We start from the raw sequence: 144,179 nt of genomic DNA on the forward strand, positions 1-144,179 counted from the left end.
TATTGTCAAAAACTGTGATCTTTAAACATTTCCAGAAAATACCAAAAAAAAATTTAGAAGATGGCTCCAAAGAAGAAAGTCCAGTACACTAGGTCAAATCCTGATCTAGATCCTCCAGCTATTTTTGAAAATCCTAACCTGATCTCTAAGAGCCTTAGAAGACAAGAAAGTCTAGCTAAATCTGTTGATTTAAACCCTGATATACTTCAGCAAAATCTTACAAAATCGGAGCTCACCCCTGGGAGAGCAACACTCCGTTCTGTCAATACTACAGCCTCTCCCAGTTCTTCATCCACACCTCAAAGCATTTTCTCCACTCCCCCATCCACTGCACATATTTCCACTGCTGTCCCTGCTGGTCCAGCTATCTTATTTCTTCCTGCTGTCCCATTTATCTCTGTAAATATGGCAAACCGTTATGCTCCTCTACAGTTGCCTGCAAATCCAGGGGCTATGCCTCAGGATTATCAGAGCAAAATCACATATTTTGATGGTACTGGCTCCTATACCACCCAGCAACACACTAAGAAAATGATGGACTACTTTGAGAACTATGAAATTGATGACAATGATGTCAGAATGAAAATTTTTGTTCAAAGTTTAACCGGTGAAGTAAGGACCTGGTTTAGGGCACTTGGTGCAAACACAATTGCTGATTTGGATGCCCTTTACCAAACCTTTCTCAACAGATGGGAAAAGAAGAAAGATCCATTGCATATCCTATCAGAGTATGACAGTTTAAAAAGAGGCCCACAAGAAACTGTCCATGACTATTGTTCTAGATTCAACAATGTGTACAATGCTATCCCTGAGAACCTTAGACCTCCACTTGACTTAGCCTTAATCAAATTCCCAGATGGATTTGACTCTGAAATGGCATATCAGCTAAGAGAAAGAGCCCTTGCCAGCCTGGTAGACATGCAGAGCATAACTGTTAGTGTAGAGGCAAATCTGATCTCTAAAAGAGCATGAGCTAGAGCTGAAAGAAGGACAACTTTCAAAGAAGAGACTTCAGCGTTTGAACAAAAACTAGATGCAATCATCAAAGGCATGGACAAACTGGGTGACAGAGTGGAAACCATTGAAAGAAAATCTTCTTGGGAGGGTCAACCAAGTAACACCACTAGGAATCCGAACTTTAGAAAAAATCAAAATCCTAACACTGGGAAGGTTGGCCCTGATCAGAATATCAGACCTCCATTTCAAGAGAACTATGCCGAAGCCTCAACCTCTAGTGAGCCAACAGAGGACACCCAAATCAACCTAATGGGGTTAAACACTAAGCAACAAATCTTTCTAACACAAGATGATCAAGAGGCCCATAATTGCAACCAATTTCAAACCAAGTCCGGAGAATCATTTGATTTCAGAGAAGGTTATGATGCAGCGGTCTATGAGGTCCATAAACAATACAAATTAAGAAGTAGAACCATAGATGTCCCTGAACCTACCAAGCTGAAAGATACCAAGCAGCCAAAGAAAACAAAGGATAAAGCTGCCCTGACAGAACCCCCTGTTAAAACAGACCTCGACCCAAAGCAAGTCACGGTGGAAGACATATCAGACTTACAGCCCTCAAAAAATCAGCCATCCACCTCCTTTCCCTCAAAAGAAAATCTAAACTACCTTCCTGAAAATAATTTCAAAACAGGTTTAGCTCAGAACAACACTCATGATGAAGAAAAGGTCACTGAAAATACAGCAGAAAAGGAAAATCTTGTTGTCCACAACACAAGAATTCAAGTGGAAAAACCTTTCAACCTAGAAACAGAAATAAGCAAGTTAAAAATAGCAATTCCACTGTCTGAATTGGCTAAACATGAAGTTTATAGGGAACAAATCAATAGGTCACTTCAAATATCAGAGAATAGGGATGCAGTCAATGTTTTAGATGACCAACTAGAACTGATTTTTGGTCCTGAAGTTAATGGTAAAACAGTAGATGGAGGAGTTCCTCCATTCTATGTGAGCTTGAACATTCATGACAAAGTGCTGCACAACGCAATGTTTGATTCAGGAGCTTCCCATAACCTAATGCCTAAATCTGTGATGGAAAAGCTAGACCTAGATATCACAAGGCCATACAAAGACTTGTTCTCATTTGATTCCAGCCAGGTCAGGTGTCTAGGCCTAATTAAAGACCTTTGTGTATCTTTAGTCCAATATCCAGCCAAAACAATCTTGATGGATGTGGTGGTAGCTGATATCCCACCTAAATATGGAATGCTTTTGTCTAGATCTTGGGGTGCAAAACTCCAAGGATCTTTGCAGCTAGACATGTCCTATGCCACCATTTCAGTCTTTGGCCAGCCAAAGAGATTGTACCGGGAAACATTAATGAAGTATGTGGTTAGCAGTCAAGACAAACCCCAAAACTTTTCCATCTATTCTATGCATTCCGATATAGATTCATTCATCTTATACAATGCTGAGATGTGTCCCAAAACTGATGTCAAACTCCTAGAAACAGCACAAACAAAAAGCATAAATGAACAATCTAGTGCTCAAGATCAAAAAATTGTTGATGTGATTGATGCAACAAATGAACAAGACATAGCATATGAGCTACAAAATCCAAATCTGCCCACTGAGCAAGTTTCCAAAACTCCTAAGACTAGTGGTAATCAAGAAATCTTATGGTACTTAGAGTTTGATGGGTCAGTAAACAAATTAGGAGCAGGGGCAGGGATTTGGATATGCAACATGCAAAATGACCATGCTCAAGGTCATGCATATAGGTTAAATTTTAGATGTACAAACAATATGGCCGAATATGAAGCCCTTTTGCTGGGACTCAAATTGATTAGAAGTCTAGGGGCAACCAAGATTTCAATTCTAGGGGACTCAGATTTGATTATACAACAGATGAAGGGAAACTTTGTTACAAATGATCTTAGGCTAAGAGCTTACAGAGGTGCAGCCATTGAAATACTTAACACCTTCTCAGAATCTCAGCTCACCAAAATTCCAAGAAAGCACAATTTACATGCACATAGTTTGGCAACTTTTGCCAGCACTTGCAAACTACCATTTGAGCCCAACCACCACTTCACTGCTCAAATCAAACACAGACCTGCTGTCCCAGATAATATAAAAAATTGGCAAGTATTTGAAAATGATACACAGATCAATAATTTCCTCACTTTGAAAGAGGAATTCTCAAGTACAAACATAGACACAAGCACCATTGATGATCAACAGCAAATAGACAAAATTGAGCAAAATATATCAGCTGAAACAACAAATCTGATTTTGCATCCAACAACCTTTGACTGTAAAAATTTACAAGAGCTGAAACAAATGGACCTTGATGAAATGGCTGAGGGAGAATCTGAAGTAATTGAACTAAAGGATAATTTCTTGCCCACAGGCTTAACTCCTTTGGAGGATATATTTGATTCAAATGATATTCCAAGAAAGCCAAAAATGCAACCACTAAATGCAGAAATTGAGGACTGCAATATTGGAACCACAGAAAATCCCAAAATGGTAAAACTGTCTAAAACATTGCCTCCTGATCAAAAGCTGAAATACATTGAGTTGTTTAAAGAGTTCCAAGATGTCTTTGCATGGAGCTATGAGGACCTCAAGTCCTATGATACTTCTGTCATCCAACATACAATACCCTTGAAAGGGAATCAAATGCCTTTTAAACAAAAGCTGAGAAGGGTTAATCCAATCCTCCTTCCTCTCATTGAGAAGGAAGTCAAAAGAATGTACCAGGCTGGAATAATTGCACCTATTAGGTTTTCAAAATGGGTTTCAAATCTACTGCCCGCTAGGAAGAAAACCGGAGAGATAAGACTCTGTGTTGACCTGAGAAATTTGAATAAAGTCTCTCTCAAAGACCACTACCCCTTACCAAAAATGGATCATATCCTACAAAGGGTAGTAGGAGCTTCTAGGATCTCACTGTTAGATGGCTTCTCAGGATTTAATTAGATTTTAGTCCACCCAAATGATCAAGATAAAACTGTCTTTACAACACCTTGGGGAACCTTTAAATATGTAAAGATTCCTTTCGGACTCAAAAATGCAGGGGCCACATTTCAAAGAGCAATGGACATAGCCTTTGCAAAAGAGATCCATGATTTCTTAGTCATATACCTTGATGATCTCACTGCTTTTTCAATATCAAACCAAGAACATTTAGAACATCTGAGACAAGTGTTCCTAATTTGCATAAAATATGGCATATCATTGAACCCAAAGAAATCATTTTTTGGCCTAGAAGAAGGCAAACTCCTAGGTCACATAATCTCGAAATATGGCATAAGAATTGACCCGGACATAATACAAGCTATTCTCCAAGTGCCTCACCCAAGAAAAATCAAACAACTACAAGCATTTTTAGGAAAGATCAATTTCCTAAGAAGATTCATTCCCAACTTGGCCGAGCTAATAAAACTGTTGAATAATATGCTGAAGAAAGATTCTAAATTCAAATGGACCATAGAAGCTAAACAAGCCTTTGAGGAAATCAAGATAGCTTTGACTAAAACGCCTGTTCTCACAAACCCCAAGTTTGATAGAGATTTCATATTTTTTTCCCTTTGCATCTCAACATACTATTGTTGTTGTCCTACTACAAAAGGATGACCAAGGATGTGAGAAGCCCATTGCTTTCTTCAGCAAAGCACTTAGAGATGCTCCACTCAAATATCAAATTATGGAGAAACAAGATTATGCCCTTGTTAAGGAAATCAAGGATTTTAGAGTTTATATCTTGTATTCTCATGTGATAGCCTATGTCCCAAATGCCATGGTCAAAGACATTCTGACTCAAGAAGGAATTGAAGGTAAGAGGGGCAAATGGATAGCCAACATTTTAGAGTATGACATTGAAATCAAGCCTACAAAACTCATAAAAGGACAAGGGTTAGCTAAATTAATGACTGAAACCAATTTTCAAGCCCTTGACATCAATGAACTAGATAACGAACAGGAGATGGCGACTCCACAGATAAATCAAGCCTTTTTACAATCACCTTGGTATGCTGACATATGTTTTGTATTGTTAAACCTGCAAGCTCCTCCAGGGTTATCCAAGACTAACAAGAGATTCTTGAAAATGAAAGCTTCAAAGTTTTGTATTATAGATAATGTGTTGTTTTGGAAAAACCATGAAGGTATTTTGCTAAATTTCCTAAAACAGGATGAAACTAACAAAATACTCGAGGAATTTCATGCAGGGGACTGCGGAGGACACTTGTATTGGAAGTAAACAGCTGATAAAATTCTAAGAGCTGGTTTTTATTGGCCCTCCCTGTTTGCTGATGTGAAAAAATTTGTAGTTTCTTGCCATAAATGCCAGATCTTTGAAGGCAAGAGAAAGCTGTTACCTTTACCTCTAAAACCCATTTCCACCGAAAGACCATTTCAACAATGGGGTTTAGATTTCATTGGAGAAATTCACCCTTCCTCTTCTGGACAACACAAGTGGATTTTGACTGCCACAAACTACTTTACCAAATGGATAGAAGCCATCCCTTGTAGGCAAGCCAATGACTCAATCATCATGCAATTCTTAGAAACCAATATTTTGTCTAGATTTGGCTGTCCAGAGAAAATTATTACAGACAATGCTGCTGCCTTTAAATCCAAAAGAATGATCAATTTTTGTCATAAGTACCACATTACCTTGGGCCACTCCATAGCCTATTACCCTCAAGGTAATGGCCTAGCCGAATCCTCCAACAAAAGCCTGATCAACATCATCAAAAAAGTCTTGGAGGAGAATAAAAAGAATTGGCATAAAAAACTGGTAAATGCACTATGGGCAGACAGATTGACCACCAAAAGATCTATTGGAACCAGCCCATATGAATTGGTTTATGGCATGGAGGCTGTGTTCCCCTCATCCTTGGGAATCCCTGTAATCAAATTGTTGCAAGAGTTACAAGTAGAACCCAATGACATTCAAAGGAGAATCAATCAAACTATTCACTTGCAACAAACTAGAGAGGAAGTATATCAGAGAACTCAGGTTCTGCAAGACAGACTCAAGAAGATTTTTGACAAAATAACAAAAGATGAAGATTTCTTCATAGGAGAAAAAGTGTTGAAGTGGGATTCTAGAAGGGAAGACAAAGGAAAGCATGGGAAATTTGACTTCCTTTGGAAAGGACCTTATGTCATTCAGGCTATACAAGGAAACAACACCTATTTTTTGAAGAGTTTGGATGGCACAGAAGCTGAGGAAGGGCCAGTCAATGGGCAAATGCTCAAGCATTATTTGATCCTCTTTGATCAACATAACATGACTGTATATTGTACATAAATAGTGTCTATTTTAGCAGTTCATTACAAAAATTAGATAAGGGATAAGATGCAGCAAGTTCTGAAGGAAAAAAGCAAACAGTTGTGCCACCTTTTGTACATATTTGAGCTTGTCAGAAGAAATAAAAAAGAAAGCTTGGAAGCCATGAAGATGACTGAACATTTAGACCAACTGGCAAAACAGAGTTGTTATTCTGTTCACATTAGCTCATGAGAAGTGTATACATGTTACAAAGATTCAGTTGTGTGTCTACAGCAGAAGAAAGTCCCAGATTACAGCAAGAGTTGAAAATAAGGCCATCTGACCTGTTGTTCTTGACTTTTCACATGGAAAAGCCATCCCCAAGTGGAGCCACTGTTAGGTTCCTATACCAATAGGTGTCATTTCTCATGATTGACTATGGAAGTGCCAAATATGATCATCCTTTCCATGCTGCAAAGGTTCCATATTTTGTAAACAAATAAAGAAAATTAAAAATGTAAAGAGGGTATGCCCTAAAAGAAAAATCAAAGGGCAAGAAGAATGAATTGGTCAACAAAAGATAAAGAAAATGAACCCCAAAGAAAGACCAGGAAAGTGGCCAGTCAAAATGCCACTACTGTCCTATTTGTGCAAAGCAAGTTCACAATGTGCAAACACTATTTCTTATCACACTTGATGGATGGCCCAACAACTCAATTTGGGCCAGTCCATATTTAAATTTCCTGTTGTAGAATAGAGAACAAAGGTCTGTCCAAACAATCCAAGCTTGGCAGATCACTAGATAGATAGAGAAATAAAGGGCCCAATTGCTTAATCTGAGCCCTTGGAAGAAATAAGGATAGATTTAGATAGGAGGGCAGCCAAAAGAAAAGAGGAAAATCAGGGTTTGCTAGTTCAAATGCACCCAATCAAAATGAAGAAAAAATATTAGGAATTGTAGAATGGGTAAGTAGATTGAAGTTGCAGAAACAGGTCTATCACCAATGTCATTTTTTTGAATATGATCTGTTTCATGGATATCTCAAGTGCCATGGTAAAGGTGTGATGACAGATCAGATGTTGCATGTCTAACTCCCCCTCTCTCCCCTCACAATAATCATTCACTAACATCCCTCAAAGAGATTGGGATCTGCTCAAACTCTTAACTTCACTCCATTTCCATAAAAACTTAAGTGAAACTTTAGGTTTACTTAAAAGCTCAAAGCCACATTTCTTGTGTAAAGTTTTATTTCTCCCCACACCCCCAAGTCTAGGTGATTCAATTTCATGCCCCTAGCACTTCCCCTCATATTCATATCAACATGTTAACTCTATTATGTAACTCCCACTTATATTTCCACTCCCCTATTATACATAAAAATACATAAAAAAACCCAAAAAAAATATATAATATCCCTACCCCTGGCAACTATAGCCATATAGAAAAGTTTTTGGAATTATAACGTTTACCAGAAACATTATAATAAGCCTCCGCATCTTTGGAATTTATTAACACCCGGTTAAATAAAATAGCCACACCTAACCCGCCCACATAAACCATATAAACCCTCTTAGCCAAAGTTTTGACCCGCATGTATTTGGAAAAATGTTAAAATATTAACGCGGGTCCCTTTCTTTTAAACCTCCACCATCTATGCCTCCTGTCAACTATTGGATCGTGCCCTCCAGATCCAATGGCTCTCGTCGATATCGGAGCCGCTCCCACGTCCGTTGGTTAGCTCCCGATGGAAAGCGGTTTTCCCGCCGTACCCCGGGACACGTGTCACCTTTCTATTGCATCGGGCCCATCTGATGCGAACCGCCTCCGTACAAAAAGCGGTCCAATGGAAACCACAAACTACCTCCTATTCTCGCTACTCACGTCATCCACCACGTCTGCACCCACGTCAGCGCCCGCGTTACTATTTCATCCACCGTGTATGCCATGTCATCTGTCCATGTCAGCGACCACGTCATCCGCCACGTCACCTCTCGTACCCCGCTACAGGACAAAGTTACATCATGATGAAGTCATCCCAAAAAGCACCAAAAAGCCAGAAAAAACCCAAAATTTCGTTAAAAGGTCGTGAAAGCGATAGCTTTGTTTATTTCTTCTTGTTGATTTACGACGACTGCGCATGAAAAGCACGACCAATTCACCACTATAGCTCTAGTCCGCCACCTTGAGGACTTCAGTCCGCAAACTCGGCCCCTCAACTTGCTCCTCAACCCGAATTTAGCACATGGCGCCCATAGAATAGGTATTTACCAAAAAACTCACTGATAAGCCCTATTCTTTCGACTTTCTCTGCTAAAATCGCCCAAACAGTTAGAATTCTAGTTGAATTATGCTATGGCCTATGCATCTTTATATTGCAAATCACTCTGTTTTCCCATTTTTCAAAGAAGTCTTGTGAATTCTCCTCCTCTGCAAATTAACCATTAAAACTGAAACTCAAACCCATTTATGCTTGTAAATCACCGAAAGAGCCCAAATATTGAGCGAATTCTGCCCAAAGACACCTGTAAAAGGAGCGCCCTTTCCCCTGCTTTTTTCCAGCTTCCCAATCAAATTCTGCAAACTCTGTTTTTACTGTGAATTTCACCCAAAGCAAAAATTTCTAGAAACATAGCTCAGTATGTGATTTCCTGAGGAAAGCCAAAACCAGTGTTCTATTGTCTGTTGCTCCAAAAGCTCTAACTTCAAGTTAAAAGGTCACTTAACAAACTGAAAATGGAGGCTCCAGTGGCCCTAAATATTGCACCCTTGAATGCACCACATAAGGAGTTGGAGTGGCTACCTCTTGCTGATAGAGATTTCCAGATTGATGACATGGAGGGTGACAAACCTCACCTTCAAGATTTTTGTGAAATAAGGAATAGCTACATGAATAAAGCTGACATATTTAGAATCTGGGAGTCTAATATGCCTATATACTACTTGCCTTAAGTGAATGTCTTCCCTGACCTCATCCATCAATGTTGTGCTAATTATGAGCCTTCTCAAAGGGAAGTGATGGACCCTTCTGGAAATGTCCTCTTTCATATCACCCCTCACTCTATAAATGAGATTCTGCACTTCAAGCCAACTCAGCCTTTGGTCCCTCTCTCCATGAAACATTTGCTGGATCAAGCCTCCAAGTTGTCCTCTGCAGAAGTTGACCGAATTGCCAAGATGTTCATGCCACCAGATTGCTACTCCAGATACACACTTCCCTATCACCATGCCTGGTTTGATGAGCCTAGAAAAATGGTCATAGACATGATTTCCTACATCCTAGGATTCAGAACAAGTGAAATTGTGGATGAGACTGTCTTAGCTTTGATGTCCATGTTTGCTCCAGGACAGACCCCTGCTGTCAAGTATGATTATGCTACCTTCATAGCTAACAAAATTCACGAGCAATTCATGAATTTAGACAGAGAGAGAGTGTTTAGGTACACTTCATATATATATCATTTGCTGTTGTACTATCAACCTGATAGTTTCCCAGTTTCCCTCAAAAAATTGGATGCTAAGGGGGAGAGAAGGTCTATAATATTTTGGTCCTCAGTATTCCATCAAGTTCATAGCTCCCCATATACATATTGTGAGTTTATTGACCTTTTCATATATCCAGCCACTTGTTTGTTGTCAACAACTCCTCCTGCCAGGCTCTCTGCTGAAATGCAGAAAATCCTACATCTCTCAAAGGAATACAGTATTGGCGACTGGTATTTTTACCAAAACCACACAGTGATCAGGATTTATGGCTGTGAATTAGCCCCCTACATATTTCCAAAATATGTCCCTTTGAGACTCTTTGCCCTGGAATACTACTAGAAATTCAATAGTTCAGATTTGACTCATTTCTATGGTGCTAGGAAAGAAGCACAGCCCAAGATAAGGCATCAATTGGGCCCTTTTATCTTCAATAAAAGGGAAGAATCATGGAAGGAAGCTGACAATATTCTAAGAGAGAAACTTAAGCTGAAACAAAGTTTTCATTGGTCACCATATGACCCTGAACATTTCATAAGTTTTAGGAGAGTAAAAAACAAGCTTACAGGATATGTGCACCACAAAATCCCTGAAATTGAACAATATGCTAATCAACAAGAATGGGTAGAAGGCAAACTAGTTGAGGAACTTACTGAAGAAGAGAAATTAGAAAAATAAATGAAAGAGCTTGAAAAAACACTTGACCTAGACTCTTTTGGAGAGGTGCCTTTCACATTGCTTCAACACCTTGGAGCGGGCACATCATCTAGCACAACTTCACAACAACCTGCCCAAGAGACTACTCCATCTATAGGGACATCCAAAGGCAAGGAAGTGCAGCATTCAGAGTAGCAGAATACAATGGCAGACTGGCTAGATACAGCAAAAGAGCAAAGTCAAGGGCAAGCCCCTTTAACACAAACAAAGGCACCGGAAATCCCTGTGTTACAAACTCCTCTCAATGAGGAAAGAGCCATGAAAAAGGATAGGCAGGAATAAACACACACAGGGGCATCTACAGAATAGCAAGGGGAGAAGAGGCAAAGGTTAAACCCTTACTCTGAGGAAGAATTGATAGAGGAAACAACAGGCAACCTAAGGTGTGAGGAAACAACCAAACAGCGGATTCCTCCAATTCTGGAAACATTAGCTTGCTCCTTTCAGCAGGAGCAAGAGAGGCAACATGGTGTGGAGGTTATATCCACCAGGCAACAAAGCAAGCAAGGCTCTGACATCAAGAAGGAATTCACTGAAATCAAGGCCAGAAATGAGCCAGTAAGGTTCCAGCTCTATAACCAATTGCTAAGAATGGCTCCCACCAATCAACAAAGGCTAATGGCAGCCTATGATATCCAAGAAGGGAAAATGACCCTTATTCACTTCAGGCCTACAGTACATCAGCCCCAGTTAGTTGCTGATTATATCAGAACCAATCTGGAAGTCCTTTCTAATGACATCCACCCAATGGACCAGATTGAACTACATAAGCAAACCGGAGAAATGGTGTACTCCACCTTGGCAGATAAAGCAATATTGGCCCACAAATTGCAAAATTCACTTCATAATACTTCTGCCCAATTGGAATTGGAGAAAGCCTCCTCATTAGCTAAGGACAACAGAATTAAATCTTTGGAGGAGATTATCATGGAACTGGGACATGATCCCAAGGATCCCAAGGGCATACAGGCCTTGATAAAAAAGAAAGAGGAAGACATAGCAGCCCTCAGGAGGCAGCTAAAGCTGCCAGTTACAATACATCCTCAAACCACATAAGTTGCACAACAGAAAGAAGAGGAGTATGTGGTAAGTTTGCTAATGAGGATGAATGAAAGGCTTCTAGAAACAGAGAAAGCCTTGGAGGTAGCACTGCAAGGAAAACATGAAGAGTTGGCCACTCAGCCAGCTCAAACAGCTCCAATTCTTACAACTACTCTTCCTGCAACTACAGCAGCAATCCCTCCTACTGATCCGGCATCAACAGTAGGTACCTCAGCTTCAACAACAACTACAGCAGCAACAGGACAAGATGCCAGCCTAAGCATGGAGGATATGATGAAAGAAATAAAGGCTTTGGAACTCCAAATGGCAGAGCTGAAGGAAGCCAAAGAAAAACTAGCCAAGATTGAGGTAAATTATGATAAATCCAAAATGACTGTGGCTGAGAAAACAAGAGAAGTAAAGGCCCTGGAAAATAAGGTAAAAGCTTTGGAGAAGGACCTTACTCTTCACAAAACTCTGGCAGAGATCAAAACTATTTTATGGGCTAAAATTGGCCAGTCCATCACTGATCAATGGACATCAATCCAGACTATTCATGACCAGATTGAATTGATAGCGATAGCTCAATTTGAGACTCAAAAAGCCAGAGCATTATTGGCAAACAAGCCTGAGTAGGCCAATAGATTGATTCACTTTTTGAATACTCATACTAGAGATCAGCTAGCAGCACTAGATATCAGAAACAGAACAGACACAATTTTGATAGTGAAAAAGGTGCTGACCATAAGGAATTTTGTGCAGACTTTGGAAAGAAATTGCCAAGAGATGCAAATAGAAATAAATGCCTTCAGACAAAAGTTTGTAGTGTTGCAGAGCAAGGGGTTACCCAGTTTCTTGACCAAAAATGGAAGACTGTTAACACATGAATAGTATGCTCACAGGGTAAATACCTATGTTACCAATCAAATCACAGCATAATCAAGCAACACAGAAGAGATAGTACCTTCCTCTGGATAGAGTTTATATGACAAATTAGAAAATTTGTTCTATATTGAACATGAAATAAATCATCTTTTTGAAGTCCAGCCAAATTACTACACATATACTGAAGCTGATGAAACATTAATTAAACTACAGAGACACCAGCTGCCAACAGATCAATGGTGGGAGGGCATGCTTGAGGTTTTGCCAAGGTAATTTTAATGCTCTTTTTGATCTACTACATAAAATCAAATTCAAATACAAGAGTCACCTATCAGAAAATCAAATTGACAAAGGAGGGAATTCGCGCTAAAAAGTGTTGAGGCAAACTCAGGCACAGGTGGCAAGTGACAGCACATCAGGGACGCAAATCAAAGAAGCAGCTATCAGCCGACTAGTTGAGCCGAAAAGTCAACAATAGTGGAACACCTAAGGCAGCCAGTACAACATAGTTACTTCTGCATTCATTTCTGCGTGGTTTTTCCATATCAGTTATTGCCTTTGCCAAAGTAGATGGATGAATTTATTACTTGATATTTTTTCCTACGGGATATTTTGTAAACTCTTTTATAAATACCTCCTCAAGATATGTATTATTGTTGGCTGGTGAATATCATTCTGGACCTGTGCTGTATGTTTTGAGAACTCTTCTGAAATAAAGATTGCTGGAATGCTTTGCTGGTGAATTTGCTGGTTATGGAATCAATGGCAGAAGGATATATTGCAGAATTCTCGTGTTAATACATGGATCAATAAGTCTTCTTTACTCTTGTGTTACTGTATCTGTGTTTTATTTACCATCTAAATATCATGCTCTAAGTTACAGGAAAAAAGGATAACCCAGAATTTACTTTGCTGTACTCCGTGTTCAATTCCTGTAATTTTTTATGTTTTCTACAGGAATAGCATAGGCAAGAATTCTTGATTGCTCTTGTCTCCCTGGTTCTTTCACTCTAAATTTCATCAAGGAATTCTTAACTGCTCCCTGATAACTTTTATACAATTTCCCTCTGTTAGCATAATGAAAGATTCTTGATTGCCTTTCATTCCCTGACTTCATTTCATCTTATTCCAGCTTGAAAATTGTTCTGTGTTTAATTATCTTGCTCTGTAGTTTTCCTATTGCCAAAGAAACCATACCCAGAGGTTTATTTCCATTAGACTCCATCAACCCAATGGTCTGAACTTCTCTCACATTACAACCCTGCTCTACTGAATGTCATCTTCCAAACACCAAACAAAACTTGTGCTTCATAACTAGCCTAACATATAACAAAAAAAATCTAAATCATAAAGAGAGAACCCTCTCTGGTTGCAGATTGGCTAGAATCTGCAGCTAAAAGACTGGTTAGTGGTTACCTCGGCCGTATTCCCTTCTGGAGGCAGGGAACAACCTGAGTGATAACAACTGGAAATGAATGTACATGAAAATATGAAACATAACGAAATACATATGAAACATAAAGAATATACATTTTCTAAACTCACACCATACGAATCTGATGAACTAGAATTGCAATCTTTCATTAATTCTCTATCAAAATATACAGCGAATGACTGGGTGTCTCACCCACAGTTCCCAGAAATGCCAACCAACCCTTTGAAAATGGTTTGCATACAATAAATAGACTATTCCATGAGGAAATAGAATGACCAAGAGTTGGGGAGTTTTTCGAATCATTACAAAGTGGAAGTGGAAAGCTAACCATTAGTTACAGGTGTAGCGTTACAAAAATGACAAATGGCTTGGGTGACCGATCGCCTTCCTTTGCCACTTGGATAGGAGCCCACCTTTATTGAAAATGATTTTTAAACATTGCCTTAGTTTCCAAGAAAAATATAGTGTAAATGAGCGGGCCTCCTTGGAGAAAGTCGCGATTTGAAATTTCGCGAAGTGGGCACGATTTTGGCCTTTTTCTCTATATGCGCCGTGCCCAAATCTATACGCGTCGCGCCACTTTGGAGGCGATTTTGAGGTACCTGATGGAGTCAAAATTGTTGCCAAGTGTGCTTGTTGGAAAGCCTAGCCTGTCTACTTTCCAACCCAAGTGGAATTTCTGAATTTGGTGCTCATTTGCCCCTCCAAAACTTCATTCTCCCAAGACTGCTTCCTGTGTGTCAAAATAGGGGCAAAGAGGTCATTTTTTGAGTGTTTTTGACCTCCTGGGGACTCAAAACTTGCCCAAACTTCTTGTCCATGCACCAGCAGGCATGATTTTTCATGTTGAATCCAAAAATGCAAGCCATTCGTGATTTGGAGCTCCCAATCCTAAGCGTCGCGCCACAGGGAGAAAAAACTTGTGTTGTGACCAAAAATTTGTCATGTGACCAAAATTGCCCCAAATTTCTTGAAATTTGGGCTGGAGCTTCCTTATCAAGTGTTATGCTGGGCCAAAGAGGCTTCGGCCAATATCTGAAGTCGATCGAGCTCCCTTTGCCTCTTTTGCTTCTTGATTTCCTTCCTCAATTTCGCCTTCAAATTCCTGATTCGGGCCTTGCACACTTTGTTTCGCGCCATGTAGTGGAAAGCCATGTGTCTCAAAAATGCATGGTCCTTGTCAGCCTTGTCCATCAGCTTCTCTAAGTGGATGTTGATCCTCTTGAGCCAAGTCTCTCGATCAGCCTCTATCTTCTGCTGAATGGGTGTCCTCTCATTTAGGTTTCATTGGGCAGTCTGCTGGTCTTCACGGATGTTTTGCCACCTCTATGAGGCCTCCTGGTTTCATGTACCTCTGTTGGCGAATCACTGTGTGTCTCTTCTTCATTATCATATGACGGATCAGATGTCATGTCTGCTGGTGGACAAACTGTCTTGGACAAATAGGTGTTGATATGTCACACTGTCTTGTAATGCCTTTGATGATGTCCTTGACCTTTGTTAGCAAGAGAAAATAATGACATGAGGGACAGTAAGGGGAGGGAAAAATAGTGAGGGATTAGGAACTATCGGGGAAATATTTGTTTGGGAAATATAGGAGGGTTTGAGGGGTCTTATGTGTGGGATAGGGTTTAGGGTTTCGCCTTTGAAAGTTTTGGGAAAGGGAATTTAGGATAGGGTTTAGTAACTTTAGGGAATGGGGAACAAAAGGAATTAAGGACAAGAGAAATAATGGAAAAGAGTAACCTTGGTGGCGAACAAGTTTTGAAACCCTAGGCAGTAGTTTACATGTGAGGAATTAAAAATGAGAGGGGTTGAATTTTTGTTTCAATCATTAGCATCCATAAACCACCATACCCTAGCACAAACTTGGATGAAACACCAAAATGGAGGCTTTACCTACTTGTGGAATGAAGCATTTGCAATTTGGAGGAAGATTTCAATGAATTTCAGGCCTTTTAGCCATGTGCGCCGCGCCTCCCATGTGCGCTGCACCTTTTTCAGGAGCCTTTTGGAGGCCTTCCCGGTGTCCAAATTGGGTGCAGGATAGCTCGTTGGAAAGGTATTTGAGTTTAACTTCCAACACAACCATAATTTTGCAATTTTGAGTTCATTTTCCCTATCAAAAGTCAAATCGCCCAAGACTGGTCAAAATGTGCCAAATGAGGTTGCCTCAAGGCAGAGTGCTGTTACAGTCAACTTTTCAATGCTTTTCTCAACTCAAAATTGAGCTCATGATAGCTCATTGGAGATATCTTTGTGTCTAGGTATCATTGGACTCATCAAGAAAGTCATTTGGCCAACCGAGCTAGGAGAAAACTTGATTTTCCCAAGGTCACTTCAGAGGTGCGTCAACTGTCCCGAGGCAATTGTATTTTTGACATTTCTCCAAAACCATGACACCTGTGTAAAAAGTGAAGGAGTTTTTTCTTCCTTGGCTTATTTTGGACAAAAACCTCTATCATTTTTCCAAAATTCATCTTTTATTGCTCATAAACATCATTGGAGTAAAACCTATCCCAATGTGTGGAACAAGAGATTTGTAGAAATGAAGCGAGATGAAAGGGATAAGCGGCTTCTAAATGAGGAGGGATGTTAAGAATTAGGGGAAAGTGGAATTTCAAAGATTGAGTTAGGGGAAGGTGTCCAAAAAGGAAAAACACAGGTCCAACTTAGAAAATTGCCAGGTTGTAGCAAGAAACTAGGGCTTGTGCGAAAATGAGGAATTTGGGGGATCTCAGTGATGGGAAGTGTTTGATAAGGTACTTTAAGGATAGGGGAAGGTGTATGAACATCAGGATACAAGTTTTGCTGATGATTTGACCGTCCAAGAGAAATTGCCTTCAAAACCCTAGGAGAGGGAAATGACCTTACCTAGGCACAACTGAAGCATGAACAAGGTGTAAAATGACCCAGTGGAACTTGACATGATAATGACAACCCTCTGAATGATGGTACACTCAGCTGAACGGTGACATGAACTAAAATTTTGACCACTTTGACTCATGTAAAAGCAAACCCTAGACCTAGTACCTAGTGACCAAATTTTACTTGAAGACTCACTGAAATAATAAAATTTGACCTTGACACCTTAAAATCACTTTGTAAGAGCATGTTTGATCTCTACCGAAGGACTGAAAAGACCGACTCTAACAACTTGGTAAATGAATAGTGGGTATTTTTATTTTATGTGGGGAGGCGGTTTTTGTGTGCATTATGATACAGGTGTTGTCCTTGATGGAAACTTACTAAGATGACAGATCTCAGTTCAGGCTCACAGAATGAAGAAAAGAGATATACGCAAGTTACCCTTGATAAACCCGCGTATACATGCGGGTTATCTGACCAAACGATGCATATACGTATACACGCACTTTCATGCAAGGGAAGGTGCATACATTGGGTTTTGGTCCATGGTATTTAGTCCTTGGTATTTGAACCTATGGTTTTGGACCATGGTATCTCGTCTAAAGTGTTGAACCCAAGTATTTGGTCCAAGGTATTGATTATCTATGGTTTTGGACCATGGTATTAAGTAAGGCCTAAGACTATAAAAGGAGGAGAAGATCATTAGGCAAAGGTACTGAGAAAGTCTTGAATATCTGATGAAGTATGAGATCTAGTATGTAGGTTATGGGTTCATGATGCTTTGCTTGATCTAAGGAGGAATCTCAGCGGTTGATGGAGAACAAGATCTAAGGATAAGATCAGGATCTAATGGCTTGGAATGAATCATCTCCATACGGTTTGATCATGTTTATTCTAGATCTGTATACTGACGCATGTAATGTTTTGATCTGGGTATAACTTAAGTTTGAAATAGCTGCAACTCATGAATGAATATTTACAGATGTATACACTGGTTGAATGTGACAAAAGTGCGTACATACGCAGGTTAGATACATCTAAGTAGCGTATACCATATGAGCTGTGATGTTTGAAGTTACAGGTGTTTCTGGTTGTTGATGAGTTCTGATGACTGTTTACTGGTGTCAGTATTCTGCATATCTAGATTAATTGATTATGTTTAGCTTCAGTATTGATGGATGAGATCGATAATGGATCAGGATCAGAATAACCTATCTTTATGTGATCTGATGAACTAGAACTGGTTGCTAACATACATATTATCCTTGTATATGTAATGATCTGAGTATGTTTGAAGTCAGGAAGTGTAGCAAAGACGTAAGTAAGTAAATAATGACATATACGCTGGTTTGCTTTGGTGAAGTTGCGTATACACGCTGGTTCGGCTCTTCAAAGTAGCGTATCCACTCTGATACATTATTTTTGATGATACAGTTAGATCTGAACATTGTTGCAGAGTTCTGTGTTTTGCTCTGTGTTCTGGTGATTGTAGTTTGTTGACTGGGTTTCAGTGATTCAGTATTGGGTGATTCAGAGATTGATGATGCTAGTGTTGATTGATTGTGTGCTTCAATGATATTTGTGGGTCCAGTATGAAAGTTGGATGAAACTTGGCCTTCAAATTATGGTATTGTGCTTTAGGAGTATCCAGTCTGAAAATTTATGAAATGTGGTACCTGGAGGAAGAAAAAGAAGGTTGTAGCCTTCTGTAGGTCAGCACCTATGTACTAGTACATCAGCTAGTACAAGAGCTAAGCGGGTGGTAGCTCCCTTCCAGTAGCAACTGGAAAACGAGTGAAGGTTGGAGTATTTAGTAGGCCGACGCCTACGTACTAGTAAAAGGATCGGCTAGTACAAGAGCTAAGGGGGTTGTAGCTCCCTTCCAGGAGAAGCTGGAGAAGGAGAGTAGGTTGGAGCCTTCTGTAGGTAGAAGCCTGTGTACTGGTATAAGACTGCACCAGTATAGAAATATTGTAAAAAGAAGTTTCTTGTTAAAAAGAAGATAGAGACGACTTGCAGCAAGTGGTTTTCACCCACATTGGGTTTCCACCTTATATCATGGTGTTCATGTGTGCTTCTTGTGTGTGATGATATGTTCTGTTTTACTGCTCCTGTTTACTGTTCATATGGCTAATAATGTTCTGATGCACTCATTAAGGATCAACTAACTGAATCATAAGTTTACTGGATATACGCTTGTTGCACTACACACAGTTGCGTATACACGTGGTTTGCCTTAACTGAAGTAGCGTATATGAATCTTAATATGGAAATGAAAAAGTTTTATTGATTTAATAATACTGATTCACCCCCCTCTCAGTATTATTTCCAACAGTTTTATGCCATACCGCACCGCTTTTGGGTGGAGGCCGGTATTTTTTGCGAGCACGTGATATAACCTGGTGCCACCATGTAGCAAAACAGTGCTCGGCCAAAACCGCGAATATCGCGTTCTTTTGGACCTTTAACTGTCAATTGATGAAACTGTGTGATATGGATATGTGCCATTGGATCTGGAGGTGGGAGATCGAAGGGTTATCGCACAGCGGAGTTGCGAGGGCAGACCTGGGGAGTGGGGTCGGGTTTTAATTACAATGAAATGTAGTTAATTAAAAAGTAATCATGAGATTTTAATATAAGCAATGGGTTAATAAAGGGTGGGGACCATGGGTTATACGACGGAGGTTTTAACTATACACCAAGGTTTGGTGAGTTAAAGGGTGTCGGGGAATTATAACGTGGGGGACTTTAAATACATAAAGCGGGAGTATAGTTTAGGAAATAACTTGGGATAAAGGGGTTTAATGGGTTTTTAAGGAAAAAGGGAAATTAATAAAGGGGGGGGTATTATTTGTGATGCGAATGGGTTTCACACTAGGGAAGGGTTTTGGGAAGGGGGAATGATTTTTAAAGGGTAATGTGTGAAATAAAGGGAAAAAAGGTCAAAATGAAGGGAAGGGGTTTTTACAAGGGGAAATGAAGAGGGAAGGGGTGCTTTGGAACCAAGAAGGGGACAACATTAGGGGATGAAAAGTAATGAAGGGATAATGAGGGGAAATTAATAAACTAAGTATGTGGGGGTCTAGTGAAATGAGGGGAAATTAGTAAATAAGATTTAGTGAATGTCCTTTCTCTTTGACAATTCCTCCTGCACATGAAACATAGGATTAAGCATGATGAAGGTGCTTTTGACTTAACAACCTTGTGCATTTCCAAAACTTCTTCTACCTACTCTTTATTTACTCTAACATTTTCTCTTCATTCATTGGGCGCATTTGAGCTTGCTGACCCTTCATTTCCTTTTCTTTGATAAACAAACTATCTAATTCTAACCTTATAACTTCCAATGGCTCAAATTAAATTGATGAGTTTATTATTATTCTCTACCTAGCTACTGATCTTCCAAGTTTAAAAAGTTTGGCTAGATCTTTATCCTCTATCTATCAACATGAAATTTAAAGCATGAATGAATCAAGTTTAAACTATTTGACCATCATGGATTGTGGCATTTTTTACAAGCTGCACACAATATTATTTTGCAAAGTAAGGTAAGAAGGAGTGGCATTTGAATTTGCACACTTTCATGATCTATTCTTATCTCTTTTTGGGGTTCATATTTTTTATATCTTTTTGATCTTTTTCTTTCTTTTAGTCCTTTTATTATTCTTTTAGGACTTACGCTCTTTACATTTTTTATTTTTAATATGGGAAAACATTTTGCAGAAAGAAAAAGTATGTACAATATTACAAGACTAACCATAGCCAATTCAAAATTATTAATCCTATTATTATAGGACCCTAACACCAACCAAACACATAAATTCTTCAATCGACAAACCAAGAAATGTAATCTATGCTTGGAAAGAGAAAAGAGACGCTCAAAATAAGAGAACAAACGAGACCCTTTCACTCAATCGATTGAAAATGAAGGAATGAAGATGGGAGTCCGAAGAAGGGAGTCTGAAGGTCAAGACACACTGGCACGGGAATGGGAGAAATTCAGATTTTTTCTTAACTCAGAGACTAGAGCGGCTGCCTAACTAACAAATAGTGCTGATAGGCATGATCGGCATGACTGACCAGTACTACAACTAGCACTAATGGCTTGATTGACGTGACTGCCTAACTAACAACTATCGTTGGTCGAGGTATTCAAAGAAAAAATAAAAAAGAACTTCACACAGGGCTAGACTTAACACATCAAAGGGTGGGCTAAACCAAGCAAGCACACAAACCAAGCTAAATGAAGCTCTCTATTCAAGGAGAAGACGGTCTAAAAGGCTTACAGGGTCGAAATCATGAGAGAAAAACACACTGGCCAAGATTTGGGGAAAACCCTAATCTTCACTTACAGGCATCGACGCGACTGTTTCTCAGCATGTTGCCCTGATCGACGTGACTGTCAGCGAATTAAGCGCGCTGAGCGAGGATGCTAAGATTTTTTATTTTTTATTTTTAAATTTGGGACCAGATTTGCTACTATGAATTTCAAACTCATTCCAGTACGAAAAGGAAAAGAAACGGAACCAAAGGGAAAAAGTGGAACTAGAAAAGTTCACACAAAACCATGAAATCTCAAACAAGACAAATAGAAGGATTGAGTCCCCAGTGGAGTCACCAATTTGTGAAGTAAAATTATAAGTGTGGACACAAACAACTCCTCTAGCCCGATAATGGGTCTAGCCACAACCAATACTTAGGGTCCTATAATAATAGGATTCATAATTTTGAATTGGCTATGGTTATTCTTGTAATGTTATACATACTTTTGCTTTTTGCAAAATGTTTTCCCATGTTAAAATTTAAAAATGTAAAGAGGGTATGTCCTAAAAGAATAATCAAAGGACAAAAAGAAAGAAAAAAGATAAAAAAAAGTGAAAAATATGAACCCGAAAAAGAGATAAAAATAGATCATGAACGTGTGCAAATTCAAATTCCACTACTTTTTACTTTACTATGCAAAATAATATTGTGTGTAGCTTGTCAAAAATGCCACAATCCATGATGGTCAAATAGTCTAATCTTGACTCATTCATGCTTCAAATTTCATGTTGATAGATAGAGAATAAAGATCTAACCGAACTATTTAATCTTGGCAGATCAATGGTTAGGTAGAGAATAGTAATGAGCTCATCAGTTTAATCTGAGCCATTGGAAGTTATAAGATTAGAATTATATAGTTTGCTTATCAAAAGAAAAAGAAATAAAGGGTCAGCAAGCTCAAATGCACCCAATGAATGAAGATAAAATGTTAGGGTAAATAAAGGGAAGGTAAAATAAGTTTTGCAAATGCACAAGGTTGCTAAGTCAAAAAGAACATTCATTATGCTTAATCCTATGTTTCATGTGTAGGAGGAATTGTGAAAGAGAAAGGATATTCACCAAAGTTGGTTTACTAATTTCCCCTCATTTCATTAGACCCCCACATACTTATTTGCTAATTTCCCCTTTTTATCCCTTCATTAATTGTAAAAACCTTTCCCTTATTTTGACCTTTAATTCCTTTGGTTTCACATATTTCCCTAGACATTACCCTTCAAAAATCATCCCCCCTTCCCAAAACCCCTTTCCCTAAGTGTGAAACCCATTCCCATTACAAACACTATATTCCCCCCTTATTAATTTCCTCTTTTCCTTTTAAAAAACCCACAAAACCCCTTTTATCCTAAGTTATTTACTATACCCCCGCATTATATAATTCAACTCCCCCACGTTAATATTCCTCGACACTCTTTTAGCTCACCAAACCTTGGTGTATAGTTAAAACCCCCTCCATATAACCCATGGTCCCACCTTTATTAATCAACAGCTTATACTAAAAATCCCGACATTATTCATTAATTAATTACAATTCTTTGTAATTAAACCCCGGACCCCACCAACCACTTTCCCGACTTCGTCCGTGCAAATTCACTATGCGATATCCCTCCGATCTCCAACCCCCGGATCCAACGGTGCACATCCATATCATGCGGATTCATCGTCTGATAGTTAACAACCCGAGAGCATGTGAGATTCGCGGTTTTGGCCGGGCACTATTCTGCTACGTGGCGGCACCAGGTTGTATTGTGTGCTCGTGAAAAGTACTGCCCACCATCCAAAAGTGGTTCGATATTACACAAAACCACCTCCCCACCTAAAACAAAAACTTCCCACTGTTCATTCAATAATACTCACACCAAAATCTAACCGTTAAGGGTTAAAAGGCCGAAAAAGACCCAAATTGTTCTTTTCACTCGTTTTCACTGTAAACCTCTACTAAACCAATTTTGACACCCTGAGCCTCTAAGCAACCAATTGAACCACCTTTTTCCACCTGAAGATGCTGCGGACACCAAATTGAAGCAAAAAATAGCCAGTTGAAGCCTCAGTACCTTCTGCAGCTACCACAGAAACCCGTATGCACACCAAACCGTTAAATTCTAGGTATTCTTGATATAACCAGAACGACCCTGTAGTTTGAAGTTATACACAATAATTATCAAAGGTTAATTAATTAAATTAATTAAAAAACCTTCCTAAACTCAAAGAAAAGCTTACTGTGCACCCAAAACCCTTTTTACAGACTGTTATTACTCTCCCCATGGTTCCAAACCTTCAGACCTTACCCCTAAAAGCCACAAAAAGAGTAATTCAGTTGAACAAACTAAATTAGGGCTTCCAAAACCTATTTGTATGTAAGACCTCTGCAAACACCTCACCTGGACATTGACCACCTTCCATTAGCTGACAGATAATTTCAAATCAAGGACACTGCTTCCCTTGCCTAAATACTGAAGCTCCACTGTTGGAGTAAAGACAAGTTTTTGAACCAGAATGATGACATTCACCTATGGGAGTCCAATTTGCCCAAGTACTTGTTCCTAAAAGTACACCCATTCCCATAAATCATCCACTTATGCCAAGATTGCTATATTCCTAGCCAAAGAGCCATAGTCACTCCTGACTAACAAGTTTTATTCACCATTACTGCAGAATCAATTAATCAAATGCTGCAGATTCAGTCAGGCCCCAATCAGACCCCACTTCCATTGATGTTTTACTTGAACTCTATATAAACCTATACCTTCCCAAGAAGGCTCAGATTTCTTATACTTTCATCGTAGAGGAGTCTCATACTCCAACAGATAGTCCTCCATATGTTGCCATCATTTTTTTTGATAGAGGCAGACAAATTATAACCATGCTCTCTTGCATTCTAGGGTACACCACAGATGAACATGTGGATGAGATTGTCCTTGCTTTACTTTATATCTTTTGCCCAAGCAAGCCTCTTTCTATAATTTACAACTATGCTCAGTTCATAGCAGACAAAATCCATGAACAGTTCATCAGACTACCAGATGAGAGAGTCTTCAAATATTCATAAGTGTTATTTCATATGTTCTTGTACTTTTAGTCAGACAAATTTCGAGTCAACATTCAAAAGTTAGACACCAAAGGAAATCCAAGATCTGTCATCTATTGGACACCATTGATCCAAAAATACTCCACTGTTTTTTCCTATAAATACTTCATTGATTCATTTGTCCATCCAGTTATAAACATGCTAACTAGTAGCTATCAACCCAGGATCAGTTAGGAGATTAAAAGAGTTTTACAGTTGGCTAAGAATAATAGAGTGGGAGACTGGTATCTATACCAAGACAACACAGAAATTAGGATATATGGATGCCAAATTACTCCCTACAAGTTGCGTAAATACCTCCCCATGAGGATATTTGCATTAGAGTACTTTAGGCAGATTATAAACTCTGATGAAGTCAATTTCCTATTAGCTAGGAAGAAGACCTAGTTTAAAATGAAAAACCAATTGGGCCCCTTTATTTGTAATAATATTCCTCCTATTTTGTAGACTCTAGCCAATGAAGACAGAAATGCAAAAAGAACGAGGGAAGAAGGTTCTAGCTCAGCAATGGACACCACAGATGACCAATTTGAGATCAGTTACAGGAAGAGGCCAAAGCTTAATCTTGTAACTGAACACGAAGACACCATTGATACAGTGGAAATCACTGACACTAAAATAGGCCCAACGGCTTCAGAAGAAACACATAAACCCTCCACTTCAAACACTCAACTTATTGAGAAACATCTTAGCATTGAAGTCTCTTCATCCAGCAAGCTTGTGGATAAAGAGAAAGATATTAAAGAGAAATACAAGGAAATTAAGTTGAGGAATGAGGCATTGAAGGCTGAGACTTATGCCTAGTACTTCAAGAAAACACCTACCAATCAAAATAGGTTAATGTCAGCCTTTTACATTAAGACTGGGAAGATGCAAATGAAATTCATGCAACCTACAGTCCAGCAGCCCAAATCATCAACTGACTACAAGAAAACAGATTTTGAAGTTTTGGCTAGGGATGTTCACCCTATTGACCAAATCGAATTCCATAAGCAAGCAAGTGAGATGATATATTCCACCATGAAAAATAAATCTATGATTGTGCACAAACTCCAAAGCTCATTGCATAATATCACAACCTAGTATAAGCTGGAAAAGGCATCCTCACAGGCCAAGGACAACAAAATCAAGTCATTGAAAGACTTGGTGGTTGAGCTTGGGTATAATCCCAATGATGTCAAAGCTGTAGAGAAATTGATAAAGAAGAAGAATGAGGATATTGCTTCTTTGAAGAAGCAACTAAAGCTACCTCATTCAGAGCATCCACAGGCCAAGGAGGTCCTTGAAAGTCAAACTTAGCAAAAGGAGATGATGGACCTCATTCTTCAATTGAATGATTAATTGAAAGAAATAGAGAAGGAGTTGGACAACTTAATACAACTGAAACAGGCCAGCGTTGAGACAACCACTGCCACTACCATTCCAACATTCACTATAGCAGTACCATCAACCTTGGCAGCTTCATTGGCCCCCATAGCTCCACTGTCTACAACACTTCCAGCTGCAACAACATCTACATTAGAAACATGTTCAACAAAAGCAGCAGCTCAACCAAGTTATGAGGCAAGAAAATTGGTCAAAGCAATGGACAACATGTCCATTCAGAACAAAAAGATAAATAAAGTTAAAGAACAAATAACAAGTCTGGAGGATGAGAAGAAACTTTCCAAAATAATGCACAAGAATGAAGTATAGAAGTCAACCAGGTTGATTGAAAGAATGAAGAATTTGGAGAAAGAGCTAACATTGAAGGAGCCACTTGGCCAAGCTAAAGAACAACTATGGGCCAAAATAATTGACTTTGACAATGATATTTGGCCATCTATACAAGTCATCTTTGAACAAGATGATTTAGTCAAAGAGGCTACAAAAGAAATTTAGAGAGTTAAGGCTGAACTTGGAGGCATGCCAGAAGAAGCCACCAAAATAATCCACTTCCTTAACTCTAAAAATAAATATGAATTGCAAGAGCTAGACATAGCTAATAGGAATGGCACCATACTAGAAGTGAAAAAAGTGCTCACCAAGAGGAATTTAATGATGAACCTTGAGGACAAATTCAAAACCATGCAACTGGCTATACACAGGTTCATGGTTAAGTTTGATGCTTTAAGGCAGGAAGGCTGCCAAATACTTTGGTGATAACTGACAGATTGATGCCATAGGAAGACTACAACAGGAAAATCAGAGAGGTGGCAAGACATCAAGCCAATAATTCCTCTATGAAGGGGATGCCTACAGGAAAGGTTCTGTACCAAACATTTGAGAACCTATTTTACCTCCAGCATGAGGTAAAACACCTTTTTGTGAATAGGCCAACCTTTGCTAAGTACACAGAAGCAGATGAAATTTACAGAAAGATGGTAAATATCAAATTACTAGATGCAGACACATGGGAAAAGTTAAATGACTTACTGTAAAAATGCACAGTAAAAGTGAAAAAAGCACAGTGAAAGAAAAGTGACAGATCAGCCAGATGAAAGAGTATCAGTTAAAAGACAAAGTAAAAAGAACAATCAACATGGAAGACAAACAACAAAGGAGAATAAACAACAAAAGATCAAAGAATAAGGCATCAGAGCCTAATAAATAGGGACAGATTGCAGCAGTTGAATATCTATCTCCATCTTCTTGCATGAAGATATTTCTTTTTCCTAGATTAATTCCCAAGACAGTTGGGGATATTTTGTAAACTATTTTTGTATAAATACTTCATAATTCGAAGTATAGGGTGTGGATTGCTAGACATTTCTATAGTTGTATTGATCTAAAACCTGAGGGTTCATTGTACCAATTTTTTTTCAAGTCAACAGACTGGACTGAGTAATAAAGATATTGCATTACAGGATTCATGTGTTGAGCTACTTTAGTGAAGTATTTTCTCTTTTTAAAATTGTTATTTTCTTATGTATTTCACAAACTTGCATGTTATCTAAATTGAATGAATTAACTAGAATTATATTACAGAATTGTTTAAGTACACTTTGTCTTGAATAGGTAATCATTTTAATGTTTTCTTCTGATATCCAGATTAGGGAATCCTTCATTGCTCCCTAGTTTCAATTTACCCATACCACTTCCTTCATTATCCGGTTTAAGGAACCCTTAATTGCTCCTTGGATCCGATTGAATACCACTTCACCATCCAGACTTAAGATCTGAATTTACTCAACTACCTTGCCCTGTAAACACTGTCTTTAGAACTTGATCCAGTCTTGTTTGTTTGACATTTTACCCCATAGCCCAATGGTAAAAGACATCACTCTATCCATCTAAGTTAGTGATCCCACCACCAAATCTAAATCAAAACCCAAGTACAATCATAACTAGCCTAAAATCAATTAACCAAACGAACTTAAATCATAAGGAGAGAGCCCTCTTTGAGCATTAGGAAGGCTAGATCCTAATCTCAAAAGTAGGTTTGTGGTTACCTCTATCATTTATTTCACAACAACTCTAGAGAAGTTTTGGAGTGATAACATATTGGCAGCCATACTGGGGACTCGATCCTCAGTGTAATAAAACATTGAGGAAATCTTAAATCTATAATTTTTGCACCTTAAGGTTATTTTAGAGTTGTTAAAAAGTTTCATAAAACAATTAAAAAATTAAAATTCTGGCTCCCAAAAGAACACACTATACCAGGGAAAATCCAGATCCAAACCCTGTCACAATAGTTGATGACCTTGACAGAATTTTAAGAAAATCAAAAAAGGTAGAAACTCAAGCAAGTAGTAGTCAGTTAATTAAAGAAAATTCCCTCCCTAAATAATTATCAAGTTTAGAGGATATTCAATTTGATTTATCATTTGAGCTTTCTTTGTTTAGAACCAAATCTGAAAATTCAATTCATGATACTCTAATAGACCCCAATTTTATTCAATTTATTGAGTCAAAAAAGGTGCATATACATCCTGATTTAGATCAACTTGTTTGGGATACTTTTTATAAATTAGAAGCTTTAACCTCAACCTTAATAAGCCATATAGATGATGCCTATCTTCAATAATTAGTTGAATTAGCTGCCCTCACTGTTACTGCCTCTGAACTTTCTATAGAATTGGATTTCAGAGATCTGTGGTTTGTGTTATTTGAATTTCTGGTCGGAGAACCCACAGTAATGGAGTTTTTACACCAACGTTTCGAATCCCAAATGGGATCCATCATCAGGGAAAAAAGAAAGATGAAGAGAAAGATGATAAAAAGAAGAGCCAGAGGGAGGAAATAAATACTCATGAGGGCAGAATAATAGAGGCAAAGCACAGGTCGGCTGGAAATAAATGATGAAAACTAATTTTAATTTTAATTTTATTTATTGATTTTGCTTTTAATAAATTAATCTTATTTATTTAATAACTTTTTAAGATAATCTTGAAAAAATATATATAATTACCTAGATACTAATATATATAATGATAATAATATCAAAAAAAAAAATTTAAAGAAAAAACTTGAAACCCTAAAGTAATAACATCTAAAAACCAGAATATAAATTTTAATATTTTAATATTTAAATCATAAACCTAATACTATAATATTTATATAACCTAAAGACAAAACTAAAAACTTTTCATCTAAATATTTATTTAACTAACCTAAGGACTCTACACACATTCATATAAATATATTTATATTTTTATATTATATAAATATATTTATATATTTATATATTAGAATTAATAATAATTAAGCCTACAACTTCCTAAAAATATATTTAGAGCTAATAGTAATCAAGCCTAAAGCCTATATCAATTTCTAAAGACCAAAGTAAATATTTTAATCTCTTAAAACTATATATACAATTATTATCTAAAACTAATGTAAATATATTAATATTAATAAACAGATTCTATAAGTTAATGACTCTATCTAACAAAATAATATAATTTAATGACACTATGTGACAAAATAATATTAATATATAAGACAAATAACTTAATAATAATAATATGGTTAAAAGACTTTAATATTAATATAGATATGACTATATAACCTAAGAAATTTTTTCCCTGATGATGGATCCCATTTGGGATTCGAAACTTTCTATAGAATCTTCAAAAACTGTAAATATAGCTTCATTTACTACCACCTCACCTATAATATCCACCGCAGTTCATTCCCCTAAACCATTCATACCTCAGCTTCCTCTCCAACCAAACATCTCAAGTTCATCTCATTCATCTACAACCATCTCAAATTCTTCTTCAAGCACCACTGCTTTGCCCCACAGTCAAACCAAAATCTCAGCCATGGCAGACAGATATGCACCTTTGGTTTTACCAACCCAACTACATGCCATGCCCCAAGACTATCAAAGTAAAATATTTTTGTTTGATGCTATTGGTCAGTATATTGCCCAACAGCATGTGAATAAAATGACCGATTACTTTTAATTACATGAGATTGATGAGTCTGATGTCCAAATGAGGCTATTTTCCCAAACACTGATAGGGGATGTTAAAAAATAGTTCAAAGGTTTACTTGCTAATCATATTGTTGATTTAGCTGCTTTCCATAGAGTATTTATTGATAGATGGGAAAGAAAGAAAAACCCTCTACAAATATTATCTGAATATGACAACATTAGAAGAGCTCCTAATGATTTTGTTCAAGGCTATTGTACTAGGTTCAATAGTATCTACAATGCAATCCCTGCAAATATTAAACCTCCACCAGACTTAGCCTTAATCAAGTTTCCTGATGGGTTTGACATTGATATGTCTCACCAATTGAGGGAAAGAAACCTTGAAAGATTAGAACAGATGTAAAGTAATGTTGTTAGTGTAGAAGAAAATTTATTAGCTAAGAAAGCTAGGATGAGAAATGAGTAAATAGTTGTCATTAAAGAGGAAACCTCCACTTCAGATGGTAAAATAGATATTCTAGCCAAAAGTGTAGAAATGATAATGGATAGATTAGAAAACATGGAAAGAAAAACTCAGTGAGAGAATCAAAAAGCACCCCCAATTAGAAACCCCAACTTTAGGAAGAATCCTAACATTGGAAAAAATGCTATACCAAATCAGCAGATTAGACCACCCTTACAGGAAAAATATGCTGAGGGTTCACAAAACCATGAAGAAGAGGAGGATACCCAGATAAATCTATTAGGAATTAAAAATGAAGATTTTGTTTTTCTTACTCATGAAGAATAGGAAATGTACATGTTACAACAATTGAAATTAGAATCTAGGGAGTCTTTTGACTACAAACAAGGTTATGAATATGCTATCTATGAAGTTCACAAATAATATAGCCTTAGAAGCAAAAAGAATACTAAAATTCCCACTAAGAAATGAGTCCAGATCCAAAATAAAAAAATAACAGAAGCTCCTGTGACCAAAGTTCTAGAAATTCTCCCTAGAGGAACTTAGGAGACTACCAACCTAAAAATTGTAGATATAACTTCAGCTGAAACTCAAACTGAAACTGTTGATCAAACTATCCCAAATAAGAGAATTCAAAACAAAACTGCCAAAACACAAACTGAATTGTCAAATGCTGAAAAAGAAGATAAAGGTACACAGACCACATTTGCTAAGGAATATCTCATACAATCAGGCAAAACTCAATTGCCATTCAACATTAAGACTGAGATAGCCAAGTTGAAAATATTAATTCCTTTTACCAAGCTAGTGAAAAATGAATCATACAGAACACAAATCACTGAAACCTTAAACATAGGTGAAGAAGAAGATGTTGTAAACCTGAATGATGATCAACCAGAGTTATTATTTAGTCCAGAGGTGAATGGCAAGCATCAACAAGGGGGTATCCCTCCATTCTGCATTAGCTTAAATGTTCATGATAAAATCTTACATAATGCTATGCTAGACTCAGGGGCATCCCATAAATTAATGCCTAAAGCAATCATGGAGAGATTAAACTTAAATATCACCAGACCATGCAAGGACCTGTTTTCCTTTGATTCTAGCCAAGTCAAATGCCTTGGCCTAATTAAATATTTGTGTGTGACCCTAGTCCAGTGCCCAACAAAGAGTATTGTTATGGACATATTAGTTGGTAATATCCTACCCAAGTATGGAATTCTATTATCTCGCTCATGGGGAGCAAAATTGCAGGGATCTCTATAGTTGGACATGCCATATGCCACCATCTCTATTTTTGGTCAACAAAGGAAACTTTACAGAGAAACCTTTATGAAATACATGGTAAGTAGTGCAGAAAAACCACAGAATTACCCCATATACTCCATGTATTCTGATATGGACTCATTTATCTTGTATAATTCAGACAATGACAAAAATCAAATCACAGTTGTAGAAGAGAAATACAAGGCACCTAATAGTGAAAACATATTTCATGAGTCTCTATGGCATTTAGATTTTTATGGTTCTGTGAATAGATTAGGAGCAGGTGTAGGAGTTTGGATTCACAACATGGAAAAAAATCATTCTGAAGGTCATGCCATTATATTAAACTTTAAATGCGCAAACAACATGGCAGAGTATGAAGCTTTAATCTTAGAACTGCAAATTGTTAGAAAACTGGGAGCCAAGAGAGTTTCTATCATGGGAGATTCAAAATTGATTATAAAAAAAATCAAAGGAGAATACTCTGTGAATAATCCCAGACTTAGCCAATACAGAGAGACTATTCTAGATTTGATTAAGGACCTTCTTGAATCTGATTTTGTTGCTATTCCTAGGAAATAGAACATGCAAGCTCACAATTTGGCTACTTTTTCTAGCACTTGTAAACTACCTTTTCAACCCACCCACAAGTACACTACAGAAGTAAGACACAAACCTATTATATGTGACAATATGAAATATTGGCAGATTTTTTCATAAGATTCTCCAATCTATGATTTCATGAATGCTGAGGGAGAGTTTCAAAACTGTAACATAAATATTGATTGTATAGTATATAGCATAATAGATAGTGAGATAGATATAAATTCTTTAGATGTAGGTAAACCCGCTAAATTCACTAAAGTAGAAATAAATAACTTATAAAAAGTAGAAATATAAGAAATAATCAATGATGATTCTGAGATTTTAAACCTTAAGAATAACATTTTGCCTAAGGGATTAGTCCCATTAGAAGATTTATTTGATTCAAATGATATAGCTAGGAAACCGAAAATGGAGCCTTTAAGATTAGACATAGAAGAATGTAACATAGGAACAGAAGAAAAACCCACGCTTATCAAAATATCCAAAGCATTACCTCCAGATGAAAAGCTGAAATACATAAGTTTGTTCAAAGAGTTTCAAGTTGTCTTTGCTTGGAGTTATTAAGATCTTAACTCTTATGATACCAGCATTATTCAACATAAGATACCCCTCAAAGGAGATCAAAAACCCTTTAAACAAAAGCTTAGGATAACTAATCCAGTTCTTATGCCATTAATTGAAAAATAAGTAAAAAGGATGTATGATCCACAAATCATAGCACCAATTAGATATTTAGATTGAGTCTCTAATTTGGTCACTACTAGAAAGAAAACAGGAGAAATCAGACTACATGTTGATTTCAAGAACTTGAATAAAGTGTCATTAAAAGATAACTACCCTCTCCCAAAAATGGATCACATTCTCCAGAGGGTAGTAGGATCATCCTTAATTTCATTTCTTGATGGATTCTCTGGATAAAACCAAATCTTAGTTCAACCAGAGGATCAAGCAAAGACTGCATTTACCACTCCCTGGGGTAATTTCATGTATTTGAAAATTCCCTTTGGATTAGTGAATGTTGGAGCTGCATTCCAAAGAGATATGGACATAGCCTTTGCAAAGGAAATCCATGACCTTATAGTGGTTTACCAAGATGACATCACAGTGTTTTCCAAATCAGATAATGAACATCTAGATCACCTAAGAAGAGTTTTCATTAAATGTAGAAAATTTGGAATTTCCTTAAATCCCAAAAAGACACTCTTTGGTCTAGAAGAAGGTAAACTCTTGGGACACATAATATCAAAATATGGAATTAGAATAGATCCAGCTAGAATAGAGGCAATCCTGAACATCACTCATCCTAGAAACATCAAGGAATTACAATCATTTTTAGGCAAAATAAATTTTCTTAGGAGATTCATTTCTAACTTAGCAGAACTAATAAGAGAATTAAATAACATTTTAAATAAAGATTCAACACTTATGTGGATAGTAGAGTCCAAACAGTCTTTTGAGGCAATCAAATAAGCCCTTACTAAAACACTAGTCCTCATAAGTCTTGATTTCAAAAAAGATTTTATAATTTTTTATTTTGCTTCAGAACATACTATTGCAGCAGTCTTGTTGCAAAAGAATGATCAAGGTTATGAGAAACCTATTGCATTTTTTAGCAAATCTTTGAGAGATGCTACACTAAAGTAAAACATAATGGAAAAACAAGCACTTGATTTAGTAAAATCTATTAAATATTTCAGAGTGTACATCTTGTATTCACACATCATTGCTTATGTTCCAAATTCAGCAGTAAAGGACATTCTGACACAAAATGGGCCCGAAGGAAAGAGAGGCAAATGGATTGCCACCATTTTGGAATATGACATAGAAATAAAGCCTACAAAACTTATCAAAGACCAAGGTTTAGCTAAACTCATGGCTGAATCGAACTGTCAGGCCTTAGATATAAATTTCATTGGTGCCCTAGATGATCATGAAGAGATGGCGACTCCATAGACTAGTGAAGCTTTCATAGATTCACCCTTGTATGCAGATATTATATTTCTTTTACTAAATTTACAATCTCCTCCTGGTTTATCTAGAACTAAAAGTAGATTTTTAAAAATGAAATCATTGAAATATTGTATCATAGACAATGCTTTATTTTGGAAAGATAATGGTGGCATTCTATTAAATTGTTTATTAAAAGATGAAGCTGAAAAAGTTATGCAAGAATTTCATGCAGGAGATTGTGGAGGACACCTATATTGGAAAACTACTGTTGATAAGATTTTAAGGGCAAGTTTTTACTGGCCCACCCTTTTTGTAGATGTCAAGAAATATGTGACCTCCTATCACAAGTGCCAAATATTTGAAGGCAAAAGGAAACTCTTGCCATTACCTCTCAAATCCAACTCCACAAAAATTCATTTTCAACAATGGGGTTTAGACTTCATTGGGGAAATTCACCCATCCTCCTCAACCCAACATAAATGGATTTTGACAGCCACTGATTACTTTACTAAATGGATAGAAGCCATCCATTCTAGACAAGCCACAAACTCTGTCATCATTTCATTCCTTGAGAACAACATCCTTTCTAGGTTTGGATGTCCATAAAAACTCATTACTGATAATATAGCTGCTTTCAAATCCAAGAAAATGGTAGACTTTTGTAACAGATATCACATTACCCTTGGCCATTCCACCACCTATTACCCTCAAGGTAATGGACTTGTAGAATCTTCAAACAAAAGCCTTGTCAATATCATCAAGAAACTACTAGAAGAAAATAAGAAGACATGGAACAAAAAGTTGGTTAATGCTTTATGGGCAGACATACTAACTACCAAAAATTCCATTGGTACATCTCCTTACCAGCTAGTATATGGAATGGATGTTGTTTTTCCATCATCTTTACTAGTACCAGTGATGAAAATGATTCAAGAGTTGCAAATAGAACCAAATGATATCCAAAGGAGGATAAATCAGACAATACACTTGCAGCAAACCAAAGAAGAAGTCTATGTCAAATCACAAGTGATCTAGGATAAAATCAAAAAGATTTTTGACAAGAAGACTAAAGCTGATGATTTCTACATAGGTGATAAAGTACTCAAATGGGATTCTAGAAGATAAGAGAAGGGTAAACATGGTAAATTTGATTTCCTATGGCAATGCCCTTATATTATTTATGGTTACAGAGGTAGCAATGCATTTTTCTTGAGACAATTAGATGGAACAGATCTACCAAGAGGACCAATCAATGGTAGAATGTTGAAGCATTACTTATCCACAGATTAACAAGTAGTTCATTTGTTTACTTTTCTCATTGTATATAACATTGCAAAGTTTAGATTGGATTGGATGGTAATCTTTTGAGGTTGAAGCCCGAAGAGATGGCCCTGAGCTTTGAAAGGAATACCATCATATGCATTAATAAAGCAGATCACAGAGGAGCAATTACAAGGTAACTACAGTCAAAGATTCAAAGGCTACCGATCTTAAAGTTCTTTACATTTCACCAAGAAATGCCATCTCCATGTGGAGCCACTGTTAGGGTCCTATAATAATAGGATTCATAATTTTGAATTAACTATGGTTATCCTTGTAATATTGTACATACTTTTGCTTTCTGCAAAATGTTTTCCCATATTAAAATAAAAAAATGTAAAGAGGGTATGTACTAAAAGAATAATCAAATGATAAAAAGAAAGAAAAAAGATCAACAAAGTGAAAAATATGAACCCCAAAAAGAGATAAAAATAGATCATGAAAGTGTGCAAATTCAAATGCCACTACTTTTTACTTTACTATGCAAAATAAGATTGTGTGCAGCTTTCCAAAAATTCCACAATCCATGATGGTCAAATATTTTAATCTTGACTATTCATGCTTTAAATTTCATGTTGATAGATAGAGAATAAAGATCTAGCCAAACTAATTAATTTTGGTAGATCAATAGTTAGGTAGAGAATAATATTGAGCTCCTAAGTTTAATCTGAGCCATTGGAAGTTATAAGGTTAGAATTATATAGTTTGCTTATCAAAATAAAAAGAAATAAAGGGTCATCAAGCTCAAATGCACCTAATGAATGAAGAGAAAATGTTAGGGTAAATAAATGGTAGGTAGAAGAAGTTTTGCAAATGCACAAGGTTGTTAAGTCAAAAAGAACATTCATTATGCTTAATCCTATGTTTCATGTGCAGGAGGAATTATGAAAGAGAAAGGATATTCACCAAAGCTGGTTTACTAATTTCCCCTCATTTCACTATACCCCCTCATACTTATTTGCTAATTTCCCCTCATTATCCCTTCATTACTTGTAAAAACCCTTTCCCTTCATTTTGACCTTTTATTCCCTTGGTTTCACACATTCCCCTAGACATTACCCTTCAAAAATCATTCCCCCTTCCCAAAAACCCTTTCCCTAAGTGTCAAACCCATTCCCATTACAAACACTACATTCTCGCCTTATTAATTTCCCCTTTTCCCTTTAAAAAACCCACAAAACCCCTTTTATCATAATTTATTTATTATACCCTCGCATTATATAATTCAGCTCCCTCACATTAATATTCCCTGACACTCTTTTAACTCACCAAACCTTGGTGTATAGTTAAAACCCCCTCCATATAACCCATGGTCCCAGCTTTATTAACCAACATCTTATATTAAAAATCATGACATTATTCATTAATTAATTACAATTCTTTGTAATTAAACCCTAGGCCCCACCAACCACTTTCCCGACTCCATCCGTGCAACTTCACTACGCGATATCCCTCCGATCTCCCACCCCTAGATCCAACGATGCACAACCATATCACGTGGATTCATTGTCCAATAGTTAACAGCCCGAGAGCACACGAGATTTGCGGTTTTGGCCAGGCACTATTCTTCTACGTGGCGGAACTAGGTTATATCGCGTACTCGTGAAAAATACCACCCGCCATCCAAAATCGATGTGATATCACACAAAACCACCTCCCCACCTAAAACCAAAACTGCCCACTGCTTGTTCAATAATACTCACGCCAAAGTCTAATCATTATGGGTTAAAAGGCTGAAAAAGCCCCAATTTGTTCTTTTCGCTCGTTTTCACTATAAACCTATGCTAAACCAATTCTGACACCCTGAGCCTTTGAGCCACCAATTTAGCCACCTTTTTCCACCTGAAGATGCTGCGGACACCAAATTGAAGCAACAAATAGCCAATTGAAGCCTTAGTACCTTCTGCAGCTACCATAGAAACCCGTCTGCACACCAAACCGTTAAATTCCAGGTATTCTTGATATAACCAGAACGACCCTGTAATTTGAAGTTATACACAGTAATTATCCAAGGTTAATTAATTAAATTAATTAAAAACCTTCCTAAACTCAAAGAAAAGCTTACTATGCACCCAAACCCCTTTTTACAAACTGTTATTACTCTCCCCATGGTTCCAGACCTTCAGACCTTACCCCTAAAATCCACAGAAAGAGTAATTTAGTTGAATAAACTAAATTATGGCTTCCCAAACCTCTCTGGATGTAAGACCTCTGCAAACCCCTCACCTGGACATTGACCACCTTCCATTAGCCAACAGAGAATTTCAAATCAAGGACACTGCTTCCCCTGCCTACCTACTGAAACTCCACTGCTGGAGTAAAGACAAGTTTTTGAACCAGAATGATGACATTCACCTATGGGAGTCCAATTTGCCCAAGTACTTGTTCCCAAAAGTACACCCATTCCCAGAAATCATCCACTTCTGCAAGCTTACTATATTCCCAATCAAAGAGCCATAGCCACCCCTGACCAGTAAGTTTTATTCACCATTACTGCAAAATCAATTAATCAAATGTTGCAGATTTAGCCAAGCCCCAATCAAACCCCACTTTCCATTGAAGGTTTACTTGAAATCTATATAAACCTAGACCATCCCAAGAAGGCTCAGATTTTTCATACTTTCATCATAGAGGAGTCTCATACTCCAACAGATAGTCCTCCATATGCTGCTACCATTTTGTCTGAGAGAGGCAGACAAATTATAACCATGTTCTCTTGAATTCTAGGGTACACCACAAATGAACATGTGGATGAGGTTTTCCTTGCTTTCCTTTCTATCTTTTGCCTAGGCAAGCCTCTTGCTATAATTTACAACTATGCTCAGTTCATAGCAGACAGAATCCATGAACAATTCATCAGACTACCAAATGAGAGAGTCTTCAAATATTCATCAGTTTTATTTCATATGTTCTTGTACTTTCAGTCAGACAAATTTCCAGTCAACATTCAGAAGTTAGACACCAAAGGCAATCCAAGATCTGTCATCTATTGGACACCATTGATCCAAAAATACTCCACTGTTTTTTCCTATAAAGACTTCATTGATTCATTTGTCCATCCAGTTATAAACATGCTAACCAATAGCTATTAGCCCAAGATCAGTCAGGAGATTAAAAGAGTTTTACAGTTGGCTAATAACAATAGAGTGGGAGACTGGTATCTATACCAAGACCATATAGAAATCAGGATATATGGATGCCAACTTACTCCCTACAAGTTGCCCAAATACCTCCCCATGAGGATATTTGCATTAGAGTACTTTAGGCAGATTATAAACTCTGATGAAGTCAATTTCCTATCAGCTAGGAAGAAGACCTAGTTTAAAATGAAAAACCAATTGGGCCCCTTTATTTTTAATAATAGGGAAGCTGGACTAGAGGTAGATAAAATTTTACAACAGATGAATTTCAAGAGCAGTTTTATGTGGCAATATGACCCTCATGGAGTCATAAATAAACTAAGGCTCAAATTCAAATTGAGTCCTTTCATACATGATCCTAGGCCAAACATTGAGAGATTTTCCAACCAGTCAGAATGGTTGGAAAACACTTTGATAGATGTGGAGAATACTGTAGTAGATGTGGAGAAAAATTTGATAGATGTGGAAAAGCATATTGATACTAGTTCCTTTCTGCAGGTTCCAGCCCTAGAAGAACAGATGAATATTCCTCCTATTTTATAGACTCCAGCCAATGAAGACAGAAATGAAAAAAGAACCAGGGAAGAAGGTTCTAGCTCACCAATGGACACCACAGATGACCAACTTGAGATCAATTACAGGAAGAGGCCCAAGATTAATACTGTAACTAAAAAGGAAGACACCATTGATATAGTGGAAATCACTGACACTGAAACAATGATTGGAAGGAATAAAGGCCTAGTAGCTTTAGAAGAAACACATCAGCCCTCCACTTCAAACACTCAACTTATTGAGAAACAACTTCGCATTGAAGTCTCTTCATCCAGCAAGCCTGTGGATAAAGAGAAATATATTAAAGAGAAATACAAGGAAATTAAGTTGAGGAATGAGGCATTGAAGCCTAAGACTTATGCCCAGTACTTCAAGCAAACACATGCCAATCAAAATAGGTTAATGTCAGCCTTTTACATTAAGACTAGGAATATGCAAATGAAATTCATGTAATCTACAGTCCAGCAGCCCAAATCATTAGCTAACTACAAGAAAACAGATTTTGAAGTTTTGGCTAGGGATGTTCACCCTATTGACCAAATTGAATTCCATAAGCAGGCAGGTGAGATGATCTATTCCACCATGACAAATAAAGCTATGACTATGCACAAACTCCAAAGCTCATTGGATAATATCACAACCTAGTATAAGCTGGAAAAGGCATCCTCACAAGCCAAGGACAACAGAATCAAGTCACTGGAAGACTTGGTGATTGAGCTTGGGTATAATCCCAATGATGTCAAAGCTGGAGAGAAATTGATAAAGAAGAAGAATGAAGATATTGCTGCTTTGAAGAAGCAACTGAAGCTAGCTCATTCAGATCATCCACAAACCAAGGAGGTCCTTGAAATTCAAACTCAGCAGGAGGAGATGATGGACCTCATTCTTCAATTGAATAATCAATTGAAAGAAATGTAGAAGGAGTTGGACAACTTAATACAGCTGAAACAAGTCAGCCTTGAGACAGCCACTGCCACTGCCATTCCAACAGTCACTACAACAGTACCATCAACCTTGGCAGCTTCACTAGCCCCCACAGCTCCACTGGCTACAACACTTCCAGCTGCAACAACATCTACATCAACAACAGGTTCAACAACAACAACAACTCAGCCAAGTGATGAGGCAAGAAAACTGGTCAAAGCAATGGAGAACATGTCCATTCAGAACACAAAGATAAATAAACTTAAAGAGCAAATAAGAAGTCTGGAGGATGAGAAGAAACTTGCCCAAATAATGCACAAGAATGAAGTACATAAGTCAACTAGGTTGATTGAAAGAATGAAGAATTTGGAGAAAGAGCTAACATTGAAGGAGCCACTTGGCCAAGCTAAAGAACAACTATGGGCCAATATCATTGACTCTGTCATTGATATGGCCATCTATACAAGTCATCTTTGAACAAAATGATTTAGTCAAAGAGGCTACAAAAGAAATTCAGAGAGTTAAGGCTGAACTTGGAGACATTCCAGAAGAAGCCATCCGAATAATACACTTCCTTAACTCTAAAAATAAATATGAATTTCAGAAGTTGAACATAGTTTATAGGACTGGCACCATACTAGAAGTGAAAAAAGTGCTTGCCAAGAGGAATTTAATGATGAAACTTGAGGACAAATGCCAAACCTTGCAGCTGGCTATAGACAAGTTCATGGTTAAGTGTGATTCTTTAAGGCAGAAAGGTCTGCCAAATCCTTTGGTGATAAATGACAGATTGATGCCATAGGAAGACTACAACAGGAAAATCAGAGAGGTGGCAAGAGATCAAGCCAATAATTCCTCTATGAAGGGGATGCCTACAGGAAAGGTTCTGTACCAAACATTTGAGAACCTATTTTACCTCTAACATGAGGTAAAACACCTTTTTGTGAATAGGCCAACCTTTGCTAAATACACAGAAGCAGATGAAATTTATAGAAAGATGGTAAATATCAAATTACTAGATGCAGACACATGGGAAAAGTTAAATGAATTATTGTAAAAATGCACAGTAAAAGTGAAAAAAGCACAGTGAAAGAAAAGTGACAGATCATCCAGATGAAAGAGTATCAGGTGAAAGTGTATCAGTTAAAAGACAAAGTAAAAAGAATAGTCAGCATGGAAGACAAACAACAAAGGAGAATAAACAACAAAAGATCAAAGAATAAGACAACAGAGCCTAATAAACAGGGACAGATTGCAGCAGTTGAATATCTGTCTCTATCTTCTTGCATGAAGATATTTATTTCTCCTAGATTAATTCCCAAGACAGTTTGGGATATTTTGTAAACTATTTTTGTATAAATACTTCATAATTCGAAGTATAGGGTGTGGATTTCTAGACATTTCTATAGTTGTATTGATCTGAAACTTGAGGGTTCATTGTACCAATTTTTTTTGAAGTCAACAGACTGGACTGAGTAATAAAGAGATTGCATTATAGGATTCATGTGTTGAGCTACTTTAGTGAAGTATTTTCTCTTTTTAAAATTGTTATTTTCTTATCTACTTCACAAATTTTCATGTTATCTAAATTGAATGAATTAACTAGAATTATATTACAGAATTTGTTTAAGTACACTCTGTCTTGAACAGTTAATCATTTTAATGTTTTCTTCTGATATCTAGATTAGGGAATCCTTCATTTCTCCCTAGTTTCGATTGACCCCTACCATTTCCTTCATTATCCGGTTTAAGGAACCCTTAATTGCTCCTTGGATCCGATTGAAAACCACTTCACCATCCAGCCTTAAGATCTGAATTTACTCAGCTACCTTGCCCTGTAAACACTGTCTTGAGAACTTGATCCAGTCCTATTTTCTTAACATTTGACCCCATAGCCCAATGGTAAAAGACATCCCTCTATCCATCTAAGTTAGTGATCCCACCACCAAATATAAATCAAAACCCAAGTACAATCATAACTAGCCTAAAATCAATTAACCAAACAAGGTTAAATCATAAAGAGAGAGCCATCTCTGAGCATTAGGAACGCTAGATCCTAATCTCCAAAGTACGTTTGTGGTTACCTCTATCATTTCTTTCACAACAACTCTAGAGAAATTTTGGAGTGATAATAGGTTAGAAGCAATTAAGAGGGCCTACCTCTTAGTACACTTATCCCGTTTGATGATGTCCTTGCTTGCTCGCTCTAGCTATCTCTCGTTTCCTTCTTCGAACACCTGAAACAAGTAAACAACAACAAACAACAACCGTGATAATATACAAATTGTAATTGAACCTACTTAACAAGTCAATAAACATTATGCCATGAACAAGTAAGATGACACATCATGTAGGAAATCAATCGATAGTTGCATATATATTGAATCAAGAAGAGATTACAACCATTGTCTTGATGTTGTTGTTCTCCTCTGACAAAACTAGGTTCCCACACACTTCTACTAACATTCCATGATGGCCTCAACAATGATAGTTTTAAGCCTCTTCCCTTTAGACTTCACACTAAACCAAATTCACACTTCTCCCTCACACAACTAGAGAGCTACAACTATGAATAGCTTGTTGTCTACTCCAAACTTAATTAGCACTAGCACACCAACATTAACACTACAACACTAGCTTGTGCTTGGGAAAGTTGTAGGTTTATATAGCATGAATGGATGGGATATGGATCCTCTTCTCATGGGAGAAGGTCTTATCTCTTGAGGTAGTTCCATCCTTATAGTGGAAAGGATCCCAAATTGACATCCTCGACCCCATCTGGCCAAGCCATTTACCAGACTTTCATTACGAAGTTTCTAGAGCTGGAAGCTTCGGCTCTTTATTTAAAAACTTTCCATAAGAGGACCGGTGCAACTGGAACAAAGCTTAGTCACTCTGGTCAGCGCTAGGGATAGTGTTAACCCCTGCATATCGGCACGAGGAGGACAAGGGCCATTAGCGCCGGTCTTGTAAACTGGGAAAAACATAAGATTTTGGGGAAATGGTGCAAAAGGGAATTGTTCTACTCATGAAGAGGGACACACTGTGAGTTTCTTCATGAAGGGAAAGCATGTAGGGTTCACTGTAGAGGTCCTCAAGGATCAAGGAATGGGGAGTATAGGGACAGTGACAAAATGCTATGTAACACACTCCCTATCACACACTCTTATCTCTACATTTCCATGCATTTTGAACTCGTCCTCCCTTGTGTTTTTGTGGCACTCCCTAACATTCACTGGCATGCATTGACACACCCTGGCACATGGCACATCTTGGTATGTTTCCTTGGCACTCTAGCATTCTTTGGCACTACCTAACATATCTTGTCGCTCCATCCTTACCACACCTAGAACTCACTAACACTCCCTATCACACACTTCCTGGCATTCCATAGAACACCTTGGCACTCCCTAGCTTTCATGCCCTCATAGATAGCCTTACTTCTTTTGTGACTTGGGAACCCAACCAAGTCATTAACAAAAAAATGTTGTGCCCAACCCAAATTCTCCCTTTGTCTGAAACTAATTTGTACACACCTTATCACAACCATAGGCTTGCCTCCTTCAAGTACTATTCTAAACCTATCCTAACACACTTCATCCTTGGGACACCTAGAATTCGCTGACACTCTTTGGCACACTGCACTCTTATTTGTTCATTTCCAAGCATTTTGACCTAGTTCTCCCTTATGATGCCTTGGCACTAGCTAGTATACCTTTTCACTCCCTCCTTAGCACACCTGGAACTCACTGACAATTAATTTCCATGCATTTGAAATGATTTCTCCCTTGTGTTTCCCTGGCACTTGGCCCTCACACTCCCTAGCATGCATGGATAAAATATTTGCAAAATTTGTCCATATCCTACTATCTAGGGTTTGGTTTTTGACTAACTAAAAATGTTATAGTTGAATATCTAATCATGGGATATGATAGAAAAATCCTCAAACTTCATTATCCAAATATATTTGAGGTCAACCATGCCAAGTTGGAGGTCCACCAAGTCGAATTTCAAAAAGTTTTAGAACCCTGTCAGTAATTCTGGCCTCGTGAAATTGTGAAAAATGGGTCTCAAAGTGCCACCTGTAACTCCAAGAAAGTAACTTCTGTGTAAACAATGAGAGAGGCTTTTGTTTTTGGGTATGTTATGAACAAAAACCTCCTCTTGTTTTCAAAAATACTTTCCCATTTGTTCAGAATCCAAGCTTGAAGTTGGTCACACAGAAACACAACAAATCCTGGTAGAAGTGCAACAAATAGTTGACTTGAACTTTTGATGGCTTGAATGAGGTATTGAGTGTTTTTGAAGTCCTGTGAAGAAACCTGGAGATTTCCACTACACCCTGGAGCCTTTAAACCATGTAAAAACATCATTTTAGCCTCTTCAAACTTGATTCAAAACCTGACCGTCCAGAAGCGTAGTAAAAAGATAAGCAAGGAAGACAAACTCATATCTCTCTAACCATAACAACTGTGAAAAAAATGAAGGACATTATTGTGATTTGTTCCATTATTAACTAAAACCTCCTTTTTTTTTCCAAAATTCATCTCCATTTGGTCATAAATAACTTTTGAAAATGATGATAAAACAGAGTCAAAAGCGCAATAACACTCCTGTAGCAATTGTATTTTGGGAATATCTCCCAAATGATAACTCCAAATGGGCTGAATTTTTTACTGAAAGTTAATATCATAATAATTAACCTCCAAAAACCATTTCAGCCCAATTAGAGTCACACATATCTATAAAATCACAGAATTGTTGTAGATTATGATGGCTCATTTCTTGAAAACCATGCATCAATTTGAGCTGAACTTGAATGGGTGTTTTCATTTCATCCCCATGCATATCCTGTAACAATTTCATGGAAAACGGGTGTGAGGGTTAAGAGATATGATGAGAAAATGGTGACTAGGTAAAAGCACAGCACAAAAGAGCAATAACTTAGGGGAAGGGAATGAGAGGGAAGGTAGGTAGGAAAAATTATGGGAAAAATATGGGGGATAGGTATGGGTGTTAGGAAAATAATAGAAGTGGAATTTCTCAAAAGTAGTGAGAAAAAAGGGGGAAAAGGGTCAAAACATAGACCTAGGGTAAAAGTGCAACAAATTTCTAGGGTTTTTGGTAAAATAAGGAAATGAAAATATTTTGATGAGGGGAATGATGGAGAATGGTCAGTGAAGGATGATGAAGGAGGTATAAGCTTAAAACTAAGGCCTTTGACTCCTCAATGAAGCTATGAACCATGGAAAAGGGAAAGCACAACAAAAACCCTAGTAGCTGAATTTTGACTTAATCTTTGAGGAAAGAAGGTGCAAGTATGATTGGTAGGGTTTGACTGACCATGATTAATCAAAAGACTCATGAAATATGGAGATGACCTACCATGATTAAATTATCTTCATTTTTGGAGTGGGAGTAACAATGACACCTATACAATGACTCATACTCTTTGCTTTATAACTTGGCAAATTTTGCTAGTATAGACCAAAATTTGACTTTTGACCTTGATTGACTTGAAATATTAACAAATCCTGATTTCTATGGAACATAGGACCCTAACAGAGACCATATAATATGTTGATAAATATCACCAAGTTTTATGCACAACCATCATCCTTCTATACATCGAGTACCCATATGGAAGAGTCCTTATTTCATCTAGTATTTAACCAAGACATACCATGCACATGATTCCAAATATATTTCTGCATCTAACTCTTCCTACCATATCTTTGAATACATGAATTCTACTTTCTAAAGAAGAGCTCTAATCTAAATATGTGCATACCTCTTTCCTTCATTTTGTCATCTGGTCAACTTCTTTCATGAACTACCTATTTCTTTAAAGAAAATGTCTATGATGAGGCTCCTTTCTCAAGATGATAAAATACTTCAATTATGCCTTCATGCTGCAACTAAACTAGTAAACTTCTTTGATGCTTGCTTCCATAATATGCCATACTGCATCCACAAACTTCTAGTGGAATATACTCTTTCCAAGATTCTTCCATATATTGAAGAACCTTCTCATTAAGGATCCTTGTGATCCTTTCCTACTAGAAGACTATTTATATAACATGCCATGCCTGCAAGAGGACATCTCTAAGGTAAAAAATCTTTGTCAATGTATCATCAGTGAGCAATTCGGCTTGTTGCAAACAAGGAAACATACTTGTCACTGCTACAATATTCTTTTACGCCCAGTGTTAATGGTAGATATTTCTTAGTTGGAATTATGAGTTTTCAACATGGACATAATGATGTTGTAGACATAATAGAGAGTTTTTGGAATTTCACCCAAAAGCATGGCAATGATATTCCTTGTGGTAGCAATGGAGATTGGTTGGAGATGGATAAACAAGGTACACCTTTTATTATATTGAATCAAAACCAAGACCACGTGGAAATATGAATCACATCTTATATTTGGAGGAAGTCTAACATGTTGTGTGTAGATTATGTATATTGGTCATTGATGTTTTTAAGCTTGATCTTAGCTAGAGTTGGTACTTGGGAGGAGTGTTGTAATAATATGTGACATTATAAAAGCTTGTACTTATTTCCTGCATGATATGGAGCATGTAAATAGTATGTAACCATATATATCTATGTATTATGTAAAGGGCGTATCATTGTATGACTCTTGTAAGAAGGCATACCCATTATCCATGTGTCCTTGATGATCGGGATAACTTGTTTAGCACAACCTCTAATAGAGTATGGGCCATGTGTCAGTTGAATTCTCTATGAGTGGATTATGTTGGTTGTAAACTCTATGGGGCATGATAGGTCTAAAAACCTGAAGTTTCCTATACATTTAGGTGGAGTTCATTGAGAATATGAATGAACCATGTACTCGAAGGAGATCTTAGTGGGTTAGTAGTTGCAATAGTTAGGCACCCATGTATTTTGGTGGATTGTCACTCCCTTATGTGGATGCTAACAATTTGGTAATCTCTACATGATCGAGGAATGAGACGAAAATGTTGAGTTAGATCATATATATACTTTATTGATCAAGAGTGTCTATGATGCATTGAACCAATGGAAGATGATGATGAAGACTTACCTAACAAAGATAAAGACATGTGCAACTCACTAAGGGTGAAAGTTGGGATTATTAACTCCTACCTATTATATAGAATATTATGTGATGCTTATGATCATACATGAAAGGGTTGTGGTTTGTTAATGTATTGATCATTGTGATGTAGAGTTGGTCTCAACATGTGTATTCTTCTTATGTGTTTTTAGGAGGTTGTTGGATCATGGCTTGATGAAATTTTTTGGTCAACAATTTTTTTTAGTTAGTGCATAATTGAAATTTCCTCAACAAGTTTTTAATCTACGAAGATAACACATCTATCTCAAAAAAAACTCTTATTTATTTATATATGTACTATTACATTGTTAAATAAATTGAACACACACAATTTTGGTGTATAAAATATGTTCACTCTTTTATTATTTAGATTAAAATTTCTAAGACAAATTAATCTTACATGAATTTCATTCTATCACATGCATCCATAGGTTATTCATCCATAATACCTATACAAACCCATGAAAAGAGAACTTTATGGTTAGGTATATCATGATCTAGACAATTTTCCTCATTAATGCTCAAACAAGCCATGTTGGGAGAAATAAGTGGGAAACAATTAGGGTAGGCCCACAATCCATATGGATCCATATGTTTATCGAGTGGGTTCACTTTAACATATTGATGTCACTTTTAGAGATGGTGTACCAACTACCCTCTATAGAATAGAGATTAAAAATTTAACCACCCATAGGTTTTTTATTGTTTTATCTAGATGGGAAAAGAGACTTACTTTTTTTGTGGCTTGAGAACCCAACCAAGTCATTGGAAAAACAATATTATGCCCAACCCAAAGTCTCCATTTGTTTGAAACTACTTTCTCTAGCCCCTTATCACAACCATAGGCTCGCCTCCTGCAAGTCCTATTATGAACTTCTCCTAAAACACTTCATTCTTGGGACACCTAGAATTCGTTGACACTCCTTCACACACACTCTTATTCATTCATTTCCATGCATTTTGATCTAGTTCTCCCTTGTGATGCCTTGGCACTCTCTAACACTCCTCAATATGCATTGACAATGTTCGACATGTGTTAGCATGCCTTTTCATTTCATGGAATGCCTTGACACTCCTTAGCTATCATGCCCTCATAACTACCCTTACTTTTTTTGGGACTTGGGAACCCAACCAAGTCCTTCCTCGACTACAAAAACTTGACCAAGTTACTGTTACTACAACTAGACTATGCCTTGTTCACCTAAGTGTTGGGAATCATGATTTCCGTTAGACCAAAACCTACAGGCATTAGTTAACGATCGCATCGCCAGATATAAGGATCCACAAGAGGCGGTTAGTCCATGTTGCGAAACACATGGGGAGCATTGTTTTATCCAATGTCCAACAATATCCCCCCCAACTTTATTAAGGTGTGTATCTAACTCATGACCTATGCTCTAATACCACTTGTTGGGAATCATGATTGTCGTTAGACCAAAACCCGCAGGTGTTAGTCAACAATCGCATTGCTAGAGATAAGTATCCACAAGAGGCATTTAGTCCATGTCACGAAACACACGAGGAGCGTTGGTTTATCCAATGTCCAACACTAAGAACTTCCTATAACTCGTCTTAGGCCACTCATGTCCAATCTCAACTCATCCCACTTAACAAGTTATCGAGTTAAGGCTCACGTCTAACCATGGCCATAGAACAACCAAGCAACATAGTTTACATCTTGACATGCCATAGCACCTAGCATGTCTAACAATCCCTTGGTTGTGGCATGTGTTAGCATCTGTTGCATTTCTTTGCATGCTTTGACACTCCCTAGCACACCCTAGCAATCCCTGACACACCCTAGCACTCTACCATGTCTTAGCACTGCCTAGCATATAACATTGTCACTCCCTCCTTAGCACACGTGGAACTCGTTGAAACTCCCTATCACACACTCTTATTCATTCATTTCCATGCATTTTGAACTAGTTCTCCCTTATGTTTCTATGGCACTCCCTAACACTCCCTAGCATGCATTGGCACATCTTGGCACCTGGCACATCTTGGCATGTTGCCCTGGCACTCTAGGATTCCTTGGTACTACCTAGCATACCTTGTCACTCCCTCTTTACCACACCTGGAACTTGATGACACTCTCTATCACACACTCTTATTCATTCATTTCCATTCATTTTGACCTAGTTCTCCCTTGTGTTTCTCTGACACTCCCTAACACTCTCTGGAACATGTTGGCACATCTTGGCATGCCTTAGTAGTTGGCATGTCTTAGCATGCCTAACATGCATTTGAACTATCTAGCATGTGTTAGCACTTCCTGGGATTCCCTAGCACACCTTCGCACTCCCTAGCTATCATTCCCTTATAGATAGCCTTACCTTTTTTCATGACTTGAAAATCCAACCAAATCATTGACAAAACAATGTTGTGCCCAACCAAAAGCCTCCCTTTGTTTGAAACTACTCTGTCTAGCTCCTTGTTGCAACCACAGAATAGCTTCTTGTCATTCCTATTTTGAACTTCTCTTAGGACACTCAATCCTTGACACACTTGGAACTCATTGACACTCCCTATAACACACTCTTATTCATTCATTTCTATGAATTTTGACATAGTTCTCCCTTGTGTTGTGCTAACACTCCCTAACACTCACTAACATGCACTGATAGTCTTTGGCACACCTTCTCACTCCTTGACATGCCCTATCCACTCCATAGCATGCCCTATAAATCCCTGACACATATTGGCTCTTGGCACTTGGTGGAACCTGAAAATTATTGGCATGCATTGGGATTCCCTGGAATGCCTTGGCATGGTTTAAGATAAAATTTATTTGAGATCAATTATTCACAATTAAGAGAGAAGTAATAGAGGATGATTTGGCACTTAAGACACACTAACACTTGTCCCTTGGCATGTATTAGCACTAGTGTTGGTATGCCTAGCATGCCCCTCTTGAAAAGGTAAGGTCCTGACTTATTAACCCTCTTATGTGTTCATTTCTTTGCATTTTAACTTGTTGTTCCCTTTTGTTGCCCTGACACTCCTTGACACACGTTCACATACCCTAACACCTAGCACATCTTGTCATGCCTTAGCACATGGCATGTCTTGGCATGCTTGGCATGCCTTGGAACTATCTGACACATGTTAGCAGACCCTGACACTTCTTGACATGCCCTAGCATGCCTTGGCACTGCCTAACATGCCTTGTCACTCCCTCCTTGGCATGCCTAGCACTCGTTGACACTCCTCGACACACCCTCTTATTCATTCATTTCCATTCATTTTGACTTGATGATTTATGTTTAATGGGGTGCATCTCTAGAAAGAGTTACTTTAAGAGAATACAAAAATGATCACACCATTACTGACATAAGTAATTGTGAGATTTTACTTGAATGAAATTAGGAAACTACACAAGAGATTTTAAGAATGAAATTTTTAGGGTTTGTTTTATGGTGTGGGAATGGTAAGAAGTGAGTGGTTAATATTGTGATTTTCTTTCTCATTAAAGTTCTTATCCTTATGAGAGACTTGTCTTGAGAAAATGACACCCTCGTCATGCTTACCCTCCAACTCCTAATCTTCTCAAAATAAAGGCCAACTTACATAGTGAGGGAAGGCATGTTAGTCTATGGTGTGCTGAGTGACTAGGTGAGAGTGTTAATGTACTATGAGAGGGACCGAACCATTTACTTTGTGTCCTCTATGGATGATATGTTTTAGGAGTGTGTCATGGGACCACAGGGCCACTAGAAAGATTATGTAAGATATATCCCAACATAATCAATGCCTTGAGAGAAATCTATGGAGAGGGATCAAAATAAATTATATTGGTGAGTCCACCAAAAAATATTTACAAGAGTGGCTCCATTGATGAGCCTTGGTATTGCAACATTCACTCCTAGGGCTACGAGCTTTACTTATCAACCCAAGGTTTGTACAAACTTGGAGGTGACAGTGCTATATTCACAAGTAAAAGTGAAGGTCCTTCCTGTTGTCACTACTCATCTAGAAAAAGACCCCAGGGGTTCTAAGCCATACTTCTATAGGGTCAAAAGAAGCTTAATTATTTGATGGAATAAGAGAAAATCTATTCTAAGAGAGAGATACTCTACTGCAATAATGAAGAAAATAGCATGTAATGCTAAACCACACCATAACCTAACTAACCATCTAAACAACTATGCTAAACAGAATTGCTAAATCAACACTAACCTAATGTTGCTATCTAAGTTGCAGAGGTAAAGAGCATTAAAATATACTAAGGTGTAAGCAAAGGAACTACACTAAATCTATTTTCAAGCGGAAGAGCAGTTGGAGATCGAAATTGGTGAAAGGAGGACGTAAGGACGCAGTAGTGCATAGGGACCGTTGGATCGATCAATGACCAGAAGATGGACGGTGGAGATCTTATCGTAGGGGCTTAAGCGAATAGATGGATGAACATGGTTAACGAACAAGATGAATGACAGAAATCTTATCATGGGCGATTTAGTGAATAGGTGAACGAACAAGGTAACGAAGAAGATGAACGGCGGAGATCTTATCGCGAGGAATTAAGTGAATGGATGGATGAAAAGGATAATAAAGCAGATAAACGACGGAGATCTTATCGCAGAGATTAAGTCAAGATATGGATGGACAAGATTAATCATAGGATGGATGACGAAGATCGTATCATGGCAAGAAAACGTGCGGAAATTATGGAGTGGGTTTCGAAGGCGGTAAGCCGTTTCTCGCGTGCCCTCGAAGCTGTAAGCTGTATTTCTGAATTTCACACTATTAGCCTAACTGAGTGACACGTAGCACGAGAAAACCATTTTTCTTGTGTGCTCTTGGGCGCATAACAGTCGTACAAGAGTTCGTGTGAGATTGTGTGATAGTCGTCGGATCAGGCTAGACAGATCAACGGTGGAGATTGGCCAAGCTAGTTGGCGAGCGGGTGATGCAATAGTCGTTGGGTCAAGAGATAGATCTATTGTGGAGATTAGAGCGCATAAAATAGGTGGACGACTTCGCGCGCAATGGCTGTTGGGTAAACTAATGAATCCGATGGTGATTGGTTAGGTTTGTTGTGGATTGGACAGTGAGGAAACGATGCATGAAGAATGTGTTGAAGGAGGTTTCAAATGAAAATGATAGAAAACCAGTGAGGGTGAGGGTGGACTAAGAGTGATGGAAAACAATGACAAGGAAATGAAACAAGTAACTGCAACAAACAACAAACTCCAAATCTCATGTGAGAACTAGAAACATGTGTTTTTGGGGTTGCTGAAGGGTCTCTTCCTCAAGTCATGGTCCCAGAGGGAGGAGGTGAGGCCAAGACACCTGCGGACAACCTTATGGTGATATTTTTGTCCTAGCTAACCTGTGAACTGAAAGAAGGCACAAATGGAAGTAAACTAAAACACAACTGATCTACTCTACACCACTGTAAGCGGAATGCATCTACTTAAGAAAATAAATAGAAAACCATGAATCATCTACACTATACTGTTGTAATGGAAATGCAACTACTTAAGCAAATGAACAGAACCATAAAGCTACTTAAGCAAATGAATAGAACTAGAAATCTATGCTAGCATACATGTACAATAAAGAGGAGCTTTGGCTGCTCAGGTTGGGCCCTAACCCAAGAGCTTCAGCCCTCTGAGTTAACTCAGTGCTAGCTCAAAACAGAACTCATCTTTATTATAAAAACCATGGATTACATAAAAAACTGTCACAAGTCTTGCAACTCAGAAATAAAGTAGAGTTTTACAATAAGAATTCGAATCCTACTGAGGTCCTAAGCCTCTCTACTTATACATCTGAAGTCTCCAATGACTTCCTTCCCATTAGGGAGGCTTGGCTCCCCACTCAAGATAAACTGGTTTCTGTCACTTTCACTTGCTCGGCTATCTTTTAGTCCTCATGATTTGGTTGTTTTCACTCTGAGCTGATGGAGGAATATTCGAATGGAGGGGTATTAAATGAGGAGGATTTGCCTCCTATAATTCCTCTCCCTTGTCCCATTCGAGTTTTGACCAAGGTCTTTGCCACAATTCCTTGCTTTTATCCTTTATTCCTGCATTTTTCCTTTCTTTTATCCTGTATTCTTGCATTACATGCACATTAGACCGCAAAACAAAATATCCAACTCTAACTCATCTCATAAACAAAATATAATCAAAAGTATGCAATAAGTTGTGAGAATAGTTGGTTTGATTAAGCTCGGAGGTGAATTAAGGCCAATTAAGGCCCATACAATTACCTAATGATGAGGCTCATGATCACCCCCCTACTGAAAGTGTTGCTCATCCTCTGAGCAACTTAGTCAATGTCCATGTCCTTCATGGCTCTGGTAGCCTCTTTGACATCTCATGCTTCTGTTGTGGTCTCTTCTTCGTGTTTATAGAAGCATGCTTTCCTTTCTACTTCTTCCCACTACCTCTTTTCCTCTTGTTCTTTTCTTCCTTCTAGAATCCCTATGAGTAGTGGTGGACTAAGTTTTAGGCCTATCCAATTGACCTTCAACCTTTGCATTGATTGTTTATACAAAGGTGTCCTATTGAGTGCCTCTCTCAACCTTTGATGGGAGTGATATTATCTGATCTTCAAGATGTGTGGCAGTGTTTTCCATCTCCTTTAGCAGGCATGTTTATTATCATCTCTTATCAGCCTAAACATATCCTCAAAATGTGAAATTGCTTGCTCTTGGGCAGCAAGATATCTAGGTGTCAGCTGAGGATCATTTGCAATTAGATTATGGGTGTTGATTAGGGCCATGGGATTTGATTGTTCAGCTCTGATGAAAAGAGGTTCATTTTGCTCTCTGGCCAATATTCTTTTCATCTCTGCAGCCCTTGACTTCTCATGGTTCATCGATGATGCCAAAGCCATTAATTGTAGATCTCTTAGCTCTGCATTAGGATCCCAAATATTCATGTTTGTGAGGGCCATGTTGTGCAAGTAAAACTCAGCCATTTTGGCCCTATCCTCTAGTGCACTTTGATCACAAAGATCAATAAACTACCTGCAGTCCTGAAATGGCATGGTACCCCTTTGTGCTAGTGTTTTAATCTAAAATTGCATCCATTTTTCTCTGAGGTAAAGAGCATAGGATTTAGCTGACATCCTACACTGGATGGCCTCCAAGGAGAGGTTGGTCATACATGCTAGTTGGTTTTCCTTTTCCTACAGTTGTCCTCTCAGGGGCCTCTGGAGACACCCTAGGTGACTCCTCCTTGTGTTCTTCCCCTTCTGTTTCAATGCCTTCTTCCTCTCTGATAGAAGGACTAACATCATAGATGAGGGTTTTCATGTCATCCTCCGCTGGTAAGTCTCTGAAGACTGACCATTTTATAGGTATCCTGAGGTTTTGGAGGGCATCCTCAATGAGGATTCTGATCAAACCATGGTGAGCCAACTGTTGGGAATTCCTTTCCTTTACTTTTTTGTTGGAGTCTATGAGTGATTACATCAAGAAATAGGGTATGTTGAGTCTTTGGTGAACTGGTGTTTCTACCCCAAATCTTAGTTCTTCAAGAATCCTAAAATGGTAGCCATAAACAACACTATATCTACCCTCATATGAGATATATTTGATGAGTTGGTAGCCTACCTCACTCCATGGGTATGGCAGAATGTCCCTCCTTATTCCATTCTTATCCTTTGTGGGTTCTTCACCTTCTAAAATAATTTCCTTTTTGCCACCTGACTGTCTGCTTTGTCTTCTTTTCTCCATGCAATTCCTAGGGGAAGTGTGGTGACCCTACTGATGAACTATGGGGTGAGATCTATAGTGAGCCCTCTAACTATAGCAATGGCATGGATTCTGCTGTGTGGAGTGAGGGAATGAGAAAATTCTTGAGAAAACAGATTTTCCTGTGTATGTAATCCACTAACTTTTTAGAGGACTTCTAGTTCATTTGCTTGTAAATGGGGATGGATTTTTAGATCCTACCTCTTTAAAATGGTGACAGTGGACAATTCTCTTGATATTCCCTCTTGAACCCTTCTCTGCCTATCCTGTAGACTGCCTCTGTGTATCCTGTAGACTGCTCCTATAGACTGTTCTTGTAGGAATTCTCTTGCAGAACGATGGATCCTTGCTTCTAGTGGGTGGGAAGATTTATGAGAGCTACTTGAGTGAGGGAGTGTCAAGGAGGTGGAATGCATGAATGCATGCAAATGATGTTTTGTTTCCCTTTATACCACCTCATCATTCCCACTCCTTGTAATCAGCTCCCATGGTTGTTAAATCCATAGTTAATCACTTCTTGTCCTACTCCTCCTCCGTTCTTTGAGTTGACTACAGCCATGTGTGAGAGGACACCCTGCTTTGTATGTGATGACTGAATGAAGGTGGCCAAGTTAACTAGCCACCTTTTCACTTACAAACCAACTACCTTGTAACCTTTACAACTTTTGATCAAATGATGCATATGAGTGAGTGAGTGGGATACTTACCTGTGGTCTCAATGCTATGTTGCAACTTTTCAAGGATCAGAGGTGTTGCGTTGTTTGTTTGCTGCCTGGTAATTCTTCTTCCTCCTCTTTTGTATGCTGATGGTGTCTGTGACTACAGATCTGATGCTGCTACTGCTATGTAGCTCCTGGATTACCACTTGGAAATGTTTGGTGTCTCCCTTAGAATATCTTGATCATGTTGTTGGATGGTGTTGTGAGGACATTGTAATGAATGGAAAGAGGGAGTAGGAGTGTGTGTGAGTGCAGGGATGATGGTAATGGATGATGTGAGGGGTTAGATCATGTCTAGAATGAATTTTTGGGACCTAACCAACCTACCATTCAGGGGATCCTGTAGAAAACACAATCTTTACCTTAAATTGAAGCAATAAAGTAAAAAAACAATGGAATTGATGGAGGGATGCATGGTAAGGAGTGGAGGAGATGAATATATGTGAGGCAGGGTTCCCTTTGGATAGTCTCTTTGCTCCTTGATTGTCTTTCTCACCCACCTGTAAATAACAATTATGTCTTCTTCTTTTTTTTGTTTTATTATTATATTTTTTGAAAAACACCTAGGCTGCCTCAGAGAGGTTTTCACCCTAGATATCTTCCTTGGGCGCCTCAAGGAAGGTTTTCACCTAGGGATATTCTTACTCTTTTTCATTTTTTTCTCATCCTTGGGCTGCCTTACAAGGTTTTCAACCCAAAGATGGGACTCAGGCGCCTCATGGAGGTTTTCACCTGAATCCTTATTATTTTTTCTCTTTTTCAGTGCCTTGATGAGGGAGGAGTTGGAACTTGCTCCACCATCATCACTGTCTTATTGATATTGTCAATGAACTCTTGTTTTGATAAAGGCCTCTTGTACATTTTCAATCAGTGTCTATTAACAAGCAATGGAATGGCTTCTTCATCTATAGTTCTAATTTGCACTGAACCATTATCATGGCATCTTTCCACCACTTGAGGTCTGAGCCATCTTGTCCTTAGCTTGTTCTTGAAGTCTTTATACATAGAATCATATAACAATGCCCAGTCTCCCTCTTGAAATTGCTTCTCCTTGATATCTTTGTCATGGCAGATCTTCCTCTGAAGCTGAACTATCTATGTATGTAGGAGGGTCTACATTCTGAATTCATCCAAGCCATTCAAATGGAACAATCTTTCTTTCTGTGCATGACTAAGATCCAAATCTAGTTGGGCTGCCATCCTCAATTTGTTATATTCAAACTCAATGGACAGCAAAGCCTTTTTTCCCATAGACCAGCTCATAGGGTGTAAATCGAGTGGTGGTCTTCCATGTTGTATTATAGGCCCATGTTGGGTGTGGAGCTTGATTATCTTCTTTATTCAAAGGTTTCAGCTAGATGTATACCCCAGAAAGACTGTACACCCCTCCATGTGGGGGGGGGGGGGACTTGTCCCCCCTGCGGGGGTCAGGGGCCAGCGGTCCCCCAGCGGTGGTTCGGGGGCAGCACCCCCGAAGCTAAAAATAGATGTAAAATTGCCTTGTAAAAGTCTAGTAATTTCTAGTCAATCTAAGCCGTTCATTAAGTGGATGATATGATGGTAGAAGTTATGTTTAATTTAGGGTTTTTTGCCCTAGAAGGCAACCCCTCACTATATATGGGGGAATTGTATTGTGTCTATGGATATTTGGATTCTGAGTGAGGAAGAGAGAGGAGATTGAGAGTGAAGAGGCTGTTATAGAGGATCTGCTGTAGGTTGTATCTCTTCAGTTTGCTGGATAATATAAAAGGAAGGACGAGTTGCTTCCCCGTGGACGTAGCCCAAACTAGGTGAACCACGTATATCTGTGTCTCTCTTGTTTTATGTGTTTTCTGTGTTTATATTTCTGCAATATTTTATGTGTTCCATTGCTCCATAATATATAATTTTCTAACAACTGGTATCAGATCCGAAGGTCTATTTGGCTAATAAACTCACAAGAGAGAAGGGTTCCTGGTTCGAGTGGGAGCAATGGCGGAAGATGGTAGGTTTAGGGTCGAAAAATTCAACGACCAAAATTATCAGCTGTGGAAGATGCAAATGGAATATTATCTGTATCAGAGAGATCTGTACTTAGCATTGAGTGGAAATACAAAGAAGCTGACGAGTATGATAGACACAGAATGGGATATTCTGGACAGAAAGGCACTTGGAACAATACGGCTGTGACTAGTGGCATTGGTAGTGTTTAATATTTCAAAGGAAACGACAACATATAGTTTAATTTCGGCATTGGCCAAACTATATGAAAAAACCTCAGCCTCAAACAAGGTATTTCTTAAGAAGCATTTATTTAATATGAAGATGTCAGAAGGTGGATCTGTTGCAGACCATTTAAATTATTTTAATACAGTTACAAGTTAGTTAAGTTATGTAGGGGTAAATTTTGATGATGAAGTTAGGGCTCTGTTATTTCTGTGCTCATTGCCAGAAAGTTGGAATGGTTTAGTTATGGCCATTAGTAACTCTATCTCTGGATCTAGTAATTTAAAGTTTGATGATGTTGTCGGTGCAATCCTTAGTGAGGAAATGCGATGGAAAAACTCCAGTGAGACATCAAGTAATGCTTTTACTGCAGAGACTAGGGGAAGAAAAATGGAAAGAGGAAAGAGCCCAGGATATCGCAATAAGTCAAGAAAAGGCAAATCCAAGTCCAGATCGGGGATAGTGTGCTGGAAATGTGGGAAGAAAGGACACCTGAAAAAATATTGCAAGTCTCGGAAGGGAAAATAAGGAGATGCACAGTAAGAAACTAATCATGGAGCAAATGTAACAGGTGGTGTGTTGCAATATGCTTTGATTCTTTCATTAGAAAATATTATTGATTCCTGGGTGGTAGATTCAGGGGCCTCATTCCATGCCACACCTGATAAGAAAAATTTTCATGATTATGTTCAAGGAGATTTTGGACAAGTTCGATTGGGTGATGATAAACCCTGTAAAATCGTTGGAATGGGTACAGAAAAATCGGATTTCAACAGAGCAGTTGGGAGGTGAAGGTTGCATAACTACTTTCACAGATAAAACCTGGAAGGTCACTAAAGTATCCCTGGTAATAGCGTAAGGAGAAAAGGTTGGTACATTGTATTTATGCAATGGTATTTCTAATTCTGTTAATGCTTTAACCTCTACAGGAGAAGATATGGCATTATGGCATCATAAGCTCGGGCACATGAGTGAGAAGGGGATGCAGATTCTTCACTCAAGAAATTTGTTGCTAGGTTTGAAGCATGTTGATTTAAAATTTTGTGAGAATTGTGTTTATGGAAAACAGAAGAGAGTCAGATTCCTTAGAGTTGGGAAAGAAAAGAAGAGCGAAAAATTATAGCTTGTGCATACAGATGTATGGGGACCTGCTCAGGTATCATCTCTTGGTGGCTCTCATTATTATGTTACTTTTATTGGTGATGCAACCAAAAAAACCTGGATTTATTGTATTCAAAATAAATCTGATGTATTAGATACTTTCAAGAAATGGAAAGCTTTGGTTGAAAATGAGATAGGAAAAAGGTTGAAGTGTCTTAGATCAGAAAATGGAGGTGAATATTGCAGCAAAGATTTTGATAGATACTGTTTAGAGAATGGAATTCGTAGAGAGAAGACAGTTCCAGGAACACCACAAGAAAATGGTGTGTTAGAAAGGATGAACAGGACAATCATGGAGCGTGCAAGGTTCACGAGATTGCATGCTGGATTGCCTTTACAATTTTGGGCAGATGTTGTAGATACTGTTGTTTATCTAATAAACAGAGGGCCTTCAAGTTCCTTGGATGGTGGTATTCCAGAGGAGGTATGGACAGGTAAAAAGGTAAACTACTCATTTTTAAAGACTTTTGGTTGTGAAGCTTTTGTCCACATTAACAAAGAAAATAGAACAAAGCTTGAGGCAAAATCAAAGAAATGTACCTTTATTGGATATGGTGTTAATGATTTTGGTTATCGCTTATATGATTATGAAAATCACAAAATCATTAGGAGCAGAGATGTAATATTCAATGAAAAGGTCTTGTATAAGAATCAGTTGCAGGAAAAGAAACAAGAAAAATAAAACAGAGAATACACAGTGCTTGACAATATCACAGGAAAAGTGATGGTGCCTGAAAATCATAATGATCAACAACTAGAACAACAACCGCAACAGCAACAAGCACTTCAAACACCTGAAAGTGGTGTTAGAAGATCTACCAGGATAAGTAGATCCCCTGAACGATACTCTCCTTCATTATATTATGTATTGTTGACTGATTCTGGTGAACCGGAATGCTATGAAGAAGCAGTACAGGTAGAAACCAGGAAGAAGTGGGAGCAAGCCATGAAAGAAGAGATGGACTCCTTAGCACATAACTATACTTGGGACTTAGTCAGGTTGTCTGCAGGTAAAACAGCATTGCAGAATAAATGGGTTTATAGGCTGAAGGAAGAAGATGGAGGAAAACAGAGGTACAAAGCTAGACTTGTAGTGAAGGGGTTTGCACAGAAGAAAGGTATTGATTTTGATGAAATATTTTCTCCTGTTGTTAAAATGACTTCAATCAGAACTATTTTAAGTCTAGTAGCAGTTGAAGATTTGCAGCTTGAGCAGTTAGATGTAAAGACAACCTTTCTCCATGGGGATTTGGAGGAAGAGATATATATGCAGCAGCCACAAGGATATGAGGTACAAGGGAAGGAGAAACTAGTGTGCAGGATGAAGAAGAGCTTGTATGGCTTAAAACAGGCTCCAAGGCAGTGGTATCTAAAATTTGACAGGTTTATGTCTAAACAAGGTTATACTTTATGTCACTTTGATCATTTTGTTTATCTCAAAAGGCAAAATGATGGCAGCTATATTATATTGTTATTGTATGTAGATGATATGCTTGTTGCAGGTTCTAACATGTAGGAAATAAATGTGCTCAAAAATAAATTGGCAAACTCATTTGCAATGAAGGATTTGGGTGCTGCAAAACAAATCCTTGGTATGAGAATAACTAGAGACAGGAAGAATCACAAATTAACATTGTCTCAAAGTGAGTACATAGAAAAGGTGTTAAAAAGGTTTAATATGTAGAATGCAAAACTAGTTAGTATACCTTTGGCTAGCCATTTCAAATTAAGTAAGGAGGCATCCCCCAATACTCAGGAAGAAATGGCTCATATGTCTAAAGTTCCATATGCATCAACATTTGGAAGCTTAATGTATGCAATGGTCTGCATAAGGCTTGATATTGCACATGCAGTAGGAGTTGTAAGCAGGTACATGAACAATCCAGGAAAAGAACATTGGATGGCAGTGAAGTGGATTCTCAGGTATTTGAGAGGTACCACAATTCAAGCATTAAGCTTTGGTGGTTCAAACATTGCTCTATAGGGATATGTTGATGAAGATATGGCAGGTGATAGAGATAACAGGAGGAGCACAACAGGGTATGTGTTTACTATAGGTGGAACAGCTGTCAGTTGGGTTTCAAAAATCTAAAGTGTTATTGCACTTTCAACAACAGAAGCAGAGTATGTTGCTGCTACAGAGGCTAGTAAAGAAATGATTTGGTTACAAAGGTTTCTAAATGAATTGGGCAAGAAGCAGGAGTTGGGTAGGTTATACAGTGACAGCCATAGTGCCATACATCTTGCAAAGAACTCTGCATTTCATTCCAAGACTAAACATATACAGCTCAAGTACCATTTCATACGGTCAGCATTGGAAGATGGACAGTTGAAGCTAGAAAAGATACACACTAGCCAGAATCCTACAGATATGCTAACAAAAGTTGTAACCAGGGAGAAACTGAGAATCTGCTTAGTTTCAATTGGTCTTCAAGTATGATGAAGAAGATGAGAAATAGCCAGGTCCAAAGTGGAGTCATTGTCTAGCAAATGAAGTAGCGGTGGAGTTGCTATAATCAGTGCCCAAGTGGGAGATTGTTGGGTGTGGAGCCCGATTATCTTTTGTATTCAAACGTTTCAGTCGGATGTATACCCCAAGAAGACTATACACCCCTCCACGCGGGGGGACTTGTCCCCCTCGTGGGGGTCTGGGGGCCAGTGGTCCCCCGGTGGGGGTTCGGGGACAGTGCCCCCGAAGCTAAAAATAGATGTAAAATTGCCTTGTAAAAGTCTAGTAATTTCTAGTCAATCTGGGCCGTTCATTAAGTGGATGATCTGACGGTAGAAGTTATGTTTAATTTATGGTATTTTTCCCTAGAAGGCAACCCCTCACTATATAGGATGGAATTGTATTGTGTCTATGGATATCTGGATTCTGAGTGAGGAAGAGAGAGGAGATTGAGAGCAAAGAGGGTGTTACAGCGGATCTGCTCTAGGTTGTATCTCTTCGGTTTGTTGGATAATATAAAAGGAGGGACTGGTTGTTTCTCCGTGGATGTAGCCCAAACTGGATGAACCACATATATCTATGTCTCTCTTGTTTTATGTGTTTTCTATGTTTATATTTCTGCAGTATTTTATGTGTTCCATTACTCTGTAATATATAATTTTCTAACAGCCTAGGTGGCATCAACTAGTCTGTCTGCCCAATCCTTCCTGCTACTGCTCACTACCTTGGTTAAGATGTTCTCTAGTGCCCTGTTGGTCACCTCCACTTAACCATTAGCTTGTGGATGATAAGGAGTGGAGGTCCTATGCTTGATTTTGTGATGGCTGAGCAGTTCTTCAATCATGCTAGAGGTAAAATGGTTGCCTTGGTCTGTGACTATCTCTCTAGGGTACCCAAATTTGTAGAATACATTCTCCCTTAGGAACTCAGCCACCTTATCTTCTGCTGCTACCTTAATCACCTTGCTTTCAGCCCACTTACTCAAATAATCAGTGCACACAATAATGTGTTGCTTTTGCTTTGAAGGAGGGTTGATAGGCCCAATGAAGTCCATGCCCCACTTGTCAAATGGCTCGAAAGTCACTTGAGGTTGCAGTGGAATTTCATCTCTTGGAGTAGGCTTTCCCATCCTTTGGCACCAATCGCACCGACTAATGTACTTTTTTCACATCCTGATGAAGAGTAGGCCAATAATGGCCTGCTTGCAACACTTTGAATGTTGTCCTCTTTGCTGCAAAGTGACCTCCACAAGGCCCATCATGACAGGTCAGAAGGGTGTCAAAAACTTCCTCTTCCCTTACACACCTTCTCAAGATTTGATCTGGGCCAAGTTTGAAAAGATTTCCCCCAATCCAGGTAAAGGGGGCACTTTTCCTGACTATCTTTCTCTTTTCTTTGGAGGGAAAGTTTGGTGGGAACTATACTGATACCAAATAGTTTGCTATATCAGCAAACCATTGGGAGAGAATTGAAATAGAAAACAAATGCTCATCTGGTAACTAGTCATCCACCATTCCTTCTTCACCTGTAGACAGATTCATCCTAGATAGAAAGTCTGCAACAACATTTTCCTTACCAGGCTTATCAACAATAGTTAGATCAAACTGTTGTAATAAAAGCAACCATCTTATAATTCCAGCATTCACATCTGGTTTGTTCATTAAATATTTGATTGCAACATGATCAATATGCACAAATGTTTGATAGCCTATAATGTAATGTCTAAATTTGTTTAATAAATGCATAAAAGCCAGGAGTTCCTTTTCGGTTATAGTATAGTTTAGCTCAGCCTTTGACAGGTTCTTACTGAACAAATAGATGGCATAGGGAAATTTCTCCTCTTCCTAACCTAAGGCTACTCCTATGGCTTTGTGTGAGGCATCAGCATGAATATGAAAAGGGAGGGCCCATTTTGGGCCTCTGAGAATTGGTGCAGTGGTTAAATTACCCTTTGGAAAGTCTAAGGCCTCTTGACAACTTTTGGACCATATAAACTCAGAATAATTGGCCAACAACCCAAACAAAGGAGAGGCCAACTTGTTGAATTCCTTTATGAAGCTTTGGTAGTATCCAGCTAACCCTAAGAAACTCCTGACATCTCTCTGCTTTTGTGGAGGTGGGACCCTTTGGATGATTGCTATTTTGTTTAGGTCCACCTGCAGTCCTTGCTGAGATATTGAATGACCTAGCACGGTCCCTTCAGTCATTAAGAATTCACATTTTTCTGGACTGAGAGACAGGTTCATTTCAATGAATTTGTGTAATACTTTGCCTAGGTTAGTCAGGGCTTCTTGAAAATCACAGCCATAAGGTGTAAAGTCATCCATATAGATTTCCATAGCATCATGTACTAATTCAGCAAAAATAATCAAGACTGCTCTCTGGAAAGTGGCAGGAGCATTCCATAGGCCAAAAGGAAGGACCCTATAGGAAAAAGTACCCCAAGGATAGGTGAATGTGGTCTTATCCTGGTCTTCTGGGTAGATTTGGATTTGGTTGTACCCATTGAATCCATCTAGGAAGGAAAAAAACTTCTTCCTTGCCAGGCCATCTAGCACTTGGTCAATGAAGGGTAGGGGAAAATGATCCTTCTTTGTGGCTTTGTTCAACTCCCTATAATCAACACAAATCCTCCACTTACCATTTTTCTTGGGAACTAACACTAAAGGAGAGACCCACTCACAGTCAGAGATAGGGTAAATGAATCCTACATCTAGTAGTTTTTGCAGTACCTCTTTGACTATGTCTTTAAGGGCTGGATTCATCCTCATTTGTGGTTGCCTAACTGGCTTGCAACCTTTTTATAGATCTTATTTGAAAATAGATGATAATAGAAATAAACCCAAGAAATAATAATATCTGAATATAGAAATGCTTCACTTTCTTAATCAAACCCTTAAGGTAGGGCAACACCATACATTCACTCCTTAAGGAAGGAGAACACTCCACAAGCCATATGCCTATTCATACAATAATCCTTGACATCTCTCAATGGGGAGTCTCTAGCCTCTATATAGGCCTCATACATACAATACCATGGGTCATTACCATGGTTCCCTCAATACCATCTATCCAATACCATGGGCTTATTACATTATTGCTAACTACTTGTGGTCCCTTACATGATGCGGGTCAACCACTTTATTTATTACTATGACCCATCACATTATTACATTATTCCCTTGGGTACCTCCCTCTGTACCCCATACTATCCCCCCTAGGTATACTACATTCCACCCCCGTTAAACATGTTTCATCCCCGAAACATAAGAAGAACACAAATAATAAGATCTACTCAAAAGAGTAGTCCACTGGTACCATGCACGTGCACCTAGCCATCCCTGAGGAAGGTGAACCCTCGATCTAGCTAGTGCCTCGCTCGCCTGATATGGAAGTTGACCCTAGTGGCTCTTCTGTGTTGATGTGTAGTAGGTGGAGCATTCCCCCTCTCTTTCTGTCATGCGGGGGTTGTTGTCCTTGTGGCTAATTCGTTGCCATCTTGTTGGTTATTTTCTTGCGGGGTGATGTGGGTGGTGATATGCTGAAGTTTTAACCAACAGTGTATCTTTCTTTAATTCACCACCTAATGGAGTCTAATTGGTATCTGGTACATGTTGTGGTGCCTGCTGTTGTTTCTTATCTTCCAATATTACTTCAACCACTGAGTCCTCATCTGATGTATCAATACCTGTAACATTTTCTGCTTCAGCCTCCTTGGATTCTCCCTGTTTTTCTGGTACCTGGTTTGATGTTTGTGTTTGGTTGTCGACCATTAAAGGCTCATCATCTGATGTGTTAGTGTCATTAGAGCTTTTTGCTTCTTCCTCCATAGTCTCTGCTTGGGTCTTAATAGAAATATCTTGCAATGTAATTTTCTTCTTTTTATACCAGAGTTTCATGAATTTCTTCTGCACATTAATATTGACAATACCCACAGATTCCATCCAAGGATATCCCAAAACAACATCCATGCTATCCATATCTCAAATATAAAAATCACAATGCAACACATACTTATCCATAGAAAGCTTCAAATCTTTATAAACTTGAACATCCTCATTATCAACCTTTGTGTTTTCAATGTGTTTTGCTAGAACTTGCAATTTTTTTTACCAAATTAACATTGATAAAATTATGCTTGCAGCTATGATTTATAGACACAACTATCTTCTCCTTCTGAATACATCCATGAACCTGCAATAAGGAGATACCAGCAGAAAATAACCCTTTAGGTTTCTTGGTTTCCTTCTTTCTTGTAAAAATAAAATCTTTGTTAGGTTTTGTGTCTGCCTGTCTGAGCTTAGTAAGATGACCCAAAAAAATAGATTCACGATCAAATTGGTCACAAATGGATTTTGAGAATGCCTGCCAAGTAATTATCCTTGGATAACATTTTTTATGACATTGCCACCATTGCCATCTTTCTTGGTCCAAGTAAATGGCTCCCACACATAGTTTAGTTTCATCATCTACGATGTGATTCAAAGTGAAATATTGTTCCATTTGTGCTACCCATATTGCTGGATTAGAGCCATCAAATTTGTACATCTTTATCAAATTCTTTTCTAGGCACTGAAATTTCAGATTTGCACTTTAGCTGTCCCACCGTCGCAAAAATTTCTGAAAAAAGGAGCTGATTTTAAATCAGCGATCTCCCTCATCCGGACTCTGATTCGACTGATTTTTTTTTTGAAATTGGGTATTTTTTGCAAAGAACCCAGATCAGCAATTAGATTCTGCAAACGTTGCCCCAGAACATACAGATCTGATCTGGAAACTCGTCGCCCCTGAAAAATGTCTACAACACAGCTGATTTTTAAATTAGTGATATCTCCCTCATCCGGACTTCGATTCGACCGATTTTTTTTTTCAAATTGGGTACTTTTTCAGACTGCAATTAGATTTTTCATATTTTTCACTAGAACATACAGTTCTAATCTGCAAACTTGCCACCTCGAAAAATTTCTGCAACACAGCTGATTTTTAAATCAGCAATATCTTCCTCATTCCGACTCCGATTCGGCCGATTTGTTTTTTCAAATTGGGTATTTTTCACCAACAACTCATATCTACAATTAGATTCTGTAGATTTTTCACCAGAACATATAGATCTAATCTGGAAACTCGCCACCCAAAAAATTCCTCCAAAAAATGAAAATAAAAATTATTCGTTTTGCCTAAGAAAGTGCTCTGATACCACTTGTTATAGATCTGATCTGAAAATATATGATAATAGAAATAAACCCAAGAAATAAAAAGATCTGAATATAGAAATGCTTCACTTTCTTAATCAAACCCTTAAGGTAGGCAACAGCATACATTCACTTCTTAAGGAAGGAGAACACTCCACAATCCATATGCCTGTTCATACAATAATCCTTGACATCTCTCAATGGGGTGTCTCTAGCCTCTATATAGGCCTCATACATACAATACCATCGGTCATTACCATGGTTCCCTCAATACCATCTATCTAATACCATGGGCTTATTACATTATTGCTAACTACTTATGGTCCCTTACATGATGTGGGTTAACCACTTTATTTATTACTATGACCCATCCCATTATTACATTATTCCCTTGGGTACCTCCCTCTGTACCCCATACTATCCCCCTAGGCATACTACAAACATTCTTTGATGTATATGTGGTGAGAGCACACTGAGGGGTGTACTCCCTTCATTTCCTTGTAGGCTTCATTTCCTTTTAAGGCTTCTAGGTTTTCTCTCAACATGTTGCATAACTTTTTCTCTTCAAGAGCAGACAGAGATGGATTAATTTTCAAAGTTTCTCTGGGCTAAATTCTATGGTTTTGACATGGAGTGGATTGGAATTGGCCAAGCATAAGTCAACTGGATGATTGTTCTGGGTTTCCCTTACTTCTTCTTCTAATGGTAATGAACTAGGAGTTGGACTTTGGAGCAGGTGTTCAATTAAGTCATCCTCATATTGTTGTCCTCCTCCTATGGTTTCTTCCAAAGCATAAAGTTGGGCAGAATAAACCTCATCTTCTTCCTCCTCCTCCAACCATAAAGGTAAATCATGCTTTAGGGAAGGTTGAGCAGGAGGGTATAGGACTAACTGTTTGGACATATGCCCATTCTTGATGGTCATATTCCCAGCCCTGCAACTAATGTAAGCATCAGCTGTGTCCAACCATGGCCTCCCAAGGATGAGAGGGTAACCAATAAGCTTAGCCTTAGGTTGGAGAACTAGAAAATTTGTAGGTTACTCCCAAGAGTCAATGGAGACCATCACATCCTCCACAATTCCCTCCGGGGTGACAGTGGAACAGTTTGCAGGTTGCAAAACTGTTGTGGTCTTCCTCAATGACCCTTGGAGGTTGAGCTTGAGCATGGTGTCTTTGTTCATCACATTAATGGCAGCCCCAAGATCAATCAGAGTGTGTGGGACAATGGTTCCATTGATGTGCACAACTACTACAGGGCTTCCAGGGTCCAAATATTTTGGACATATTACCTGCCCGAGCATTAAGTCAGACAATTGCCCAATGACATTAATGGTAGGGGCATCCCTTTTTCTTCTTCCTGGATGCTTCAAGCACTTCTCCTTAATCATCTTATTGTAAATGGGAACATCTTTGATTGCCTGGAGAAGGGGGATATTTACACATAGATTTTTCAATTCTCCCAAAAGTTCAGTTTCTTCTGGGGTAAGCTAGAGTGGTTGGGCTAATCTCTCAAGAAAGGGTGGATTTACTTTAAGGTTTCTTTCCTCTCTTTCTTCCTCAACCTCCCTATGTGGAGTGGGAGGTTGGTTATCAGGGAGAATTCTCCTAGATATTAGGTTGATCTCCTAAATTTCTACAACATAAGCTGGGTATGATGTCTCTCCACTGTATACTTGTTGAGCCTGACTATTTTTTGGGTTTGGATTTGGCTGGGCAGGCATCTGGGGTTGCTTTGGTGGAGAAAAGTGTAGGACTTGTGGTTGGGTAGGGGGTGGAGGCAATAGGGTTGGAACATTGTTGAATTAGGGCCTCCACCCCTAGAGTGGGGTATTCCACTGATGTTGTGGCTGAACATAAGGTTGAAATGACTAGATGGCTAGTTGGGAATGATACTAAGATGCATAGGACTAAGGAGGGGGTGTAGACCAGGAAGGATGAGCAGGGGGTCCCCAAGAAGGTATAGCTGTGGTTTTGTTGGGGTTGTAATATGCATGGGATGATCCTTGCATACCCTGCTGGTATGGTCTAGGCCCAAGAGGTCTCCTTTTGTTGATGTAGCAAAGATGCTCAGTGACCCCTTCATCTCCTTGATATACAGCTTTGAGTCTAGGTAAAGAAGGGCACTTGTCCGTGGAGTGTTTTTCTTCACATACTAAGCAAATATTAATACAGTTCAATGGGCATTCATTCCTAGGATGCCTCATGGTGCATCTAGGACAAAAGATGGCCAGGGCTCTTTCTGATTCCTCTTGCTTCCTTTTGATGTTCATAGTTTCCAATTGCAATGAAAGGGTTTGCAGCATATCACTTTTGAAATCTTCCAGCATATTTCCAATTTCACCCTTTATGGATGAGTTGGAGGATGATGTACTGGAAATAGGTTGACTACCCCTACCCTTTTTCCTAGTTGCCCTAGAATGGTTTCTAAAGGCAATCTTAATATCCTCATAGGGTAATTGGTAGATATATCCTCCTGCTATCATATGAAAGGTATCCAGAAGATCCTCCCTTACTCCTCTAAGTAGAACCAACTTCAGTGACTCAAGGTCAAGTGTGCACCTGACCCTTTTGTAAATGAGCTGGAACCTTTCTTCATAGTCTTCTAAGGATTCATCCTGGCCTATGGTCATCTTGAAAATATCTTCTTTAGTATCCTTTGACCTAAATTAGTCCCTATATTTGGTGTTAAAATCCTGTTGCATCGGAACACAATTTGTGATGCTATCTCCAGGTAAACCGATGAACTAGTGCAATGTTGCATCCTTGAGGGTAGATGGAAACAATTTTAACTTTTGCTCATCATCTGTATAGTCATAGGTTTGGCATATAACAACAAAGTAAAATAGGAAAGTCAGGGTCCTCTGTGATCAGGCCATGGAAATGAGGTACAGTAGAGGGGCTTATATTCTTCATCTTAGTGTCCCCATTGGTCTCCCTGATGGGGAAGGCACCCTCAATTCTCTCTCTATTTCCTCTGTCATTTCAGTTTTCAGCCATTGGTTCAATAGGAATGGGTTCTTCCTCTTCTTCTTCCCCTGTAGGTTCCTCAAATATGTAAGGTTTCTCACCTAAAGGGTCTTCCAATTCACCATCATTGAAGAGAGAAGGTTGATTGTTGGATGCAGTGGCGACATTTGACAAGAATTTCCCTGAATTGTCCCTATTCCTACGAGGCATGAAAGGAAATGTTTTTGGGTTGGTTTTCGTAAGATTTGATTTTTTTTTTAAGTTGGAAAGTACTCTGCAGAAAGGAAATTGTTGATTGAATGAAAAACCACTAACAAGAAAAACTACTTGTTGAATTGAAATTCTACTTGTAGAATGAAATTGTTGATTGAAGGAAGACTACTGACAGAAAAAGACTACTTGCTGAATTGAAATTCTACTTGCAGAATGAAAAGGAAAGAAGATAATGACAACTGAAAGAAAGGAAGAAGCTAGATTACTTTTGTAGAAATAAACTAATGGAAGAAAATTGGAGACTAGAAATAGAAGAAAGCAATGATCACATTCTACTTAGACACCTCCCCGACAACGACGCTAAAAAGTGATGATCCTAGGTATTGCAACAAGAATGCTGCAACTCCTAGGGCTACCAGCTTTACTTATCAACCCGACGTTCATACAAACTTGGAGGTGACAGTGCTATATGCACAAGTAAAAGTGAAGGTCCTGTCTGTTGTCATTGCTCATCTGGAAAGAGACCCTAGGGGTTCCAAGCCAGACTTCTATAGGGTCAGAAGAAGCTTAATTCTTTGATGGAAGAAGAGAAAATCTATTCTAAGAGAGAGATACTTTACTACAGTAATGAAGAAAACAACATGTAATGCTAAACCACACCATAACTTAACCAACCATCTAAACAATTATGTTAAATAGAATTGCTAAATCAACACTAACCTAATGCTTCTATCTAAGTTGCAGAGGTAAATAGCATTAAACTATACTAAGGTGTAAGAAAAGGAACTACACTAAATATTTTTTCAAGAGGAAGAGCAGTCAGAGATCGAAATTAGTGAAAGGAGGTCGTAAGGGCGCAGTAGTGCATAGGGACCGTTGGATCGATCAACGACCAGAAGATGGATGGTGGAGATTTTATCATGGGGGCTTAAGCAAATAGATGGATGAATAGGGTTAATGAACAAGATGAACGACAGAGATATTATCATGAGCGCTCTAGTGAATAGGTGAACGAACATGGTAATTAAGCAGATGAATAGCGGAGATCTTATCGCGAGGAATTAAGTGAAGGGATGGACAAAAATGGTAATGAAGTAGATGAATGGTGGAGATATTATCGTGGAGATTAAGTCAAGAGATGGATGGACAAGATTTATCAAAGGATGGATGATGGAGATCATATCGTGGGAAGAAAACATGCGGAAATGATGGAGCGAGTTTTGAAGGCGGTAAGCAGCTTCTCGCGCCCTCAAAGCTGTAAGCGATATTTCTGAATTTCACACGATTAACCTAACTGAGCAACATGTAGCACGAGAAAGCCACTTTTCTCGCGTGCTCTTGGGCAGATAACGGTCATGTAAGATCCACATGAGATTGCACGATAGCCGTCGGATTAGGCTAGATAGATCGACGGTGGAGATTGGCCAAGCTAGTTGACGAGCGGGTGACGCGATAGCCGTTGGATCAAGAGATAAATCGATGGTGGAGATTAGAGCACATAAAGTAGGTGGAATACTTCGTGCACGATGGTCGTTGGGTAAACTAATGAATTGGACGGTGATTGGTCAGGTTTTGTTGTGGATCAGACGGTGAGGAAACGATGCATGAAGAACGTGCTAAAGGAGGTTTCAAATGAAAATGACAGAAAACCCGTGAGGGTGAGGGTGGACCGAGAGTGATGGAAAACGATGATAGGGAAACAAAACAAGTAACCGCGTCAAACAACAAACTCCAAAGCTCATGCGAGAACTAGAAACCTATGTTTTTGGGGTTGCTGAAGGGTCTCTTCCTCAAGTCATGGTCCTAGAGGGAGGAGGTGAGGTCGAGACACTTGCAGAAAACCTTATGGTGATATTTTTCTCCTAGCTAACCTGTGAACTGAAAAAAGTCACAAATTGAAGTAAACTAAAGCACAACCGATCTACTCTACACTACTGTAAGCGGAATGCAGCTACTTAAGCAAATGAACATAACCAAAAATCTATGCTAGAATACATGTACAATAAAGAGGATCTTTGGTTTCTCAGGTTGGGCCCTAACCCAAGAGCTTCAGCCCTCTAAGTTAACTCAGTACTAGCTCAAAACAGAACTCATCTCTACTATAAAAACCATGGATTACATAACAAACTGTCACAAGTCTTGTAGCTCATAAATAAAGTAGAGTTTTACAATAAGAATTTGAATCCTACTAAGGTCCTAAGCCTCTCTACTTATACATCTGAAGTCTCTAACGACTTCCTTCCAATTAGGGAGGCTTGGCTCCCCACTCAAGATAAACTGGTTTCTGTCACTTTCACTTGCTCGACTGTCTTTTAGTACTCATGATTTGGCTGTTTGCACTCTTAGCTGATGGAGGAATATTTGAATGGAGGGGTAGTAAATGAGGAGGATTTGCCTCCTATAATTCCTCTCACTTGTCCCATTTTAGTTTTGACCAAGGTTTTTTCCATAGTTCCTTGCTTTTATCTTTTATTCCTGCATTTTCCCTTGCTTTTACCCTTTATTCCTGCATTACATGCACATTATACCACAAAGCAAAATATCCAACTCTAACTCATCCCATAAACAAAATATAATCAAAAGTATGCAATAAGTATTGACAATAGTTGGTTTGACTAAGCTAGGAAGTGAATTAAGGCCAATTAAGGCCCATATAATTACCCAATGATGAGGCTCATCAGCCATGGTGATCAATGTCACACATGGAGTCTTTTGAGCTAGACCTTTCTTTTTATAAAAATGTGTTTGGAGTATCACCGAATTGGTGGAATTCTCAAATTCATGACATTGAAAATTATTTAGGAACTTTGTTGCTTTTGTTATAGAGGTTAAGGTTTGCAAGGAGAATATAGGGTTTGTAGGGTCTTGGGGAAAAGAAGCATCAATTTCGAGCTCTTTGATATACCAGAGAGTTTCTAATAATAATATTTGGTCAAATCTTCCATGGCACTAACTAAGGAGGACAGATAGTACCCTCAGTTGTACTACTCAATTTCTTGGTATGCAATATTGATCTCCTCAGATGTTTTTCTTGATGTATTATAATAAGATGGTTTATAGGATTATGTTATGTTAGTTTCAAGTGTTCTTCAGGGTCTTCCATTATCCTTAAGGACATGCAGAAGACAACTCTATATACAAGTGTTGTTTGATGGAATACTACTTCAAGGCACACCAACAAAGGTTAAAAGGGTGTCCAACCAAGTGATGCCAACAAGATGGATGATATGATTATGTTATGTTGGTTTCAAGTGCTCCTAGGGGGCTTCCAATTTTCTTGAGGATATGTGGAATACAACTTCATATACAAGTGTTTTCCGATATGATACTATGAAAAGGGGTACTAATAGAGGTTAGAAAGGTGTCCAACCAAGTCATGTCACTTGTATTTTCTATGTGTATTTTTCCCCAACCACTGATTTACCTATTAAAAAACAACACCATGATATTTAGAGACATCAAAACACATCCTTGGTATTTTTTTTCTCTAAACTAAGAGTGCATGCTAGCAAAACAAAGTGCTATGATACCACTTGTGGTGTTCCTTGTTTGTTGAAATATAATAGTTAGAGCAAAATATACATAAATATAATTGCAATAAGTAAGTAAACTGTAGGTTTTAACCCCGTACAGAAATTACCTGCATATGAATTATAAAACACAGAAAATAAACAATGTGAGAGCATAACAAATAAAAACACATACACAGAGATTTTCCCCTGGATCCCAAAACCGGGACTACTAGCTTGATTTTTCATTATATTCCTTTCAATGTTACAATACATATTTATACATGCCGAAGCATCTAATACCATGGACTGAAAACCATCGCATCCAAAACCATGGAACGAAAACCATCGCATCCAAAACCATGGACCAAAAACCATCGCGTCCAAAACCATGTGGGAAAATCATGCACAAAACCATAGGTAGGTCCACCCAACCTAACATAGGGTCCAAAACCAAAATTTTATGGGCGTTTCCCCGGACCCCATAGAGTGGGGTTACTTGCACCCCTCAAACCCCATGTGACTCCCCCCACTACGCAATAAGCGCAACGAAGGGGGGGCTCCACCCCCTTTCTAACCCCCCAGTTAACTATGTGGGCTAGTCGTGGAAAGAATATAACACAACACAACATTCTCCCACTTGTTGTTTTCTTTCCATAGGGGGCCACAAGAGAGCTTAGTCATTTATCTAGCCCTATAATGCCCATTGTTTCTCTACACCAAGAGAACTTCTCAAAGCTCACAGATTTTTTCAAGGCATCTGCAATATTCTTCAAAATGTCCACCTTTACCAGCAACACCTTTTTGTTTCTATCATATCCCTCACAAAGTGATACTGAACATCAATGAGCTTTGTCTTTGAATGGTAAGAAGGGTTATTTTCCAAGAAAATTTCACTTTGGCTGTCACAGTCTATCCTTATAGCTCCCTGTACTAACCCCATACTTGAACACAATCTCTGCAACCAAACTGCTTCCTTTCTTGCATGAGTGGCTGCCATGTATTCTACCTCTTTAGTTGATAATGCCACTACAGATTGTTTCTTACTCATCCAACTGACTGCAGCTCCAAATAGGTTAAACACATACCCACTTGTAGATCTTCTTTGATCTAGATCTCCAGCCCAGTCTGCATCAACAAAGCCACGAATATCGAACACTCTGTCCAATCCTAGTTTTCCTTGGTAGCACAAACCATAATCACTAGTGCCACGCAAATACCTGAAAACCCGCTTCACTGTTGTCCAGTGCTCCTTCCCTGTTTTTGACATAAACCTGCTCAATACTCCCACTACATGTGCAATGTTTAGTCTGGTACAGACCATCACATACATCATGCTACCGACTGCACTTGCATATGGAACACGGGACATGTCCTCTTCCTCTTCTTATGTCTTGGGACATTGTTCAGTGGATAACTTTACACCTATAGGAATAGGAACCTTCATCAATTTACTATCCTACATATTAAACCTCTGCAATATTGTCTTGACATACTTCCTCTAGTTTAACTAGAGCTTCCTCTTTGTCCGATCTCTTTTAATTTCCATGCCCAAAATATAGTTTGCAGCACCAAGATCTTTCATGTCGAATTTGGAGGACAATTGGGTCTTCAAATCCTGGATAATTTCTTTGTCATTTCCAACCAGCAACATATCATCCACATACAAGACCAGATAAATAACATGATCACCAATTAATTTAAAATACACATAGTGATCTGCTTTGCTTCTGGTGAAGCCAAGTCCCCATATAAATGTATCAAATTTCTGATACCACATCCTTGGTGACTGTTTTAACCCATACAAAGACTTCTTTAACTTGCATACCAATTCTTTCTTACCCTTCATCGCAAAGCCTTTAGGTTGCTTCATGTAGTTCTCCTCTTCCAGATCCCCGTGAACAAATGTTGTCTTCACATCCATCTGTTCTACCTCAAAATCAAAAGCAACAACAACATATAAAAGTAATCTAATAGAAGTTACCTTGGCAACAGGAGAAAAAATATCACCAAAATCAATTCCTGACACTTGGGAATAACCTTTTGCTACCAATCGAGCTTTGTATTTCTCCACCTTTCCTTCTGCATTTGTCTTCTTCTTGAACACCCATTTGTTGCTAATGGGTTTCCTTCCAGCCGGCAACTCCACCAGATCCCAAGCCTCATTTTTGTGCAAAGTGCCATTTCATCAACCATGGCCTCTTTCCAGAGTTTTCAATCCTCTGAATCTATTGCTTCCTTCACAGTTCTAGGATCATAATCAATAATAGATAAAGCACAATTTGAATAGAAAGCAGATGGACTATACCTTTCTGGCTGCCTTCTTTCTCGAACTGATCTTCTCACACCCAGAGTTTGTGGTTCTTCATCTTCTAATTTCTCCTCTAGAGTCTTATTCTTCCTCCTTTAGATCAAACTCTATCTTCTCAAGTTCCTTTGCTTGGACTTCATGTTTAATAACATCTTTCACCTCTCTGAACACCACATCTCGGTTGTACACAACCTTCCTTGTTACTGGGTTCCAAAGCTTATAACCCTTTAAACCATCCTTATACCCAATAAAGATGCACTTTTCATATTTACTATCCAACTTGGTTCATTTCTCCTTTGGAACATGTACATATGCATCACATCCAAATACCCTCAGATGTGAAAGAGAGGGTTTCTTACCAATCCATACCTCTTTTGGAGTCTTATCCTCCAACGCTGATGAAGGTGATCTATTGACTAGGTAACATGCTGTCTCCACTGCCTCTACCCAAAATTCCTGTCCTAACCCGGCACCATTGAGAATGCTTCTTGCCCTTTCCATCAACGTCTTGTTCATTCTTTCTGAAACTCCATTTCGCTGAGGTGTATATGGAGTAGTCTTCTATCTTGCTATACCACACTTCTTACAGAATTCTTCAAACTCCTTATTGCAAAACTCTCCACTTTTTTCTGTCCTCAGCACCTTTATCTTCTTCTCTGTTTGGTTTACCACCAAAGCCTTAAATTCTTTAAACCTGTCAGAGACTTTAGATTTCTTCTTAAGGAAATATATCCATGTATTCCTTTAGAAGTCATCTATAAATGATACATAGTACACAGACTTACCCAGTGATGGAACCTTCACAGGTCCAAACACATCACTGTGCACAAGCTCTAATATCTGTTTCGCCCTCCTACCACCAGAGGGGAAACTCACCCGATTCTGCTTCCCATATACAAAATGTTCACAGAAATCAAAATCCAGAGAGCTATTACTCATACCTTCTACCATACCTTTACCATGAAGTATTCGAAGGCCCTTCTCTCTAATATGTCCAAGCCTTTGATGCCACAACATGGTCTTCTCTCCAGAGACCACTAGATTTTTTGCTCCACTTTCAGGAACCACGGAACTATTGCACCCATCAACAATAGTGCTACCTTGCAGCTTGTACAGAGTTCCAATTCGAACTCCCCACATCAATACTAGTGCTCCCTGAACCATCTTGCAGGTATCCTTCTCGAACACTATTTTTACACCTGCATCATCCAACTTGCTTATAGAAATCAAATTTCTGGCCAATGCAGGAATATGCAGAACACCCAGAAGTGTTCTAACCCTTCCACCTTGCAACTTCAACTTTACTTTCCCATGAACAATGATTCTAGCCTTCCTATCATCCCCTAAGAAGACATCAGCACCATCGTATTTCTCATACTCGCAAAACCACTCTCTTTCGGGAGTGAAGTGAAAGGATGCACCTGAGTCAATCAACCATGCCTCATGATCTACATGTGTACTTGAAGAAGCAAGTACACATCCCCACCTTCATCTGAGGTGGTTTTCACCTCTGCAGAAGGAGCATCATCAGATCCCTTTCCTTTATCAGGAGCTTTAGATTTACAATCCCTTTTGTAGTGCCCTTTCTTTTCGCATTTCCAGCACACCACCTTTCTGGTAGAGAACACAACAAACTGATGCACTTATCTTCATCTGAAATTTTAATATCAACAAATACTAACTGACTTACCATAGTATTAAATGCGTTCAGATGCTCTGTCACCGAGTCTCCATCTTTCATCCTCGGGTTATACAGCTTTTTCCGCAAGAACAGTTTATTCACCAGAGACTTATATTGGTACAAAGTCCCTAACTTTTCCCACAAAGCCTTCGCCATAGCTTCCCCTGATGCATTCAGCAATACTGAATCTAAGACACACAATCGTATTGTGCTCTTTGCCTTCCAATCCAACTTCTTCCATTCTTCATCGAACACTCCCGTTGGTTTAGTACCTGGATCTACCGTGATCCATTGATATTTATCCACAAAAAGATCCTCCATCTTGAGTTTCCACAACTCAAAACTCTGACCATTAAATTTCTCGATCTTTATCTTTCCACTACTCGCCATCTTCTTTCACCACCATAATCGATCTCACAGATCTCCCATTGAATAGGGTCTACCACAGGCCCGAGAGAAACCCCTCAGCAACAAAGGCATCCCCTTGAATCCAAAACATCTCTAATACCAAATGTAGGTTTTAACCCTGTACAAAAATTACCTGAATACGAATTCTAAAACAAAGAAAATAAACAATGCGAGAGCATAACACATAAAAACATATATATACATAGAGATTTTCCCCTGGATTCCAAAACCGAGACTACCAACTCGATTTTTCATTATATTCCTTTCAATGTTACAATACATATTTATACATGTCGAAGCATCTAATACCATGGACCGAAAACCATCGCGTCCAAAACCATGTGTGAAAATCATGCACAAAACCATAGGTAGGTTTGCCCAACCTAACATAGGGTCCCAAACCAAAAAATTTCGGGGTGCTGCCCTGGACACCATAGAGTGGGGTTACTTGCACCCCTCAAACCCCATGTGACTCCCCCCGCTACACAATCAGCGCAACGAAGGGGGGGCTCCACCCCCCGGTTAACTACGTGGGCTAGTCATGGAAAGAATATAACACAACCCAACATAAACAAAACCAAAATTGGGAGATAAAAATAGTAAGAAAACCTTTATTAATATTCAAATTTGAGTGCAATGCTCAATTTCCTCCTAGAGGGGGAACCCCATACATAATTAGATCTCCAAATACAATAACATTGGCATGGAAATTTCTTACATAGCTTCTACCAATATATATACTTTCTAATTGACTAAAACCCTAACCACTTAGTGGAATTCTCTTAGTGAGGCCTCAACCACTAACTAGTGGACCTTCTTCAATGATACCACTTACAATTATTGATTTGACACTCTATTACCTCATGGGAATTATTCAATAAATATTACCCTAATACATTAAGTGATAGTCTATTCTCGGGTTTCTCGGTTCCTTTGTTCCTTCCTGCAGTCCCCCCTGAACGTCTTCTGCCGCTCTGACTTTCCCACTGACGGACCCGTTATCGAACCCCGTCTCCGCCTCTTTACCGACAGTCAATGATGGAGGATGAGGAGCTTGTCGATTATGAAGCGGACCCCATGCCGCATCAAGCCATCTGGGCACATACAAGGAGGCCGCTATTGCTACCGCGGAGCGTTGCACTTGGCTTATCGACGGGTGCTCCATCTACTCAGCCACACTTGTCCGCATCTGAGAAAAACAAGGCACCGGCTCTACCCCCCGTGGACTCCTCGCCCCTTGACTGCCCCCTCTCTCCCCTGCGACTGCACATCTTTTGGGCTCCTGCTTTCTCAGCTCTCCTCTTACTGACTCCCCGCTGCAGCATCAAGTTCGCCCTACTTCATCCCCGCCCCCTCTGCCTCCGCTTCTTCCGCCTCCACCTCCATCGAGCTCCCACTCTCCATCCGTCTCATTTATGCCGCTGGCACAACAACAACCCATTCATCTTTCCGCTCCGCTTAATCCTGGCACCAGTTACAACTCCCCCCGCACTCCGATTCTCTCTGGGGCCTTCCCCACTCCTCCCCTGCCGGCGCGCTCCGCTGCATCAGCCCAGCACAGCACCTCCGACCCCTGCCGCAATTCTCTGAAGGGCTTCCCTTTCGGCAGACGCTCCGAAATGGTGACGAAAGGTCGCTGCCACCGCTCTATTGACCCAGACTACAACATCAACATCGGGCCTGAAGCCCCTCTTCTGGACGTTATGGAAGCCGCACACAAGGTTCTGGTTGGCAGAGTTCGGGGCCGAACTTACTCTGCGGCGCGACTCAAACTTTGGGTGGACGAGATTTGGGGACCCTACTTCAAAGAACTTCCAGAGGTTATGGTGCTCACTAGAGGCTGGTTCGCTCTTCATTTTCAGCGGCCCGCATACACACAGTGGGTACTCTCCCAATACTGGCACATTGAGCTCGCCCCGGTTTTACTCAAGCGATGGGATCCACTCTTTGACCCTGAACGTGAAAAATTGGGGGAAGGGCCCATTTGGGTGTGCCTACCGGGGCTTCCATGGCAATTCTGGAACCAGTACACCTTCAAATTAATCGGGGATACTCTTGGCACTTATCTGGAGCACGACAGGTCATATGAGAAGACGGGAATTAGGACCATGGCACGAATACTAGTCAATATGGATATCAGGCCCGGACTGGTGGAAAAAATCACTCTGCATCACAATCATGTATCTCGCAAGCAGCCTCTGGATTATGAAGGTGTCCCTTACCGTTGTCGTAGGTGCCACAAAGTCGGCCACCTCTATAAAGACTGCCCATTGATTTCGAGGTTACCTACTGAGGATGCCAAGGGCATTCGACAACCGGCCACTGAAATTCATCAGGATGAAGATATCGCCCCTATGGAACAGGCACAGAACCATCCGGAGACCCCTGCCTCGAAGAAGGGGGACAACGTTACAAAAGCTACGCGCAGAAAGGACTTGGCTGCTCCTGGACCGCCGCGGACTCGCTCAAAGACTGCTGCAAATGCTTCTCAACCTGCGGAGACTGCTCTCTCTCGTCCGGGTAATGAATCCATTCCTACTCTCTCTCAGTCTTTTACTATGAACATGCATTCTATTGTTCATTCATCTGTACAAGCTCCACAATCTACGAATGTGACTCTCCCCTCCATTCTCTGTTCCATTGCCCCCCCTCCACCCACCTTCTCCACCACTCCACCCTCGCACGATCTGATCATGGGTGGTTTGGACACCCCATCCTCCCCGGGTGCTTCCGGCTCACACCACTACCACCTCAGACCACGAACCCGGCTCCGCACTTTGGGTCTGGGATCATCCCCTGGTCGCCATTTCAAACAGAAGCGTGGCAGACCCTCTCATCTATCTTCGGCAAAGCTTAATGTCGTGGCTGATGTCGCCATGGGGCGACAGGTTACTATTGAACGGGCACTTAGAGCAATTGAGCCCATGACTAGTGGTAATCCATGATCTGGCTCTCCTTCAACTGCAGGGGATTAGCCAACCCCAAAAAGCGTGTGGCTCTGAAAAGACTTCTTCATGTATCAAGGTGCGATATCATTTTCCTCCAGGAAACTCTTTGCTCGGCCGAGGTGGCGGTGCGTTGTTTGCAATCCCTGCTCCCTGGATGGACTCTGCATGGACTGGATGCGTGTGGGCGATCTGGTGGACTTCTCATTGGTATCAATCCTCGGAATTGCAGGCCTCTCTCGGCATGGGGGGGCAGGGGCTTTATTGGTATGGATATTATCCCAGGTGTCCTGGGTATACCGATCAGAATTATCAATATTTATGGGCCAAACCAGAATCGTCTCCCCTTCTGGCATGATTTTCTCAATGGGGGCCATATTACTCAGAATACTGTCATGGGGGGGGACTTCAATTTCTCTTTAGGAACTGGAGAGTCCTGGGGTCCCAACGCCCAATGTGACCCCATTGCAGAACAAATGCAACTGCTCCTCGACTCAAACCATATGGTGGACATTCCCATGAACAAGAAGCTACCTACCTGGCACAATCAGCGCTCTGGTGAGGCTGCACTAGGGCGGCGTCTGGACAAGTTTATGATGCACCAGGAACTCATTCAGATATGCCCCCTTTACAGACAATGGGTGGGCACAGGGGGGCTATCTGACCACCATCCGATTCTCCTACAGATCAGTCAACATAATTCGAAGCCGCGGTCCCCTTTTAAATTTTTTGCCGGGTTTCTTAAAGAACCGGATTATATCAAATTGGTCTCGGACTTCTGGACGGCTCAGCCCCCACTGCGGGAACAGAGAAAAGCTTCTGATTTTTGTGAGCGACTCAAAATCCTCAAAGGCTTAACTGAGAACTGGGCAAAAACAAAGAGGCACAGAGATGAGCAGACTCTGCAAGATACTGAAGCACAGATTGCCTCATTGACGGATGAGAAGGGGACGGGCTATCTCTCGGATGCCTCCAAAACTCTACTAAAACAATTGCTTGAGCAACAAGCAAAAATTCTACAAGAAAAGGAGGAGCAGTGGAGACTTAAAAGCAGAGCGATTTGGCTCAAAGAAGGGGACTGTAATACTAAATTCTTTCACAATATGGCAAATGGCAGAAAGGCTTCAAATACCATATGGAGGCTTCCAAAGGAATCGGGCGGTTGGGCCACCACACACCAGCAACTGACAGGCTTAGGGATCACTCATTTCAAGAGGCTCTTCATGGCTCCGAATGATATTAACCTTCCAGATATCATAAGAGTTGCAGAAAAGTTCCCTCGGTTCGTTGGACAGGAGGATATTGAAGACCTTACAAATCCTGTCACTGCACAGGAACTTGAAAGTACACTTAAATGGTTCAAGAGAGACAAGAGCCCGGGACCGGATGGATGGCCTGTCGAATTCTACCTGGCCTTTTATGAAATTCTGGGAGAGGATCTTTTAGCAGTTGTTGAGGAAAGCCGGATCTCGGGGCACATCCACCCTCCTATGAACCAGACCTTCATAGCCTTGATACCCAAATCCGATGACCCCACATCCTTCAATGATTTCCGCCCTATCTCCCTTTGCAATTGCCTCTACAAGATCATTGCCAAAATCATCGCAAATTGCCTTAAGCCGATCCTATCCTCCCATATATCTACTGAACAATTTGCATTTCTTCAAAATCGCCATATTCAAGAAGCTATTGGTACTGCCCAGGAAACACTACATTCTATCAAGTTGAAGAACCTAAAAGGTGTTTCCTTAAAAATCGACCTCTCAAAGGCATTTGATAAGGTTAACTGGCTATATCTGAAAATGGTTCTTACCCATCTGGGTTTTCCTCATCTGTTTATTAACTGGATCATGGGTTGTGTATCCTCTGTCTCGTTTGCTATTCTTATAAATGGTGCAGCATCTGATCGATTTCACATCAATAGAGGAATCCGGCAAGGATGCCCGCTCTCCCCTCTACTCTTTCTTATAGTTATGGAGGGACTGAGTAGGTTGATTGCGGATGCAAAACGGAATGGGGAGCTGTCCGGCCTAAAGATTACTGATCAATTTTCCATTACACATTTACTATTCGTTGATGACATTCTTATCTTTCTCAATGGCAGCATCAGAGACAGCACTGCTCTATATCATATTCTACTACTCTTCTGTAAAGCCACGGGCATGGAGATTAACAGGGACAAGTCCACCAGATCTTTGACGAGATGTACACAACAAGAAACTCAACTGGCTGAACAATTCTTTCCTTTTCTGGAGAATAACCTTCTGGCAGGTATTAAATATCTAGGTTTCAGATTAAGGCCGGATGGATACAAATCCGAACACTGGGCTTGGCTGGTTAACAAAATTGAAAAAAGGATAACAAGCTAGCACCATCGATTTCTGTCAAAAGCAGGCAGATTACAGTTGATAAAATCAGTCCTGGAGGCTACACCGGTTTATTGGATGTCCCTCACATGGATTCCAAAGGGCATCCTACTTAAAATACAACAGCTCTGCTACAGATTCCTGTGGAATGGGAATAAAAAGGGTAAGGTTTTTGCTTGGACAAGATGGTCTCTTGTATCTATGCCTAAGAAATGGGGTGGATGGGGACTTAAATCCCTCTCTGAATTTGCTCAAGCCCTAACTGCAAAACAGGGCTGGTCTCTCCTTAAGATGGATAGTTTATGGGCTGAAGTTATTCATTATAAATACATCTGGCCATCTAACATCATAGATTGGCTCCGCAGACCATCATGGAACCATCAGTATGTTTCTGCTATTTGGAGAGCTACCCTAAAAGCACTGCCTCTCATCAAGGATAATCTTTTATGGAAGATAGGTAATGGTACACAAGTTCGCATTGGGCTTGACCCTTGGCCGGGGTCTGGGAATGCTCACCTCCTGCCGGACGACCTTATCAGACATCTCAACAATAGGGGCATTAAACATTTGGCACAGGTTGGTGATCCGCGCAGATCCACCATTTTCACTCAGGCGTGGGTTACGGATCATCAGTGGCACCTGACTGAAGAATGGAATAATATTTGGCTAAAATACATTCAGGCTCTCTCGGAATCTCATATTAAACTTCATGAGATGGAGGACGAACTCATTTGGGCACCGGCCAAATCTGGTTCTTATGCACCAAAGTTGGGCTACATTAAGCTCATTGAAGACAGAAAGCCTGATTCTCTCAAAAATTGGTGGTCGGATATCTGGCAGTTACAAGCTCAGCCTAGGACAAGACTCTTAATGTGGAATATCTTGGCAAATAAAATTCCTACTGGCGACAATCTAAAAAAAAGAGCCTTTGCTGGTCCGAGCTGGTGTGTCCTTTGCAGAAAGGCGGAGGAATCTACAACTCATCTCTTTCTCACTTGCGAAGTCACTATTGCTATCTGGCAGCAGGTCACACAGACCCTCAATATTCCCACTGTCTGGCATGATAATGATATTTCAACTGCTTGGACGCATTGGTGGACTGCCGTGTCCGCGGAAAAGGCTAGAAATCTTCCTTTAGTTGTGTCCTGGTATATTTGGATTAACCGCAACAATATCATCTTCGAGCAGGGCAGAGTCAACTGGCAGATCCTTCCGCCTTCCATCTGCGCAGCCTATACAGAAATCCCTTTTGAAATAAAACCTAAACCTCCTAGACATATTTTGCCCGAAATCATCAATAGGGACATGCCTTGGGCCTACTTTGATGGGGCCGCATCGGATCTGGGGTGTGGAGGGGGCATACTTCTTCATGTTACTGATACACATTTTTTCCACCTGAGACTGGGACTCGGGCGGGGCACCAATAATCATGCTGAACTTATTACACTGAGACACCTGCTTTTTTTTGCACTATCTAAAAATTATCGACAAATTCAAATATTTGGGGACTCAAAGATAGTGATTGACTGGGCAAATAATAAATCAGTTTGTCATACATATTCTTTGAAACATATCTTGGAAGAAATTGTTTTTTTCAAAACACATTTTGACCGGATCACTGTTTCTCATATCTACAGGGAAAGAAATTCAACTGCTGACCGGCTCTCGAAAGAAGCGGCGGATCGGCCTCTAGGTGATTGGATGATCGAAGAATACAGTCCAAATGGGATGCACCGGTTCTATCATCGTCCATACATTGATGGTCTCCAACAGGGGGGCCGCCACCCCATCTGAAGATTTTTGACTTGCAGAATTTTTGTATATATCGGCATAGCCTGACCTTTACTTTTATCTTGGTTTTTTGTACATGACCGGGGGTTTATACACCCCACTTTTTCACTGAACTTCTAAGTTATTTTTCTGATTATACTGTATGGATACAGCCCCATTGTATCCAAAGAGATCAATTGCTGGTTAACTTTTTTTGTAACATCTCAGATCTGTGGTCAATGCCACACTACTGCATATGCCTTGGGCATCTACAACATGTAATCTCTATTATTTACCCATTAATAGAAATTACGAACTCTATTTTCCCCGGAAAAAGTGATAGTCTATTCTCCTAATTAGGGGAGTTAGCGTGGGACCCTAAACATGTTCTAATGAAAATGTCAAAATTTGCCAATGCATAAACAATATATATTCTTTATCCATTAAACAACTATTGTACATATTCTTCATGCTATTTATTACTTTGGTTCATAATCAAAATACCAAGAAAATAATAGATATCCAAACATAAGAACATCCACACACCACATTCCACAATATAATAAGCTTTTCACTAGAGAGCGCTCATAGGTAGGAAACTCTAGGTCTTATTATGAGTTTGTCAATCCAATGATTGGCAATTAATAAGAACAATTTCATTGATCTTTAAATTGTTGTGGATATTCTATTGGAATAGTTTGTCACACTAGTTTTTACAATGTTTTGAAATATTTTATTATGTAGTTTATTGTCTTAGATATTAGATTAAATATTACTGGTGTAGCACTCCAAATTATGGATAGATTTTAAATAAAAATGGAATAAACGAGAAAATAAACAAACCATCCACACAAATTAATATAATATATTACTTGGGAAACCTAATACGAGAGAAAGCCTAGCTAGAAGGTGAGGCATATGCTCTAGTCTCTCTTTTTCAATTATGAAATATAAGTACAAAGAAAGGGGCACTCACTATGGAGTGGGCATGGACATTGGGGCATGAAAGGTTACTACAAAAATATTCTACCTCCTATGTTATGCTCGATATCCCATTCTTTGATGCCATGCTCAACTATGGAATAATAATAATGCCAAAAGAATGGAGTCCCTTCCTTTCCTAGTAACCTAGTACAACACAACCTATAGTCATTCAACATCAATGTTAGGGTTTTTGCATGCTTCAACCCTCAAATAGTGTTTATATTTTGGAACACCCCCACATGTGTGAGTAATGGGGGTTGACATGGCATCCACTCAGTGCCATGGTGGTTAATAAGGTAGGTCAACTTGCGAGAGGCATAACTTTCACATACGAACTTCGTTTGGGGTGATTTTCACACAGTTGGAAAGCTTCCAGTGTCTCGAGTAACATCAAAGGGATGGAGCTATGCAAGAAAAATGGGCTCCCAATTGAATCTAAAAGACCCCAAATCACTAATGTGGAACCTGACTCTAAAGTGGGCCCTATAAGCCAATTCCTCCATTTTTTCCACCTAGAAAGTATCAAGATATATAACAAAATATATCATGATCCATTTTGGATTATGAGTTCCATGGTACATAGGAAGAGTTTACAATGTTTGACACTATCGACAACGGAGTTAGAATTATTTTAAGCAACAACCCTCTTATTCTCATTCTCCATAAATTACATTAATAATATCTATATCAACCAATTGCTTAATGTTTAACAACACTACCTTATATCTTATTTGTCCAATAAAAAGTGCTATAAATGCTAACGATGTTGTTCCTTGTATAGTTGGGGTTCCCAATCATTACTTGGATTATTCTGCAAACAATTTAATCCACTAACTGTTAGATGTATGTCTTACACTAACATGCCAACTCAATTTCGTGCCTTACCCCTTCAATTAGACTCCAATAGTAAGCAAAGTATCATGTCTTGAGAGTCTTCAATGCCTAAAAAAATGCCTGACACAATACTCAAGAATTTGTTGTTATTCACTGAAGAAGGAGGGTAGTTGTGTTTATGTCCCCTCCTTTAACAAATATGTCCACTGACCATGTGACATGACCTATTATCACCATATTAAGAAAAGTTTGTGTAGGTGGTGAAAGGACCAAGCGGCTCCTTACGCGCATTGTGAGGGAAACGCCCTATAATTATAGTAGTTGCCATAAATACCCCCTTTTATCTAAATCCTTTGCACTTGCATTATAATTTGGAAGAGTAGGTTCATACAGATCAATGTGCTATCATACCACAACAAAGTTTATGAAGGTTCTTTATCCTAAAATAAGATTTCATTGCATTTCGTTCACAAAAAGCAAAACACTTTAACATGAACAACAATCTAGGAAGAATGAAACTCTATGGCCTAAGGAAGATGTTTTCCTAACAATATTACATTCCATCTAATGTCGACAAGGGTAACTAGAAACACAAATACTTTGCCCAAGCCCATGTAGATTTGGCCAAGGGACAAAACTAGAACACATGTTTTAGTGTTTTAACTCATCTACAATGACAACACCATGAGTTCCAAACTCTCAAGTATATTAATATTCTATTTATAGGTATATCCCCATCATTAACGATCATACAGAAAGGACTCTCTATGGCCTTACCATTGACTTTCATAGGGTTCACCAAAGGGAGACCTAGGTTTTTTCTTTGGACATAATAGTTTGTTCAAATAACCCTCAAGGATAAGGTTAAAATTAAGCCACATGCAATACATATTAGGTTCATGTTTCATGAACATTATAAAACAACCCCATTTTCAATCTCACCACCAATATTTAGGTGATTGAATTATTAACATAAAAATGAGATCAATTGAATCAATTTATGAACTTGTTCAAGATAATATTATTAGGGTTAGCTAACATGTATGTAAGCTTAAACCACTACTATGGAAGCCAAACACTTAGATGCTAATTTAGGTACACAATAACATTTATTTGAAAAGAACAATAGCCAATGATTGGTTTGTAAAAGATTTTAGTGGAAATCAAATGATATTGGTTTATTCAAGATTAAGTGAAAGTCTTGGTGTCAATTGATTCCTTCAAAATTCTAGTGGAAGTCATAACATTGGATATAGTTTAGCTATTATCAAAATTCCAATAAGATTTTCACCAAAATTTCAATGAGGTTTTGAGTCTCTTAATTAAATAAAAAATTAACCTTAAACCATACTAAGTAAATGAAAAATATGTCATATACTAAGTAAATGAAAAGTATGTCATACTTCGAAGAGGATGAACTTTTTCAATTTGTATGAAATAATATTTATTTCAGATAAAAAGTTAATAAAATGCATCATCTTCTTCCATATTTTTTAATTAAAACTAATAAAATGCATCATCTTCTTCCATATTTTTTAATTAAAACTTAATTAAATTCAGTTATACATTATTGGATGAATTTTGTCTTTGTAGGTTTTAATAGCAGATTCATTATTTAGGCAACATGGTTTTAGCTAACCCAACCTAAAAGGCCACATGAAAACCCAAGTGACTGAGGGCAAAGATAATTTCCTCAGCCAAAAACTTAAACCCTCATACTTAATTCAGTCATTCTAAAGTTCATCTCTGAACAAAATCCTGTCCTAGAAAAATGTCGACAAAGGTTCCTCCCAAAGCTTGGCATCATCAAGCGAAGACTTAGCATCATCATCTTCAATGATCTCTTGATTGTCATCTTAAGCTTCCTTATAGTGCTCTCAGAGTACCCTGCATGCCCTTGAACATGCCCTCCTTTTCCCTGCCCTCAGCCATGACTGTCTTCTCCTCGTCTTGGCCACCTATTTCTTGTTGTTCTCCGGCTTCATCTATGATATCATCGTCGAGCTACCGGGCATTAGGAGTGCACAAGATCCTATCACAGGGAATGTAAAAACAATGGTATTTCTCTCCGAAAGAGTGAACAGGAAATATATTATCGTCAGTTTTATGTTCTTTCTTGGTAATGTGGGGATAATTTTGCTGGACTTGGCCCTGGACAAACATAGAGCGAGGAATGTCAAGGTCTCTTTTGCAGTGGTGGGGGTTTCTTCTTTTGTGATCATTTATATCATGAGTATGATATTCGTTCACATCAAAATTTTGTTTTATTTGAGTTAATCGGGGTTTTGAATAGTAGATCTAGATGTTTTAGGTCCATCGTTGTTTTAGTAAAACATCTGTACTGTTATTTTGATTTTATGTTCAGGACTATGAGACCTCTTCATCCCTCACCATGTTCTTATTAAATCGCATCGAGTCTGAGCAGTAGAGAAATGACCTGGGAATTATAATGATCGATATATTCTCTCAATTTCTCTAACTATGTTCAGAGCTTGCTTTTCTAGGCGAAGCCCCACCTACCAGATACATAAATGTGAATTTGAGTTTTATTAAATTCAGCTGAACATTTAGCCTCTAGATGAGTATGATTTTAAAATATTTACGAGATCTTGTCATCCCCAAAATCCCATAAATTTCTTGCCAAGATGACATATAAAATTTGGAAGGTCCTTTTTAAAGTATCATGATATGGCCCTCGCCTACATGCTCTGAAGATGGAATTGGAAATATGGATATTTCCTGCAGCCCATGTCACTTGATCAGATAGCGCCCAATATCTAGAAAACATACTACCCAAATAAAAAAAAAGTAAGCTGAAAAAGATTTCCTTCATCCATCCTCAACAAATTGATAATTTATATGACAAACAAGAGTAACAGAGGACTGATAACTCTGGAAAAATGCTGACAAGCAGGTTGCATAAATATGATAACTAGGAAAGGTAAACACAGAAACTAATAATAGCATATATCTTGTCTAGATGATAGCTATTTCGTTTGTTAAAACATGTCTTGCAATAACAAAGGCTATATAGAGACTAATGCTTTAGATCCATACAAGAATTGTTTATTCTGAACCCTATAAGTTCTAACTCTACTAAAGAATCAAAGCGTCATGGCTTAACACTTGATAAGAGGAGATAAAACATTTTTTCAGATGAAATGAACAAAATTCATATTCATTTAGTCTTTTGACTACCGAAGAGATGCAATATTTCTCAACTGTTTTTATTTCTTCTCCAGAGAAAGTCATGTTTCGATAATCAAGAAAAATCCATATAATACATCAACAAAGTAGGGTTTGGTTTATCCAAAAAGAATTAGAATATTCTTTTTCACTATGGATGAATTCCCCATCAAAACATCTTCTCATCACAATCTCCAGGTTGTTGTTCACGGAATATGGTAGAACATCACAAAAATGTCTCCTAAGAGACTGCAAACACAGATCCAAATTTTCTTAATTAGTATAAAAATGAGTAGAAATTTCCTAATTTACTCACTCAAGTCAAAAGTTAAGATAAATCATAAATACAAGGATGTAAAAGTTCACATACTTGCTTCCAATTCAATTGTGACTTCTGTGATAGAACTATGATCTGTTGTAGAGCCTGCAACACAGTTTTACCTAGTTGGAAACTAGCCCCAGTTTTTCTTGTATAGGTAGTGGTGATTCCCTTAGATCCAGTGCTAACACTTTTAAAAAATAAGACAACAGGCCCCAAGCAAGGATTTCTAGAAACATTATGAGTGTTGAACATAAATTATCTGTCATCGTTTTCCTCCAATGCATGAAATTCTGCTGAGGAGATTCGAGTTCACGCAGGAATTGCAGGCTATCAAAAACATGTACAGTGTATCCTTGGTGCAATCTATCATAGCAGATAGTTTGTTGAAGAATCCTACTAGAATCAACCTTCACTGCCTCAGAGAGATGTCCAAAGGCATGTGTTTGATTCATATTAGGGAATATGGGTTCCATTGCATCTAAATGATGAAGTGATACCAAGGGTGTCAGTGGGTGAGCGGAAAACCAGCCTAACAAGTTTCCACGAAAATCAACCTATTGATTGCAAAAAAATATAAGTCAAAATCCTTGACCATGTATTAAGTTTCTGATTGCAAGTGTTGAACATAAACTAGGGAAAATTTTAAGAACCCCCCCAAATTTATATGTATAATAAATGAGCAAATCTCCATGGTATATAGGAAAAATGGAAGGCGATTTTATCAATAATATAATATGTATATATAATTTTTTGGCGAATCTCTCACCAGGCATAGCGAATATTTTACAATCTTGTAAGATCTTGGCAAGTCTTTCAATAAATAATAAAACTTTGTAAATTCCTAGTGAATCTTAGCATTGTGAACTCTTAGAGAATTTTTTGAAAAAGTATAAAACCATATATGACAAGAGCCAGATGGTGGCAATATCACTGTTTTTTTCACATTTCCACGACATGGAACTTGTTTATAAAATTATAAAAAAGCCAACAAAGTCCCTTATAATATGTAGGTAAGATTATAACAGAGTCTGATACCTCTACTATGCTTGTCTTCATTCAAGTGTCATAACTACTATACTTAACACTGTGAATCACAACTCTCTCAGAACTCAACTCTATAGTGTAATTAAAACCTTTGGAAATTGAATCTGACAACTTTATAAAAAGGATTAGTGAAATAGAAGCTTTTATGAATGAGCCCACTAACTATCACTACTAAACAATCAATCTAGACTATGAAGTCTTCCTTCTTGATCACAATCGTGCTCACGATCAAGGGAGTGCGACCACCTGGCTTGAAATAATGGCCATCATAGCTTCCAATAATCAACAACCACCTTGCAATGACATGCTAGCTCATGTCTCATGAATTTTATTCATCAATCTTAACTGATATAAATCTTATGAAGATAATATTAGAATCCTCTCCAGATTCACTGCTAATACAAGGGTAAAGGAAATTTTCTAGCTCAAGGCACTAGCCAATACCAACTTTGGTATTTGTGACCCCTTTGTGGGGATGCACCTACCCTGCCCGTTGGGTTTCTACCTTGTAACATAGTTCAAGGATCACAAGACTTTCCAATATTCCTACTCCATTAGACACACTTTATATGATATACATAGTGAATGGAAAAGAAGCATTATAGAACACACAATTTCACAAAAGGAAGAAAAATCTTAGCCAGTCAATATCAAAATCTTAACCACTGATTAATAAAGAATAACAAGTAGTATAATGAATTGTTCCAAGTTATTTATTTACAAACTGTAAAGAATGTAGTGGAATGGAAAATATTACTTAGGCAACCCTTCAATATTTTCTACTAATATGTCTGTGCATGTACATATGAAATTAAGAGCATTGCTGAATACAAAGTTTCCTTTTCTCTTGCCTCCATTTTGACAAATCAGTGTGAAATCAGTGTCACTTTGAATCTCCTTTCCTGTGTGGATGTTTTGACAAATCAATTTGAAATCAAACTCACTTTGAATTTCCTTTCCTGCGACGGATCACATTCACATTTGATTAGTAAAAGATAATCTACTATATATTATGTTCAAGAAACTGACTGAAATCTACAGTGGAAATGAGACCTCAATTCTTATTCTAATTTTGAATATCTCAGGACAACATAAGAGATAAAAATGCATATGGCCTTAGTAGCTAGAAAATAATCACTCCATCATTACAATACCATCTAGATTTCAGCACTTAATCTAAATAATGGCACTATTTGCAGTGCTTATTTGCATTAACACCATGGAAAAGCAACAACAATGTTTCAAAGCACACTTACTGGACAAGTTGTAACGTTCCGAGAATATTTAATGATAACATCTGAACCTCAGAGCTATGGTGGGGAAACTAGGGAACCCAAATCTTGGAAGATATCTCATACCAAATCTGAGAAAAAAAAAAGGGAAAAAATCAAAATCTATAAATCAAGCAATGAATTGTTTACAAATCAAATACAATTCCTTTAACTAATAGTTAAATTGTGGTGATATATTTAAATATTTAGTAAGAGGGGAACTTCAAACCATGGAATATTACCTTTGTCATTACTTTCGTCCCTCAGTGACTGAGATTAAAAATCAATACTTATGGAAATATTGTAAGAAATTCTATGAAATAGTAAAGCATAACCTCTATTTTCAAGCAAAAAAATCAAGACATTGTTACATCAAGAGCCATAATTGATACATAATCAATGAATCAAGTCCTTGTATGGCACAAGCTTATTTCACAACCTCTATTTTCTCAATAACAAAATCAAGACATTGTATGTGGTTATTGCCATAAGGAAACTGCATTCTAATTTGGAAGAGGATCTTATCAAAAGACATGGATTTATTCAAAGCTACAAAGCCTAATGGGTTACTAAAAAATAAGTTGGAATATGGGATCATGATACTTAAATTGAAAAAATATGCTTTCGTTTTTGAAACATTACAGTTATACAATGTTTTTTGAAAGCAATAGAATTTGAAATTGGGCCTTTCTATCAAGACAAATTTTCATTAACAGAATGTACTTTCCTACCTGAAACGTTGTAGATATCCAAGAAAAACTTCAAAAGCACAAGAGAACTTAGCATAATGTACTTTCTTTCCTTCCTTAACATTCTTAAAGAGTTGAGGTTCCCCAAGTCATTAGGTAACTTTCGAAGGAAATGACAGTTAGTAATAGTCCAATTCACAACTGAAGATGTGTCACAAATACGAGGGGGCATCTACTCCAAATCACAAAAGTGCTCCAGGTTAAAATCTAGCATTATTGGAAGCTTAATGCTCGACTGGGTGTTATTGAAACCAGACATTTTTCCAATCTTCACTAAAAGCTTTAAGATAGCTTCTCTAAGTTCTACATGACTTTACTATGCTCTTGAAGTGGGGGCACATGCAACCTCTCAAAGTGAATAGTCTTAAACTAAGTGAAGATAAGGCTGATAGATCATTCAGTGTGGATCTCTTTAACCCATAATTGAATACTATGTCTCTCTTGAACCCATAATTGAATACTATTAGGACTTTCAAATTTTTCATGGAACTCAAAAATGTTGGAAGAAAGTATTTGCTTCTAGAAAAGAGTAAAACTAAAGCCTCTACTTGAGGACAATTGATGTCACACCACTAATACTTCTCCATGGAATCTGTATAGGTAAACCACAAATGCAGAATTCCATTATAATATTGTGTTTATTGAATACACAAATGAAATCATTGCATTTCTTTAAAATATTTTTTGAAATCAAAATTACTGAAATTACATATCGATAACCTAGTGGGTTTAGGATAAAATTCACCCGTGTCATTCACAAAATCCATGAGAAAAAACCTAATACTATATACAAAACCAAGAAAAATTAAAATTCATCACTTCTAGGGACCTCGTAACCACCCTGCCAATACACAAGTATGTTCCTGTTTGCAGTTAGAAAAATTACCCAAATTACAATCTATTTACTCCAACCTATGTTGGAAAGTTATAGAAGGATGACTAGTGAAATCAATCCATTCCTTTTAGCCCTAGATTTGTTTCAGGTTAAAACAGAAGTATACAAATATACTTGTCTAATGTCTATGCTTTAACCATTCACCTTAAGATGTTTTTACAATATAATTTCCTAAGTCTATTTAATATTTTCATTATCATAAAAACCAACCTATATCCATCTTAACTCCACATCTACCACTCTTAGGGGGATGAAATCTATTTATCCCTTTGAGCACTTGGTAGACCCAGAATTAAGATGGATCTAAGATGATAGAATTTCCCCTTTAAATAGCCTATGCTCACATGAATACCATGGTATTACCATGGGTCAATACCATGGGTTATCATAAACTTGGAGCTTAAAAATTATTGTTAGTAATTTATAAAAATTAATAAAATTAATAGATGATTTTTTTTATTTTTTTTTTTAACCAACCTAAAATGTTTAACATACATTAAATTACAACATCCATTTTTACACTTGATCCACCAAGCCCCGAGAGGGATCAAATATTTTTTCACTCTATGCTAGTTTGCATATCACAATATTTGATACCTCTCGGGGGTTAGTAGATCCAGAGTAAAGATGGATCTATGATGGTTTAATTCCCCCATTTAAATAGGCTACATACCAAGTGAATACCATGGGTCAATACCATGTGCCATTTTTATTTTTATTAATACTAATATTAGGGTTAATAATGTTTTTTTTGCATGGTATTAATAATAATCTAGCCCATGGGATTTGTGCCATAGTATTTTGCCCATAGGTTTCACCTAAATATAACGCATTTTTTGAGTGTTCGTAAATATAAGGTGACTTATGGAGTAAACATAAAAAAATGTTTTATTTTTTTACCATACCTCTTGTTTATTTATATTTTTATTAATTTACCATACTTCTTTTACAAATATGGTACTTGGCCCATAAGATGCACTTAAATAAAACCTCTTTTTTGAGCCTTCATAAATAGAATGAGGGTTATGGACTAAATATAAAAAGAGGTTTTATTTATTTACCATACGTCTAGTTTATTTATATTTTTATTTATTTTCCATACCTTTTGAGTAAGTATAAAAAGATGTTTTTTTTATTTACCATACCTTTTGAGTAAGTATAAAAAGACATTTTATTTATTTACCATACCTCCACTTTACTTGTATTTTTATTTGTTTACACCCTTGCATGTGTATAAGGTGACTTATGGAGTAAATAAAAAAAATGTTTTATTTATTTACCATACATCTCATTTATTTATATTTTTATTAATTTACCATACCTCTTTTATAAATATGGTATTTGGCCCATGGGATTCACTTAAATAAAACCTATTCTTGAAAATTAGGGCAAATGGAAGGTTAAATAAAACCTATTCTTGAAAATTAGGGCGAATGGAAGGTTGTAACTCCTAATTTCAAGGGCTAAATTTAACTTTTTTACCCTCTCCCTTAAAATAAGGTGGGCTATTTGAGGTGATTTGTAAAAATGTATTATGATACAAAATATTCACCCACTAAAAATTTAAAACCCCTTAATTTCGCCAAAGGGCGAACATTCGCCCCTAAAATTTTCCATGACATAAACTGCTCTTTCATAGTTTTCCTCCAATGCATGAAAGTCTGTTGAGGAGATTTGAGTTCACGCGGGAATTGGAGGTTATCAAAAACATGTACACTGTAGCCCCATGACACATACAATGACCCCTGCCACAATCTATCATAACAAATAGTCTGTTGAAGAATCCTACTAGAATCAGCCTTCACTACTTCAAAGTGATGTCCAAAAGCATGTGTTTGATTCATATGAGGGAATATGGGTGCCATTGCATCTAAATGATGAAGTGATACCAAGGGTGTCAGTGGGTGAGCAGACAACCAGCCTAACAAGTTTCCATGAAAATCAACCTAATGATTGCAGACAAATATAAGTCAAAATCCTTGACCATGTATTAAGTTTTTGATTGCATAAACTATCACATGGTTAATTTTTCTCACTTATAACTTCTCACTTATGTGCTCAGATGTGCCAGATGGGCTTTCCTCCTTCGGAAGGTTTCTTCATCTATGTCAACTCCAAACTCAAAGATAGATACTGTTATTTTGATTTTATGTTTTATTTTTTTCAACCTGAAGAAACCGAATATATTTTATTGATATGCAAAAGGTAGTTACATTCCGTAGATAGGTGTAACTTAGGTGTTTAAGAGCTTGTTCAAGAAATGCATGATGCTTCTCCAACTGGCAGAGTTTGAATAAGGAGATGTTAGCCCTTGTTCTCTTCATGTCCTTAGCCAGATTATAATTGATACCCAGTGGGAGCTCAGGACTAGAAGCTTTATTCTGCGTGATCGTCTTTGGTGCAGGAGTGGGACTTGATGGGTTTGGCAGAAAGTGCATGTGATTTTGATTGCTTTAAAGGACCCATTTTCATAAGCTTGTACTGCTCCCTGGTTAGCACAACATCAAAATTCTCAAGGGATGGCATCTTATAAGCAGTTTTGAGTGCAGTCTTGGTAGCGTGGAAGGTAGAAATGAAAACAAAGTAATCAGGTTCAAGTTCGGCAAGAATGGACAAAACCAATTGGTTGTCCTCCTTGTCAATCCCACATAGCTTAAATTGTAGCCTTAGATACTTTAACATGGTGAGAAAGTCCTATATAGTGTTAAAGCTACTCGGGCTCAAGTTGATGAGCTCATTCTCTAGCTGGTGACCTCAGCTAATGATCGTATAAGTGCGTATGAGCCTTGACATGTTCTTCATCAACTCAAGTGCGTGTGAGCCTTGTTCTTTGCCTTGATCAACCAACCAAAGTACGTATGAGCTTTCCTGCCCATAATGAGAGGTCTTTTTTGTGTTTTCCTTGCTTCCATGCATGGGTTAGGTACGAGTCAATTGTGGAAGTAGGTGGGACAACAAATGAATGGAAACCAATGGTTTTTTGAGATTAGTATTATAACATTCATTGTACGTTATAATGTGTCTATTGTGAAGTATTTTTCTTTTGGATCCAGATGTCTTATTCACTATAGATCAATTTTTCTAAAAAAAACAAAAAAAAAAACTCCCAATAGCTTCTAAAACTTTATTCCCTTATCTGATTGCCAACATGAAAATAGAGTGTCGACAGACAATCGCTGTGACTGAGCTACTTTGACCAAAAATAAACAAAAATGTTATTGTCTGACTTTATTCATTCTATCCTTCAGAATAATGTGTATTCTGTTCATCCAAAAGAGCCATGACGATAGCAAGGAAAAATCCCTCAAATTTTGTAGCAGTTCAAGTAGCTCAGTTCAGAGCCTTAGCCCTATCCCAAAAGGTAACAACACTAACCTAAGACAAATCTCTGTCTATTTTAACTGATTGATTAAACATTCTATCTCCAATAGTGTTTAGATTCATCCTAATGTCTTTGTACTTCTTTCATGAAAAACAAATGAAATCCTTGCCTTCTTCTATTAAACTCAGAAGATTCCAATAATTTGTTTTCTATTTGAAAAATCTTGTTCTCTATTTTGTTATTAATGTCTAGGCCATTTTAGAGGACAAGTAAAGATTACCATACCCTTGTCATCTTTAGTCACTGCTACTCCACTAGTTACCTAGATTTCCTTTGGGGATCCATAATTCTTTATTCAATTCACATGTCTAGGAAAAACCTAGTATGTATTTTGTGAATTTACAATCGTGATGTCAGATTTTGTAAGTTTAGGTAAATGGTTGGAGACCCTTAATTTCGAAATTAGCTACAAAGTCATTCTAATTTTGAATTTTAAACTTCATATAATCATATCTACGGGTTACAAATTTTTAGGTCCTTCAAGTGTATCACTTCATCAATTGATGACATTTCTCAGCTGAACCAGGTTTATATGTAATTTGTTTTCTAAATTGTGTTCTAATTTAAAGCATGCACCAATAACATATTGATTGTGCATATCTTATTCAAATACAATGACGATGACATTGGGAGTTTTTACTCATAGTGATGTCATCTAGATCAAATGGATATTTTGTTCGAGGCCTAGAGTTTCCACCTATTAATCCTTTCTTCCAAATCCATGTAATTACTATTCTGTGAAATTTCATTTATTACTTTAAAATTTTTTTGGCAAGTTTGAAGTCTAAAAACTATTTTTTTGGGCAGATCTTACCCAACATTTTGGTAATCCTAAAAAGTTAATCATATAATCAATAATTTCTCACTTGATTTCAACATAGAACATTCACAACTAATATACCGAGCACATATCGAGCCTATTGTTGTCAACTATTCATCTTGGAATCACCATCATATTCCATGGTGATTTCCCTCTCTCTGCAACAATCATTTTTTATTTTTTTGTTTGAAATAAAGAATGCCATTCTCCTTTAGGATTGAGGTTTATTGGTTGGAGATTGTTTTTCTAACTAACTTATATAGGAAATTTTGGTGATTTTCACCATGTATTATGATTTTTGTCTAATATAATAATCAATTCATCTTGTGAATTGAGTCTATCTCAAGTGGTTAAGAAGAAATTGTTATTCACCTCAACCATTTTCAATCTTTGTGATGTGTTCACTCTTCATGAGCCAGTGGTTGATTGAGACTCTTTATGATCTGTGAGGATTATCCCTTTCTTGTTCATTGGCTAGAGGATGGGTGGCTTGAAGGTGGGGTTGTAAGTTACATGTGAAAAAAATTAAACATCTCATTTTGCATAGCTTACTACTAGAACATGTCTTGTGCTAGTCTTCGATGAGATGCAGTTTCAAAGTAATATGCTATTCTCTTGTTTTTTCATGTAGGTAGAATTTCTTTTTCCTAGGAAAAAAATCCAATAATTTTATATTGATAATAAGATTACATCCATATATGCTAGTAGGCATTCCTAAAGGCCAAGTAGCCTCAAAAACTATTTGTCGAGAAGAGTCCATATCTACAAAACCTTAAAAGCATTTGTATCCATGTCATTTGTCAAGTGACCACCCTCTCAAAAGGATACATCTATACTCTTATTATCTATACAAACCCTTTTTGTTGGGAACGGGTCACCTCGGGTCATTTTTGGGACTAAAAGCCTAAGTTTGAGGCAGAAAGCCCAAATTTTGTACAAAGGAATGTAAAGTCTCCACACTTTGTGGATGCAGATTGCGAAGATAAAAAGAGTCAAAAAGGGTTTCCGCCCTTAGCTTAGATAGCTTATGTTGGCTTTAGAGATCTTCCCTTGGTCTGCAGACCATGGGATTGTATAAAAAGGGATTCTTAGAAGTAGAGTTCTAAGGAAAAAAAAAGTGCTTGATGAGTCTGTGAAGAGCTAAGGGCGAGATTCTTAGCGTAGGAAGAGGCTCTGCAGCTGAGTGCACAGAGGCCTAGGGTAAAAGTCCACAGCTGAGTACGGGGACCCCTGCAACTATGTGCGCACGCAGATCGAGTATGTATTGGAAATTTGAATCATCAATAAAGAGAAGTATTATGAAATTACTATGTATTTTGCCTCTGTGGATCGCATGCGATTATGATATGTTAAGTTCTGGGTTTATGTTATAATGCTAATTTGATGCGCGAATGTATATGTTTCTATCTGTTATATGAACGCAAATAATGATATATGTTTACACGAAGATAATCTTAATTGCATGGTAAAATCGGAAAACACTTAAGATAATTCGAGAAATTATACAATAACGTAGTAACAAAGGCACGTAAGTACCTAAGACATCGGTTAGGGTTGTGTGAAGTACGATCACATACCTTAGTGAAGGTTCTAAGAGACGAAAGAGAAAGTACATCAATAAGCCCTAAAGGCTTATCGATCTGCGTGAAGGAAGGGTTTAAGGTATAAAACCGACATCACAACCATCTCAGGGTGTGGAAACTTGGTTCCTGCATCCCCCCATACTGCTTCAAGTGGTACTTCGGTCCGCGCTCCACTGGCTGATGCCGAAAGGGCCAATATTGTAGGGATTAGGTTGGCTGACTAACCCTGAACCTGGGTCAGGGCCCATCAAGCTAACAAATGGTTCTGATATCGGGACTAGGACCTGCATAACAAGATGTGTGATGTTGCATCATTGGAATCCAACTAAGAAGGATATTAAAGACTGGTTGGATAGGAAGATCCATGAATTCATGGCGCAAGAAAACATGAATCCGCGATTGACAAAGGAACAGTTGTTGGATAGATATCTATACCCAGAAATTCACGAAATCTTCTTTTGTTCTTTTCCGGTTGAATTATAGTGGTGGATCGCGAAGTTGGTAGATGACCAGGGAAGGTGGAGGCTTAACAATCTGATTGTCTGGACCTCGGAGTTAGTGCAGAGATTGGAAGCCTCTGAAGATAATATTGCACGTGTTGTCGATCACTGGCTCGATCATATCATAGGAGGGTTTGTGACAGAGTTCGCGGTTGATACATCGATTAGCTACAAGGAAGCAGAGCTCCGCTTCTTCAAAGGCTTGCGAGGTAAGTATTTGAAATCACTAAATACTTGGATTAAGATGCTATTGTGTGAAAAGCGGGTCATGCAATTACCTTGATGTTTGGAGCTACGCAAAGTGGAAGGTCTTTCAAGGATGGAGGAAGAAAAGGTCCTAAGTATAGCCCGCTGATTGAGCCTCCTTTGAGTGATGATGAAGGAGAAGTGCAGGCTTCCCCGCTAAGCACTATTCAGTTGATAAGACAAGGGTTCCCACAAATACCTACACCGCCTCCATCCTCATCCCATCCATCCACACCGCCTCCATCCTCACCTCCACCACTTACCCCATCACCCACACCACCACCACCTCCACCACTATTCAACATGGCAAACTCCGTAAAGCTACCTGTATTCAAGGGTGTAGGAAATGAAGATCCGGACCAGTTTTGGTTCATCACAAAGGCTGTATGGGAAGCTCAGGGTATCACGGATGATCAAATGAAGAAAGCAACACTAGTTAGTGATTTGTAGGACCACACACTAATGTGGTACATTAAGTACAATACTGATAACCCAACGTCCGCATTGGCAAATATCTAGACTGCGCTGAATAGGGAATTCAGTAGACCTAAGTCCCAAGCGCAATCCATTGTGGGATTCAAGGAGATCGTGATGAAGCCTGAGGAGATGCCCTGGGATTTGGATCAAATATTGAAGTGTATGATCTATGAAGATAACATGAAACTAACTGATGGCCAGCACTGCGAATGGTTTGTGGCTTCGTTCCTACCCCACCTAAGGGTTGTGCTATCACAATAGAAGATTAGGACCCAGGCAGAAGCTCTGGAAATTGTGATGAGACTGCATGAGACACCAATGCATGATGCTAATATGGGGGTTCAATAGATTCACGTGTAGTTGTAGAACCTTTGCCTCGAAATGTAAAGTCTGAAGAAAGACAGAACAACTCGACTGGAGGCGCGCGAATAAGTCTGGTCCCTAAAATACAAAGGTCAGGGGCATGACAAGGATCACTATCCAGTCTTTGCGAAATATGTTGCAGTAGGGGTACCAATGCCTCTAAGGCCAGAGGCTGCGGTAGGGCCAAGTATAGGGCCTGCACTATGGTGTGCTATATGCTAGGTAGCTAGGAAAAATGCAACCGACAATTGCCATTTGTTGCAGAAATTCATACAGACACCACAACAGCTCTTCTACAATTTCTGTCAATCAGTAGGTAATGATGAGCACAATTGCTATAGTTACGAATTAATGATGGACAAGGCACCTGCATACAGGGTGCAGGAAGAAACGCGACCTTTGGACCAAGGCATTGGGTGAGGTGAGTATCAAGGGCGTGGCCGAGGCCGAGGTGGAGGGGGGCCTGGTAGAGGCTGAGGGAAACTTATTTGTTACAATTGTGGAGGACCAGGACACTACGCGAGAGCCTTCCCAAATCCGACGAAACTGTCATGCCGCTACTGTACTCAGTTTGACCATGTGATTGAGGATTGCCCTATATTGTTGGCTAAGATTCACGAAAATGGGGCGCAGCCTCCGTAGCCAACACAGAACCTCTAGATGATGAGGGTTGAGCCTTGCGAGGAAGACCCTAAGGTAAACATTATGCTACGGAGTGGAACGACAACTGGTGAGGATAAAGGGAAGCAGCTTGTAGAAGGTGAGTGGGTCTGCAAAGCACCAAAAAAGGAGACTGGGTTTGATCTGGAGTGCGCAAAAGAAACATTTATGGAAGCAAAGAAAAGATTCGTTGAGGCCTCTACCTCAGGAAGTTAGGAGAAACCGGTTGAATAAATGGACCCATCCATGATTACCACATTCTTAGAGACCTACATGAAACTAATCCCAATAGTAAGGCTGTGAAGGGACTGTAGTAACTGATCAATCGGTGAGCTGGCAAGGACAACGCTACTGGCAAACCGCTCATAGTGAAAAAGCTTGGTAAGCATAAGGCAAGGACTAGACATGAAATGAGACTCATTGCATAGATAGGGGAATATGAAATGGACCAAGTTATCTTGGATCTAGGGTGTGATGTGAATGTTTTTCCAAAACAAACATGTGAAAGAATGGGGATACCTACGCTCCAGTGGTCTCCGATCCAATTAAGGATGGCAAATCAATAGAAAATCATCCCAATGGGGAGGCTACAAGGGGTAACAGTTGACATTGAAGGCGCGAGCACACTGGCGATTTTGAAGTAATAGAGATTGTGGATGATAGAAATCCCTACCCTGTGCTCCTTGGGATCGATTGGGCCACTAACATGAATGGGGTAATCAACCTGAAGAAGCAAAAGATGATATTTGAAAAGAAATCGCTCCGCGTAGTGGTGCCACTGGATCTTACAGAAGGACTACATTATATAGAACCGATCTGTGATTATGAAAGTGATGACGATTTGGACCAGATTTACAAGATAACGGTGCGAGACCAGGATTGGGTGAATTTGACAGCAAACAGACGTATTGCATGGGACCGCGAGAGCTCCTGCACATCAGATTCAGATGAAGAACTAGAGCACTGGTAGAATCAGCTGCATGAAGTATCTACGTTGCGCTATAATATGATGACCAAGTCATTGCACTGTGTATCATCAGAGGTAAGGAATCTGCCTCACTATGATGGGCTAACTGACATTGATCGCTTTTTGGATGCATTTGAAAGGGAAGTGCCCAAGAAGCATCGCTTCCAGGCATTAGATTGGGCACTGTGTGCTACACCTGCAAGATGGTGGGGTACGCACAAGGGTAGTTTCGATGATTGGTGCGAATATAGGAGGATGATGAGGATACGCTTTGGCCACCCGAAGGTATGACTAATAGAAAAGTATGATGGGAGGAATGATCCGCACGATCATTTGGCCAAATGGACTAAAGCATATGGAGCGAAGCCTCAGCTAGAGTGGGTCCATCTATTTTGTCATACCTTGGAGGTTATACCAATGAATTGGTACTTGGAGATAGAACTTCGTCATGGCACTGAAGAATGGGATGTTTTACGCTAAGGATTTTTTATGACATTCAATTTTGAGGATGGATTTTAGTTCATCGATGAAGCATTGCAGGAGGTTAAGACAGCCATCTTTAGGATACCGCAGGATCCTCTAGACCTAATTCAACCTGATTGGACTACCCAGCTGAGCCACGCGCTGGAATGTTACAATGTAACAATGGAAGAAGAAGACAAAGACCCGAGAAAGATTAATATACTGGAGATTGAAGGTCACCATGGAGTTAAAGGACCATAGCTAGAGAACCCAAACATAATTGAGCCGCTAAAGACTAGGCAGGTGAACATTGGCACAGAGGCAGAACCAAAGTTTGCAAATATTGGGGACTATTGGGATGATGCAATAGTAGATAAGGTCGCCGAACTGCTCCGTGAATATCAGGACTTATTCCCCACAAAGTTTTCCGATCTGAAATGGATAATAGGAGACCTGGGTGTCATGAAGATCACCCTAAAGCCGGACACAAAACCTGTGAAACAAATACCATACTGCCTCAACCCGAAGTATAAGGAAAGGGTCCACATTGAGTTAGATAAGATGCTCGGGGCGAGTATTATTGAACTGGTCGAAGAATCTGATTGGGTAAGCCTAATAGTGGTTCAAGAAAAGAAAAAGAAGGAAGAAATAAGGATATGCGTAGATCTCAAGAAATTGAATGATGCTTGTGTGCATGATCCTTTCCCGATCTCGTTCACCGATGAGGTCCTGGATAATGTAGGCGACCAAGAAGCATACTCTTTCACTGATGGGTTCTCTGGGTACCATCAGATCAAAATCGTGCCTGAGGATAGAAGCAAGACGACCTTTGCGACTGAATGGGGATGTTTTCAATACACCATAATGCCTTTTGGGCTGAAGAATGTGCCAATGATCTTTTCACATGTAGTCATTGCGGCATTCAAAGACTTCATTCATAAATTTCTGGAGGTATACTTTGACGATTGGACAATGTTTGGATTGGTCAAGCGCCATGTGGCAAGTCTGCGCTTGATGCTAGATACATGTAGGAGATACCAGATTGTGCTCAATCTGAAGAAGTGTTTATTTTGTGTCCATTTTGGGATCTTGCTAGGTCATGTGGTATGCAGACAAGGATTGATGGTAGACACTGCAAATATCATGGTGATAATCAACTTGGAGGTGCCGAGGAGCGTGAAACAGCTACGCGCAACTCTAGGGAATACCAGATACTATAGGAAGTTCATCAAGAGATATGCCCAAATCACCGCGCCTATGGAGAAATTGTTGAAAAAGGATGCTACGTTCTATTGGAAAGATGAATGTCAGAAGAGCTTGGATGTGCTGAAAGAGAAAATGGTCATCGCGTCGATCATAGTCTTCCCGGATTGGAAGAAGGAATTTCATGTGCACATGGATGCATCATGTATTATGCTGGGGGTCATACTGACATAGGATGGTGAGGGAGAATTGGATCATCCTATAGCGTTCGCAAGTAGGAAGCTATCTAAAGCAAAGAAAAATTATTCCACGATAGAGCGCGAAGGATTAGCTATGGTGTATGCGCTCCAGAAGTTCAGGCACTATTTTTTGGGTGGACACTTTGAGATGTATAAAAATCATTTCACGTTGAACTACCTGGTCAACAAGCCTTTGTTGGGGGGGAAATATGTAGGTGGTTGTTGTTGCTCTAGGAGTATGACTTTGAAGTTATTGTGAAGCCAGGATCACTGAATGTGGAACCTAATAATTTCTTGTGCATTAAAACTGGAGAGGAACCTACTAATTTAGAGGAAGGACTACCTGTTGCACAACTCTTTGCAGTGTGCATCGCGGTCAGTCAGTTTGAAGATATTATACACTTCCTGATGACAGGATCAGCACCGAAAGGTTATACAAGTCAACAGAAGAACGAATTGGTAGTGTGTGCGGCAGACTTTTCTATCATTACAGGGCACTTGTACAAAATGGGGTCAGAAGAAATATTGCGACATTATGTGCCTAACTTTGAACGAAGCAGAATCCTCACTGAGGCTCATGGAGGAGCTGCAGGAGGACATTATGTAGGGAAAGAAACAACACAGAATATTCTACGTGTTGGGTTGTGGTGACCAACCATGCATAAGGATTCGAAAGCATATTGTAGGGCATGTGATGCATGTCAAAGGATTGGTAGGCCGTCGCAGAGGGATGAGCTACCTTTGATGTTGTAGGTGACGTTACAACCATTTGAAAAATGGGCAGTTGACTTTGTGGGACCAATTCATCCTCAAGGAAAGAAGACGGGTGCATGATACATCATCACCGCAACTGAGTATTTGACGAGATGGGTCGAGGCATAGCTTGTGAAGGACTGCATAGGCATGATAGCAACAAAATTTATTTTTGAGTATTTCCTGACAAGATTCGGATGTCCAAAGACCTTGATGAGCAATCGCGGTACACACTTTCTTAACGAAACAATCAGCGCGTTGACAGAGGAATTTCAGGTGTATCATCAGAAAAGTACGCCTTATCATCCGCAGGCCAATGGGATGGTGGAAGCGTTCAATAAGATACTAGAGAGCGCACTGACAAAGGTTTTCAATGCTCAAAGAAATGTCTGGGATGTGCACGTACCTGTGGTGCTATGGACCTACAGAATGACTTGTAAGAAGCTAACTGGATAAATGCCTTTTTGAATCGTGTATGGCGTAGAAGCTGTGATGCCAGTGGAATAAATTGTACCTAGTTTGTGCATAGCAGCATTCACAGGAATGGCGGATCACGAAGCCATGGAAGAGAGGCCCACGTAGCTAGCGGAACTTGATGAGGATCGATTTCTAGCCAGATTTCATCAACAACTTCAAAACGAGCGCAAAAAGGCATGGCACGATCAACACATCAAACTATGCACCTTCAAGGTAAATGATCTAGTCTTGTTATATGACAACAAATTTGATAAATTTCTAGGGAAATTTAGGATGCACTGGCTAGGGTCATATGTCATCAAGGAGATTACCGATGGTGGAGCAGTTCAGCTGGTCAAATTGAATGGAGAACCCTTCCTAGGGAAGGTGAATGGCAGTTGATTGAAGCCATACACTGGTGATCCAACTAGGTGACTATATGAGGGAAGCATAGTCTTAGCGCTCCAGGAAGCTGAAAGGAAGCACGAGACTATAAACTACACTGCTCGGGTTAGAGAGCTCCGTGATCAAGGAACTGCACAGAATGAATAAATGTCACAGAGCAGACAGAAGCGCACAGGGAGCTATGCTACCAAAGGAAAAACCACGCAGGACAGCCGGAAAGTGACCGTTAAAGTCATTGTTCATGATTTGACGATGAAAAAACAGCCAAATGGAGTGGGGGGGGGTGGCATTTAAGTCAAAATTTATGGACCATATCTTTGAAAATCTGCCGCCAATCTAGCATTAATGAACCGATTGTGGGGGGAACAGTCAGATTTGAATTCAAAAATGCCTATAAATTACAAAGGTTTTCCCAGCGGAAAACACTTGGAATTTTGAGAATTGAGGTGTTGAGCTCTCAGGCACGCATGAACCATGAAAAATTTGAAGCTTTGATAGCGAGTTCAGTGTTTGAGAAGTTTCCAAAGGAGACACAGGAGTTGTTGAATAACATCATGTTGACGCCAGCTAAGACTGTAAATGTTGGGGAAGAAATGATGACCGAAGGAGTTGTTCCAGGGGTAGCCATGGCATCCGAGGGAGTTTCCCCGAAGGTTGTAACTGTGGAAGTACTAGTTGAAGTACCTAAGTCACCACGGTCACCCAGGTCGAGGCCTACCCCGACCAGGGAGGGTCTGAAGAACAAGAAAGGCAAGCAGGCCGCGACACCGCAGCCGATGCGCGCATCACCTAGAAAGCACCCATAAAAGGATAAGCCCACCATGCAGGAAAAGGGTAAAGTGGTTGACTTAGATTTGCAAGAAGAGGTCAAAGAAATCCCCATCGTTGGGTAGCGGAGGTCTCGCGTAATGGGTTTTGGGGAAAAAATCCCAAAAAGTGGGATTAAATTATTGCAAAAGCTCCGAAGTATGCGGAGCGCGAATTATAGTAGGATTGGGTCAATGGTTAGTCTGCTTGGAAATAATGTAAAGAAATATAAATACAGTCGGCCCGCGTAAGGATCGTGGGCCAAGGAAGGATATAAATAGAGCCAGCTCTATGAGTGAAAGATAGTTCTTTTTGGAGAAAGAATGGAATGTAATGGGTTTTTGAAGATAGTCTAAAAACGTCTGTAAGTCCGAGTCGAGGGATAGGGGTAGTAGGTAGAGGTTCTACAGCTGTGTGCACAAAGGCGAAAGTCTGCAGCTGTGTGCGCGGGCCCCTGCAGCTGAGTGCACAGGGCGGATATGGATGTATTAAGGATAAAGTGAAAATAAAGATAAGTTTCTTCTAAAATTCTGTGTTTCTTCTGAACTGTCATAATATATGTTTAATTTGCTTATGGTTGGAATGAGTATAAATCTGGGTTTATTTTAATACGTGAATTAGTTGTGATGGTTAAATGTTTGCTTAAAGACCTTGGTAATTGGTAACCACATCATCTAATATAATAGCGCACTAAACCGGGAAACCCAATCAAGCCAGATCTGTGCGAAGACCGAGCAGTGCAGAACTGTAAACCAGTGCGCGAAACTTCTAGACCACACCGAGACATCCCTAGGGTGTGGAAACCTGGTTCTAGCACCCTCCCCTGCTACCTCAGGTGAGACCTCAGTCCGCTATCCGCGAGTTGTTTCCGAAAGGGCCAGTAGCTGCGGGATTTGTTTGGAAAATAACTCTTCCGAACCTGGGTCAGGCCCAACTAAGCCAACAAATGGTTCTGTTGCCAGGATCAAGATCTACATAAGGGGTGTTTGGTGTTAAGTGCGAGGACCCGATAGAAAGGAATGGTTAAAAATCAAAAGGATCAAGGACGGTAGTAGAACAAGGGTAACTATGGCAAACACAATTTAGTTACCAGTGTTCAAAGGAGCAAGAGGCGAAGACCTGGAACAATTTTGGTTTGTACTAACATCAGTATGGAATGCGCAGCAGGTCACGGATGATAATATCAAGAAAGCCATCTTAGTCAGCGCACTGCAGGATCAAGTGCTAACATGGTACATGAAGTATTCAAGCATCAACCCAACGGCGGGGATAGCGGACATCCATACTGAATTGACCAAGGAGTTTAGCCGGCCTAAGTCAGAAGCACAGTCGGTTGTTGGATTCAAAGAGATCACGATGATGCTTGGTGAGACCCCGTGGGATTTGGATCAGAGGTTGAAAAGCACCATTCGCAAGGCCAACATGACCCTGACGAATGCACAGCACCACGCTTGGTTCATCACATCACTAACACCATATCTGAAGTCGACTTTGTGACAACAGAAGATCTCAACCCAAGCAGAAGTGTTGGAGACAACAATGCGGCTGCACGAAACCCCGGTACAAGACCTAGGGTTGGGAGTTCAGCAAATCGAAGCGCAGGTCCAAAATTTTTGTTTGGAAATGCAGAAGTTAAAGCAAGAACAGACACCATGCCCAGAAGTCCGGGAGAAAGTATGGTGTATAAAGTGCAGGAGCTAGGGACACGATAAAGATCATTGTCCAATCTCGGTGAATTTTGTGGTAACAGGGGGATCGACATCGTTGCGACCAGAGGTACAGGTAGGACTGGGTGCAATGGCCCCGCTCTGGTGCACAATCTGTCAGGTAGGAGGGAAGCACAACACTGATAACTATCATCTATTGCCAAAATACGACCAGGCCCCCCAGTAGCTTTTTTGCAACTTTTGTAGATCGGTGGGTCATGAAGAAAGAGATTGTCATAGCTATCGAATGTTGATGAACCAAGAACCTACCTACAGAATGCAGACTGAGGTGCGAGGTCAGGATCCAGCCGCAGCATTTGCGCGCGGTGGGTTCCCGGGACGCAATCGAGGATGGGGCAGAATGGGACCAGGAAGGGGTCGCACCCAGCTAATCTGTTACAACTGTGGAGGACCAAGACATTACGTGTAGGATTGTACCAATCCAACTCGAGTATCATGTCCTTATTGTGAGCAATACGATCATGAGCTGCTATATTGCCCCATGCTGATAGCAAAGAGTCACGAAAAAAAGGCAGCGCCTCCTACAACAACACAAAACGTGCACATGATGAGATCCGAACCACACAACAACAGACCCAGTATTACGGAGTGGTGCATCCATAGAAGAGGTTGGTGGGGAGACCAATACGGAAGCTAGGGAAAGCTTCACGGGCGTCTCTACTGGAGGTAGTAGGGATTGGCCTGAGTTGGATAGGGATCCCTCGATGTTGACTACCTTCTTAGAGACATGCATAAAACTGCTTCGTGACAACAGGGTAGTCAGAGGGTTACAGGAAGTGATGAATAGGTGCACAGGGTGGGGTGAACCTCGCAATCCAGAAATTAGGAAGACATGCATCATGGGCAAGACAAGAGATGCGGTTAATGGTGCAGATTGGTGACTACGAGATGGATCAGGTCATTCTGGACCTAAGTTCAGATGCAAACGTATTACCTAAATAGACTTGGGAGCACATGGGTAAGCCTACACTACAATGGTCTCCTATCCAATTGTGGATGGCTAATCAGTAAAAGATCTTGCCCATGGGAAGGCTGCAAGGAATTACAGTAGATATTGATGGCACAAGTACCTGGACGAACTTCGAAGTTATTGAAATCGTGGACGAAAATAGCCTATACCTTGCGTTGCTAGGGGTAGACTAGGCCACTGACATGAATGGGGTTATTGACCTCAAACAGAGAAAGATGATATTTGAGAAGAAGTCACTCCATGTAGTCGTTCTGCTAGATCCAACAGAAAGACCACGCTACACAGAACCTGTGCGCAACGAGGAAAGGGAAGATGCATTGGTTTGTATCTACAAGATTGTTGCACATCGACCAAAGGAGGAGAGGAGACCCTCGTGGGGCTATGCCACCTCATGCACCAGTGATTCAGATGAAAAGGACGAGGAATGGCAGAACATGGTGAATGGGGTAACCATGTTACACTGTAATATGATGACAAGACCCTTATATTGCATTAAATCTCAGACCCGCGAACTGCGAATGTATGACGGGCTAACAGAAGTGGATGAATTCCTGGTTCAATTCGAAGGCACGGTACCAGAGTACCAACGGTTTGATATGCTAAAATGGGAATTGCACGCGACATCGGTACGATGGTTGGGTACCCATGAAGGAACCTTCGAAGACTGGTGAAGCTGTAGGCGCATGATGTAGATAAGATTTGGGAAGCCAGTGCTACGAATAACGAAGAAATATGATGGACGAGAGAATATGCACATACACCTGAGCAAATGGACCAAAGCTTATGGTGTGGAGCCTCAACCAGAATGGTTGCACTTATTTTATCATACCCTAGATTTCATTCCAAAGAACTGGTATATGGAAACAGAGCTCTGACATGGCACCGGCAAGTGGGATATCCTGCGCGAAGGGTTTCTATCGAAATTTCTCTTTGAAGATCAATGGATGGATACCGTGGATGACGCATTACAGTTAGTAAAAACCACCATCTTCAGAACACCGCTGGAACCAAAAGAAGTCGTGCCGTCAGACTGGTCGCGACAGTTGAGCCAGGCCTTAGCATGTTACAATGTACAAATAGAAGATGATGAGGATGACCCGCGTAACATCAATATACCAGAATCTGAAGGTAGTCGTGAGGTGCGCGGCCCCGAGATAGAAGATCCGGACATCACGGCGCCATTGAAAACAAAGCAGGTAAATATCGAAACAGAGGAAGAGCCAAAGTATGCTATGCTTGGGGACTATTGGGACGACGCCACGGTGGAAAAGGTCATCGAGTTGCTCCGCAAATACCGAGATTTATTCCCTACAAAAATTACGGAGCTGAAAGGGATTCTAGGAGACTTAGGGATGATGAAAATAACTTTGAAGCCAGATGCAAAGCCAGTGAAACAGCGACCCTACCGATTGAATCCAAAATACAAAGCAAAGGTCCGCAAAGAATTGGACAAGATGCTAGCAGCAAGAATTATTGAACTAGTCGAGGAGTCCGATTGGGTAAGTCCTATGGTCGTGCAGGAGAAGAAACAGAAGGGTGAGATTTGCATCTGGGTAGATTTTCGGAAGCTCAATGATGCTTGTGTTAACGATCTCTTTCCAACACCCTTTACAGATGAGGTACTAGAAAATGTGGGCAGGAAAGAAGCATACTCCTTCACAGACAAGTTCTCTGGGTACCATTAGATCAAGATTGTGCTAGAGGACCAGAGCAAGACAACGTTTGCTACTGAATGGGGTTGTTTTCAGTATACGGTAATGCCCTTTGGGTTGAAGAATGTGCCGGCAATATTTTCCCGTATTGTGGTAGCCGCATTCAAGGAATTTATCCACAAATTCTTAGAAGTCTACCTGGATGACTGGACCGTATTTGGCTTGGTTAAAAAACATGTCGTGAGCTTACGATTGATGCTAGATACCTGCCGTCAGCACCAGATTGCACTTAACCTAAAGAAGTGTACGTTCCTCACCCCTTTCAGAAACTTTCTGGGCCATGTGGTTTGTAAGCAAGGATTGATGGTGGATCCAACAAAGATCGTTGTCATACTAAATCTGCAAGCACCGCGAAGTGTAAATCAGCTACGTGCTACATTAGGACACACGAGCTACTACTGAAAGTTTATCAAAAGCTACGCCCAGATCATGGCTCCAATGGAACAGTTACTGAAGAAGGATGCTACGTATTGCTGGAATGAGGAATGTAACAAAAGCCTAGAAATGCTTAAGGAAAAGATGGCTTCTGCCCCTATCTTGGTCTTTCTAAAGTGGGACGTTGAATTTCATGTACATGTCAACGCATCGTGTATCGCATTGGGTACAGTACTCACTCAAGAAGGAGCAGAGGGAGTTGATCACCCAATTGCGTTCGCTAACCGCAGATTGTCCAAGGCAAAAAAGAATTACTCTACTACTGAGCGAGAGGGATTGGCGATGGTATATGCACTACAAAAGTTCTGCCACTATCTACTCAGAGGACATTTTAAGATGTACACTAATCACTCTGTGCTCAAATACCTAGTGAATAAGCCTGTGTTGGGGGGCATATCTATCGATGGTTGCTGTTGTTTCAAGAATATGACTTTGAGGTTGTTGTAAAACCGGGACGTCTGAATGCAGGTCCGGATCATCTGTCCCGAATTGAGACCGGTGAAGAACCAACAAATCTAGAGGAGGGGCTCCCGGACGCCCAATTATATGCTGTGCGCATTGCAGATGGCCACTTTGAAGATATAATCCACTTTTTAACTACGGGAACTGCGCCACAGGGGTATTCTATCCAGCAAAAGAAGGAATTGGTGATATGCATAATAGATTTTACCGTAATTGCAGGCCACCTCTACAAGATGGGCAACAACGAAATATTGCGCAGATATGTACCCGAGTTTGAGCACAGACAAATCCTAGCCAAAGCACATGGAGGGGTTGCTGGTGGACATTATGCAGGCCGCGCCATAGCTCAGAAGATTCTTCGCACCGGATTATGGTGGCCCACTCTACATCAAGATTTGAAAGCATACTGTTGGGCCTACGATGTATGTCAACGAACGAGCGAACCGTCACAGAGGGATGAAATGCCACTTTAGCCACAAATGACGCTACAGCCATTTGAGAAATGGGTGATCGACTTCGTCGGGCCTATTGAACCATGAGGAAAGACGGGCGCGCGCTATATCATCACTGCAACTGAGTATTTGACCCGATGGGCCGAGGCACAACCAGTTAAGGATTGCACGGTTGCGATAGCAGCAAAATTTTTGTTCGAGAACATCCTGACTAGGTTTGGTTGCCCCAAAATTCTCATGAGTGATAGGGGAACACATTTTCTAAATGAAATGATCAGCGCACTCATGGAGGAATTTCAGATATATCACCAACAGAGTACGCCCTACCATCCGCAAGCAAATGGGACTGTCGAGGCCTTCAACAAAATTTTGGAGAACGCGTTGACTAAGGTCTATAATGCAATGACTAGGACTTGCGCATCCTTGCTGTGCTATGGGAATACCGAATGACATGTAAGAAGCTGACAGGCCAGACACCATTTCACTTAGTCTATGGCAAGGAGGCCATTATGCCTATGGAATATATTGTGCCTAGTCTATGGATTGCGGCAATCACGGGTATGGTAGACCACAGGGCATTGGAAGAGAGGCTTGCACAGCTAGAAGAATTGGAGGAGGAACAATTTTTGGCTGGATTCCATTAGCAGGTATAGAAACAATGCAAGAAAGTGTGGCACGATCACCATATCAAGGTGCGCACCTTCAAGGAGAACGATCTAGTATTGCTTTATGACAGTAAGTTCAAAAAATTCCCAGGTAAACTCCGCATGCACTGGTTGGGACCCTATGTCATCAAAGAAGTTACTGATGGGGGCATGGTTTAGTTGGCTAAACTCAATGGAGACCCCTTCCCAGGAAGAGTAAATGGCAGTCGCCTAAAGCTCTACATGGGCGGGCCAACCGCCTGACTAGCTGGCAAAAAGATAGTCTCACCGCTCCACCCAGTTGAAAGAGAGTGTGGGACGATAAAGCAACCTGGGGGATAGATGTGCAAGTACTACGATGCGCATACATTTGACCAAACACAAGGATTGCAGTTGTGCGAAAAGGATCACACGGACGTGCTGATAAAAGGAACGATGACCATTGATATCACTATTCATGACATGATGTCTGCATTATGGCAAAAGGGAGTGGACGACAGGAAATCAAGAGAAACAATACGAACCAGATATGGAATGAGCTGCCAAAGGTTTGACACGAAGAGTTTACACGAACTAGAAGAGGTGGAAATCAGTGCATTTGAACTCCACATGAATTATAAATCACCGAAGGGACTCCACTGGGTGGCCCACACTTCAGAAACACATATGGAGCTATTCATTATCGTTGCAGAAGGCATGCGCCCGAAGGTAGTAATCTAGCCAATGGAGAGGCATGACTCTCTAAGAAATATGGGGGTGACAGCTGTGGGAATCCTGCAAACTGCAGCATCACCAGTAGGGGATATACTGGAAAAGAGGGAACACGAAGTAGAATTGGTCCAGAGGTCGTCGCCTTGCCCAGGGGCAGGCCAACGCACTACAACAGAACAACGAAAGGATAGACAGATGGAAACCACAGGTAAATATGCAGTTCATAAGTCGTCTCTGATGTCCCTCGAAGATTGGGGTCTTGCAGACAGCAGCCAGGGTCTTGCAAAATTGCAACACAAGTTACGACAGACAATGCAAAGAGAAGATATGAAGGTCAGAAGTGGTTGCAGTGGTACCAGGAGGTCCCGTATGCGGCTCCCTCGCTCGTGTTAAAATCCTATGAGTGGGTGTTGTTATCACAAAATCACACACTGAAGGCTGCCTATCAGTAAGATAATGTGTAACTATTTCAAACCTAGCTTTGGACTAAGGCTTAGCCTCCTTAGTCTGAGAGGGCTCTCTCACAGATTATGAATGTTGATCACTAACAAGGAAAGATGGCTAACTCTTTAACAAACACATGAAAATAAGCTGGCTGGACAGATATCAGATTGATTCCCATTGGGCTTATGGAGTCTCACACATCTCAGCAAACCAAAATACTATTTTTCATGGAAGTCAGGGCTCTTTACATCTATGCTCAAACATAACTAACATAAAACACAGTCTGCCATAACATACAGGAAGTCAGAGCATGTGGGCATGAGTTCTGAGTGATTATGCAATAACAGAACTGTAAAAGAACACTAAAATAACAAGCCACCATACATTTGAACAATGAGATCTATTGAGAATCCTGAGGCAAAAACAACAGTCATTTGTATTCCTGAAACATGCTTTACATAAACCAAAATAGACTTGTTCTCTATCAAAGTATCCAACCTCTACTACATCCAAGTTTGATCCATATATAGGAATACATGCTTAACCACCTCGAGCTTCCTCCTCCAGCATGAGGGGAGCATCGAAGGTTGCTATTAACTATCCTTATCTACTGTATAACTAATTCATTAATTACATGATTGCTGAACTGTAATTACAAATGGTCTTAATTTACTCAAAACTCAAAATCTGTCCTCCTCGTAGCATGATGCTTTTCTGACTCTTGACACATGTCCTCTATCTGTTTTGGTTGAGGTATCTTGGAGGAGAATACACTGAACGAGCTGGCTTTGGATTCTAGTTGCGCAGATGGCTCATTAATTAACCAAGAGAAGTGCTCTGTTTTTACGGTCCCTGTCTCCCATCATTCTTCATCACTTAAAGAACATGTCCCCTGCTCTCTAATTCTTCATAAACAACGCATATCACCATACTCTCCAATGAGCTGGAAGCCTTGTGAGCTGAACAAGTGTACAAACAAAAATCTCCGATAACCTTAACAGGAACCCTAACAATTCGGTCATAAAGTACCTTTAACGAGACTTGAGCTAGAAACAAAATATTTCACCTTTTCCAAAATGCACATCTGTCATTTTCTGAATAGCTAGGAGAGTCTTTTAAGGTTTCCCTTATGTCCTTGAGGCTTTTCCTTCAAAAATTTGCTGACCTCATCATTAAACTCCTTGTTTTTCTTATAAAACAGCACCTACAGCAGTTTCGTAGCGCGCTACGAAACTGCTGTTTTTGCTAAAACAGAATGCATTTGCACTAAAGCTTCCTTTGCTTGAACTTTTGACTTTTCAAACTTCCTCTACAGGTGTCAAAGACTTAGATGACTTCAAAATTGTGGAACTCAAACAAAATTGACCAAAACTGAAAATATCACCTTTTCCTTAAATCAATGAGCTAGTTGACCTAGCCGTATCTTCAAATTTGAAATCTCCTTCTTTAAAGCTTTGTTTTTAGCTCTCAGGGTCAGGTTCATTTTTCTGAGGAGTTTAGCTTGCTTGAGGGCTGGGACCGTCCAGGTATATACATCAGCCACGGAATCTGTCTGACCCACTAGGTTTTTGCTGCCCTTTAACACAGCCCTTTTATAGTTGGTATACCTAACTGCACGCTCCTTAATCACATTTTTGGCTTTGACAATTTCTTCTTTGGTTGCTCCCACCTGATCCTTTATGGCTGTTTCCACTTGACTCTTTATGGCAATCACATTTCCTCCTTGGGTGATGATGACCTTCTTATTCTTGTCTTTATGTTTGACTGCCTCCACTGTTTTTGTCAATACTTCAATTACCTCTGTTCTGGGTGACTTTACAGCTTTCTTTGCTTTATGCACTTTCTCCTTTACAGCTTCTTCTCCTTTATGCACTTTCTCAGCCTCTTTAATTTGTTTCCTTGTAACTGGCCTTCTTGGCTTGAACATAAACTCCTCACTAGGCTCATCAAACCTTAATCTTTTCGAAGCTTTTGATTTCTTAGTGCTCTCAGGAGAAGATTGGGTCAAATCAATATGCATGGGTTCAAGATGCACTGGTTCTTCCTGCTCAAATTCAATAGCCTCAAGTAGGTCACTTAGGCTGGCCTTTGAAATTGGACTTTCTTCCACAGCTACTGATTTACCTTTCTCCTTGCTTAGTTGACCCCTAGTTTTAACTCTTGATGCTTTTTCAGATTCAGCTGATCCATGAACATCCTTCTTTTGCTTGACTTTTTCCTTTGATGATGACTGTGGTGGCTGAGGTGGCTCTTTAATAACCAAGGCTTTGACTGGTTTGTTCAACTGAGATTTAACCTTCTTTTTCTCCCTAGCCTCCTTTCTAAGCTCAGCAATAGTAGGTTCCTCCATTAATTCTTCTCTTCCTCTAAGTGGCTATGGGGTGAGGCCTGTCTTACTCTGGAAACCGGCCACATAGATGAAAGAATCCCAATCCCTACCAATCTTCTGCAAACCATCCATCACTAACAGTTTAACTAGGCCATGATGAAACAGTGATGACTCACAATCATCCTTCCTCAATTGAATTTTATCACACATCTTACTGAGGCTTCGAAACAAGTAAAATGGGAGATCTATAGATGCTTTACCCGTGAAATGCAGCAACAACTTGAAATGATATGAATAAACTTTGTTATATCTGCCCTCACAAGTTAAATATTTTTGAATACAAGTAAGAAGCATAGCATAACTCTCCTTAACATAACTTCTAGGTACAGCCTTGGTTAAATCTTCATTCACATAGGCTTCCTTCAAGAATACTTTACAGGGGCTCATATCAAATTTGAAATTTTTGAACCACTCCTGCCCTCCTCTAGGAATCTCAGTTACCCTAGCAATAGCCTCTGGAGATACTGGGAATTCTAACATAGATACCTTGGAACTTAAGCCTGTAAAATTCAAGGCAAATTCTTTTGTTACCTGAGTGTGTCCTCCCTTCAACTTTTCACAAAAACTCCAGCAGCCAGCGTCTTTGAAGGCCTTTTTAACACCTTCCTCCCTTAATGTCAAGTCCAATCCTTCGGGCTCTGCCCTTTGACACCTTCCGGACCGATGCTCCTTCTTCTCCATTACACCTTGAAAACTTTTGCACAGAGAAACACCGGCAGCTTCAACTCGAAAAGCAAATTCAAACTTTAGAACACAGGCTCGCTTGCAATGCAGCTCTCTTGAAGAAGAAACTCGGGCTCGTTTCAATTCAAATATCTTAACATATAAGCTGGCCACTTCATGTAATAATAACAGAACATCATGACACAACTATGCATGACAAAAACATTTGAATGAACTTAATGTGCATGACTATGAACCTATTGGTGGAATGATGGCTCGTAAGTGCTTGGAAGGTACACTAACTGACAACAACCGACCGGACACAATGACTCATCCCCAGACCTGACATTTCGAAGATCTGCGCTGCAAAATCCCCGAATCCGCGATTTCGTAGCGCAGACAGTTATAACTTAGCGACATGTGCTGCGAAATGGCTGGCGCTACGAAAAGGCTAAAACATTATTGCGCTTCAAAATCAGCCAATCAAACTGCGCTACGAAACTGCGAAAAGGACAAATGACATATACGAGATAAGACATGTCTTAATCAATCACGATGGAGGATGACTAACGGTTTTGAAAATGATTCTCATCAATATCATTGAAAAACATGACCCCTAAGTAGTAAACATAGGATAACAACCATTTGACATCCATTTTTAACAATGAAATTTTGGACTCAACTTATATACATGTGACTGCAGTTCTCAGTGATAACAGGTGTTCTGTGTTAACCGAGCAGAGCAGAATGAGCATCATCAGTTGCGAGACGTGGTAGAAACACTGAAGTAGGAGTTGGATGAAGCGTTGCAAGAGACAACGAAGGAGCAGCAGGACGACGAGCGCCACTAAAAGGGAGGTGAACCGTGAAGCCAAGGCAGAATGTCTAGCTGCGCCAGCAAGTGACTCAGGATGAGTCACGATGATTGTGTTGGGGGAATATTGGGTAGCAGAGGTCCCGCGTAATGGGTTTTGGGGCAAAAATCCCAAAAAGTAGGATTAAATTATTGTAAAAGCTCTGAAGTATGCAGAGCGCGAATTATAGTAGGATTGAGTCGACGGGTAGTCCGCCCGAAAATAATGTAAAGAAATATAAATAGAGTTGGCCCACGTAGGGATCGCGGGCCAAGGAAGGATATAAATAGAGCATGGATCTATGAGGGAAAGACAGTTCTTTTTGGAGAAAGAATGGAATGTAATGGGTTTTTGAAGATAGTCTGAAAGAGTCTGTAAGTCCGAGTCGAGGGATAGGGGTAGTAGGTAGAGGCTCTGCAGCTGTGTGCGAAGAGGCTTGGAAAGTCCACAACTGTGTACGTGGACCCTTGCAGTTGAGTGCGCAGGGTGGATCTAGATGTATTAAGGATAAAATGAAAATAAAGATAAGTTTCTTCTGAAATTCTGTGTTTCTTTTGAATTGTCATAATATATGTTTAATTTTCTTATGGTTGGAATGAGTATAAATCTGGGTTTATTTTAATACGTGAATCAGTTGTAATGGTTAAATGTTTGCTTAAATACCTTGGTAACTGGTAACCACATCATCTAATAGAATAACGCACTAAACCGGAAAACCCAAGCAAGCTGGATCTATGCAAATACCGACTAGTGCGGAACTATAAACCAGTGCGCGAAACTTCCAGACTACACCGAGACATCCCTAGGGTGCGGAAACCTGGTTCCAGCACCCTCCCCTACTACCTCGAGTGAGACCTCAGTCTGCACTCCACGGGCTGTTGCCGAAAGGGCCAGTAGCTGCAGGATTTGTTTGGCTAAATAACTCTTCTGAACCTGGGTCAGGCCCAACTAAGCTAACACCCATGGATGATGAGGGTATTGTGATGGAAACAGAGGATGTTGAGGTTGAAGGCTCTGACCCAATTTCTAAGATACTTGAGTACGTTCCTCCGCGGAGGGGTAAAATGAAGGTGCCGAAGGATATTGATGAGAGTAAGGTCACCCTGCACACACCCCTACTACTAGAGAAAATTATCTTTGAGGGACCACGCTTGGGGCGTGTCCCCCTTTTAAAATTGGAAGATTGGTATTTAGCTGACACGGAGCATTTCCCTCATTTAGTGACAGACCAACTTATGCATCGTGTCTTCCACAAAAACACTGGAGTGACCACTTTGGAGCCAAGGAAGTGGCCGAAAGGCGTGGACAAGGCAGGCCTGCTAAACCTGCTGTGGGTGCCACATTACAATTGTGCACCCATCACGATGATCATGATCAAGTAGTTTCTGTGCTTGGTGCATGATGGGTGTCTATGAATGGAGGAGATGATACCCATCACTGACATGTTGATCCATAGGATCACGCGGCTGCCTCACATAGGAGAAAATCTGGCCATGGCATTTGGCAGAAAGAATGGCAAGCATGCCCTTGCTGAGGCGATGAAGGAAAAATTCAAGCTCGTAAAGAAGATGTGTGGTTATGCTATCACGAGTATCTGTGACCCCGCAGTTAAAGTGGTGACACAAATCTTGGTAGGAAAGGTCATGAGGAACTGTTACACAGATGAAGTGTCGACACCAGTGATAGCCTTGGCAGTCTAGTGCGCGGAGGGTGTATAGTTTAACTGGGTGTGCTACCTCTTTTGTGAGTTCCTCACAAACTACTACGAGGCGCGGGATCATAGTAAGACATTCCACTATGCATGGATACTTTTGTCCATAGTGCTGGTTGCGTGGGAGCTACCTGAGGACAGCCAGTTTCCTCTGATCACGCTAGACCTATCGGAATCAGCAAAGTTCACTTCACTGTGGGCTACAAAGGATCCTCAGCGGATCAAGGATATCGAGATCTTCTAGATCTTGATGGAGATGAGCATCCATATGGCCATCAATCGCAAGCCGCGGTTGTCACCGACAAATTTTGATAAGCTACAAGAGTACATGGAATTCAACGCCGAATTCCACCATGTCTCAATACGTGCACGAAAGGAACCTGAATAGAGGTGGCATGACCTGCCACACTTGGCCAAAGATGACATAATTGTAGTGGTCCTTGACCGCTGGCCGATAGATTGGCGCACTGCCATGAACTTGATAGCGGGATCTAGCAAGTCCACCACACAGTGAAAGAAGGAAGAAGCCAAGTTGAAGATGGAATATTTGGCCGCGAAGAAAAGAAATGAGGTCATGGATAAGGCCAAGGTAGAGCGCACTGCCGTGAAGCAGATAGGTGGGCAAGTGGAGGAAGAGGAGCATGGCTCTAACTGGAGTCAGAAGTTGCCTTCCCTGGAGCCAGAAGAAGAGGATGAACAGATGGAGCAGGGAGGAGCGGACCCGAGGATGACTCCGTTCCGCACCAAGTGCAATAGAGATCCAGAAAAAGTAGGGTTGTGGAAGAATTCCAAGGCTAGCAAGACATCTCTCGACTCGATCGCCCTAACGAAGGGGGACTTGAATGACATAGGTGATATGGTGAGGGATGCCACCGTAGAACTGCTACAGCAGTTCGAGCAGTAGAAGAAGCAGGCTTTGGGTGCTATCCAGATGGGTCTGCATGAGCTGCAAATCCATGCATCATAGGTATAGACCAGTGCAACGTCAACCAGTTTGGCACCTGTCACCTCCGAAGCCATAGGGATGCTGCCCACACGAGATCCCCGAGAAATAGTGTTTTCGGTTGGAGCACTGACTACAGAGATAGAAGCTGACAAGCCTGCTATCAGCACCCTCAAGGGAGTTGGAATTAACTTGGCCCTGCTTCCCAGTGAGGTGCTTCACCTTTTACAGGATGGTGTGATTGCGGAACTGCAGGCCCGCGAACAGCATATGTTACAGGTAATCAGTGAGAAGAAGATCAACAATGCCCAGATGGCTATACAATGACACTCTCCATTAACCTTGTGAAAGACCTTACAGATAAGAGTTAGCGCATTGCTAAGGTCATGGTTGAGGCATGCAGATCTGTCCTGGAGCTAGACATTCCCGAGGCTGAGCTAGTAGATGTGCGGGTTTGGAAGCTCGCTGCTGGAGTACGCGATGCACGCACAAAATTAGCAAAGGTCCAATTGGAACTGAACCTAAAAATCACAGAGTTGCAGTTGAAGGCCCAACCTTCGACTCCGCCAGAAATCAGAGAACAATGTGAGTCACTTGTGAAAGACGTTGTAGTAGCAGTAGACAGTGCAGTAAAGGACTGCACGACTCTTCAAGCAATCGCTTGAGGTGGTCACCAGCCTGCAAGAAGACCCCATTGTGCAGAGGCTGGAGACAGAAACGCAGGAGCTGCAGTAGCGCTACAATGAAGTTAAAGCGACATCGTGCACTGTTGCCATCACACAGAGGCTGGCAAAGCTACAAGAGGCCAAGGCTTTGAAAGAGCAGGTAGATGTAGCTCAGCACAAGGAAGCAGTGTTGAAGGCTCGCTTACAGCCTTGGTTGGACGAGGCCTATTTGATCATGGCCACAATTGAAGGCAAGTTGGCTAGTCTACAGAAGACTCAGTAGAAGATTTAGTCAGATGGTGCAGGGCCAACAACGAAGCAGCTGGTTGAGGAGATGAAGCAGGCAACAACATAGTGTACCATCGAAGTTGTAATAGTCCAAGTCGAGCTAGGATGTCTTCGCGACAAGATCTCCATGCCAGCTGAGTGACTCGAGGGCGAGTCACCATGTTTGTGTTGGGGGCTTGTTGGGAACGGGTCCTCTAGGGTCATTTTTGGGACTAAAAGCCTAATTTTGGGGCAGAAAGCCTAAATTTTGTACAAAGGAATGTAAATTCTCCACATTTTGTGGCCACGAAGCCTGAAGACAGTAAGAGTCAAAAAGGGTTTCCGCCCTTAGTTTAGATAGCTTGTGTCAGCTTTAGAGATCTGCCCTTGGCCTGCGGACCATGAGATTGTATAAAAAGGGAGTCTTAGAAGTAGAGTTCTAAGGAAAAAAAAGTGCTTGATGAGTCTGTGAAGAGCTAACGGTGAGAGTCTTAGCGTAGGAAGAGGCTCTGCAGCTGAGTGCATAGAGGCCTAGGGTAGAAGTCCGCAGCTAAGTACGCGGACCCCAACAACTGTGTGCGTAGTGTTGAATTAGCATACATTTTCACTCCAGTTTCACCTTTATCCTCATTTTGTCACCTCATTTCACCACATTATCATTATATTTCCATTACCATATGGGTCCATAGTTTCATTTTCCAAAGTTATTTAATTTATGCATTTAAAGTAAATTTATGATTAAAAGTTATAAAAATAACATATATTTGCTTATACCTAAAGGTGGAATGAGTTTGGTGACATGTGTAGGTGATTTGGAAGGTTCCAATACACTCTTATGTGGCCTCCAAAACTCAAATTCGAATTCTCTTGAAGATTTGAAGGATATTTTGGATAGGGGTAAAGCATATCTCATGGAGAAAAATCATGGATAAAGGAATATGTGTCTCATATTGGTTGTAACCATATGAATGATCTGTAGAACTAGGAGGGATTAGTGGACCTCCATTAATGAGTTAGTTGCTTATGTTTTTGTATAAATAAGAGTACCTCCTCCATTCCAAAGGAGAGGACTCTTGGAGCATGTATCCAACTTATGATGGAATAGAATAAAGCTTCATTTTACATAAGTTTTCTTTCTATAGTTTTAGATATAAATTGTGTTAATGTAGTATATGAATTTATGGAATAGCTTGTCACTTTGTTCTTAAGAGAATTGAGCTCACTCTGAAAAGATTAAAGAAACATTTTATTTCATAATAGATCTTATTTCATTTAATTTCCTAGATGTTTGAGTATTTGTTTGTGATTGATTAATGGGTTTTAAATTAAAATCTTATCAGCATATGAGGGGACAACCAAGGGTCTAAGTTAGGCTCTCTCTCTATTTGATTTGCATGATAATTGAAATTCATTATTTTTCTTTTAAGTTTCAAGTTATTTCATTTCTTATGCTTATGAATGAATCTTAGTTAGTTTAGATCAGTATACAAGGGGACAATCAAGGGACTAAGTTACTCTCTCTCTCTATTTGAATCTGAACAACAATTAAAATTCATTCTCTTGTCTTTATTTCAAATTTCTGGTTTTATGTAATCAATGATTTCTTTTCAATCTATAATATTGTAGGGAAGGACAACCAGGACCTCCTCAATTAGGAGCCTCTTACCTTGCATATTATATTGAATCAAAAATCATTTAGTTAGACATAAAGTTAGTTGCCTACTCCTGCATATATTTTGCTGGCATCATCACAAGCTTACAAGTATCCCTGGTTGATAATTTAATGAAAGCAATTTAAGCAATTAAATTGCCCAAGATTTTGGCTCCGTTGTCAGGGATGGTGCTAAGGGATCAGGCATTAGGAATTTAATTCAGTACTAGTATTTTTCTTTGGAAAAGATAACTCATGTTGAAAGGATGACTTGATGACAGCAAGATCTTAGTAACGTGGGGAAGTGTACATAGGAGTTAGCTTTGAATCTCATTTTTAGCTGCATATATAAATCATGATAAATAGGATGCATAAATTTCAATCAATCTTTTCACTATAAGAGTTTCGAGCTAAACCATTTATGGACAGGAGATCTAGAATGATATTCAAGCATTTGGAGGACAGACAAGAGAATGAGGACTACATTGAAGATTGGTTTCAAAAGGTGACTAGGCCACAACATTCTTCCATTCTTCAACGAATCCTAGCATTTAATCCAAATGTGCAATTGATCTCTCATATCCTTGTAAACATTCAGGTATATTTTTCACATTTAGATGTGAGCATACTAGATATTTTGATCCGTAAATGGCTTCATTAGAAAATATAATAGTATAGAATAGGAAAATAAAACCAAGCTTGGAGAGTTTTTTTTAAGTTTTTGATTTTCAAATTTGATTTCATTTTCTTGGAAATTTTGGTGGTGCAGTAAGAGCCACCTCATTCACTAACCATTGGCAGGAAGATCTACAATCAAAGGGATATTTGTGAAGAAGGAAAACAAGTGGAGTTTAGAAAAGAAAAATTTGAGGTTTGAAATCAAATTCTTCTTATATTTCTTTTCAAATTTCAGATTTCAATTACATAAATAATTCATAAGTATGCTCTCCTCCTACGTTGTGTGACCTGGGGGATCAAAAAAAGGATTTCATGTTAGTATATCTTTTGTCAAAAAAAAAAATCTTTCATTATTTGTTTCTTTTAAAAATAATATAAATAAATTAAAAAAAAAAAACAAAAATGAGAATAAAATAAACAAATAAAAATTCATGGAAGCCAAGGAAACAAATTGTTGCAAATGTTATGTGTGATTTTGAAAAAATGAAAGATAGTTGTGCATTGTCCTTATTTAAAAAAGAAAAAAACGAATTTCACTCGGCAGTTAAATGAGCAGAGGCCAAATTCGCAGAGGTTAAAAACGTCATTTTTAAAATGAATTTTGTGACCAAATGAAAACGAATCTGAAAAATCTAAAACATGGGTTTTTCTCAGAACGGGGTGAATTATGTTCATCATGAAATATTTTCACAAAATTCGTAACCATTTGAGATATTTTCAGGGTTCTCTGGAGTGTTATTTGTGAGGTTGCGTGAAAAAAACGGTTTTTCAATTAAATGTAGCCAGCAGCCAAGGCCACGACCATCCATTGGCTCAGCCACAGAGCCATGGCCAGCCACCCAGTAGTGTTGCCAAGCTGCAGAGAAAAAAATCAATCAATAAATTTAAAAAAAAAATTGATAAAAAATTTAATAATTAAATAACAAAAAATATTAATTATTAAAAAAAAATTCTTACTACAAAGATGAGATTTTCTCCATGCTTACAACCTGCAACAAAATATATATATAGTCATAAACATTTCCCAAGATTTTATAGAATAAAAATTGATTAAAGAATCCACTTTTTAGGTAAAAAGGATGAGTTCAAAATATATAAAAAATAATTTGGCAAATATTTTGGAATTCCATTTTCCTAAAAATCTTGAAAATAATGAATTCAAAAGATATGAAAAATAATTTGGCAAATATTTTGGAATTTCATTTTCCTAAGAATCTTGGAAATGATGAATTCAAAAGATATGAAAAATGATTTGACAAATATTTTTGAATCATATTTCCTAAAAATCTTGGATTTAGATTGACCACTTGTCAAGTTGTTGTTTCAATTTTCATTTTAGAATAATTAAAATTTCCAAAATTCCATTAAATTCATAAATGTGACTTGTGATTTATTGGTAAGTCATTCAAATTACATAATGGAGTTCATGAGTTCAAATCTTGTAGGGATTGGAATTTGTTAATTATTCTTCAATTTTGACACAACATTAATTAAACAACAATTTTGCCACCACATGGCAGCACAACATTGACCAATATTGCACATTCACTGCCACATCATCAGTCAACATGTCACATCATCCATTTTCCATGTCACCCACTGCCACATCACTATTACACAGTCACCCTCCATCTACCAGCTCATTTTTCAACACTGAAAATGGATCAAGAAGAAGAACGATAAGGGTGCTTCATCTACAGGATTATTGGTTTACAAATTGCCTTGAAGAGAATCCTGTAGATGGAAGATTGAATCTTGTATACATGCATTTTCATTTCATAAAGTATTTTTATATGATCATGTTTCTTTGAGTCTTGCAGGTACAGAAGCCAATGACATCACAAACTGGAAAATTTTATGTCATGGCTCAGCCAAAGAAGATAGATAATATTTTTAGATGTAGGAAGGGCGCAATCTTGCAACTGAGAAACCTTATGACAATCTTCACTATTTCACCCAAATTTCAAATAAGCACAACTTTCTCATAAGACATCGGATTTCGACGATTCAAGCATCGTTGGAAAGATCTCGACGAGATCTACAGAATGAGAAATATATCATTAGAATTTGAAACAATTAAAGAAAGAAGAAATTGCTGACAAGATATAACAGGTAAAATGAGGCACTAGTTTCGACACAGGTATAAATTCTTCCAGTTTTTCTTTCATGAATTTGTTTTATTAGTACCAATTCTCAGTTTTTTTTTAAATGTCATAAATAGAGAGATTGATCACCTCTCTCTTATGATAAACTTACATTTCATTGCAGAAAAAGTACTAAGTTTTTGCAGGTTCCAGGAAGATAAACAAATGACCACAAGCAAACATTGTCTTTTAAAGACCCCATTTCAAGCATGAGGACATGCTTTTGGGTAAGCAAAGGGGGAGAATGTCATCATATCTATCAAATCATTGAAAATCCTCTCAAATATGACATTTCTTTCACAAGAAAATGATCAAAGCAACAACAAAGATTAAACATCAATGCATGAGCACATGATGTCAGATCAGATCCATCACTTGCAAGCCTTTCAAATGCCAGTCTCTCCATTGCATCCATGATTCTTTAGTAAATAAACATTCACCTCATTTCCCTTTACATTCGCCATTATATTTCTACTCCTTTTTCAGTAAATAAACCTTCATTGCATTCTCACTTTTTCAGTCAATAAATTTTCCTTCAGAGTCATTTTCCTGCCTCACTTTCACTAACCTGTAACCCATCAATAAAAAATTTAGATCCTCTACAAAGCTGTTTCATTACATTTGATTTCCATTTTTGTTTTAAAATAAACCTTGATCCACTGCAAAATTTTTCATCTATAATCTTTCAAAATTATTGTTTCATGCTCGAGTTAGATGATGGAGGATTTCTTAAGGCCTCCCTTCTAACAAGTCTTGGCCTATCGACTATCTAGGTTCAATGCTAGAGTCCTTAGTAGTACCTTGAGGCTTGTATGCCTTAATGACAGGCTCTCTTGCTAGCAATCATGGGAATACACCAATGTCCCTTGATCGTTGGATCTTGCAAGTGGCTCGACATCAGCTCATCTATTCACCCTTCGCAAGATGTACTTAGGTACCTTGGCACTCATTGACATTAATGGTGAGTTGCCTCACATTGGTTAACAACATGCATCAATGGTCGGTAATCCAATGACTTCTCTTCATGCTCGACATCGACACATTTATTTGCATGATTAGAATTGTACCATTGGGTGTTGTAATGATTGAAGACTACATCATTTCAGAAGTTTGCAGCAGATCAATTTGTCATAACAGCAATAAAGATTCAACCCTTGTCATCAGCAAAAAGAACACAGAAGAAGATCCAAATTCCTTTGTTTACATACTCCATGATCCAACAGCATCAGCAGCCACACTCTTCAGCATCCACAACTCATGTACATTGAGGGTAAGTGAAGGTATGTGGTTTTCTAATTTTTAGTCATGCAATTCCTTAAAATGCTTAAAATTGTAACTTTGGAAAGTTCCTCACTTCCTTTTTCACATTGTCATATCTCTAGTTGGAGGGGGAATTCATGTTCATACCTCATATTCACATTTCGTGATATATCACCTTTCATATGTCATATATGTCCTTTATACACATGCCATCCTAACCAACATACTTTTCCAAACAACTACTATTGCATTATGATTCAAAACGTTACATGTTTTGCAAATGATGATCATAGAATGAATGGTTGATTAAATTTTTTCAAAGTATTTTGATGCAACACAAAAATAACAAAAGTATTGTTACACAAGAACCAATACTAATAAAATTTGGTTTCCACACAAGTACGAACCAAAGTAATATGTTGCAATCAAATATTTTTCAAAATGACACTTTGCAAAAGGAACAAAGCTGTCAAATGATTATGCGAAGATGAAAGAAGAATTAACATCAGCCAAAGTTCATATAAAAGGAAGACAATTCAAAAGATAAAATCATGATTAAAGTAAATCAATGCAATAGATTGCATGAGGACATGCAATAACTTAAGTTGGGGGGTATGTTGGGCCGCCAAATTAGCATACATTTTCACTCCATTTTCACCTTTATCCTCATTTTGTCACCTCATTTCACCACATTATCATTATATTTCCATTACCATATGGGTCCATAGTTTCATTTTCCAAAGTTAATTATTTTATGTATTCAAAGTGAATTTATGATTAAAATTTAGAAAAATAACATGTATTTGTTTATACCTAAAGGTGGAATGAGTTTGGTGACATGTGTAGGTGATTTGGAAGGTTCCAAGATACTCTTATGTGGCCTCCAAGACTCAAATTCGAATTCTCTTGAAGATTTGAAGGAGATTTGGGATAGGGGTCAAGCATACCTCATGGAGAAAAATCATGGATAAAGGAATATGTGTCTCATATTGGTTGTAACCATATGAATGATTTGTGGAACTAGGAGAGATTAGTGGACCTCCATTAGTGAGGTAGTTGCTTATGTTTTTGTATAAATAGGAGTACCTCCTCCATTCCAAAAAGAGGACTCTTGGAGCATGTATCCAACTTATGATGGAATAGAATAAAGCTTCATTTTACATAAATTTCCTTTCTATAGTTTTAGATATAAGTTGTGTTAATGTAGTATATGAATTTATGGAATAGCTTGTCACTTTGTTCTTAAGAGAATTGAGCTCACTCTAAAAAGATCAAAGAAACATTTTATTTCATAATAGATCTTATTTCATTTAATTTCCTAGATGTTTGAGGATTTGTTTGTGATTGATGAATGGGTTTTAAATTAAAATCTTATCAGCATATGAGGGGACAACCAAGGGTCTAAGTTAGGCTCTCTCTCTATTTGCTTTGCATGATAATTGAAATTAATTCTTTTGCTTTTAAGTTTCAAGTTATTTCATTTCTTATGCTTATGAATGAATCTTAGTTTATTTTGGATCAGTATACGAGGGGACAATTAAGGGACTAAGTTAGTCTCTCTCTCTATTTGAATCTGAACAACAATTAAAATTCATTCTCGTCTTTATTTCAAGTTTCTGGTTTTATGTAATCAATGATTTCTTTTCAATATATAATACTGTAGGGAAGGACAACCAGGACCCCCTGAATTAGGAGCTTCTTCCCTTGCATATTATATTGAATCAAAAATCATTTAGTTAGACATAGAGTTAGTTGCCTACTCCTGCATATATTTTGTTGGCATCATCACAAGCTTACGAGTATCCCTGGTTGATAATTTAATGAAAGCAATTTAAGCAATTAAATTTCCCAACACGCAGGGCAGATAAATTCTGTATTGGAAATATAAATCATCAATAAAGAGAAGTATTATGAAATTACTGTGTATTTTGTCTCCGTGGATCGCATACGATTATGATATGTTAAGTTCTGGGTTTATGTTATAATGCTAATTTGATGTGCAAATTTATATGTTTCTATCTGTTATATGAATGCAAATAAGGATATATGTTTATGCAAAGATAATATTAATTGCATGGTAAAATCGGTGAACACTTAAGATAATTCGGGAAATTATACAATAATGCAGTAACAAAGGCGCATAAGTACCTGAGCCACTGGTTAGGGTTGCATGAAGTACGATCGTATACCTTCATAGAGGTTTTAAGAGATGGAAGAGAAAGTACATCGACAAGCCCTAAAGTCTTATCGATCTATGCGAAGGAAGGGTTTAAGGTATAAAACCAACATCACAACCATCTCAAGGTGTGGAAACTTGGTCCCTGCATCCCCCCATACTGCTTCGGGTGAGACTTCGGTCCACGCTCTGCGGACTGATGCCAAAAGGGCTAGTAGTGTAGGGATTTGCTTGGCTGACTAACGCTAAACCTGGGTCAGGGCCTATCAAGCCAACACTTTGTCTACAATCCAAAACTTAATCATTTACCTGCCCCTATTTATATAATTTACATCCCTGTTATAGTCAAAATGACCATATAGAACTGCTGAAAACATTGATAAGATCATTTTTCATATTTGAGAAAAAAACATAGAGAGAGTAACAATATTATTTAGTGCCAAGTGTCATGAAGAAATTATGTTTGTTGGCCTTCCTTCGAATTTGTGACTTTCAATGAGGCTAGGTCCATTTCCAAGCCGACTTTGGACAATCTACCTGCTTCTTGATTTCTGTTCTTGGTCAAAGGAAACATAAAAATAGAAGGTAAGTTGTATGTTTTGAAAAAGAGGCTGCAAGTGGTAGCTCAAAAGTTTAGATTCTCTTTTCAGCCAATTTATGACTGGCTTTGAGTCCCCATACGCATGAAGGTAGGAAATCTTGTATTCTCGAGCTAAGCTGAAACAAAAGTTTTAGAGACATTAAGTCTGCATAGTTGTTTGAGGCATGATTGATACAAGCTGAAAAGGATATGGGTCCCTAATACTCTTTTTGTCTCAGTCTGTAAAATTTTTTGTATAAATTCTATTTTGTTTTATGAATAGGTTTGCATGTGTAAAAGTCTACAAGTAAAGCACAACCTTTTAAGTGGTGCACTTATGCATTTGGATTGATCCCAACAATGTTATAGTTGGAGATGAACTTTTTCATCAGTGGGATTTTAGTTCAGAACATTTTCCAGAAGGTGGAGGCATGAGAGGTGGGAAATAGATGGTTCAGCAAGATGAGGGTTTGTGCTCATCCATTAAGAAAATTTGTGGTTAGAATAAAACTTCATGCATTGATCAACTTGTTTTCTATTGTTCATTGTGCACCCTTTTGCATGACCATCGCCTTCTTCATCAATAGTACAACACCAACTCCATCACTTACTTGGCTTGATTTTCCTTTGTGATATTGAAATAGAGCATAGACATAACTGACACATACTAAATACTCAACATCCAATGCTTTACAATGGCAGAAAATCTAGCATGTTGTAAATTTTTTGATAAAATCAACAACATAGAAAACATGCTTACCATGCAATTGGGAAAGAAACTCTATACCAGTAGTGGTGCTTCCCCTCTTCTTAAATGAATGTCTGAGTTTCCCTAAATCATAAAGAGAAGCATTAGGATGAAAGCCATTGTCCACATATATCGTCATGGGCTTCTCATCTCCAGTTTTAGGATCAACAATCTTCAGCACAAAAACAAGAAACACATTAAGTACCATTGCGGCAACTCTCCAACAACTCCAACTTTGGAAATTACAGAACATGGGTGTTTTGTACCTTTGCTTCAACTAGGATGATCTCATATTTGAACTTCCCTGCAACTATTGCTGCTATTGTGCGCCTATGAGATTCAACCTGAAAAACAATTCTAGCAGTTAATATTCAACTCCCATTCCTTACCTTCACTGATTAATTCATATGAACTGCACCAACATTGACTTCACTCAAATCAAAATCTTAAAATATCATCCATATACCACTGCTTGATCTTGGTCTTGACATGAAACTCCATAGTGGTCAACTACATTTTCTGAGATGATACCCATGGGCAAAAGACAATCTTGTGCTTTTCTGAAAAATTCAACCTATTGCAAGTGGCAGCAAAAGCCATCAGTGCCTTTCACACAAATATTTAATGAAGTACTTATATATCTATCCTTGTGCAAGTGTATGTGTGTGTGTGTGTGTATATATATATATATATATATATGAAGGCTATATTAAAGACATAGAAGAGTATGGACAAAAACATCAAATTGAAACTATTGACAAAATTAAAAGCCTTATGTTTACAACATCATTAAATTTTATTGATGCCTACCTTTGAATTGATAGAACCTTCTTACACCATAGGATTTATAGTCATTAAATCCACTCTTGCATTGACGCCTGAAGAAAACAAATTGAAATCATAAGCTTATCTAAATTCAAATCTGCTATGATAATCCAGTGGTAGCAAACATATGTTGACATACCAATGTCATAAAACCTAGCTTTAATTGCAACTGCAACATATACAATTGCTTGTAGGTCTGAAGATCATTGTCTATTGACAGTGTTGACATGTATAGTCTTCGAAGAGATGACGTGGTAACCAACATGCAGTTGTCACAAAAAATCTGGCATCTAACAAGAAAATAATTCATTTGACACATGAAATGGTAGGATATACACTTGGGAATCCATCATAAAAAGCAGCCATCCTGCACTCATTGGCATGTTGAGAGCCAGGTGCAAGAACAATACCCACTACAATATCACCAACTTCAACTGGATTAAGTCTAGTCTTTTCAATTAATGTTTGAAGGAAGCTAGAGAACATTCAAAGACAAATTTGTGCACTCATGCTTCATGGACCATAATGGTTAGGGGGTGAATTTTCAAATTGCATAAAAAAATCATGAATCAATTTATCGGTGTAACCACTGATCCATACCTTAAAAACAATAGCAAGAAAGTCATCGGTAAGAGTATCCTTAAATCCTTCAAATTTAACCTTGCAAATAGGGGTACGATAAACCTTGCAAAAGTGATAGTCAAATAGAGAAAAACTAGGTGTTGATCAGCTAATCAACAAGAATTAGGAAAAATCTGAACTCAATTAACCACATATGATAAAATGCAAAGCGTTGGAAGAGATTTCCTCAAAACCATCAATTAAGCTGGAAAAAAATGGAAACTTACACAACAATGACAACATCATCACCAAACTCAACAATTCTTTCATAGGAAGCACTATATCCAACAGCATAAATTGAAGCCTACTAAAAAAAAAATGATCGATACTTATATTCTTGCTAGAAGATCCATGTGTTAAATATACTCAACACAGTCTTGACTCTCTTCTAATGTAAAGAAGATAAAATAAATTTTTAATAATATATTTATGGCAAAACCAAATTAACAATGACCTGAAACAAGGGTACACCAATCTAGTTAAGGGGATTCAATTGTTAGGATTCACCTTGACTCGGGAATGATAGTCTATAGCTAGTGGTTTTGGGCCCATGGTATTATGCCAATTATATTTGGATGGAAAGAAGCTTATAAATAGGATTATTAGTCTCCATTGTAATGTGCCAAAGGTTGAGAAAGTGTTGGCTCCCCGCCCATTGTAAGGGGCCAAGGGTTTACCAGCTTGTCCATGCTTTCATGGAATTCCGTTAGTTGGGTTATCCCCATAGTTGGGGTTTTCCTAGGGTATTTATGGGGTTGTTAGTGTGCGTGATTGATTCTATATTGTGTTGATGATTATTTTTATTTGCCTTGAATTTTATACATGACACCAATTAAGTTGAATTTAACACAAGCATCCACTAACCCCCATACAATAGTACCTAAATAATTCTGAATCCATCAACACATTCAAACATATAACATCGAATTTATCGTTTCAACACAGTATCAACTACCATACCCATTGCATAGAAAGTTATGAACAATAGTTTTCACCCAAAAACTCCACAAAACACAACACTCACAACCCCTACCCCAACCCCCACCCAGACTAAATTCAAAAAAGAAAACAAAAATAGGAAGGCTGATATGTAAGCATAGAGTAGATTTCACCATATTTTTTTATTTCAAAGAATTCTTAGTGAGTATCCATTTGTATGGATTACTTTAACTTTATTTCTGGTGTTACAATTCCCTTTAGGCTTTAACACGAGACCACCATATGGGTTGGGGCTTCCCATTCTTCAAGGAACATAGAGAGTCGAGTTTTTGCCTTTCACTCCCCTCCATTCTAGTAATTTTGTAAAATTCTTTTGGGCGGTGCCAAACATGGTCCATTATACCAGAATCATATATAATCCTAAAATTTAACTCTAACACTTAATAATTCCCAAAAAACTATAGCCTCAAATTGCACCCAATAACCAAAATAAAAAGGAAACGAAGCAGAAGGATCTAGGTCCATTTTGATAAAAAAGCATCTTGTATGAAGTTAAGTTCTATTTTAATTTTTAAAACCTATGTGCGAAGAAACCTATTCATATTTTGGTTTCAAATACAATGTTCTCCATTTGGCTCTCATTCATCATCACTTAAGAGTCTGGCCCTGATGTTTGCTACATCCCTCCAACTCTCTTAAATAGTTGAACTACCAATACCTTGGTCCACATTTAAATGGTCTTGTCTATTATTATTATTATTCAAGTTGTCATCTATGATGTTGTCCTCTAGGTCTGTGATTTTCCATCTGTGAATTTTGCATCATTATCCTATAGGAGCTTCAGTAGAATTTTCCATTTAAGCTCAATTTTCTTCATGATGCCAATCATCTTTGTTCAACTCCATTCGTTGTCAATCCCCTACATTCTCTGACTGTTTTCTCCACCTTTCATAACATTAAGTTACGTCACATGATATAGTCTCTTCCTGGTGGCTGTATCATGGAAGTGATGCTAACATGGCTTGGTTGGCTAACAAGTTTGAAGGAATTGTACATTTAACATGACTAGAGGTGCCAGTATTCCCATACATCCACATGTGTTGCACGTTCTCTTAATTTCTTCCAACATGGAGGGGTCCAAATTCTCACTTAAATTTTCTTTAGTCCCAAATGATCTCCTTAGTTACCTATTTGGTTCCTCATTTTTTGAACCATCTTGTTACATAGGAAAACCTTATTACACAAATCTTCACAACAAGACACCTAATTTCCTACAAGATATCCTGAATACTCCTATATTTGATACCTGATTTATTTGAAACCTAATTACTAGAGGGTAGTGTCTCTTTCAATATTGAGTGTATCATTGCATTATTTAGTACATAAGTTAGTCCCTAAATTGGAGCCTCAAATTCAGCCTTTGTTTTATATGCCAATGGAGAAAGAAAAAATGATACTATCTTTGTGATTCATTATTACCCCATCATTCCCAGATCTGCCTGCTTGGACCCTAGTTGCCCCATCAAGATTTAATATGAACCGACTCTCAAGTGGTACTTCTCTAGGAAAGGGGTTTAGTTTGGTGGCAAATTGTATCAAGTTGTGGATGTATGTCTATATGTGCTCTTGTTTTGACTATTTTGAATTTTCTTTTCTTTGTTGATAGACCTTGTTGTTTTTCTTTGTGTACCTTGTTTTTACTTTATTTATACTATGTCTGATTTTCACACGATTGGGAAGATTTGTGACACTACAAAAGATGATTGAATGGTAAGATAATATTCTTCACATTCTATGGATTATTACTTTTCTTTTGGTATGCCTATTATAGCATTTGGTGAGAATTTTTTGGTTGTCCCTTTGAAGAGGCAAAGTTCTGATCTGCATATGCTAAGTCTCTAAACTTATGGAATTGATAATCTATGTACTTGAAGAGGAAAATAAAAGTGTAGCCATTATGTGTGTACTTATATCATTGTTTCATAGTTCCATGCATTACACAAAATCTACAAATAGCTAGTTGCTCTTCAGACAAGAAATATCATGATTTTGCCTTCTTGAGTAGTCCATCATGAACAACTTTGTAAAATAATACTACATTGTGTCACATGTTTATTTTTCACTTTAACTCTTAGTTTAATTGTGAGTATACATTATTAGGCCCCTCACCAAGTTTTCCAGACACTATCTTTGACAATATCTTCTCAAAATATATAAAAATTGTTTAGAAACTACATCAGAATCTAGATCATATTAGATTGGTTGCTTGTAGAATATTCATAATTATGCTTGTATTTGTATCAAACAGACTGCTCTGTTCTTCATTCATTTTAGCTATTTGATAGATAGTTGAAGCAAAGTAAAATTTTGAATTTTGGAAGGTTAATAGATTTCATTTGGATATATATATATATATATATATTTTCAAGTGGAAAAATCGGTAACCTTTTATTTAAAAAATGAAAAGTTACACTAGCAGATGCATTGAAGCATTTCCATAAGTTGCCCATTGGGCTCGAGTGCTTAACACAGAAGGTACACGGCCTCCTCATATGAGGAAATTTCGGCCAGTGTCTGCCAAAGGTGATTAACACAGAAAAAAGAAAAATAAAGACAAAACTGTAAGTGAAAAAGACCACAGTGAGAAACAAAGGTGCTGACATTTGGGGGGATCATGACTTCCTCCCCTTTTTCTTCTCGACCTTTCGCCATTCTCCTTGGGCCGGAATAATGGGAACAATTTGAAGTGGATTTTCATCGGCGGGTCGGGGGTTTTCCTTGTCTGAATCAGAGGTGTCTGGTGAATGCTGCCTTTTGGTTCCACTTATTTCCATTGGATTTGAATTCTTTCCGGATTGTGATTCCATGGGCTCTTGTGTAGAAGTCTTCTGAGTTTCTGTTTCATTTGGAACTGGTTCTTCCTCTTCATATTCTTCCTCCTCGTCCGAATCTGAATGTATAATTTTCCATCCCTTTTGTTGATTGCCGGTTTTCTTCTTTTTGCGACTGTTCTTTTTGTATTCAGGACATGCGTTTTGGAGATGTCCGGTTTGCCGACATTTTCTGCACCTGAAAGCTGTATTTTCATAATCTAATGACTGCATCCAGCTGCGATCTTTGTGTTTTAGTTTAATGTTTCCCGGTAATCCTTTACTGAGATCTACTTCTACACATATGCGTGCAAAAGTAAAAATTCTTTCATCTATTCTTTGTGTATCCATTTTGATGTATCTGCCTATGGCGTTCCCTATGCTTGCAAGTATTTTTTGGTCCCAGAAATGGATAGGGAGATTATGAAGACGTACCCATACAGGCATTTTAGATACAACGAAAGTATTTGCATCAAATTCCGGGAACCATGGAGTTATAAAGAGGCCCGAAGATCCCCAGAACCAAGGTCCTTCCTGAATCACAAGATCTCTAACTTCTGATGATTGGAATTTTACTATAAAAAACCCTTTGGAACAAAGGTGGATCTCACAGTCCATAGACCATTTTGTGAATATCCAGTGAAACAGATCCAAGGGTTTGGGCCAAAATCCGTTAAAACGGCATATGATGGCTAGCTTCTCATAGCTACAACATACCTTTTCTGCTTCTGCTGCATCGATTGTTAGTTCTGGAGTTTGCTGCATTTGCTCCACTATGTATGGACTTGGTTCTGATCCAACTTGCTTTGGAGTTGTTGGAGAAGCTTTCCCTCCTTGTAGAATATTCTTGTAAGATGTTCCTTCACTTCTGTGCTGCTGGTGTAGATCAGGGTTGTGATTTGATTTGGATCCGCTTCCTCCTTCTGTTGATTTGCTTGTTGCTGCACCTCCTCTTAGTCTCATATTGAGAATGATTGTGGATCCTGGTTTGACTTTGTAGTCTTTTATGGATCTGGAATCCTGTAGCGATCTGCCCCCTGCTAATAAGTGTTGCTTGTCAACGGGGTAGCCGATCTGATCGGCAATGTGGTTTTTCAGATCTATTACGCTGTCTGTAGCATAAACCCAGGTCAGTTTTGTATTCCCCATGGGTGTTCTAATAAAAATTTGAAAACGCTTGGGGGTTATCTCATCATAGTTGACGATCTGCGTCCAGGGGCCAGTTTTGTGGTCTTCCCTTCCCACTGAAATGGCTTTGGTACTTTCCGAATCCGGCCCATCCAGATCTGCATTAGATCTGTGTAGAACCTTGATCTTATGAAAATAGTTGTGGATCTGCCTTCCCTTGAGAAAACCGTCTGCATCTGATCCATGGCAAGAGGAGTCTGCGGCACAAAAGATAGATTTGTTTCCGGATCTGGGCTTTAGCACTGCCCGAGGTCCAAGATCTAATCGCCCTGCTGCGAGAAAACTTCGATCTATCCCTCGGATGCTCCTCTCCTTCGATTGCATGAAGACGACAGCATTTAGAAACCCCAGATTGATCTTGAGATCCTGGGCAGTCACCCTCACCAGACGCTGGAAGGGGGATAGCTCAGAATTTTTCTGGTGCTTTCGGATCTCACGAAGGGCCACGGTGCTGAGCCTGAATCTGTGAGCCTTCCTTGCTCCTACCGTCGCTGTGACGGACTTCGTCGCAGCCTTCGTTGCACGCTGCTCCCACGGATCCTCCTCGCCATTCGGCTTCCAGACTGACTGCTTCATGCGAGCCCTCTCTCCGATATTGTTCGAGCCTGCATCATCTCGGCACTCGTCCGCAGAAACCCTCGCCATCGCCTTTTTTTCTTCCTTCTTATTCCGTAATCATCCGTCACATCAATTACAGTTATTCATCACCTTTCATTTGGATATATTTGTGTGCATCAACAATTTGATTGCAAATTTACTGATAAAATTGTGATTATTGAAGCACTAAACTTTTGAGATATGCAGATTCCTTGTAATTCTAACACTCGTTTCAAGGAATAGTTGCTGCATGATTTTGATAACTATTCAACTATATTAACTTGGACTGAATTGTACCCTGCATGAGTTACACTACTCTTCTTCCATATGTTATCCACTTATGACATTTCCTTTGCAATATTTGGTGCATTTGCTAGTTATAGGTCATTTATAAGTTATAAATGTCTTCAGAGTTTCACTTCTAATTGAGTATTCAAATGAACATATTGATTCTATTATACATAACTATTTTTTCCTCCACCCACTTTTCATAACTTCCATAACCATTAGGTAGGAACCTACAGCTTCGATGCTTCTTTGCTTGTTTAGTAAAATATTGCCGAGACTTTAATTTATTGAAAAAAGTAGAATTTACAATTTATGAAGTTTCAAGGTCTAATTTTTAAAATTCTAATTCTTTAAAGGGTGCTAGCTCAATGGAAGAGCACCTTCTTTACAAGAAGGAGGTTGGTGGTTCAATTCCATCATGCCCTGACATCCATATGGAATGGTGATGATCAATTTTTGGTGACGGAGGCTCTTTGACCATCACCAATGAGCTTTGGTGACATTTTTCAACCCTCACCAAAATATGAAATGGTGACGGTCAACGAACGCCACCATATATATGCATCAATAGTGACGACCCTCAAAGGTCCATAACCATAAATCATTGTTGTTGATATGAAATGGTGACGGTCATTGTTCGTCATTATAGTCATTATTCATGACAGACCTTGAATGCCACCACAACACCTATACTTCTGGCAATGCGACTTTTGGTGACGATCAACGAACATCACCATATATATGCACCAATAGAGACGGCCATGAAGGATCCATCATAATAAATCGTTGTTGTTCATAGGAAATGGTAACAGTCACTATCTGTCATTACAATCAATATTCGTGACATACCTTGAATGTCACCATAACACCTATATTTTTGGCGACACCACCTTTGGTGATGTTCAGTTTTTCGTGACCAAGGCTATGGTCCATCACCATTGCTCATATAAAATGGTGACGGTCACTATCCATCATTATAAATTATTATTGGTGATGGACTTTGAATGTCACTACAACACCTATACTTTTGGCAACGCCACTTTTGGTGACGTTCAGTTTTTGGTGACGGAGGCTATGGTCCGTCACCATTGCTCATATGAAATGGTGACGGTAGTTATCTGTCATTATAAATCATTATTGGTGACGGAATTTGAATGTCACCACAACACCTATGCTTTTTGCAATGCCATCTTTGGTGACATTCAATTTTTGGTGACGAAGGCTCTTTAAACTATCACCAATGAGCTTATGGTGACATTTTTCACCTCTCACCAATGTCCTTTTTCTTGTAGTGTCTCTCCCACCTCCCTTTGTCTCTCCCCCAAATCTCTCTCTCTACCTTCCAACTCTATCACTATCTCCCCCCCTCTCCCTCTCTCTCTCGCCCTCTCTTCCCACTCTATATTTATGTCTCTCTATTTCTTTATCTCTCTCCTCTCTTTCTCTTTTTCTTCCCTCCTATCCTTTCTCCCTCTCTCTCCATCACCCCCTTGCCTCTCCCTCTCGCTCTACCTATATATATATCTATGCATTTATTTTTCCTCCCCCTCTCTCTACCCCTCCAACTTCATCTCTCTCTCTCCCTCCCTCTCTCTGATGAAATATGGTTCTCATTGATGCCAACCTAAGAAGCATCTAGTGAAGCCCCACTTTTATTGACCAAAATGACATGGGAAATTATGTTTTTTTGAGTTAGTATCATTCTTGATGGATTCTCCTCATTAAGTTGATTCTGGTTGTATGTGGCATGCCACAAGAGCCTTCACTATTCTAGAGATATTCTCATTTGAAGTTGAAGACCTCAGCCCATGGGAAAAAACTCCAAAGGGAAATGATGTGGCAACTCCTCTTTGGTCAAACCAAGTTGTCAAGGCATGTGGTTCTCCACAAACGATTAAATTAATTGGCATTATGGGTTATACCTATGGATATTTAATCTTAAACTTTAATACATAAGGGGTTTTCACTCTTATTTCAAAATAAAGTAGCCCTGATAATCTAAATTTGTTTTTGCAAAGGGTTTTTGGCTCCATCAATTTTAATGTTAAATGTTTATTTCCCTCTAAAATCAATTTTTTGGTTTCCTCTTGGAGTACCTTCCAAATCTATAAAAGGAGATTCATCCTTCCTCCAAGAGCATGCAATTTTGAATGATCATTCCTTGAACTTATGTTATGAACTATTTGGTATTGAGGAGTGTTGATCAAAACTAACGAGAGGCTAGGGTTTCTCTGTGTCTTGTATTTGGTGGTGGGATTCACTTGGGGTATTTGTTTATTTCAAGTTTGATCTAGCTTTTCTTGAAACCAACGAATTGTTCTATGGTAGGGTACGCCCTTAAGTTTCATGTGGCACAATTTATGAGTATTGCAAGAGCTTCAATTCTTGTCTCTATGGCGAACAAGAATCTGTGAGAGCATATGTCTTGAAAATAAAATATCTTTGTATTACCTCAGACGTGGCTAAAGCAAAGAAGATTCGTAACTCTACGGTATAAATCTTGATTAAGAGTTCAATCATACAAGACCATTAAAGGTAGTTTGTCCACTACATCTGAATTTTATCACTATGGTTTTAGCCCTCATCAGGGCTTCATCTCGTGCGTGAATATTACTACTAAGTAACGTTTTAGCGGTGGCCTTCTAGGTCTCTTTTATGTAGTGAATGCATTGTCGTCTGTTGTAACTCTCAGAGATAGTTTTTGGCTATGGGGGAACCAATGCCCAAGACATCTGAAGATTGAATAGAAATACTTAATATCAATGGCCAGAGGGACAAGGAATGACAGAATGGCCAGAGAAACTATGATGGTTGTAGGGTCTTCGACTAAATGAGTGATTTGAGAAAAATAAAGATAAAAAAGTTTATACCCAAGCAATTAAGAATATGAATACAACTACTATAGAAAGAAGCATCGAAGAGTAAGCAAGTGTGGATGAAATTACAATGTGGTGGAGTGCCCTTTAGGTCTTCTTTAAATAAGATTTGCAGGTACTTTCGGCAGAGAAAACAACATTAGTAAATATGCTAAATAAAAGAAGCCAACAACTTCATTACACTCATGCTGATAGAGGAAAAACATTAAATGAATGAAAACACAAAGGAGGAAAACATTTTTGCAACTACTCCCAAAGCTGGAATCAAAACTGCTATGTTATTCTATAATTTCAGAGAGAATTTTTTATTACAATGCCAAACATCAGAGCTAGACTCTCAACCTCCAAACCCTTACTAATTTCTAGTTTTTATTCTGCTTCCCCAAACCTAACTAACTAACTCTCAAAACAGAATCAATTTTAAAACTGATTCCCGACTTGGTTACAAATAGTGATAAAGCTACTTATCTCAAAGCTCTTTTTTTTAAATAAAATAAAAATATTATATACATAATATTTCATAAAAGCCTTTAATAAAGCATATCCCACTCGACCTTATTTTAATATTCGAAACTCATTGAAAGTGCTTATATGCACAAGCCCTTATCAAAAGATTCATGAAGACATATTAGAAGATGAGTGTCAATGTGGGTCCTGGTGACGTATCCTCGTATGAATTGAAAAACCATGCACAGTTTTTGAAAACCCAATACTAGCCCCAAGGACCACTTCCTAGTGGTTTCCGGAATATATGAGAGTGATGCCACAAGAATTCCTGGCCATTGATTTGTAAATGAGTGGTTTTGGCCAAACCATTCCCGGGGGCACCCATGCATAAAATTCATGCATTTCGTGCCACTGGGAACCATTGGATCTGATCACGAGAGTTGTGAACCAGTGATTGGTCTTAGCTATCAACTCCCTGCTATGATAACACATCATGCATCATCGATAAATGTGGCCTTGGGTGGCAAAAGTGTAGCTATAATTCCAACATTCAAAATACGATATACCTCTTCTAGTCAAGTCCTCCATAAAAGTTGTGTTTATATTGTAGAACAAGCTATTGATCGTCAAATATCTTAGATATGCACCTTGTTCAGCTATTCCAAACTCCATGGATGAAATATGAATTTCCTCTACATATGTCTCAAATCGAAGATTGACATAGTCAATCCATACATCGAAACTATGCATTCCTGTAGTCTTCAGGTGTTTTGATTGATGTTGGTTGCATTAAACAAGTCCAAAATAGACTCTCGACGCCATTAGTTTCTTGAAACAAATGATGGAGACATTTTTTAATAATATGGGCACATTGAAAATTCAACTTTTAAACTTTTATTTTTCGTTGAACCTCCATCTTCGAAACAGATTCAAGCGCCTCATTCACTTTTGCGTTATTATTGTTCTCATCCCAGACAAAGCCAGAGAACTGCAAAAGATTATTTTTCATATGTGGGGCCTTTGCAGGTTTTCCATAAAGGACTGAATGGAGGTATTTAATGGTGTTTCCAGCTCTGCTCCTCTTAAACAGTTTATACACCACATTTGGGATATCTTATGGAGTTGTGCCACTACCCTTTTATATAACAACTTCTCGTTTTTTTTTTTATACTTTTAGTGTCAGCTATAAACCGTTCCATAGACTTATTCTCTCTCGAAAGCCTATAACCTATAAGAGTTATAAATTTCTCCCTCTTGTTTGAGCTCTTCATTTATACTAGTGTTTCTGAGCCTTTAATCCTAGGCTTTCTACCTCTTTTCTTCTTAATAACAGTTTGAATTTCAACGGGATACTCATTTCTCTTCTCATCACCATCTTCTACAAATGTAAACAGAGCTTGATACATGAATAAGCTTGTTATGATCATCCATGAAACTAAACACAAGGTGTACAATGCCGATTAAAAACATTATTACCCTCGCAAAGAGGTTTTTTGCTAAAACTTATCCAAGAATCTTTGAAATTTTAGTTGTGCCAAATTGTGCTACAACATCTGGCTCCAACTGGGGACAATGTTTTGGCTGCAAAGCACTGAGAAATGTAGATCAGTGACCTTAGTTGGGCATGGAGTCAGATAAAAAAATGAAGTTGATACCAATCTGAAATCTCTGAAAATTCTAATCTCCCTGAAACTTTTGCCTTCAAGGCTCTTTATTTTTCTTTCTACCAACAAAAGAAAACAACTGGAAACTGAAAATTTAATGCTCAGTTTCTGAACTTATTTATATACAACTCCTAACTATATACAATATTGAATTTTCTCAAGTGAAATCCATTTTCTAGTGGTACCAAGCCAACATTTGAGTATTGGACCTAATGCCTGCGTGCTTTTGAAAACTGAAAATAAGAATAGGTATGCACCACATGAAATCCTCAGACATAATAGTTGATACATACCTCATAATTGATGTTTGTTACTGGTCAAGGAAGGTTGTCATATAATCAACTATAGGATCTGTTGGCATTATGATGCATGTGTTGTACTTGATGGCAACCCACTTGTAGCAGAACAAGTATATGGTAACTAGATGAATCTACAAGACAAATTAAAGGTGACAAAATAATGGAACAGAATAATGGTCAAAGGTTTGATTCAGGGATATTGTTAATGTGTGTTGTCCTTGATAAGAGTTGCTCTTTGGTGAAGGAACTAATTGATAAAAATATAAACAGGATGTGATAGAATGCATGGCGGTTGTGT

This window comes from Pinus tabuliformis, chromosome X (assembly GCF_031772625.1).
Source record: "Pinus tabuliformis cultivar Carrire ecotype Pingquan chromosome X, CPIR1, whole genome shotgun sequence".
Classification (NCBI taxonomy): domain Eukaryota; kingdom Viridiplantae; phylum Streptophyta; class Pinopsida; order Pinales; family Pinaceae; genus Pinus; species Pinus tabuliformis.